This window comes from Mangifera indica, chromosome 5, assembly GCF_011075055.1.
Source record: "Mangifera indica cultivar Alphonso chromosome 5, CATAS_Mindica_2.1, whole genome shotgun sequence".
Classification (NCBI taxonomy): Eukaryota; Viridiplantae; Streptophyta; class Magnoliopsida; order Sapindales; family Anacardiaceae; genus Mangifera; species Mangifera indica.
Window position 1 is genome coordinate 16848186 of NC_058141.1, and position 131016 is coordinate 16979201.

Sequence of the window (131016 nt, forward strand, 5' to 3'; positions counted from 1 at the left end):
GTTTTTAAAACTTAACAAAAAAATAATAAATTTTATATTTTTTTAATATTATTAATAAAATAATAATTTTATTTTTATCTTTAATATAAAAATTTTATAATGGTTATCTCATAAATGAGATTTTAAATTTTTAAAATTTTAAAATTTTAAATTTTATAAATGTAATTTTAAAAACATAGTAAAACTTCAGTGGGAAACAGTGCTTCGACCTATACAAAAGACATGATTTTCCTACGCGCTAGTCAAATTTCACTGATGCTGGTGGTTGGTTCATCCATAGTCCAATTCACACAGTTATCTGGTTGGTGGTTTCACGCGCTGTCTCAAGGCAAATAGTTATATTTCCACCTCACTTAATAAATTGACGAAATAGGCCGCTGTCTTTCCAAGTCAGTGTATGCGGCCCTGGCCATTTTTCCCACGTTGCCAGCAAGAAATTATGTTTTATGCGAAGGTGAAGGTGTGAAGAAGGCATATTTATTTATAAGTTGTTCGTTGGATTTGTCGGCAGTGTCGATCATTTCATTCGGTGAGACGAGAAACACTCTCTTCGTGTCAGAGACTGATGTCATACTGTTGTTATTTCATCTTCCAAATCCCTATGCTTTAGCTTTCTAACGTCTTCCATTTCTGAGTTCCGAGAAGCCGTTCTCTTGTGGTAAGTTGACGAGGTCTTGCTTGCTGCTGTTTCTTCTCTTTCCCTGCTTTAGATTACCGACACTTCTCTCCTCCTTCCATATTTAATTTCATGAGTTCGTCATGATGGAGTTCATTTTTTCACTTTACATGGCCCTGGATTTTTAAATGGTTGTCTCCCTCTTTTCACACCTTCGTATTTTCCTTCTGTTACCAGTTATTAAAAAAATGTAATCAAATTACGCGGCGCAGACCTTTTGTCATTCTTTTGCTGTTTTCTAGATCAAACTCCCTTTATTAAAGCTTTAAGAAAAGAATATTTTTTAAGAATGTTTTTAAAAAAGATAGTTGCATTTATGGACCAGCAAAAAGTGATTGCCATCTCCTTCTGCAGGCGCTTAGTTTTTCTGGTTAATGATTTGGTTTTCATTTTCACTTAACTTTTCTACTTCTGCCGGCTATAGTACTGTCTGTCTACAATGAATTCCTTTTATCATATATTTTTGCTTTGTAATTTCATGAACTTTTGAGGAAAATAATTCTGAAATTTTTTCAGGACAGAAGAAGGATATTGATGTGAATGAACGAGGGACGCATTCTGAAATATTTTACGCGAAGCTTGAAACATGTCTTCTACATCTTGGATCCTTTCCCTCTCATGTTCAAGCTCTGTGATAGACTCGTCAGAGAACTCATCTGTTCCATTGATATTTCAGTGGTTAAGATTCATTTTCCTCTCGCCCTGTCCTCAGAGAGTTCTCTTATCATCGGTTAACCTCTTGTTCTGGCTCACTCTCGTTGTTTTTTTACTTCAAAAGCTTCGTTCTCGGTTCGTAGCCAACGGTAGACCGAACTCTGATATCAACAAGCCCTTTATCAGAAACAACAGAGTTGTTCTCAGAACTACAGTATGGTTCAAACTCTCTCTGATATTCACCGCCCTATTAGCATTTTCTTTCACAATTATCTGCATTATAGCGTTCAGTAGAAACACAGAATGGCCGTGGAAGCTAGTTGATGCACTGTTTTGGTTGGTCCAAGCCATAACTCATGCAGTGATTGCAATCTTAATCATTCACGAGAAAAGATTTGAAGCTGTTACTCATCCGCTTTCGCTTAGAATTTATTGGGTTGCATATTTCATCATCGTTTCTCTATTCGCAGCTTCGGGCATCGTTCGTTTGGTCTCTCTTGAAGCAACCCTTCCACTCAGTTTGAGAGTAGATGATATAGTTTCCATAGTGTCTTTTCCCTTTTCTTTTGTCCTAGCATTTGTTGCAATTAGAGGGTCAACTGGAATTACAGTGACCATAGATTCTGACCCTGACATGGATGAGGAAACCAAATTATACGAACCTCTTTTGAACAAATCCAATGTCAGCGGATTTGCTTCAGCTTCTGCAGTATCTAAAACCTTTTGGCTTTGGATAAATCCCTTGCTTACTAAAGGCTACAAATCCCCTCTCAAGATTGATGAAGTCCCATCACTATCGCCAGAACATAGAGCTGAAAGAATGTCAAAGCTCTTTGAATTAAATTGGCCAAAACCAGAAGAAAAATCCAGGCACCCCGTTGGAACCACACTGTTTCGGTGCTTTTGGAAGGAAGTTGCTTTCACTGCATTCCTTGCAATCGTGAGGCTCTGTGTGATGTACGTTGGGCCTGTTCTTATTCAAAGTTTTGTTGATTACACTGCTGGAAAAAGAAGTTCCGTTTATGAAGGATACTACCTTGTGTTGATTCTCCTCCTTGCAAAATTTGCAGAAGTGCTATCAACTCACCAGTTCAACTTCAACTCCCAGAAACTTGGAATGCTCATTAGGTCCACTCTTATCACCTCCTTATACAAAAAAGGGCTGAGACTGTCCTGCTCTGGGCGGCAGGCTCATGGTGTTGGACAGATAGTGAATTATATGGCTGTTGATGCACAGCAACTTTCTGATATGATGCTACAGCTACATGCTATATGGTTAATGCCATTTCAAGTTAGTGTTGCTTTGGTTCTCCTATATAACTACATTGGTGCTGCAGTCATCACAGCAGTCATTGGACTTCTTGGTGTTCTTACATTTGTTGTGGTTGGGACACGAAGAAGAAACAAGTTCCAGTTCAGTTTGATGGAAAAACGCGATTCAAGAATGAAGGCGACAAATGAAATGCTTAATTACATGCGTGTGATTAAGTTCCAGGCTTGGGAACAACATTTCAATAAGAGAATTCAGTCTCTTCGTGAATCAGAATTCTGTTGGCTTTCCAAGTTCTTGTGCTCGATAGCTGGGAATATTGTAGTGATGTGGTGCACTCCAGTGCTGATATCAACATTTACATTTGGTACTGCCATTTTAATAGGAGTCCCTCTGGATGCAGGGACAGTGTTTACCACAACAACAATCTTTAAGATCTTGCAGGAGCCCATAAGGACCTTCCCTCAATCTATGATCTCACTTTCACAAGCGACGATATCTCTGGGAAGATTAGACCGGTACATGATGAGTAGGGATTTGGTGAATGATTCGGTGGAAATAGTGGAGGGGTGTGAAGAAGGAATGGCTGTGGAGGTTGAAGATGGGGTTTTTAGCTGGGATGATGAAAATGAAGAACAATGTTTGAAAAATATAAATTTGAAGATCAAGAAAGGGGAGCTTGCTGCTATTGTTGGGACTGTGGGATCTGGAAAGTCTTCTCTCTTGGCCTCTATTCTTGGTGAAATGCACAAAGTATCAGGAAAGGTATGAATTGCAATTTACAAATTGTTGAGTTGCCTTTTCTGTTTCATGAATTAGGTATCAATATTTTCATACCTTGCACACCAAAAATCCTGTCATCATAGGATAATAATGCATTAACACTAATGAAGTGCTGAAATGGTTGATTACTAGAATATTTGTGCTTCTTATTAACAGGTCAAAGTTTGTGGGTCAACTGCTTATGTAGCCCAAACATCGTGGATTCAAAATGGGACAATTCAAGAAAACATCCTCTTTGGTTTGCCAATGAACACGGAGAAATACAAGGAAGTTATCAGGGTTTGTTGCCTAGAGAAAGATTTGGAAATGATGGAGTATGGAGATCAGACTGAAATTGGAGAGCGTGGCATTAATCTCAGTGGTGGACAGAAGCAGCGAATACAACTTGCCAGAGCTGTTTATCAGGATTGTGAAACATACCTTCTTGATGATGTCTTTAGTGCTGTTGATGCTCATACTGGATCAGATATATTTAAGGTGATATTATTGTTTATTAAAATTTGAAATCCACAAAAAAAAGGAAATCTATTTTGGTTGCATAGTTGTCAGAAATATAATTGGTTAATATGCTTCAATTTGTTTAACCATTTTATTGCCTTCTAATAGGAATGTGTAAGAGGAGCTCTCAAAGGCAAGACCATATTACTTGTAACGCACCAAGTGGACTTCTTGCATAATGTTGACCATATCTTGGTAAGAGTGATCTTCACATTTTAATCTTCAAACTTATTGCTTGTAGGGTGAAATGTCAAATTCAACAGCTAATTTTCATATAAACCTTTAGATTTATGTACAAGTTTGTGTTCGATTCCAGGTAATGCGAGATGGAATGATTGTGCAATCAGGAAAGTACAATGATCTACTAAATTCTGGAATGGATTTTGGAGCATTAGTAGCTGCTCATGAAACATCCATGGAACTTGTAGAAGTAGGCAAAACCATGCCTTGTGCAGATTCCCCCAAAACACCGAAATCTCCTAACAATGGGGAAGCAAATGGTGAAAATAAACTCGTAGACCGGTCAAATTCTGTTAAGGGAAATTCTAAGCTAATCAATGAGGAAGAAAGAGAAACCGGTAAAGTTAGCTTGCAGGTATATAAAATATACTGCACGGAGGCATTTGGATGGTGGGGTGTAATAGCAGTGTTGCTGTTTTCCCTGTTGTGGCAAGGGTCTATAATGGCTGGTGATTATTGGCTGTCATATGAAACAGCATCAAACCGCGCTATGTCATTTGATCCTTCCAGGTTCATTAGTGTCTACGCGATCATTGCAGCTGTGTCAATTCTGATGTTAATGATGAGATCCTTTTTTGTTATGCATATGGGGCTCAAGACGGCCCAAATTTTTTTCAGTCAAATTCTTCGAAGTATCTTGCACGCCCCCATGTCATTTTTTGATACCACACCTTCAGGAAGAATTTTAAGTCGGGTAAGAAGTCAATAATTAAAGTTATATTCCTAATTTATCCATTCTAGTTCCATTTTAGTACATGACAAATGATTTCATGTCTTCTTTGTTTTCAGGCATCAAGTGATCAAACAAACATTGATATTTTCCTCCCTTTGTTTATTAGCTTTACAATTGCCATGTACATCACACTGCTCAGCATCTTCATAGTCACATGCCAATACGCCTGGCCAACAGTATTCTTATTAATACCACTTGCTTGGGTGAATTACTGGTATCGGGTATGATCTTTGTGTTTCTTTTAATTTGTTTACTTAATTTTTTTTAATTGATTTTAGAAGCAGAATCTTTGGATATGAAAATAAAAACCTGACATCTGTACCAGAAAGAAATGAGATATGGCCATAATCATTTTAATGAATTTTTTGTTCTCTTTTGGTTTGTAGGGATATTATCTTGCAACGTCTCGGGAATTAACTAGGCTTGACTCAATAACCAAAGCGCCAGTTATTCATCACTTCTCAGAAAGCATTTCTGGGGTTATGACCATCCGCGCTTTCAGAAAGCAACATGAATTTTGTCAAGAAAATGTTAAACGAGTTAATGCCAATTTGCGCATGGATTTCCACAACAATGGATCAAATGAGTGGTTAGGTTTTCGCCTGGAACTGTTGGGAAGTTTCACTTTCTGCGTTGCCACTTTGTTTATGATCTTGTTACCTAGTAGCATTATAAAACCAGGTAAATGAATGAAATTTGGTCATGTCTTTCAAGTATTTACAGATTTCTATATTGCAAAATTGACAAATTCTTCTTAACGTAGAGAATGTTGGTTTGTCTCTCTCGTATGGGCTGTCCCTCAATGCTGTTCTGTTCTGGGCCATATATATGAGTTGCTTTGTGGAAAATAGAATGGTCTCTGTTGAGAGGATAAAGCAATTCACAAACATCCCATCAGAAGCAGCTTGGGAGATTAAAGATAGTCTTCCTCCTCCAAATTGGCCTGCACATGGCAACGTTGACCTTATAGACTTGCAGGTAACTGGTTCCCAGGATAATTTCAAACAATTTCAAAATTTCTTGAAAAATAATCTCTCTTTACTTCTGTTTTATAAGTTGCTTTTCAGATTATTATAAATAGCTGAACTTGAAATCCTCATTACTCCTACTTCTACTTCTACAAGTATAAAATATTGATGCATTAAATTTTTTTGCAAACAGGTTAGATATCGCCCCAATACTCCTCTAGTTCTCAAAGGCATTACTCTCAGCATTTCCGGGGGAGAGAAGATTGGTGTTGTTGGTCGAACAGGAAGTGGGAAGTCAACTTTAATCCAAGTTTTCTTTAGGCTGGTGGAACCTTCATGGGGAAGAATAATTATTGACGGTATAGACATTTCTTCTCTGGGGCTTCATGACCTTAGGTCTCGCTTTGGGATCATTCCTCAAGAACCAGTCCTTTTTGAAGGAACTGTGAGAAGCAACATTGATCCAACTGATCAGCATTCAGATGAAGAAATATGGAAGGTAAACAATCTATTCCTGTTTTGTGTGATTCATTGCCACATGTGTGATCTTTTTAAGTTGTATTATTAGTTGCATTAGCTGAAGCTGAAATATTGCAATTTTTGTAGGGCCTTGAGCGTTGCCAACTTAAAGATGTTGTGGCTGCAAAACCTGATAAACTCGATGCTTTAGGTAACTGATTTTCTTAGCATTATTGATACTCGTTAGCTGCGTAGACTTAACAAATACTTCAATTCCTTAGTGCTTGATAATGGAGACAACTGGAGTGTGGGACAAAGGCAGCTTCTCTGTCTGGGGAGGGTTATGCTAAATCATAGCCGGCTTCTGTTCATGGATGAGGCTACTGCTTCTGTCGATTCACAAACTGATGCTGTAATTCAAAAAATCATTCGAGAGGATTTTTCAGCATGCACAATTATCAGCATCGCTCACAGAATTCCAACAGTCATGGATTGTGATAGGGTTTTAGTTATAGATGCAGGTTAGTGCTTCTCTCAATTCCTCTTTGGTTAACACTTCAACAAGAAGTCGTCTACTGCAATTTTCTTCTTTCACAGGATGTTTGTGGCTAACAAGTGATGTCCCTTTGACTTCTGTTTTACAGGATGGGCAAAGGAATTTGACAAGCCATCCCGTTTGCTTGAGAGGCATTCAATATTCGGGTCATTGGTTCAAGAGTATGCAAATCGATCGGCAGGGCTGTAAAGCAAAATTGCATTTTATTCGGGATGATGTTGGTTTAAATAAGAGTTCCCTGATCCTGATGTTAACCATCCATTGCTTCGGGCAGAATCATTTTTAGAATTTAATATCGACTCGTAGGAGTACGGTGTATTAATGTCGTTGTAACTCGTAGTTAAGTTACAATCACAAATGAATAGTAGAAAAATTTGTAATCTTATTCATCTTCTTAGGAAGCAACATAAATAAACCTTCCTTAGATAATTAAATTAAATCATTGCTGCTTCTATTTTCTTCGTATGGATGTATTGCCTTGCCTTGGTGAATTATGGCATGTGAATATTGTAAATTCATTATTTTTATTTAAGTTTACGAACATAAATTATATTAGATTCCTTAAGTACTATTCATTAAGGACACTATCAAACCATTAATTATTTATAAGACGATGGTTTATGAAATTAATGTATAAATAAACACTTTAGTTGATAATTTGCCTTCAAATTATAGTTGTCATAAATTCGTATTGTAGGATGCAATTAATCCATGCACTTATTCTTTTTTTTAATTTTTATAACACAATGTTTTTAGATTTAGATCAAACCATATCTTGATTCCATTAAGAGATTAGTTTAATCAATGATCAGGCTGATAAAATTTAAAAAAAAAAAAATTCAAAATATTTGATGAAATCAATTACATTTTATTTTTTATTGACTTATTCTATCTTGCATCTTCCTTGTAAAAAAATCCTAATAACAGTGGTTTCATTCCCTCATCTTCTCAATCTTTCTCTCTCAATTATTCACAACCAAACTATATCTATTTCTCTCTACACAAACCAATTCCCATGAGCCTCTCTTTTTAAGGTCTCCTTATTGTCATCGCAAGCTCTTTTTACAAGTACTAATCTTTAGAGATAACATACTCATCTTCAATTTTTTTAATGTTTTTGATTTTTAAGTCATCACGTAGGAGGAGTTGACATTCTGTTGACAAATACAAACAATTTTTGGTCTCCATTGTTAAATATAAAAGTTGAAATTGTGAAAGAGTCATTTTTTATGGTTGAGGATGCGTTTAGAAAATCTATTATTACTTGTAAGCTTAGCATAGATTTGTCGACAGAGTTATTGAGGTGTTTATTACGTTCTTGATGATGAGGGAATAAAAATCAATAAAAATGGAATTATCCAATTGATTGAACCCTGACTTGATGCGATTGGTGGGTTTAAGTGCGGGTCATTCTAATACAAAGGCAATAATAAGTTGACTGGTTGATCATTGGGTCCTAAACAGACCCGTTTGACCCGGACACTCTGGACCGGACTTTAAAACGATGCAACAACACCTGTCTACGATCACCGTTTGGATTAACCTCCCCAACAGAACGGATCTCTCTTTCACCGTTTTTATTCTCTGCGAATACTAACACCGTTATATACCAATTAAAACGGCAAAACCACACCGTTTTAAAGTCCTAATTGCCTGGGAACAAGAAAATGCCCTACCAAACCCTAGAAAGCAGAGACGGAGATAGAGAGTGATGGGGAGGTCCAGACGGAAGTACAAGAATTCAAGGGCCAAGGTTCGCGTAGGCCTCCCAAAGAAGAACCCACACGTATTCAAGCCAGCCTTCTCTCTCCCTCCAAAGCTTCGCTCTCTCGTTGATGAGCTTCCCCAGTGGGACGACCAAGCCAGCGTCATTCAGAACTACAATTCATTCGGTTTCGTTTCCAATCCCAACTTGCTCGGAGTCCGTTCCCGTACTTCTCAAGTCGTCGAAAACGACTCCCTTCAGGTGCCTCCGCCGTCTGAAGAACCCCTCGATGAGTTCGCGCCCCTTGATTCCGGCAGCGATGTCGAAGAAGACGGTAAGTTTTCTCTCTATAGTAGCAGTTTAATTTTTATGATTTAATTTGGACATAATTATTAGATTAAACTACGTAATTAAGCTAGGCTGATTTTTGTTTTAGTTATCTATTTTCCTTTGCGTAGTCATTTAGTTATAATATATGTTGGTTGGATGCATTTTAATTTTTATTTGGTAGTTTCTCATGGAATTTATATTGACATCTGTTCTCCAATTTGATATGATGAACAATTTGTTTTTTAATTTAGAAAGTTTGATTGCAGTGGACAAAGCATGTTGTTTTGCTTATTTTAATGTGTTCCTGTTATCAATGGTTAATTAATTAATGGATTTGAACCTAAAGGAAACTGCTGGGTTCTCAGTGAAATCCATGGAATTTTTTTTAGGCTAATATAGATAAATTAATCTTAAACTTTATTTTGGGGGTGTTGTTGACAGAGTTTGTTGGTTTTTTTTTTTGTGTTTGGTATTGGTTTTCTTTTTCTTCCCTAGATTTGCATCTCTATAGAAAGTACAGTATACTGAGTTTCTGTTGTATGTATAAATTATATGATAATATTATTACTTTTAAAGGTTATATGAAATTGCACTTGCATGAAGGCGGTAATCTTGATTTGATAACTGTTGATAACATGCTATGTCTTTGGGAAAATAGATGTGAAATCAGCACTTGGAAAGAAGCGAAGAGATGGGAAGACGGCACCTTTGCAGCCTTTGACCACTATGCAACGCATTCATATTGGTCGGCTGGTTGAGAGATATGGAGATGACTACCAGGTTTGATTTCTATGCTTTGATTGCAGAAGTTTAAATGATTGATTTCTTATATGTTTTGCCTACCACTGATTAAATTGCAGGCAATGTTCATGGATACAAAACTAAATTCTATGCAGCATTCAGTTGCTACTTTGGAGAAATTGTGCAAGAGATATCACATGTACAAGGATAAAAACCCCTTGATATTACCCAACTGAGAATAGCCCAGTTTTTCTTGGAATTTCTTGAGACTTTGTAGAACAGCAATGTTACTTAAACCCTGTCATTTTAATTGCAATGAGTTGTTATTTATGGATGCTTATGGTTTAGCTCTCTTATGTTAAACTGATATTAATTTAACTGGTTATCTATAGGCTTTATCTTATTATTGCATAGTACCTGTGGTGGAATATGTTGAGATATGCCATTAAAAATAGATTATAGGAATATCTATCAAATGTTAGGATGATGAAAGGGAACAAATCTCTATTTTACTGAAGGAAAAAAGAAGTAACTCAATCAGGTGGCCCTTGATTTATCCTCCAGTACTGATTCACTGTAATTTGCTTTATTTTATTAATGCACGCAATTTCCTCCACTTCAATTCATAGTTTTTGAAAAGATTTAAAAAAAATATATTGTAACCAACAAAAATATGGATGGCATGAGAAAGGTGAAGCAGGCTAGTCATCAAATCAAGTAATGGATTATCTATCTAACAAACAATGTATTTGGTTGGCCCAATGACCCAATACAACCTCATCAAATAAAGATTGTAAAGAAGCGTCAATCTTGATTTTGGCCAACCAAAATATCATTCTTTTTTCACAGAGCACCTACAGTCTGGCTCTTCTTGGTGAGCTTGAGTAATTGATCGAATGTCTCAGTTGTGCATGCAAGCGTAATTGGGCCGTCAACTTTGACTTCAAGATCACCCCCCTGCGATTGCACTAATCAATTCTTGAAACATGGGCAAAGACAGATACTTGACCGGAACTTGATATCTCTTCAGCTCTTCACCCACGTACATTGTTATGTATCCTCTTGAACTATTAATGTTCTTGGACTCCTCAACTGTTGCAATCTTTTTGTACGAAGTCTTCGAATCACTTAACCCTAACTTATTAATGAGTGTGCAAAAATTTCTTCGAACAGATTTTGTGGAGAACATGATGATGATTGTTGGAAATAATTTTACTCAGTTTCGGCGGAAGAAATACAAAAGAAGGGCGGGTTTGGATTCAGGAAAGGATTAGATCATATTCTAATAGAGAATGAGTACTTCTAATTAACCAAGAAATAAAAAGGGCTGGAGTGAAATACATATATATGTGCTCTTGCAAGATAAAAATGCAACAGGGACTTCAATTGTAATTAGGATTGGGATTTTGTCAGGGCTTTTACTTTGGATTAAGGATTTGTATATATCAGGATTTTGTATTCCACTGAAATTTTAACGTGTGTTTTGGGCAAAAACATTTCATTCATTGCATCAGGTAATCAGAGATTATGCAACAATGATCTCAGATTCTGTCTCCATACAAATTTACAATAAAAATATGTCCACATTCTTTGAACAACGTATTTGTACATAATGTATGTATTATTGTGTGATTGAATATGGTAATAAATTATTTTTATATTAATTATAAATAGTTATTAATATTTTACAATATATAATAAATATTTTTTAATATGATATAATATAAATAAAAAATGATATATATCATAAAATATATCGAATTAAAACAATATAATGATATATTATATAATATAATATGAATTTTATGATATGATATATACTATTGATATGAATTGATAAACTTTTTAGAAAAAATGATGATATAATAAAAATATATATGAAAAATTTTAAATTTTAAAAAGTATTTATGATGTTTTCAAAAATATATTAAGCCTATTGGCACAATAATTAAATATGAACTCCGTAATGTACATTAAAAAGATAATTACCCCAAACAATTACATCCTACTCAGAAAACCTGGTTGCTCCTCTACACGAAAATATATACAAATTCCACAAAAACATTATAATTACCGAAGATTTCTTAGTTTTTACCTGGAACTAATATTGGAAAAGAGCTAGGTGCCTAATTAGACCCCCATAAATGACCGACACTGGAGCTCCCAATGCTCCTTTGTTTGCCTAATCCTCTCCACTCTTTCTGTTCGAAGCCTTTCCTCCCAGTATTCCTGACAGCTGTTTCAATAAGCATGATAGAAATGAGAAACTTGCAAGGTGTGCATAGGCACTAGCAACATGTTTCAATTTTCTTCGACTCTTGAACAACCAGCTCAATCTCTTCCCATATGAGCAAATTCGAATAAATTAACAATCGCAAGAATCGAATCAACCTGACTTTCATTTCAATTTAAGAGCATAGAATTGGAAACAAACCTTCTGCTTAATAGGATACTAAGCTCTTCCAAGTGTACAGCACCTTCATACACTCCTGCCTGAAATCAAAATCATTCTAAATTAGAAAAAAGAATTCAGGACTTGATTTATATTCTAATGTGCAACAACTCTTGAAGGTTACCTCTCGGCACAGAGGGCATTTTCCCTTAGGATCTGCTTCCTTTAGTCCATCAACAATGGTGACTGATGCAGCGGAGCAAGCACACAAGTAGCAGAATATATGACCGCATGTCAGAGAGACTGGATCGAACACTGTGTCCTGTTTCAAGAAAAATACGCATACTGAAGCTGTATTGAAGCCAAACGACAGTAAAAATTAACAATTTCCTGTCAACAAACAAAAAGGTCTGATATGCTTCCAGTTTTATGATCTTGGATATACCAAATTGCAAAACTAGAGCCCAGAGTTTATGACCATAAATCTTCCAGTTTTCACTGTGAAACAGATGATTACATAGACCTTGCACCATGAGGGCATATGTAATGACCAAATAGTGGCTGGTTTATGAAACCCATCATATAATCTCTTCTACAGTTTCAGATTATGTGCTCCATTGAAGTTTGGATAGTACAAATTTCCATGCGTTGCTCATGCATAATAACTTTTCAAGAAAAAAAACAGTTAAGGAAACTTACCAAGCAAATAGAACAAGTCAAGTCAATATCGAGCTTGACAGAATCAAATAGCTGGCAAGAGAGTGATGGTTTGCCATCACAAAAAGTAAGATCGCACCCTTCAAAAAATGCAGGGGCCTTACTCGGGCTGACTTCTGTTTCCCTCAAATTGATGTGGAAAGCCATAAGCTCACATAGCCAAGGTGACTGTAGAATTTCAATGTGCATACTTTGAGCTTGAGACCTGAAGGCTTGACCTTGCTTAGAGTAGTGAATCTGCAACATAGAAAGTTATTGTTAAATATCACAACAACAGAATATATTTTAGTAAATCCACTTTACAAATAGAGATACAGTATACCTTATCATATTTCTTCAGTATTTTTCTAATTGCGATGGCATTAATTAGTGCATAATTAACCAAATCCTTGCCTTCTTGAATTAAAGCACCATGGTTCTTGCCTTTAAACCAAATTAAACACTTTGACAAGCCAGAAGCCAAATGAATCTCAAGCAATTTCTGTGCACGTTCATTGAAGCAGCCTACTACAGCTGACATTCCATTGAGAAGGGAAGGGAAGAAGGTCCCATCGCACACTAAAAACCAAGTTGAAATCAGGATTAAATGACTAACCAGAATGAATGAACACAAAGGTTTTGAAATGAAGTATTTAAAAAAAAAAAATAAAAGTAATAATAAGTGAAAATTAACTACCACCTCAAGGAACGGAACTACGGATAGAGGAATTTGAGAAATTATTTATTATGAGTTAGATTCTGCATTATCCACGAACAAACAACAAAACAAAATTTCCAATAAATTTTATTCAATCTGCCTACAACACAACTTCGTTTTCTTATCTCATACGAACTGTATGATTATATGTTAAACCCACATAAATATTCTTATAATCCATAAATTCCACATTTGTTTTTCAATCCTATGTTTCCATTGTTAAGACGGTGAGAATTCTAGGAAGTATGAATAAGAAATCCTTGATTCAAGATAAAATATGACAGCTAAAAGAGAAAATGATTGGGTAGGGGAAGATTAAAGAGAAGAAAATTGTAGAAAATGGATACCAGAGCATTGGTGAGGGCATGTTTGGACGTCATGAAGGTGATTTTGAGACTGAAAGTCTCTCCTGCAGTTTTTGAGGATCTTCTTGAGGTTTTTGATACCCAGGCCAGGCAGTTTTTTCTCATCCTGACCTTGCATGTACTCTCGATATTTCTTGCAGAACTTCATAGCTGATTGATGCCTAAAATTTCCTAATATCGGTCAGATAAATAATAAACAACGTAGAAGAGAAATTGATTCCTAAGTTTTCTCTGGTAATACTTGAAACTTCTCTATCTGTTTCCTTCTCTTTTGTTTACAGATACACGCATACTGACGGACCCTCCTACGTGGAAACGTATATAAAGGACAACTCAGGCTGACTGTATCGAACAAGTCAAAGTTTTCAAATAAAATTTATTTACATTTTCCCACGCAATATTTGGTTTTAATTAAAACTTTTCCACCCCTTAAATACATAAATCATTTTTTTTTTATTTGAAAGTTGAATTATTATTTGATTATTTCAATTTTTAAAATTATCAATTATCTTAAATTAACACAATTTATAAAAAAAAAATCTTTTTTTTTTCGCTTTTATTTTTACCCTCCTTTTTCTAGGTGTTTCAATATATAACTATAATCTTTAGTTTCTTCTAGTTCTTTGCTTTGTTTTCTTTACTTTCTGAATCTCCTTAGCTTGACATTCTTGCTTGAAGGTCATCGTGTCACTCTTCCCGTCATCCTCAAAGTTTAGTAGTAGCTTTTACCATAATAATAATAATAATAATAATCTTTGGTTTTATTGGCTTCTTTTGTTTCAATATCTTAACAAACAAGTCATTGATCATCTCCAGACCCATCATCTTTCACCTCTCTCTTAAGTCTTAACCCACCTTTTCATTGTCCCAACTAATTGTGAAATTGATTTAAATGAGTCTAAGCTATATAGATTAGACAGCGGTCGATCGAATTTGATTATCTTTGTTGATTTGGTCTCTTGACAAATGATTTTTGGCAATGTATGACTATGACTTTTTCTTTCCTTCATTACCATAAAACTTTTATTTTTTTACTGATTTATAATATTAAAATAAAATTTTGGCCAAAAGACCTATTCCCACCCAAGGTTTATTGCAAACTGGAACCGATATCCATTAAGTATTGAAAATCCAAATTCCAAATTATGGGATGTTAAAATTAACATAAACAATTAGTTTCAGGGTAAAATCATCATTTAATTAGTAATATATTAAAAAATAAAATATTGTCTATTTTTCCCTTAAATTTAGAAATCTAACAATTTTTTTTCAAAATTAAACTTTAAAAAATCACTTTTTGCCCCTACTAGGTTTTGCATTTTCTGGCCCTCTCTCCCTCTAGCGATGATCCTCCCTTCTCCCCTTTCTTTGGTGTTTTCGTCTGTGATAAAAACAGATCATTTTTGTCAGAAATAAAGACGCTAGAGAAGAGAGGACTGCCGCCAGAGGCAGATAAGGTCACCAAAGAGAGAGAGGGTTGGAAAATGCAAAACCTAATAAGAAAAAAAAGTGATTTTTTAAAGTTTAATTTTAAGAGAAAATTATTAATTTTCTAAATTTAAAGAGAAAATAAATAATATTTTATTATTTTTAATATATTACTAATAAAATGATAATTTTTTATTTTTAAAATTAACTGATTTTTTTAATTTTAATATTTTATAGATAAAAATTTAAATTTTTAATTTTTAATAAACACCCGTTTGGGTTCGTAATAAAACTGAGTGGGAATATGTCTTTCGGCCTCAAAAATTTATTTGTTGATATGAATGGAGCGTCAGAGAAAGAAACATTTTCCGGACCAATAAAATTACATGGACCCATGTGGTGCTACAAACGGCAACAGAATTTAAATATTTTATCAAAAAGAGGAATAAAAATATACAACCAAAACACTTCCTTTTTTTTTGTAGAAAGTGTTAATGGGTGACGTGTCAGTGCGCATTCTCAACGATCAAATTTTTTCCTGGACATGTGATATCATTACGTTTCCTGGTAGTGGGGGGTTGGGTTATTACTTTAATCTCATCACGGGATATTTGACAGCTTCAACGTTGAGATTCGAGGGAAAAGAACTATGTCCCAGCAATTTCAAAGTTACACTCACAATAGAAAAAAAACTCAAATTTTTATTCATAATTAAATTATTATCCAAATTTTTAGTTAGAGTTAAGGATAAAATTAATATTTTATTTATAAACTTTAAAACTTCAAAAATTTATCATTTTTCCCTTATGGGTTTTAAAAACTAACACTTCAACTCATCCTCAAAGTTTAAAAAGTTTAATTTTACCACTAGAGTTTGCTTCATTCTCCTACCACCACCAACGGTCGATGCTTTCCTCCGATCTTCTTTTTTCAGCTACAAAGGACAACGAAAGACAAACCTTTATGGCCCAAATCTGGACGATAAAATATCGTCTAGATTTGGAAGAACAGACGAAAAATGACTCTTTGTTATTCGTCTAGACGATGCGACAAGCAACGAAGGATGACGAAGCGTCATCCTTCGTCATCTAGGTCGTCGCACCATGAGATGAGGAGATGAAGATCTCTTCTTAGCACCACCGTCGTTGCACCAGGAGAAGGAGTAGATCAGAGATGACGTCGGAAGATAAAGTTGAAGAATAGGGGTTAAATTACTATTTTTGAAAGTTATGAGGGCGACTAAATTTTGAAAAATATAGAAACCCTAGGTTTGAAGATGAAAATGTTACTTTTTAAAATTTAAAAACTTTAGGTAAAGTTGAAATATTAATTTCTAAAACCTTGAGAGAGAGAAAAATAATAAATTTTATAACTTTAATATAAACAGTAAAATAACTATTTTATCCCTCATTTTAACAGAAAATATTAAGAGAAGTTTAACCATGAGTGAGAGTTTAAATTTTTTTATTTTTTATGAGTGTGAATTTGAGATTAGGGTAAAATTAAGATAAAAAATACCCTATTTTCCCAAATATTGACCTATTTTATGAATGGCCCCACTCAATCAGAAAACCAATTGTCAATACAATCCAATCATTCCTCTCTCTCTCTCTCTCTCTCTCTCTCTCTCGCTATACATATATATATATGGATTATTTAAATAAAATATTATATTATTATATAATTAAATAAATCAAAAATAAAAAATAAATATATAATTATTATACGTAGATTCAAAATTAAATATATAAAATATTACTCTGGTTAATAAGAAAATGAATATTGAAACTTTTATTTTTAAATAAATTGTTTATACAAATCTATTATATTTTTAGATATTAAATATTTATATCATAAAGATAATATAATGTCTAAATTATTTTTATTTTCAATTTTGGGTAAAGGTAGGATTGGTGGGATCTCTAACCTGTCAATCTTTGGCAGCATTGCTAACCTCTTGATAAGATCGACAACCTATTCTTTCACAGATGCATAATTTAAATTTGAAATTTTTAACTAAAATTTTTTTATTTTCACTCACCAAACCCTATATCTAATTAAAAAAAATTCAACTATCAATAATCAACGATCTAGAATTTAAATTTATTATTGATATCTTTATGTGATTAAAAGAAAGATACTCATAAGATATGATAAAAATATAGAAATTTGTGTGTAATTAAATAGTAGCGAAGTCAAAGCTTACGTATAGACAGTAACTATTAACAACAATTAGTCAAATAAAAGGTATTTTCGAATTTTTTTTAATTTATGGTAAAAATATGTAAATGTTTATATGTGTGATAATTATATATATGAGATTGATTTTTTAGGTAAATATCTTAATATAATGATGATTAGGGATAAGAATAAATAAGATGATAAGTTGGCAACCATAGATGGACTCTCTTTAATTCTGAACGTGGTATAATTGCTATATTAGAGTGACAAACTTGGGAAAGCAAATCTTAATTACTTGATAATGACACCAAATTAAGTTGCGGACACCCACCCAGAATTTCATATTCTTATCTTAAATAATTGTTCTCCGGATGGTGTGAATGGAGAGTTGAAAAGCAATGGGCGGCACACAATTAAGATAAGAGGTAAGCTTTTGTATATCTCACAAACATTATCAACTAAGAAACAAAGTATGATTAAACCTCTCTTCCTCTAAATTCCATTTAAATGGTAAAAATGGCACTAAGAGAAATTAGACCAAATTGTGATATGTAATTTAATGCAAGAAAAAAATAATAAATAATGACATTTTTAAGATAATTTAACCTATTACTTGAAATTCTATATTCACCTTTATGTTATCAGTGCTCTTTAGTGATGTTGCATTTACATAATTGAATATATTATGACCGAATACAATGAATCTAAACATCTTGACTATAACAAATGAAACACATTATCTCAGTAAAACAAGAGAGAATGTTAATAATTGAATATAAAAGTGAAAAATGATATCGTGATATTAGAAGACTATAATGACCTATTAAAAGAAATAGTGAAAATATTTGGTATATATTTAGTCATTGACTATATGGTAAGTCGTTTCTTTAGTATAATTTATAAATTTGATAAGATAAAGTTTCATGAACAAGTAACACGTGAAAGATTAAGATCTTTGTTTTGAAGTAGTTGTGAAAATGATATTTCTATTTTGCGTTTTCATGTACTTCATGTGTGTGTCATATGTCTGTCTTAGCAATTTTAATTGTCATGATTTATTTTTGCGCACACTTTGTGTACCTCACCAGATCAATGACATATATAATTAACTTGACTTGAACGACTAAGACTAATTTCTGTTCAATGTCAATTTGTCTATAAAAACATATTTGAGTTCATGCTTCAACTTTTTTACCATAAATTTTTCAAATCTTTTGAACTTTCAGGGTCTTTATAAATCCTAAAGCATTCACAAAATCTTCACATTATCGAAAGAAAACTTTTATCCCTTTTAACTTTTTAATAACTTTTTATCATATTTTAACGAAAAAACTTTCAAAACCTTCTCTATTTTAAAATGAACATTTATATTTTTTTTTGTATATATGTTGTTTCTTTAGGTTACTTTTTCCGTTGTATGTCATTCGTATCTCTTATTAGTATAATCATGAGTTCAAGGTATCATAGATTGTGGCAAAGTAAATTTTATACACATGATGATATTCATCCATGAATACAGCACATATTATGCATAATTAAAACAGTACAACATTAAGGTGTTTTAAAATGACTTACTCATGATGCTCGGAGATTTCTTTGTCATTAATGAAGATATGGTGCATGCATTGCTCTCCACTCCAGTGCATGATGATGTCGAGGTGATTCACACAAGACACAAACTCAAAAAGGCGATGGGACATCTTTTAGAACACCTAAGAGATCGAAAAATGTTGAGTGTACGAAAAAATGACAAAACGTCTGTATAGTTCAAAATACAATACATTCATATAAAGACTAATGCGTGACCGTTTCACCCATTAAAAAGGCCCGTGACAGGTATAAATGTATGGCACGTTATCCAAATGACTGTTACTGGGGCATGAACTGTTGCCGTGACAAGAGAAAATTTCACTGCAATTGTTGGAGGTGACGGAACTGGGCTGAAGTGGATCGCGTACTGCTGGGCTCTGGAATTGAGCAAGCAGGGGGGAAAGACGTGGCCAATACAACTTGTGCTTGTGCAGGTCGTTTCTCCTCCTTTTTACTATTTCCTCTGACCTCTGTTGTGGCCTCTCTCAATCTCTTTTCCTTAATAACTTTTCTTATCTTTTGTTCTTTTTTTTTCTTTTTTAACTTTTGTATTGGTTGCTGCTCCCCCTTTTCCTCTCCACTAAAATGCCACTCTCTCTCTCTCTTTTTATTAAGTTAGCCGCCGGCTTCTCTTTTTAACAATGATCCAGCCACTTCTGCTATTTTTAATTCTTTAACCCAATTTTAATAAGCCTAATTTTTCTTTCAAATTACACGATTGTCCTTCCTCTCTTTTTCTCTTGGCTCCCTTCTTCAATTCTATCTTTTCTTTGAGTCCAAAAACATTCAGTTTTTTTTTTTTTTTTTTTCGCTTTCTCCTACAAGAAAATAGGAAAGGAACCTGCGAAGTTCATAGCTAAATATTCCTTTTCAAATTAAATCAGCAAAAATTAGTATAAAAATGACCTAAAATATGTATAACTTATGGAAAGAAAATTTACAAAATGTGGGATTGACTTTGCAGACTGAACCTCACAGCCCAATGGCAGAAGATCAAGCCCAATTTGCATTGCCCATTGGTTGCTTAGGCTTCATTATAGACGTCCAAATCTTAGTAGAAGCCTTTAAAGAACTGAACATGATATCTGCCTCTTGAATTATTTTTTTCAGATGACAAGAAAGCCCTTGGTATATCCATGAAAATACAGAGTATACCAGGAATTTACTAAGGTCTTTAAAGGGTATTTTGGTTAAGAAGATGGTATTTTTTTATATGTATGATTAATGTGTCACATGGCTAGAAATTACTCATCAATATTAAGAATGTGGGAAAGGCTAAACTGAAATATTAAATATTTAAAAAATATGCATAATTTTATAATGGCTATAGGCTTTTCAACCTCCTTTCATTTTTGTCGCCTAAACGTCTGTGTTTTACACTCCAGCTTGTGCCTCTATATATTGAAGACACTGTGTAATTGAGATACTCTGTACAGTGCTGTGTTTGTGTACCTCGATATAATTTGTAGCCTTATTTTAAAACTAGTTCCAGGAGAATTAGAGATACGTGTGGACAGTTGGCTTGCTGCTTACTATCATGTGCTGGCACAATCCACAGATTCGAATTTGTAGATATTGCTTTCTGTCGCTGCTAGTTATTCCTTCTTTTTCAGTTGGATGAACGAACAAGTAATACCTTCTCAGCGCCGCTTTGGCTGGGAACCCGACACATGGCTGACAAATTTAGAATAGAACATTTCAAAGTCCGATTCCCTCACGATATGTTTAAGTCCAGCAGTATAAAATTAGGTTGTGGATGGGATTGGGAAGATTCCAAAATCAATTCTTAGCGTAAATTTAACTCTTATTAGTGTTCCGAACGCTGCTTTTTAATTCCTTAGGAATATCAAATCCAGAAAGCCTAAGGAAGCAAACAGCCTAATAGCCCTATACATTGATCACCCTGTTTCATCATGATCGTTGATAGAACTGATGCATGGGATCATTGGACCATGAAAGCTGATATTCATCTATCTCCCCGGTTCAAAATAGCTGAGCATTCATGGTGCAGGGTACATGCTGTGGTAGCTCTTGGATACTGACAATTGCAGACGAGCATACTGAACTTTTAATTTCTGAGTGTTTCTGCCGGTTTTGATAAAGCAATGAATGGTTAACAAAATTTAATTCTGTCGTCCAGTTACCAAATTACAGAAGATTATCTCCTTTGGAAAATTAGCTTCCTTGCGACTTTTAGCTGGATAATTATGCTTGACGTAAGCACAGGGGATAGGATAAATGCATCCGTCCAAACACGACCACTAAATAAGGATAACCATGATCTGCCTTTCTACAACTTATCTGAAAAAAAAAAAAAAAACACATATAATAAAATAATAAGCCAAAGCGATTATTCCCACCTAAGATATAATGAAGTTTCAAACTTATAATATCCTATTTTTTAAAATTTAAATATTTACTCATCATTTAATTTTTATTAAAATTCTTTATTAAAGTTGAACATAAAATTATTATTTTATCAATAATATTAAAAAAATTATAATTTTATCTCATTTTCTTTTTTAAATTTTAAAAACTAACAATTTCATTTTTGTCTAAATATTTTTAATTTTAAAAATTGATATTTCTCTTCCATATCTAGGTTTTTTTCTCTCATTTTTGGCCACCACTCCATCACTAGTGGCTTTCTCTTTTCACCCTTATCGTCAACCTTCTTGGAAGCCTGTGCGACGAAAAGATAATATCTCTTCATCAGATACCCTCCCACAATAGTTGTCCAAACAATTTCGATGATGAGGGTGGAAAGAGAAAGTCACCGGTGACAAAGTGATAATTGAAGAGGGGGAAAAAAAAAAAGCTTAGGTGTGAAGAGAAAATAGTTATTTTAAAAAAATGAAAATGATTAAACAAAAATGAAGTATTAATTTTTAAAACATGTGAGAAAAATAAAACAAAATTATTATTTTTTAAATATTATTAATAAAATAATAATTTTACCCTTAATTCTAATAAAAAAATTTAATAAATTTTAAATAATAAATAAATTTTAAAAAATTAAATAGTATAAATTTGAGATTCTATAATAACTTGCGAGAAAAAAGGTCTTTTGGCCTATAATAATAATATCAACTCAGAAGAAGAGCCAAATGTAGCATTTTTTTCTTCTTATTATTTCGGCTGCATGTTGGAGTGTGAAATTTTATTTTATTTTTTAATAGACTTAATATGATCATTAAAAAAAGGGGGAAGGACTATTTCCCATTGAACTTTTGATGCGTTTTCAAAATGTTATTTACGGCGGATAAAAATCTATTTTTCCCATCAATGAGTCGTTAATATGGATGATATCTATTTGTATAAGGATAAAATATCTATTTTACTCTTGTTAGATGAAATGATAAAAATACCTCTTAATTTAGTCTATAAAATTCATCTCAAAATTGATATGAGAGTTTTACCATTCACCCCTTTAGGTTTTAGAAACTAACATTTAATCTTAGCTAAAGTTTTTAAACTTTGAAAACTAATATTTTCACCCTCAAACCTAGGGTTTTCATATTTTTCAAAATACAGCCGTCCCCCATAACTTTCAAAACTAGTAGTTTCAAACTTTGAGGATGAGTTAGTTATTAGTTTTTAAGACCTGGTTGGAGAAAACGGGAAAATTTTAAAGTTTTAAGGTTTTAAATAGTAAATAATGATTGTGCCCTTGTCCCTAACTGAAAAATTAGACGATAATTTGGTCATGAATGAGAAAAGTGGATTTTCATCTATCGTGAGTGGTATTTTGAAAACGCATCAAAAGTTAGGTGGGAAATAGCCCTTCTCCCTTAAAAAATGTAATAATTGCTATCAGTACGTGTTAAACTATACAAGTCAACTTTACAATTTCGTTGGATTTTGAAAGCTAAATTATATTTTACCCAAGTCACTTAAACGACGGCGTTTACTTCAGCCAAGAGGGCCTATGATTGCACTTGCACGTGGTTTAGCACATGATTTCCAAGTTCTTTATTCTCTAGATACCAACCAGTCACAAATTGTGATTCCCATCCTCTGCTGAGCACCGGCCTCTATAAATTCGAGATAAATCGTCAGCCTAGTTTGTCGGATCATTCATCGAAGGAAACTCTGCAACTTTGTATTGATCTTCAATGGCGACCTCTGAGAAACAAACGATGTTGGTAGGAATCGACGATAGCGAGCACAGCTTTTATGCACTGGAGTGGACTCTGGATCACTTCTTCACAAATTTCCCTACAGATCCTCCTTTTAAGCTCATCGTTGTTCACGCTAAACCTCTTCCTTCTGCTATTGTCGGCCTCGCTGGAGCTGGTAATTTAGTATAAATTGACTATTCCTTGATTTTTAAGTATTAATTGGTAATTACAAATGGATTCCGTAGTATTTTGTTTTTGGTTCTTAGAAACTAGCTTGTTTTTGTTCTTGATGAATGATAAATTGTAGGTTGTGAATATACGCTTGTGATTTTGAACTGGTTTGCCTTTCTAAAAATTTGTTTCTCTTGAACTCTTATTTATTTTGGGAGTATGTTGATATTAAGGACAATTGTTGCAGGAGCTGCCGAGGTCTTGCCATACGTGGAGTCCGATTTGAAGAGAATCGCTGCCAGGGTATTGGAAAAGGCTAAGGAACTATGCATCAGCAAACAGGTAAGACACATGTTCATTTAAGGTTCATATGGTTGATCTAATTACTGATGGATGTGGTCTGTACTCGTGGACAGGTGAGTGGGGTAGTATTAGAATCTATAGAAGGAGATCCTAGGAATGTGCTGTGTGAGGCTGTAGAAAAACACCATGCCTCTATTCTGGTTGTGGGTAGTCATGGCTATGGAGCTATCAAAAGGTAAGCATCATCAATCCATCGCTTCATTCCTGCAACGTTATTTCTGAGTGTCTGATTGGAGTTTAATTACTGTTGCTTAATCTTCACGAAATTGTGAACTACTTTAGTTAAATTAATGTTTGCAGTAATATATTGTACAAACGCTTTAACCCATATGAGATCAAATCTATTTTTGAAATATTCAAAGACATTGATGACTGTATCTTCTTCATGGATCCTTTCTACTGGAATATAAAGATTTTTTGCATATATTTTCAATAGAAGCAGGGAATTTTGTAATAACAGATAGCCTCGTTTGTTCTAATAATTCTTAATTTCTGAGTTCTGACCAAGATTTAAATGATTTTGTAGGGCTGTTCTTGGCAGCGTAAGTGATTACTTGGCTCATCATGCTCACTGCACTGTGACGATTGTGAAGAAGCCTAAAATCAAACGCTAAGATACTTCACCAGCAGCTAAATTAGCGAACCCAGAAGACGGTTGCCCATTTAGTGCTTGAATAAGTATGTAACCTTCAAAATTGATTCTATATGAAGTGTGTTGTTTGAATGATTTATTTTGCCATCGCTTTTGCAATATGGTCTGTAATATAAAATAAAAATTTAACTCATCTTAGTAAAAAACTATGAAATGTTTGGTTAAAGTTAACAAGCCAAACAATATATACAAATATTACCTCTGCAGTTCCAGAGTTGAATGTTCATTGATGTTATTTAACTTATTTCTTATGCTAAACAGAGATATGTGGACAGCTAGTCTGCTGATTACAACATAGAGATATTTCTTTGTTTCTCTTCGGTGTCAAAGGCACGATAAGTGTTACTTCTGTATCTGGCTGTGGCTGCTATACTCCTTTTAAATTATATTGGTGTGATGACTTCGGTGTTGCTTTAATAGGTAACTCAACATTTACACATGACATGGTAGAATATTTCATAGCCAACTTGATGATCTATTCAAATCGTAATACAGCGTGTTATTGACTTGGAACTTGAAAAAATATATGATTATGATACTTAATATCTAAAATATCTTCTCCACATTCTTAATTGAGAATTCATAAGCATGATAAGTTTCGCGTGCACACCACTCATACTGCAGCTTGGCAGAAGAAAGCTCCTTTAGGATCGAATTATTTCCTCGAAAAAGAAACAATTCGGACTACTCCACTCAAGTTTTGTCCTTATGCGCCATCGCAATCATAGCTTGGATTGGATTATGGCAAGTCTGGGCTTGGGGTTGCCTTCTTTACATTAGGGTGGATTTGAGTAGCGACCTCTATTTAGGGTAGGAATCTAAAAAGTCTAGTTTGAATTGGTGATGAGTTGTTTCAAAAACTGTCGAAAATTGTTAGATCTAAAGAAGAAGAGTCACTGAGAATGAAGAAGAATTGTTAGTGAAAAAGTTGAAAAAGAATAAAAGTTGTCGAAAAAGATGAATCTATTAATGACTTTTTCATGGGATTTGAGTTAATTTGACTGAAAATTAAATTGGATCTACCTTGGCTCGAGTTTGACTTGTTTGAACCAAACATAAGTCAAGACTAGTCCAACTTGATTGGAGTCCAACCTTATTTGGGATAAAAGTTTTGATTTATTGAATTATCTCTCTAAGAAGCTCTTCAAAATTTTATATCTACCTATGAAAATCAAAGTTACTAATAATTATTACTAGAGTGATTAATTTTTTTCACCCAAAATTTAGTCTAAAAATATTTTTTCACCCTCAAAATGTATAAATAATACTTTTTTACCCAAAACTTAGCCGTGTTTACAAATAAATCGAAATATTTTGTTTTCCACTAAATTGATCTTAAAAACTAGATATTCTTTCATTTTAATATAAATTTGATATATAAACCATTATTATAATTAAATTAATTACACAACAACAACAACTTTTGAATTAACAAAGAATAATTCATTATTACATCAAGAAATATCAAAATTATAATTGCAAATCCTCAATCAAAATAACAAATAATAAGATAAAATACTATTTATTTAGATTAAGATAATTTTGAATTAATATTTAAATGAGAATATAGATGAAAATAAGTTTAAGAAGTCAGAGTTCTAAAAAATGAGAGTAAAATAGATATTAAGATGAAATCCTAGCTATACTTGTATAATATATAAAAAGTGAATTAAAATAGTATAACATAATTATAGAAAAAAGGTTTCAATGAATTAATTTCTCATAAATTAACATAATAAAGGAAAATACATGAAGCCTTTGTAAAATTGTAGTCGAAGCTTATGGAATGTGTGGTCTCTTTCTTATCTAAAACGAAACCGTTTAAGTTAAGATATATGTTTAGTCAGAATGTAAAAAATATAGAATAATATTATATTTACAAATAAATTTTATAATTTATCTTATAATTTAATATAATATATACACTAAAAACCACACAACTATTTTGTTTAATTACATTACATCAAATTAGAAAAATAATTTAATAATAATTAAATTATAGGTACTTATTTTAAGTATATAAATACTAAATATTTAATATTTAATTAAATAATTTTAATTAAAAATAAAATAATATTTTATTATATAAATATATTCATTTATATATTTAAAATAAATTCATATAATATTATTTATTTAATAAAAATAATTTAATGAAATTTGTTTAAGCTAATTGTATGAAAAAGTATAATACAAATAAGAAATTGATGCAAACAAATGACACCGTTTTTTTTTTTTTTAATGTTATGAAGTGATGATATAAAATTTAGGCCACAAGAGTATTTTTCACTCAAGGTTTGATGCAAACTTAATCTTTTATTTATTAATTATAAAAAGTTTAAATATTTATTTGTTTGTTATTGTTATAAATAAAATTATTATTTATCAAAATATACTAAAAAATTGTCATAATTTTACTCTTAAGTTTAAAAATTTAATAATTTTTTTCCCACATAAAGTTTAAAAAATCAATATTTCATCTTAGGGTTTTCTAGTCACCACTATTGGTGATCGGAGATGGAGATGGAGATGATAACATTCTCCCTTCCTCTTGATTTCTTTCTCAATTCTATTTTATTCTTGGCCATTATCAATCGACCAAAACTATCGATGAGAATGTGACTTCAAACAACAACGAAATGTCAATTTTTCCAAACGACGACAAAATCCACCAAGGGTTTTTCAGATGGCGATGAAATCCCTCTAGAGTTTTCTTGTCTAAGATGAAAATGAATTGTGGCTTTTTTTGGAGATAAAGGAATGCCTTTTTTGGTAGGCTTTATTGATTAATGGTAGTAAAAAATGAAACGGAATTGAAAAAGAAACTGAGAGAGAGAAAGAAGGTTGTCATCCTCATCTCTGACTATTAATAATAGTGAATAGAAAAACTTTAAGATAAAATATTTATTTTTTAAATTTTAATTAAAAGAAAATTGGTTAGATTTTTAATTAAAAAAATATAATAAATTTTTATTTTTTAAATATTTTAATAAATAATAATTTTATTTATGATAATAATAATAAAATATAACTGGGAAATATGGGATTTACATCCAACCTTTGCAGGGAAACAGTCTTTTGACCAAAAATTGAAAGGCAGTCTTTGCAGGGTTTTAACCACGTAATTTTGACAGGTCGGAGAGAGAAACAGAGATAGATTTTTGGGTTTACAGACACAGACGGAGAGAAATAAGAGCATATAAAAATTTTCAGATTTGTCGCTTAGGATTGTAATTTTTGGGTTTCAAGTGGAGGACGGACGTCAACATGGTGGGCTCTGTGGCCACAACCACTCATCGTCATCCTCCAATGGACGCCACTGGTGATGGAGATGATGATGATCAAGCTATTGAGGCCCCTTCTTTGGTTTCCTGCTCGATTTGTCTTGAGGCTGTGACTGATGACGGCTCCAGATCCACCGCTAAGCTCCATTGTGGCCATCAATTCCATCTCGGTTAGCTTTTTTAGTTTCAATTTTATAGATTTGGGTGACCATGTACAACTTTCTGATTTTAGCATGCATGTTAAGTTCTTTTTTTTTTCATTTTGTGGAGCAATTAATGATTTTTGTATGTTTAATTCTGTTCCCGCTTGATATAGTTGCTATTAATTGTTGATCATTATATTTTCAATTTTTGGAAATTGGTTGAGTATTTAAAACTTTCTGGTGTTGTAGAACGTAAACAGGGTGAAAATGCCAGTATAACTGGGATTTTTTGAAGATGCCCAGTAGGTCTTAGTGAGATCCCTTTTTGCTGATGTCTATAAATGGTGTGAAGCGATGTTAATATATGGACAATTATCGTATGACCGATTTAAAATATTGCATTTTGTGGAGAAAATTCGTGACTTTCTTATTCTGTTAAGAGTTTCTTTTTTTTTCAGTCCCAATACGTTGGATAAGTTACAACCTTCTGCTATTAGATTTCAGATTTTGTGGTGTTGTGCAATCAGATTGCAAAGGGCGAAAGAGAAAATATATCAGAATTGAATGTGTCTATTTGTGAAGAATATGATGGGGAAAGTGATTAAGCTTGGATTGCAGGATGATGGAGATATGTTGAAGGCCATAAAATTAAAATGCTATTAATTCAGAAACATAGACATGTCATCACTGATGAAACTTGATCCCTGTGTCGCTGTTGAAAACTCTGTGAGGCTTTGTTTGATTTGATTAACATTACTTCTTGGTTTTATTTGGTTATAAAACCACAGTATATGGTAATGTCAATATGGCAATCTTTAGTGAGAATTCATGGGCCTTTTTTTTTTCCTGCGTGATGGAATATTATAAATATATATTTTGTTTTCTGTCTTCTTGCTGGTTTTAATAAGAGATATGAAACTTATTTTAGTCTGGATAAGCTTTGTGTCTCACTCATAGCATACAACACTCATGCAAGTAGTATTTTGAGTTTGAAGTTATACTTAACATCACAAATTTAAATTCTACGTTACATGTACATGAAACTATTATATTAATTCTTTCTTTAAATAAGTGCTAAATTATTGACCAGCCTTGTTTTTTTTAGGACATTGAAAGAGTTTCTATTGTGATTGCATTTATGATGCTTGTTCAGATCATGCATATTGATTTATTCCACTATCTGACTGGTTTTTCACATGTACTACAATTGTCTTTTTTATGATGCATAGTTGTAGCTGTAAGCCATCCTCTATTTTGCAGATTGCATTGGTTCAGCATTTAATATGAAGGGAGCAATGCAATGTCCAAATTGTCGGAAGGTTGAAAAAGGTCAGTGGTTGTATGCCAATGGCTCAACTCGTTCACTTCCTGAGTTTAGCCTGGAAGACTGGATACCCGATGAGGACTTCTATGATCTAAGTTATTCTGAAGTGGTAAGCACAATTAAACATATTGTCTAGTCTTGTGTTGTTCTGCTCTCAATTTTGAAATGGTAAGCGCAATTAAATGTATTGTCTAATCTCTTGTAATGTTCTGTTCTCTATTTAGGACATAAAATTCTGTTTGTGCATTTTGTACTGGTGATTATATGTTATGAGTTTAGTCTTTCAGTGCCATCTAGGCAAAGAACGAGCAAACTCCTTACATGTCTTTCGGTTAATGCCATTTGTAAGTTAGGGCTTTCTATATCTACATGTTTTAGTTTCTTTAAGTCCTAACTTTTGGCTTTGGTATTTGCTGTAAATAATGTAAAATTTTAAAGTTAATTATTTTCAACCACATAATGTTATGAGGAGTTTTCTTATATAGAAGTTTCTAGTTTCAGTGAGATATGGCAAAAGGCTGCTAATAGAACTATAATGCCAATGTTGTGTAGAACACCGGGGCAAGCATTGTGGTTTCACTTCTGTTGCAAAAAATGTACAGATCGTTTTTTGCACAAAGGACTTTGGTAGCTCCTATACTTATCATTTGCTTGTACTTTTTTTATTTTTCTGTCTTCAGAGCTAGGAATGAAATCTGTGTGTTGGTGGGTGGGTAGGGGTGGGGGGTGTCAAGGTCAAAATTATAGAAAGGTACTTGACATATATCTTGGAGAAATATTTTAAAACTTGATCCCCCCTAATTGAAAAAAATATCTTTCGAATAGCATTTTTCAAAGAAAACTTTGCAAATTTGTTCATGATAATTGTGATTTTTATCATCTTGCTAATCTATAATTTGTTGTGGCAGCCATTTAGAGTTCATTGGTGTCCATTTGGTGAATTGGCACGAGTTGGATCGTCTTTTGAGTAAGCAAGACCTCCCTTCATGCAATTCCCTTTACATTTGATATCCTGTCGCTACCATTTTTGAGTTGCATAAACTGTGTTTTCTATAACTTCATCACCTTCAAATGAAAAGAAGTACAATCAGAGCAATATTACTGTAAAAGGGAAAATGTGGACTGTGGGATGGTAAATTTGCTGATTTTATGTGGGGATGTGGATATCAGTTTTCATGTATTCATCGCAGATTCTGTTTGTGTTGATTGTTCGTCTAGATTGTTTTTACCTTAATCTTGATTTTTGTCTTATTTTGCTTTTGTTTGGTGCTGCTTTGTTGGATTTTTATTTTTACAATTCTATGTTGAAATTGTTTAGTCAAACTGTAGAAGCAAAGATAACTTGGTCAACTCGTATCAAAAGTTCTTCCATCTACTTTTTCTGAAACCATTTAATAGTTGATCTCATAGTGACATCTGTTGAACTATTTCTGACATATTTATAATTTTATACTTTATATCTTTCAGGGAGGTGGAACCTCCGCCAACCACATGTAAGATATTTACTTTTGAAATACTTTCCTGATAAAATTATCCTAGCCAGCTTTGTAACTCAAGAAATGAAATATCATATCCATGTAGATCATGACCAACGAGGACACCATCCCATATTAGCTGAACAAGAAGCAGCATCTATGGCTCATTCATATGTTGCGTATGTTGGACCGGTTCCAACTACAACTTCAAGACCTAGCAATAATGTTGATGATACCCCTTTAAATTATCACTGGAATGGTCCATCAGGACACAATGAGATTTTTCCTCCCCATGCATTCCCTGCCATCCAATACCATAGTTGGGGTCATCATTCGCCGCCCTTCTCGGTATCTGGTAGCCATATGAATGGTGCTGATCCAGCTTCTGTTCTACCAGCCACACAGAGATCTTCGCATGGTGAATCTGATGCTGTAACAATGTCCAGATCATTTCCACATCCATTCGTCTTTGATCATGGGTAAGCCTTCTGTCTCTGTAAGTCTGTTTCATATTATGTTTTTGGAAGTCACATACTTTGATTGCTTTAATCAGTGAGAAACATATATCAATCTTTGATTGTAAAATCTAACAACCTGCAACTTTTGTTTTCATTTTTGTTATGTTCCCTATAGTTGGAATAGTATGATGTTTTCGTCACATTAAACAAGACACATATTACTTAAATAAGGCACAATCAATCTTACACATGGTTAATTTATGTGTGTTGATCACTAGAATGCTAATCATGCATTCCTCTGCTTTCCTCAGGTCTGGTCCTAGACGTGGGGGCTCATTTGTCTCCTCAGTTGTTCCTCGTCATCCTGGCAGCACTGCCGTGAACCTTGAAAGGATCCAAGCTTCTCATTCCTTCCTTCCTCAGCAGCAGTTGAGCAATTCATCAGGCTTGCCCACACCTGTAGGGCCAGGTTTGAGGAGATTTGATGGTCTGATGAGCTTACCTGCAGTAGTGCCACCCCCCCAACATGATCAGAATGGTAATTTTTTTATCTTTCCACCAAGTTCATCCGGGCAGAACCTACAAGAAGCAGAAAGTCCTTTTTATAATCGTTTTCATGTATGGGAGAGAGAGAGGTTATCTCGTTTCCCTGCTGTAATCAGAGACTCTAGTTGGGGTTTGTTTCATCAGACCAGCGGGGCCTCAGACTCGGGAAACAGGCCAGGAAGCTTTTGGCATAGGCAGTCTTCCTAACAGGATGGGATCAAGACCTTCTTGAATGTGTGTCCTGCCTGTCAGAAAATTGCACGAATTGCATCTGAACTTGATGACTGGAACTTAAAAAGTTATATATGTGAACAGCAAAACTCATTTTTGTAAATTTTGGCATACTTGCGAATAACTGTTGTCCATTTTTGTAAATCCTGGGAACGTTGTCTTATTCTGTCGCCCCGAAACTCAAATTTTTTGGCAATTAAGTGTCGTTGCAAATGCAATTTTCACCTGTTTCCACTTTTTTAAAAAAATATGTTCCTGCAGGACTTCAGTTTGATCTTTTCAGTTGAGATTACCCATCTTTCAAGTTGAAGATGAAGTTGATGGAGTGAGAGGGCAATTGCCATTGCCTTAACAGGCCTTTATTCTGGTCAGTGTTATTAGTACTATTCTCAATTGTATCTCAAATTTTGAATGATCAATATAACATTGTCCCTTAATTTGTTATGATTGAATTTTTTTAATCAATTCATTTCTGCAGAAATATATGCATTTTTAATGCATATATTCAAGGAATCAATTAATAATTGTAAACAGAGGAATATGAAAACTTATAATTAATAGGACTGGGAGTAGCATTATACTAGACTTTGGTTGATTGAAAAGCAATACAACACTATCATCAAACTAAGAAGAGTAATTGCAGGGTTACATAGATATAGATGTGTTACTGGAAGCAGTGGACGTGACAAAGAGTAGAAAAATTATTTTTGAGATTGAAAACATAATCCGAATTGATGATGTTTCCCTTCAAAAAGTAGGAATACCAGTAGGCAGATAGCTTGGGATCCCTCTTGAAATCAGGATCATCCCAATCCACATAGTACAGTCCGAAGCTTGATCCATACCCATCCAGCAATTTGAATACATCTAGGAACGCCCATGTAAAGTACCCTCTTGTATTTGATCCATTTCTTACACATTAACACACATAACAAAAAAGGATAAAAGACTTAGATCATATACACCAACTCTAATAACAAAGTGCTTGATTACGGTAAAAGATTGGCATACCTCACAGCCTCAAGCACACCCCCAATATACTCATGTATATATTTCACCCTTGACATATCTTCCAATGTTGAATTGTGCAGGCTCCGCTGACCTATTGACAGAAGGAAGAATGATTTTGCTACTATTTGATCAAATTGACGCAAAAATCTGTTATAGGCAGAGGATTATATTTGGAGACAGACCATTTTCATGAATGTAAATTGGAGGATTGCCATAAACTTGTTTAAAGTACTCCAGCACTCCTCTCAAACCCCAGGGTTGTATAGGGAACTGAATAAAATAAACCCAATTAGAAATATAGTGAACTAACTCACCTAAACTAAGCCATTAATAGAATTGTATACTCTAAATCCAACCTCATATGCAGATGTATTATCCGACAGTGCTGCCACAAACACAAGCTACCAATTACTCAAGTTTCTTAAGTAGCCAGAAAATAGTCCAAATGACTTGCTCTGTAAAGATGAGTTACAATCATAACAAACAAGTAGAGATTGTGGATGAAATCAATTGATAGCTAAGCCTGAGCTTGGGTTGGTAACTTTAGCGACGGTTAATCCACTTGATCATTAAGTGAATGCAGCCACTATTCAGTTTAGAGAATGAAGAGCTATTATTTAAAGAACATACTGTAGACTAACTGTATTGCCATGTCTGCAATAAAGTCTCTGACGTCCTGCTTCAGACTTGGGGAATTGTCTTTGATGTGTACCGTGCTGTAGTGTATCAATCCCAGGAAGTCAACAGAACCCTTAACCTGCTTGGACTCACGATCCGTGAAGACTGGAAGCCTGGAGCCCACATTTTTCTTCATTATTTCGGGATAATCTCCAAACATCAATGGATGTGCAACCCTGCAATGCCACATACAAGCTAATTAAATGAAGGGTACATAATGAAAGAGCATGCCACTCTATAATAATTATGTGAAGACAAAAGACTTAAGGCCTTTAAATATGAAAAAATTCCCAGAAAAGTTAGAACAACTGAGGGCCTAGTGGAAGTGACGTTATTTTAGTATCCAAACAAATTTAAGTTAGAACTCAAATTATGTATACACCATCAAAAAAATATATATAGAGGCCCTTCTTATGTTATGTAAGATTCTTTAACTTACCAACCAAGCAAGAAATCATTGGCCCTTTCAGTAGCAGTTACATCCTTGGTTGAGTTTGTTAGAGGGACTACCCCAAAAGTGTAGATGCTTATACCTACACAACCATGCTGCTTACCCTGCACCGCTGTGTGTTGCAATTAAAATCCATTTTGCATAGACGTGGCTAAACTGGCAGCTAAAAACTATATGTAGTTCAATGCAAAGAAAACTTTAATGAAAGATTCAATGCAAGTGCAGATTCTTTTTGTTGATTTTATGATTATCTGACTAATAAAAAAAAAGATGAAAATTTGAAGCACATGATAGAAATTTATTGGTTATTGCCTGATACTTTTTCCTATACAGTCTTGTAGCCGAAGCATGCGCTAACAAAATATGATGAAGTGCCATGTATGGCTCAGAGGTGGAGTTGCCTCTGGAGCAGTTGAATCCAAATGGAAAAGGGCACCGCTGAGGTGGCACGTATCCTTGATCATAACCTCCAAGCACGAATACATTGGGCTCATTCACCGTAGACCAATACGAAACCCTGTCGCCAAACTTTCTAAAGCATACTTCTGCATAAGCAGTGAAATCTTTCCTGCATTCACATTGAGATATTCAAGTAGAGTCATTTACATTTTCTAGTGCTTATTAATATAACCAATCAAAAAAGGGTGAGAATTATACACAACTTTTTGATGGATCCATCCTCCATACTAATCTTCAAGCGCCTGGGGAAGATCATAATGGAATAATGTAACATGCGGTTGGATTCCTGCTTGATCATAACAAAGGTATTTCCAAGAAACTGTCGGTTATCACTTTTTCAAGAGAGAAAAGTTAATGTTAAGTCATTATTGACAAAAGGTTGGGTCTCACCATGATTGATTAGTTCATTGATGAGGTTGTTGTAATACTTTAAACCCTTTGGATTCACAGGTCCTCTTCCATCTGAAAGAAATAAACAAGGATAAAAATGTGAGAAGAATCAAAGATTGTTTAGTAATTTTTGGTTGATAAGAGTCTCCATTCAAAATCATACTTGGGATGAGTCTTGACCATGAGATGGAAAATCTATAGGCATCCAAGCCTGTGTTCACCATGAGTTGCACATCTTCCTGCAGAAGCATATGAATAACTTGTTACACACAGACCATCAAGCTAGAAGATGTAAAACGATAAAAAGGATGAACCAAAATTTGAATTTGCGACTTAATAGCATATATAAGGCACCATGTGTATACACACCTTGTATTTGTGATACTCATCACATGCTATGTCTCCCGTGGCTCCTTGTGCCTTTCCTAAATATTGAGAAGTGGAAAATCAAGTATTGGAATATAAATTTGATTGCGGAACATACATGCAAAGTCTTCCTTGGCTCCAGGCCAACTTTTGACTCTAGTGATCAATAAATTGCATACCTTTTCTTTTTTAAGTTTCAACCAGACCCCATAATATTTACACCATAGATATTGAATGACCATAATGAGGGTCATGATTCTGTTAAATAAAAGGATGAGTAGCAGATTCATCACACCTCAATAGATTTCCTGAAATCCATATGAAATTTGTGTAATAACCCAAAAACAGAATGCAGATTTTGTCCATACTGCTGTTTAATTTAACATAAAAATGAAAAGAAAAAACTCATGTAACACATTAATTATGTATTGGCATATTCAGTTTCAGTAGAGTTTCGCAAACTAAAAAACTGTTTTTAAGCCAAAAAGTAGAGAAAACAGACCTTGGTGTGCAAACGTATCCTAAATGCTTGGAGTTCTCCCATCTTCATTTGCTGCTCCCTCCACCTATTATATTATTTTTTCATTTTTTAATATAAATTTTATGATAAAAGTAATGAACTTTCTAGTGAACATTTTGCCTATTTTACCATGTATAAACTTGAAAATAAAATAGATAGCTAAATACATGAATTAAGTTAAAGTGAGTGACCTGATAAGCTGAGGTGCCAGAGCCAAAAATGAAGCTAGGTGGGAAGTCATGTCTACTGAACTCATCAGCACCATGCCCTGACACTGCTAAATAAAGCAGAATAACTGCCAAGAAAGAAAGTCTAAACATTTTTTCACAATGACTCAACTAGAAGCATCAATGCTTCCTGCTGATATTTTACGAGCTGAGTAAATGGACTCGAATAGGCAGAGGTAGACGTATCCAAAACACTTGGTGCTGCTTGATTCTTTTTGAGAATTGATTAGTAAACAAACAAATCTGTTACTGTCCAAGCGCCATTTAGTCCAGGACCGCTGGGACCAGAAAATTATTGAGGGCCTGTATTCTGCTTTCATACGTATTGCAAAAGAACCAAGAATCTGAACGTAATCTTCTTGATTTAGGCTCTAAGTTGAATTTCAAATATTTCTCTTGTTCTAATTGTGACAATTGACTAATACACAATATATATATAACTAGGGTTATCAAGTTAATTGTGGGAAGAAATAAGGCAAAAGAAGATGACAGCCCAGTGACGTGACTGATATCGAAAAAGGGTCCCTCACTGACAATTGCAGCTCAACATCAAACGTGTTAGAACTAAACTTCCTCACCATTAAAATTTCAAATTCAAGAATGAATTCTTTTTCTTTTTCTTTTTCTTTTTCTTGTCTTCCCTTCAGAGAGCTTGGCCCTCCCATATATGGTTTTGCAATAACTCGTGCAGCCGTGTCCCTGGCTGAAAAGTCAGAACTTCAGTGTTTGGTTGAATTTTTTAAAGCGATGAAAAATCTCAACAACCTACCATTATTTGATCAAATGCATAACCGATCCAACGGTCGAATAGGAGTAAAGCATATTAGATTCTTGGCAGGTTTGCTTCTGTGCAGGGCGTTCAGCCATGACAGTCCACAAGTAATAATTGGTACAGATTCCACAGTAACAAACAAAAGCATTTATCTGTAACTCATTGACTCTTGTCCTTTACCTTTTAACATACACAGATCAAACATTTTCCACCTTTGCTTCAGCTTCAAATGGCTGGTTCAATTTACAATTGGCATTAAACGTGTGAAAACTGAAATAGTCCAAAAAAAGCAATGTATATCCAAGTTCATTATCCTGCTCTTAATCAGAAACTTGACAATTGAGATAACAAATAAGGAAACCAAATAGTGAGACACTCAAATCTATTTTTACAGTATCATAAAATAAGATAAAGATGCTCAAGATGAGAGATGAACAAGCTTTTGTTCACGTTTAATAGTTCTCTGCCTGGACACGGATTATCTATACTGTACCGGAGCTCTCATCAATAATAAAAAGCAATTGACTATCCATAATAAGCTGTTGATTTAGAAGCAGAAACGTCTCCATAGCATAGGAACCTATTTAGTGGGACTCCTATAGTCAGAAATTTAAGGCATCACAAGTTGATATCATTCATAATGTTCCTGAGCCATTGTTGTCACATAGCATGAGATAGTTCCTCAACATTCAAGAGATATTTTAGCAGTATGGACAGATTATGACTTGAGAGTCAAGACTAATTTCAAGTTCAAACTCCTCCCTTCTATGTATTAAGTGATATCTTTTGAAATCATTCCTTCATTATCCGCCATCAAGTTATGATCTCTCCTTCATGTACTACAACTAATTATACAACAGCAAACAAAGAACAGAATTCCAACGATCAAAATCTACCAGGGAGCATCCAAAAAATAAATCAAGATTAAATGTTCAACAGTCAGAAACTTCACCATCTTGACTCACCCCACCACAATTACTAGGCATTCTTTCCTCATCTTTCTCTTGATTCTGTCATAACTTTCTCTCACACAATAGATAGAAAATCTTATCAACAAGAGATATAACACTATTGAATCCACAACATTACCCATGCACAATCACATCAATGAGGCTATGGAAAATTGACAGAAAACTGAATTTTAATATCTGAAGCTAAACTTACAAGTGAAATGCACAAATTACAAACATAAAAACAGGACAAAGATGCACTCATCAGCATTTTTATTAAGGATAATGCACTAGCAATACTGCCTCAAAGGTATAAATAAACTGTTTGGCTCCTAAAACCTTCAAGCCTGCATATTTTCATTACTCCATCTTTTACTAGAAATTTATCATTGAATCCAAGAAAACACAGTAACAGATAATTGATATCTTAATAAGCTGCATGATAATTCACAAGATCGCCAATCCTGCAATTTCATAGTAAAACAAATAGATCAATATTAAGGCCTTGTTCAAATACCAGGAAGGTACAACTGAACTAACGCTAAAGTAAAACAAAGGAGACCAATAAGAGATCTATATACAGAGACGTCATATGATGACAAGTAATGATATTTCATAAAATCAAAATTCTTCCATTTATGTAAATACAAAAATTTTATGAAATTTTATGACAACTTTCTCTAGTTTTTTACTCTTTCTTCATTAATGGAGATAAATACAGGGGTTTGAAGCTATAATTTGCAGACTAATGCACTGTAGAAGTTGGCTTGATAAATCTACAAATTTAAAGATAATATGGAATATCACTAATGGTGCAAACCAGTTAACAAATTAAATTAGCCATCATCACACTCAAAGAGTGTTTTTCCAGAGAGTTTATCAGCAATTAAAACAATAAGCCAGAGAGAGAGAGAGAGAGAGAACCCACAACACGATTGATCAACGCTCAAAACAAACATTTCTATTAAAAGGAACATTTCTTTATTAGAATTGAAAGCAAATTTAACAAACAAAACATTGCGACTGTAATAACAAAACAACATATTAAAACCATAAGCAAAGAAATACAAACACTGAGAGAAATCAAAAGTGTACCAAGCAAGTGAAAAAAGCATCAAGTGTACAATGGCAACTCTGTCCAGGCCCCAGAAACATGGCCATTTTCACAAACATAAGCTCTAACAACAGGCTCGCCATCATCATGGTACCCAAAAAACCTTCTCAGACAAAAAGCAGAATGCAAGTCCCAGGTCTCTTTACACGAACAAAATGCGCAACTAATATCAATTTTGCTCCGATTGCCATCGTTTAAGGTTCTCCAAACACGGGAGAACTTAAAGTTCTTGAAAATGCCTCTAAAAAGCATGTAATTTCGCTTCTCTTCGAAGTGAACACAACCCGGCCAATCAGAAATATACAAACAATCCCCTCGAAATCTACTAGCAAGAAGTTTATTGCCTTGTTCACGACTCAAATTCCAAACCCCGGATGCCAAATGCGACCTAGACGATCTACTACCCAATTTCCTCTTTTTACCAGAAGAAATGTCGAGACCCGCTTCTACCACACAATCTGCGACGTCATCAACAACAAACACAGCATCATCTTGAGCCTCGGAATTATTATAAACAGTGTCAAAATAAAGATCGTCAAAAAGCGACCACGAACAATCAGCAGAAGTCCCAGATTCTAGATTGCTCGAGCCGGTGTCGGTTGATGGAGTGGCTGATTGGATCGTCGTAGAATTTTGATAATTTGCATCTGGGCCCAGTTCACGCTCGAGGCCGAAATCTGAGTTCTCTAACAAAAGGCCAGAGTGAAGGAGGCCAGGGCAGCAAACGGAAAGCTTATTGAGGGACGACCAAAGGTCGGGTGGAGTGGCTGAATCAGAGGCAAGGAGATCGGCGAGTAGGCCGGGCATGCTCCTGGAGCACTTGTCCTTCCAGCAAATATTACGAATCAGAGAAGCAAATTTAGTGCAGACGCAGGCCAGGCGGGCCCAGTTTCTTGGGTCATCCTCCAGTTTGAAGAATATGGTGAGAATCACATCGTCGGAGAGCTTAGAGAATACAATCTCCGCCATTATTTTTGGTTTGGTGTTATTGGGTTTAAAAGTGACGAGAGGCTATGGACTTTTATGTTGTTGTTTTGTTACTGGTTTAGTAACGTATACATGTGCTTAATTTACCAAGTGTCCATGGTCAAAAAACTGTGGTCGAGCCATATTTCATATAAATCTAGTGGATTCCGCCTACCAAATCGAATTTTTGATCCGTCGCTCTCAAATCATATGGCCTCCCCCACTGCCATATCTAGTGGCAAGTCGAGTTAACACTTTTTTGCTAATAGTTTGATTAAGAGTTATAATAGGCACATTAATCACAGAAAATAATCGTTCAATTTCTCTCTTTTTTGTTTAATTATGCAACATTTAAATCTATTGATTCCTTTTTCTTTTTTTTTTTTAAAAATAATTCAGCTAATATTAGTCTTTTCCATTTGGTGGGTGCACAACCGAATGGAATGAATGGCAGAGGCAAACTAGGGCCACAAAACAAACAATGCCCCCTGAGAGACGGGACCAGATCATTCTACCACCCATCACTCCACCTTGTCCCTGAAAAGATAAGGACATTATTTCATCTCGTCAAAGAAGAAACACGATATCTGAATCTTCATATACATACATACATACGTACGTACAAACAAATATATATATATATATATATATATATATATATATATATATATATATATATATATAACTTTACTGATAATGCCAGTAAACAGCACAGCTACAGCTGGTTAAGCTCATCCGGAAGACAAATAATTCATCAGCCTTCATTGAGTAGCTACATATTTTACCAATTAAAAAGAGGAGCTCTTCGTTATCAACATAAATACGTCCATTAAAAAGCTAGTCCCCCTCGGTCACTTTAAAGCCTTATTCTCTATCATTCCCATTGCAAATATATACTCAAAATCCCCACAAGACATACATCAACAATCAAACAACAAACCAAAACACCACAAATATGTGCGAGAATTTGTCTCAAACTCAGGTATTCCAACACACCTTAAAGTGAGAAAAGAGCTTAAGAATCTAACACGGTCCAAATAACATAAAACATAGACTGTTTCAAATCCATAAATGATTCAGAATATGACAAGTCTGCTTCAAACAAAGATTCCAAGTCACCAGTAATACAACAATTAAGGCAAAATGGTATTTATCCCACATCCATAGCATCCAGAGATCACCGAGAACCATTCTCACCTGTCAGAAAAGAAATGGCATGAGAATATTAGCATATCATTAGCTGTGAGAATAGAGGATATTTCAATCCTCATATTGAAATTGACATTTCTTAAATAATAAAAAAAATGTTGCTGAAGAATGGACCGGGATAAACTTTTGCTTCTGCTCCTGCTTCTGCTTCCACTGGGGCTCCTGCTAACACTGCGCTTTTTTGGGCTTTTACTTGTCTGTCTCTGTGCATTGAAGTACCAATACACATGAATTTATAATAATAATAACAAAAGCAATCACAACCTCGTAAATGAGTCCATTCCTGTGTAAGGCCAAATCTTAACTGCCCACCTAATTAACAAGTCAAATCAAATTAAAACCTTCAAATTCTATCTATGGCACATTCAAAGCAGTTAAAAATCAGTAGCATTGCCAAACAAATGTGTTAATACAATTTACCGGTCCCAGTTAAAGCAGCAACAGGAAGTTTAATCAAGGTCCAATAAAAGATTAAAAACTGCGAACAAGACACTTACAGGAGGCAATGGAGATCTTGATCTTGATTGAGATCTGCAAAAGTTCCAGAAACAACCCAAATTTAAAATCCACACGTTCCTTTTAAGAACTGTCATCCAAGAACCTTGGGCCTCTTCCACATCAAAATTGACCATATTAAAAGGATAACAAAAAAGCAAGAAACCTTGAGCAGTTCATCACAAAAATGAAAATATCAGACTGTATAAATAAATCCCACCCGCACATAACACCTAAATTAAAAAGAAAACTTAATTAAGAATCATATTGCATTTTAAGAAGACACCCGTGGCAGAGGGCATGCATTCCCCCTACAATAACACGAAAAATCCAAGAGAATCCGGATAGCACATCCTATTAGCTTGTCAATTGTTGGAGCAGAAAATGAAAATGAATTTGTTTCTACCGCCCACTGATGGTGACTTCCAGATCCCAGTGGCACTTAATTTGCTGAAATCCAGCTTTATTATTGCAATCCATTCCCTCCTTTGTTCCCAATCTAGCACCCATGGACATTTGCGATGCTAATCGTATTAGAACAGAGACACCATGAAGGTTTCCAAAGTTTCCTATCTGAAAAAAGCATACCTCCACAACCAAAAGATTGCAGGCAATTGAACCATATTCCATCAAGTCCTAATATCCAATTCCCATTTCGCAGCATATATCCATTATCTAAAACAAGAAAAGAGAAAAAGCCAACTTTCATACAATAAAGAGAGAAAGTGAAGATAGTTTGACACCGGATTTTCTTTCTCAATTGCCCCATCTACCGAAGAACAAAGCATGAAAGCCAAAAATGATATTCCACACATGATAACTACAAGTTGATATCAAGGAAACCAGTGACATCCCAAGAAAATGCACTAATAAATCAAAGAATTCTTTACCACCACAAAACTTAAAACCAAAAATACCACAAAATTCATAACCAAAAATAACACTCCATATAACCAAGATGTAAATCAATTATATAGTGATACTTCAGAAATGTTAGTATGTGCTTTCATTTTCCAAAGGGATGGTAAGCTACAGATACAAGTTCAAATTTAAAGATAATTATCAATTTGAGGTCAAATAACTTTCACAAAAAATAGGAACTAGTAAAAAGACAAAAAACGCAATTAATTGCAATCTCACCAACCATGTAAAATTTAACATCATTATAAATGTTAATCCTCTATTTGTCTGATCTACAGCTGCCTAAAAACCAGCTCATTAATTTAATAAAGTACACAAAAATATATTTCACAATCACATGATATGGTGAGTTATGCAATGGAATTAACAGCCAACATTTCTTCCAGTTTAAGAAATAAAAAGGAATCAGTATAGGAGCAAAGCAGAGAATACATTTGATTTTTTTTTAAAGTAATGACTAGAGATTTTTTTTTCTTCATACTTTGATTAAAATAATGCACCAAATCTCCACTGAGTAAACTTGTCAAACTGATTATCACTTTTGTGTCATGTCTACAACCCTCTAATCCAAAAGGATTATGCAACTGAACTAAAGTAGCAATAAACCGACAGGGCAGTTTTTTATCTCAGAGAACTTGCCTCCGATAGCAACTAACTACAATAAAGTATCCTCCTCATAACCAACAATAAACCCCAAAGTAACCATTGCACATAAATAAAAGGTAAAAATCAGCATACCTTGACAAAGAGCGTGGTTTTGATCCAGAGTGAGAGCGAGAAGAAACAGACCTCGATCTAGATCTAGCAGGTGAGCGACGCGAAGATTTGGCTTTTGGAGATTTGCTGCATTATCTTAATGGTTAACAAACAACTCCAAGCACATACCAAATTAACAATCTTATATCAAATGTTAACTTTGCAAAATTATTTTTACAGTCTACTTTAGAAGACTTACTGAATTGAATCAAAAGCCAACCACATATATCAAATGTTCTTAAATTAAAATACAAGAACAAACCTCCTGCTCCTGCTTCGACTGTAACTTCGACCATGACTACGACTGCGGCTTTCACTCCGGTCTCTTGAATAAGAACGGCCTCGACTAGGGCTTCGAGAGTTGTCTCGCCTAGAATCATACTCCCTCACCTAATTGCCAAGGAAATTATAAGCAATGCAAAACAAAATATACAATGAACTTAGATTTCAAAATATTTTATATAAACTTACACGAACATAGGACCGAGAAAATGCATTCCGAAACTCTGAGTCATTAAGTTTTTTGATCTGGAGACAAACCAGAAAAAGTTTGCATCAACAAAAATCAAAATCCTTGGACATTCATTGTTATTACTGCATAATCAGAGAAAGAAAACTTACTGCATGCTTCATGTCATCATAGTTTGTGTAATCCACAATTCCTGTTGTGCCTGCAAAGAAAACACCATAAACAGAAAAATACCTAGACATCTTAAAAAAAGTTTTAAGATTTATAAAGCACAAAAAACTAAATAACCCAGAAATTACCAGCTTTCAACAGTTAAAAGGTTGATACCCTTTAAGTTATAACAAACAGGTTTCATGTGCGGAGTCTATATGAGGACCATAAGCAAGATAAAAGGAAGAGAAGACTAAAAAGGCCATTTCTGGTCAAGACACCTATCACAATGTACAAAGGAAACTACAATACAAGCATGTTCCTAAATATCTTACCGCTACCATCACGGAAAACTTGGGAAAAACAGACATCTCCAGCTCGACGCATGTGATCCTGCCATATTCATGCATGATATCAGGACATAATCAGAAAAAAGTAAGCACTTCTATGATAGCACATAAACATGCAGAGGTGTAGTGAGAAGCTTGGGAGAATAAATATAACACAAACAATTACCAAGTTAAAAAAAGAAAACTTATTATTTATACAAGGGAGGAAAAGAAAGTTCACCTTAAGGTCTTGCCACGAAGCAGAAGAGGGCAATCCAGTGACTAACACTATATGATAAAAAAATTTCAGTCATATTATGAACATCTCAATATACAACAAAAGGTGCATGAAATGGATGACGCACCGCGATATTCAGATCGCCTGGATACTCCACGTCCACGACCACTGCTATAACTACTATGACGATCAGATGATGAACGTCCTCGCCCACCATGTGCAAGTTCCACCTAAAGGTGCCAATGGTAGAAGACATACTTAAGTAAAAACTAATCAAAACATGCTATATACGGTGTATAGAATAACTAACCCGTAATCGGTGCCCATCAAAGTCATAGCCATCCCGACCACGAATGGCATCCTCAGCATCTCGAGCCTCTTCAAACTATGATAAACAATTGTTTTCAATGTGAAATAAATAAAAGTTAAAAGAAATTACAAATGAAAAACTGAAGGGAATATGTCTGTAAACTCACCTCAATAAAAGCGTAGCCAGGAGGCCTTGGTGGGATCTTCAGATCAATATGGGCTATAGGTCCATACTGTAATAAAATAAAATCAAAACTAATTAAAAGAAAATGAATGTGATCAAGCAAATTATATATCAAATACACAACCCAAATTATGAACAACTAATCCAACTAAGAAAATACACAATCTGAATTATGAACATAACAATACCAAACAAGTTTCACATCCTTCATGTTCTATTTATTGATTTTATATATTGAAAAAAAAATAAGAAAATGTTCTAAAAGATTCAACTAACAAACAAAAGCATTACCTTGTAAAACAAATCTTCAACTTCTTTCTCACGAATATCACCAGGGAGATTTCCGACATAAAGAGTTCTGCTCGCGCGGCTGCTCATTTTTCTTGAGAAACCATTCAAAATTAGAAGGTTTGAAATTAGACATTTTCAATGAAAAATTACAAATCAAAAGAAGAAGCATTAGCGAAAAGAAAATAACGAAGGAAAAGTCAGACTTTTATTACACATGAATCTAAATCACATAAATACAAGAAATGCGAAATTTATTTTCTTTTTCTTGATTTAGACGTCAGCTTTGGGCAATTTAGTAACAATTTTCGAAATTGTTTGAAGGAGAAAATTGCTAAAAATGAAATTTAAAATTTTCATTTGATAATTTATGAGTCATGACCTCATTTAATAACATGGTTTCAGAAAAAGAAAACTTTAATTAATTGGACTCAATTTTCTTATTAAAAATTGGTTGAAATTTTGGAAGTTTTTTATTGTATGGACGCAATTTCAGAATAAAGTATAGCGGATGCACCTCAACTCCAATACGTAGGTCACCCAATCATTCAAAACTGAAATTAAAATTAAAATTAAACAATTGCATCCAAAGCGATTCCTTAAGTTTCCCATGCAGCCGTACGAAGAAATGTCTTTATAATTAAAGAAAATGATTTTCAGTTAGAATGCAAAATTAAAAAAATTCCATTTTCTTGATCTTGTTTTATTGCTGGGGTAAAATTATTTGGAGGAAACGATCTTTGTATGTTTCATTTCTTTTTTCTTTGAAATTTGGTTAAAGTTTAGTTTCTTGATTAGAGAAACCGTTTTCAGAAAATTAGGGTTTTCTCATGGATGAGAGTAATAGATGAATTTGCAGATTATTTGCAGTGATTTTGGCTCGAATGAAAAATAAATTCGATGCTACCATAAGATTACAAAAGAAGAGATATAGGGTTTGAGATTTGAACAAGAGAGCATACCTGTTAAACAATAGTACCAGGGAAGCCTCGAAGAATAGGGTTTTGAATTTGGGTGAGAGTGCAGCTTAACTATTATGTAATAAAGGTAGAAATAACATGTTACATGGCCTATGATATTATGTCCTCTACTCTCTCATAGAACCACTCCAGTGCAGATGTTACGTTGGCCCATTGGCCCATTGGGGCATGGAGTCAATCTATATGGCTAATACATGGCGTCTCATTCTGGAGTGCCAGCTCATCGGCTCAAATGTGACACTTTTCGCTCATTATGTTAATGGGTCGTACCATCGTATCACAGATCGTACTGGGCCAAAGCCTTAAAAATGTGAGCTCTAATGGGTCATGCCAACCCACAATATTTGACGATTTGAGGTATAGGTTACAATATGGTATGTTCTTTGTCAGTGGTTTTTTTACGGACTGGCCCCCAAAAAACATATTTTTATATTTATTTTATATATTTTTTTCTAATTTTGTAAGTTGTATCAAACTGGTTCGCAGGTCTTATGATGAGGTCCCGACATAGTTCACCAATTTGCGAGCCTTAATTTACAAGTCATGCCAAATTTATGTCGGTCGGCCAACAAGAGCAATATGGCATTGTCTAATCCTGTTCGAGTAGTTTGATTTTAGCAATCTTTCCTCTAGGTCTTCTTTGGGGTAGTTTCAAAATACACGCTTCTCATACAAAATTATTACCATATCTATAGAAATAAAAATCAATAAATTAAATGTCAAAAAGAGGTGGGAGAAGCAGGGTTTTAGTCAAACTGATCAATGGAAACCACAACAGGAAGAACAAGGCTTCAAATATCATCACATTAAACTGTGGCTAAATTGGTCAATCAAGCACATCAATCTGTCTGCATATGAAGGTAAAACTATCGGCCTTATTGCACACACCGTTTAGAACACCAGTCCCGATCTCCATGTTATTTACTCTTGAAAATCAAAATGATTATAAATTATGGCCAGTGGGATGACTATCAACACCATCCCCACCCTCTTTCCGTGTAGCAGCTCTTAGTTTCCTCTGCTCTTCCTTGTAAATATGGTTTCTTCGTTGGAACTGAAATAAGCATTTACAAATACCATAAAGGAGTCAACATACACCTTGAAAACCAGAAACTGATAAGTGGTAGCATTCAAGCAGCCAATTGCAAATTAAAATGTCAAGTCCTTCAGCAGATTGAGATAATCCACTGAATCAAAAGCCATAAATTAAAAACAGTGAAAGACAATAAGACATGCATTGATGCAGTGCTATTTTATACAATTATTTCTGAATGATCTGGGTAGAATAAGTTAAATGATAACTTCTCAAACATAGTAGCTTATAGTCATTAAAACTATGTAGTAGAAACTAGAACTTCAAGAAAGATTAACCAATTTTTAAGCAAGTCAATTTATGCTCCACTAACAGATTATGAAGAAGAAGAAGAGTTAAGGGAAATATGTATGCTTTTTCCATATCATGATTACATATTCTTGGACTTAACAAAACTTTCACAAAGATACTTTTTGAATCAAATTTTATTTTGGAAACTGTAACCCAATCCTTAAAATTTAGTCCTTGCTAAATATTGAAGTTGTGGAGTGCTCAGTAGCCCAATAGTGCAAGGTGCATGGCATTCTTATTGATATCATCATCATACAATCCAAGAACCTCAAATAAAAAATAAACACATATCTCCCTATAAACCTAGCCTTATAGGATGCAACGCAGAAGGAAAAAAATTGGTCACTCTTAGTATCTGACATCTTCAGATTGGTAGAAACTAATGAAAAAGCCTTCACCAAAAAGCTAAATTAGTGGCTAAGAATAACTCATAGGGATTATCATTCATTCCTAAAGTTAAGATTCCTGTGCAAAAGGAGAAGGCTTTAGATCAATAAATCAATAAATGAAAGAAGATAGTAATGACCATCAGTTGAATGCACATAAGACTTTTAGTGTCAACCTTAAAAGACAGAATTAGCTCATGAAAATTTTTGGCCTGAAAAGCCTATGGGAAAGAATGTCATGGTAAAGGATAGACTGTATCCAAAAAACAAAAAACATCCCTCCCACAAACCTGTAACAAGGGGATATCCACTAGTATAATGACCCTTTTTCTTTTTTGTACTATAGATCAAAGAGAACTAATAATACTAGACAAGTTGAAAATAGGGGAAAAAAAAAAAAAAGAACACTTACAACTCCATATGTACCATTGCTGACAAAAGACGACTGAAAACCAACATAATATGAGTCTTGGATATTTGAACATTTATGACTGGGAAATTTTGAAGGTTCAAACATTTCACTGTCAGTGGCCAAAGGTAAGAAGCCCAGAGATCCATCTTATTGTTTCCTCCTCCTCCTTATCTGACATAAATTTACCTTTGTACAGGAACAATCCTTAGCTTCCAGAATGATAAAGATGTTTACTCTCATGTGAATGTAAAATGAACATGTATTTGACATCAACAACCCCTTGAATGTTTGATGAACTCTTGACGACATGTGAAACTTCCAAAACTCAAATTTACATTTATCAATCAGTTAAACAGTAGTAGCTTCATATGGTACACTCTTCTCAACTATTGTATTTCAGAAACAAACTACTGTAAATTTTATAGTAGAACAGGATGCCATTTTCTCCATTTTAAATCAAACAAGCCTCACCAATGTCATTCTCACATCCATAATTAGTCATTACATTATTTCAGGATAAATTCTTAGTCTTTAAAACAAAGATCAGAACTACCATTCAGCTATCAAAAGCAAAGTAAAGAGATAAAAATCAATTCAAACTTGATATTTAAAAGCGAAGCTGAACATTGGATCAAACAGTAATTCTATCCAACTAACAAAGAATTTAATATCAAATTGAATGATGATTTAAAATGCAGAAATTGATTTGGTTCGGTAATCTTGAAAACTATTAAAGGAATTCAAAAAAAAAAAAAATTAAGATATTTAAAAGAGAGATAGTGACCTCTTTGGCGTGGTGGAGGCACTCGAGGTAGTCCTCACGGAGAAGAGAACAGTCTTTGGGCTCCCTGCAACGGTACATGCATTCGCTGAAGTCCGCCCAGAAATCATAGCACCTCCCTTTGTTCCCACTGATTCCCCATCCAGATGCCATTTCTCTCTCGGTCTCTGTCGATACTGCTTAACTGACGCTTTCGACGGCTGTCCTGGAGTATGTTAGACGCAGCTTCCCACAGCAAATGCCTAGTTGAAACAACGTAATATATGGCCAAACGGGGACTATTCCCACCCAAAGTATGCGAATTTCCATTTCCCCCCGTCAACTTTGAAAACTCATTTACCCACCCATGAGCTGTTAAAATTAACTGAGTCCATTAGTTATATCATTTTTCTCCCTAAAAACTAATAATTTCACCCCAACCCAAGTTTTAAAAAACAACATTTTCTCTCCTAGGGTTTCCATACTTCATATTCAATTTTTTGATGTCGTTTCTTCCTCTTCGGTGACCTTCAAACGATAACTCTTCTTCTCTAACATAGTCTTCTTATGACGTCCACTCCTAAGAGAGTCGCCAGAAGAAGACCGTGCCGGAGAGGAAGAGTTGTCGCCTAGAGGTCATCTGAGAGGAAAAAACGGCATCGAAAATTTGAATTTGAAATATGGAAACCTTAAGGGGAAAATTATTATTTTTTAAAACTTGGGTTGAGATGAAATTATTAGTTTTTAGAGTTTATGAGATAAAATTAAATCAAATTTAAGTTTATTTTTTATAATACAGACAAAATAACGATTTTACTTTTGAAATTATTAGTTTTAACAGTTTATAGGTAGATAAATAAGATTTTTAAAATTAATGGGGGGAATTGAAAAAACAGCATACCTTGGGTGGGCAATAGTCATTTGGCCTAATAATAACAACAGAAAGCCTGATCAAAAAGGAAAATTAAGGTCATGGACTATAGTCCATTTGACAAAGTGGCAGTCGGAGTCCATTGGGCCAACAACCTAACCCATCTCATTTAACTTATTGGCATGTGTAGAGAATAGGAGAGTAATATCAATAAAACAATATATATACAATTTTTTATATATAATTTATGTATATAAATGATATATTATTATATAATTTGATAATTTTAAATTAAAAATAAAATAAAAATCAATCACATAATATTATATCATCTATATATCTAAATTATGTAAAAAAATATATACACATAGATTAATATTAGCTTTAAAATATCAATATCCCAAATAATATTTGAACTTGAGGTGAGTTTGTGAACTCACAATTTGGCTAGAATACCATATAAAAATGATCCTAACAAATTTAAATTGTATTCACACTCTTGATGGATTCAAACTCTATCATGAAATATTCAAATCGAATTTAAGTTAAATATTTTTTATTTTGAATAGATTATACCTTGTGGGACGTTTGATTTGTATAATATTTTATTATTAAAATAGAGAAATTATCTTTAAGATATATTATTTAGAAGATTACTGAATATAAATGATTATTATGTTTGATAAAATTTGGTTGATATAAATAATTATTGTGTTTAGTTAAAAGTAATAAAATAATACTAGTAAATTATTTTACTTAAATACTCTTGAATATACTTATTTTTAAATGTTTTTATATTATTTGTTATATTAATTAAAAATAAATTTATTTTTGTCTAAAAAATAAATAAATTATAATATAATTATAATAAAATCAAGATTACTTTGATAATTTTTTAATATCTAAGGTGAAAGTGGTAATCAGATTATCACTTATATTATTTATTACGTTAATATTAATAATAAAAAATTACCATAATATTGATAAACCAAATAAGATAATGTAAGTAATAAAAGATAGATTATCATAATAATCTTTAAATTTTTTGAACCAAACAACCCCTTAATGTTATGTGACTTCAAATGGTAATCTTTAGTTAGTGCTCTTTGATAAGTGCCTTCAAAGTATTACCAATCCCTCTACCAATTTAAATTTTGATGAAGAAAATTTTATTTCATACTTTCCTACTAAATGGTGTATGTGTGTGTGTGTGTATATATATATATTTATATTTATGAAGAGTATTCTTGAAACAACACCACCACAATCAATTTACAATCTATAATTTAGTCAGAAATCAGAAAAAAATATTTATAAAATCGATCAAATCTTAAACATAATTCTTAAATATCGAAAAATTATTTAAAATATAAAAAAAAATTGGTATGGCTTTACATATTCATAAAATTGATTAGTTAAATTTTGATCTTACAAGAGAGTTGTGATTTTCCTTTTAAGACAGAGGATATAAAAAAATTAATAATAAAAGATGTTTGGTTAAGATAGATAAAATTATTTTTGTTACCAAATTAATATTAATTTTATTATAATTATCTTATTATTTATTAATTTTTTATAATAAAAATAACCTCAATTTTATTTAATATAACAATTATTATTAAAATAATTATATTAATTAATATTTAAATAAAAATAAATTAATAAATATAATAATTATTTATATTTATTAAATATAATAATTATTTATAAATAATCTATTTTAAAAATAATTTTTTAATTTTGATAATAAAATTATTCAAACTAAATTATATAAATATTTAAAAAATAAAATTATATAACCATAAAAATGAAAAAACATTTTTATAAAATTAAAAGACCTAGGGGACGAAATTATTATTAACTCAATACAAATCATTTTGTCATAAATTAATTTATAAATTTAAAACGAATTAAACAATCTTCGTCAACCAGTTACCTCATCAGCTGTACGGTAATCTCACTAAGCGATTCCTTTCGGGACCCACTCCACTCGGGTAACTTGCGAAAGAAGAATCGGATTTTTACATTAGGTTCCACGTACGCTCCGCAAAAACAGCGCCACTATTAGCCAACCCAAGTAAAAATTTGTCAAAATTGACTCAACCAGACGCTGACTCCCGACAAAACCTTCCCGAGCTCACATACTCTGGATCTTATTCGATAACTACTCCTGGAAACAACTATAAAGTTGGAAGCGCGAGGCAGACTGACTTTGCAAAGCAAACAGGAGTCTTTACTCCCTTCTTGCTGAAGCAGACGAAAAAGAAGCAGAAAAACAAGGAGAAAGAATAAGTGACTGAGAGAGTTTTCGCTATGGGATCATCATCTCCGACGTCGTCTTGTAGTTCATCGTACACGTCACCGTTTTCCACTCCGGAATTTTCGTCTCTTCCAGTGTTGTCTCTCAGAGAGAAAATTGTCGAGAAAGTCCTCCAAAATCGGGTTACTCTCATTGTCGGTGAAACTGGCTGTGGTACTTCCTTCATTTCTCTTTACCTTCTTATTTTAATTGTGCTTTGTGCTTTGCCTAAATTGTTTTTCATTTGGACAACATTTACTTTCTTTAGTTTTTATTATTGTTAATATTATTTACACATACTTGTACTATGAAATTAGTTTAAGGGGTTAATTTTTGGCTATTAGATTTTGGCGCTTCACTCACTTTCTAATTTTCTCTTTGCTATATTGCTATTTTGATTATCGCATTTGTGTTCATTTCATGTGAGTTCATCCGTTTATGGCTTTGAATACCGAAACGGGTGTTATATTTCTCAAGCTTGTACTTATTCAGTAGATGTTTGTTGACTTCAATGTAGCTTCTTCATTTATTTTTCTGTTAACACAACTTTCATGGTTCTTATTAGAGGAAGAACTGATTGATTTAACTTTCATGGTTCTGTTTGTTTTGTTTAATTAAAAATCAAGGTAAGAGCTCTCAAGTTCCACAATTTCTTTTGGAGGAAAACATGGAACCCATTTTGTGTACACAGCCGAGGAGATTTGCTGTTGTAGCTGTTGCTAAAATGGTTGCCAAAAGTCGTAATTGTGAATTGGGTGAAGAAGTTGGATATCACATAGGCCATTCAAAACTTTTGTCCGAAAGGTACTTTGTGATATGTGTTCATATGAGTTAATGTATCTTTTAAATCTTCAAAATTTTGCATGCCACTTGTGGTTGTATCCCCTGTTCTACTCTGCTTTTTTTGCCCCCTCTTTTCTTCACTATCCTTTTGGTTTTAGAACTGGGATCTTTATGTGGGTGGATGGAGAGAATGGGGTGTACTGTTGGACACTCTGGATTTCTGATTTAATGCCAAAATATCTTTAAGGAACACTCAACTTTCAGATGGATGATAGGAACCATTTTTGTCATTGAGTTGAAAAAGGTCATTTTCCTTCCTTGTTTTCAGCCTTGAGCTATTACTTTGGCAGTTACTACATCACCTATGCACAATTTTTTGGACCTTTTGATTGAATTCTGTTAACATGTGATTGTAAGTGTTGAGAAGAATTCTTACAATGTTTTATACTTAAAATAAATTACTTGATGTCTTTTGTATTTACTGTCTACTATTATTTCTCTCCGTGCCCTCATATCCTTTTGTCTTCTGTATATTCATTTTTTTGTTTCATGGTTAAAAGTAAAAGTTTAGTGCTTGATACTGTCTATTTGCCTTAATAATTTTATATATCTATTTGATATTTGACATTCTAGTTCTATACATAATAATTTATTTACATTTTTGTCACCATTTTCTGCAAAATGTATACTTAGCAATTTTTAGTTACCTTTTTCATATGGCCTTGCAGATCAAAGATTGTTTTCAAGACTGCTGGAGTTTTGTTAGATGAAATGCGTGACAAGGGATTGAATGCACTCAAGTACAAGGTTATTATTCTTGATGAAGTGCATGAAAGGTCTGTCGAGTCTGATTTAGTTCTTGTCTGCGTGAAGCAGTTCCTACTGAAGAAGAATGACCTGAGGTTGGGATCCATTACTATTTTAGTATTTGCTAGCATTGTGGCCTTATTTATAGCTGTAATACAGGCTATATTAAGTTTACTTCTTGAAGTTTGGCATCTGTGGTGATTATATTTATGATTAATTATTGGAAAAATAGAACCATCGTCTCTTGTAATTCTATTAAACACTTCTTAATTAATCTTGGTATGACCATGGTTGCATAAGGGTTTATGACTTAGTATTTTTTTCCAGGTTGGTTTTGATGTCTGCAACTGCTGATATTGCAAGATACAGAGATTACTTCAAGGACCTTGCAAGGGGTGAAAGAGTTGAAGTGCTTGCAATCCCCAGTTCTAACCAGAGAACCGTTTTTCATAAAAGAGTCTCTTATCTCGATCAGGCAATCACTTTGCTTAGTTTACTTTATGTTTGCAGCTACCCCTGTCCAATCTAGACTACTGATATTTTTTTAAACTTTAGGAGATTGTATATGGTCATTCAGACAGGCGAAAAGTGAATTTATATAACAATTATGTCAAAGCAGTTGTTATACATCATTTAACAGAACATGACCTTTAATTTAAAAATCAATTTCTTAAATATCTGATAATGATGTTACTACTTTTACCCAGGTAGCTGAATTGCTTGGTATGGATCCTGAAATACATTCAGAATTATCTTTGAGATATTGTTCTGGTCCAAGTCCATCTATGGCCAGTGCTGAAATTAAGCCTGAAGTGCACAAACTTATTCATGATTTGGTGTTGCACATTCATGAAAATGAGACAGACATTGAAAAGAGCATTTTGATTTTCCTTCCAACTTACCATGCCCTGGAGCAGCAATGGTACTTTCTAGAGCCGCTCAGTTCATCTTTTAAAGTTCACATTTTGCATAGCAGCATTGACACCGAACAAGCTCTCATGGCTATGAAAATATGGAAATCTCATCGCAAGGTAGACCTTTAATTGATTATGCCTCTTCAAACTGCATATGAATATAAGTTGTGGTTGACAAAGAAAGGTTGGGGGAGGGGGGGTGTGGGGTGAAGGAAAGTTCATATTTGCACATATACAAGAGTTTATATTTGTACGCTTATTTATGTTTTTTGGTGTTATTGTTGTTATTTGACATGCTCTTTTGTTGTTAAGGTTAGCTAGTTAATTTCTTATGCTGCTCCACATGACACGTTGACTCTGTAATTTCTTATTCAATTTAGAGCAAAGTTGAGGAATAGAATGTGAACTAATTTTGGCTTCTATAATTTTCTTCTATTTTCAATCTCTTGACTCCTTGCATAGATTCTCTCTCTGAGTTTAGGATTTTAATTACACATCTCATTGTTTGTTCACTGAAATGTATAATTTTACACAGGTGATACTGGCCACAAATATTGCAGAATCATCTGTGACAATACCCAAAGTAGCATATGTCATTGATTCATGCCGATCTTTACAAGTCTTTTGGGACAGCAATAGGAAAGCAGACACTGCAGAGCTTGTTTGGGTTTCAAAATCTCAGGTATTCAGTATGCTATTACTGTTTTCCATTTATTGATTTTCTTTCACAATTTAGTTCCTTAAATTCAATAATGCTGTAGGCAGAGCAGCGTAGGGGGAGAACTGGTAGAACTTGCGATGGCCAGATTTATCGATTAGTTACAAAATCATTTTTCGGCAAGTTTGAGGATCATGAGTGTCCAGCTATACTGAGACTATCATTGAGGCTACAAGTACTTCTTATTTGCTGTTCTGAATCTAAATCAATCAATGATCCCAAAGGTATAATGCTAGGATTCTGGTTTTAAAAAATTTGCATTGCATATGTTGCTGGATATGTAATGGACCTTTTTCCCTTCAGTTATAGATTTCTTTAATTGATTTCCTAATCGGAAAGGAAACTACTAAGTTTCTTCCATTTTTTTTGTTTTATACATCTAGTAATGATGCTAAATTAGTACTTGGCTTTCTTCAGTGGGTGGAACCTCTGGATATCTAACTTTCACCTTAGTTGAATCAACATTGAAATTTGCTTGGGTTGAAATCTAATCTTTGCCTAATGTTGAGTTGAGGCTGAGCCAAAGTCTTGGCCAAACTAACCACCCTGAAAATGGATTAATGATTCTTGGGTAAAGAATTTGCGGGCTGCTGCTTGTATAACCTGCTCCACAGTTAGGCCTTTCAATTTGAAACTGCAAACATTATTAAAAAAAGAAAGAAGAAGAAGAAGAAGAAGAAGATGTTTTGCACTTTGAGTTGCCTGTACTAGTTGTCATCTCATTGTAGCAAAAACTATAGATTTATAGATTATTGTCTTTCTCTATGGCTTGAGCACAAGTAAGTACTACTTAATAATGTAATTATTCAATAAATTTTTTTAGTTTAGTTCATTATTTTAAACCTTTCATGTTAGTGCTTCATCACGTATTTAATACTTGTTTGGCCTTTTAACTTCTTTGTATATCCTACACGTAAATCATTCCAGTTGTTTCTAATGAATAGTGTAATAGGGGCTTAATGATAGTCCAGATACACAAATTAGTAATATTGTCTTGTGAGATTATACGGATTTACTAGAAATGCAGAAGAATCATAAAATCAGAATACTGTTATGCCATTCTTATTGTTAATCAGGATTTTTTATGTGGTGAGGCATTGCAATTGCACTCTGATGTAAATTGAAGGGGCCTTAACTGATGGAACTCTGATATTAGGCCTGTTGCAGAAGGTTCTGGATCCACCAAGTGCTGAAGTTGTTGGAGATGCATTAAATTTGCTTGTTCAAATGCGTACTTTGGAGAAAAGATCTCCAAGGGGACGGTATGAGCCTACATTTTATGGGCGGTTACTAGCTAGCTTTTCATTATCCTTTGATGCTTCTGTCCTTGTGGTCAAGTTTGGGGAAATTGGTATGCTTCGTGAAGGCATTTTGCTGGGTATATTGATGGACACACAGCCTCTACCTATTCTTCAGCCTTTTGGTGATGACAATTTGGTATTGTCAATTTAGTAAATGAACTCTGCAGTTTCTAGATGCACATGGTTGTTGGAATATCGGTCCCTCTTTGTTAAACTAGTGTTTTACTTCAGTTTACGGAATACACAAGCTGTTACTTTGGTGGCGATGGCAACAATAAAGTCCTAACTGGTCGAAAGGAGGTGGTACTCATGGGAAACTTGTGTGCGTTACAGTTTTGGCAACGTGTTTTTAAGGTAAGGTGGCAGGTTTTTGCTTGGATCTGCAGAGATTGATTTTTCAATTAATTATAAATTTCTTATGTAAAACCCATTCTCTTTCTCTGAAGGATAAACAACGTCTTGACCATTTAAAACAACTTCTAAAGTTTGATGACATGAAGACCACCAAGTTATTGCTGCCCAAGATTGAAGAAGAATGGTGTTTCTTCCACAATCTTGTGCAATCATCTATACATCATGCCTGTGAATTGTGTATGGATCTATAACTCTACTGAAAATTTGCCCCTTTTTTTGCGCTGAAACAATCTTGTGAAGTTTTTCAGCAGTGTGTCAATGAATAATTGCAATCGCATTCCTTATATATGTCTTTTATTAATTCTCTCTTTCTGTATGTTTACAAGTTTGAATATCTTTCTTTTTCAGATGAAGACATACTAAATTCGTTGCACAGGTTTCGGCCAAAATTCCTTTGTATCTCTCGTGGGCTACCAACCTATTATGATCCTTATGAATATGATCATAAATGCCTTCTCAAGTGTCAGCAACCTGAAGATGCAGATGCATTTGTTGCAGATAATAATTCCCTTGAGACAGCATGTGAAACAAGGAAATGTATTGCTGTGCCATTTGTTGCTTCCAATCAATTTCAATCCAATAATGTGGCTGAAAATCTGGCAAATGTTATCAGAGAGGTATAATTTTTTATTGGCTTGGGTGCAGTGTTGTTGACATATTATTGAGCTTTCCTTGTAATTTATGACAGATAAGAGTTCAGTATGTAGAGGACATGCCTCATAATCAGGTTAGAGATGCTAATGGTTCTAATGACCTTTGGGAGTCTCCTTTATGTGTTTATTTCGCCAGAGGTTCTTGCAATAGAGGTGGTCAATGTGTATTTTCGCATTCACTTCATGCAAAAAAACCCACATGCAAATTCTTTTTCTCTTTACAGGTATACTACTTGACTTGATTAAGTTCTCTAAGTGCTTTTATAACTTCTTTTTTTTTTTGGACATTGGTACATGTTTATGTTACTGAACTTTGTGGGTCACTCAAACCTAAACATAGACCTCTTTAATACTATCCCATTTTGGAATCCAACCTAAGCCTGTTCCAGAGTCTGTTACTTTTTTTTTTTTCAGAAACTTCATTTGTTACTTTAGTTGGTATGTTCTGATTCTGAAGGAAACTTGCAGGGTTGTCGTAATGGAGATTTATGTGGCTTTTCTCATGATCTGGGTCAATCTGCTTCATCTGTCAGTTCAACTGCTTGCCTTCAAGAAGATGGGGTTGCTAATGCTGCCTCCCTTCTGCGATTGTTTCCAACATCTACAGATGGATGCATTCTTTTGTTGGATGACACAGATTTGCATTTCAGCTCAAATATTGCTTGCCTTTACGACCCTTGTAAAATAATCTCTACAACATGTTTGTCAGACACCACTATATGCAACCCTTCACTGGAAGGTGTTAGAATTATGTGGGGCCTCAGTCACCCATACGAGACAATCATTTCCAAATCAGGGGGAAATCTGATCCCTTGGAATGAAGTAAAGTGTGTGCTATGGTTTCCTAGTCTTGATGGCTATTCTGAAAATTTGGACAGACAGAAAATTCTGGTGCAGAATTTTTTTGAGTACTTAGCAATCAGAATATTGGCTGATGCCTTGTATGAAGTACAAGTTATCCTCACCATGAACAATATCAAATTTTCTCAACTGCAGGTAATTGTTTAAACTTGTTTTGCCCTTGATACTGCAGGAATGGCTAATTTGATTTACTGTTGGAGAACATGGTCATGCAATTGATATATCTTTATTGTGTAATGTGAGCAGTTGGGATTTTGAATGGTGGAAAGCTATGTTCAGATAGTGTAGTCTATAAATATTGGTGGTTTATATGAAAATGATGAGAAGTTGAAATTTGAATTTAATGTTTGTGGTTACAGGTGGAAAAGTTGGGAAGAGATAGCTTCTTCTTCCTCACAGAGTCGTTTCCATTTGATGAGATGAGTTTTGGGGAGTTGGCGGATTCGGTGACTACAAAGAGGGCAATGTGGGTTTCAAGACCCATCTCCTACGTCTTTGATCTGCACCCTCCTTCTGACCTTCAGTTTGGTGACTATTCTTCCTTGCTGAAAGAAGCCCTTCATGGAGAATGATTTCCATGGCTCCTATGTGGTTACAGGGTTTATATCTTTAAGCAGTTGGTAGTTTTATACGGTTTTTCTGAATCAATGTTCTTATTTTGTTTGTTTTCAGTTTTCCTTGATAGAAAGACCCTTTCATCTGAAGCAGCATGTAAAGAGTAACATTAGATAAATTAATATATATTACATCATGTGTTTGCCTTATCTAGTTTTATTATATCATTCATTATTACCTGGAAAGATTTTATCTATCAATCTTAAATTTAAGTACAGACAAAAACTAATAAAATACTTAATAGGAGATTTGAAGGGCATTGTCGAAGACCTTAATAGAATTTTATTTGGATCAACGCTCTTGGTTGTAATCTCTGGATGCCAATTTTTTATGGTTGGCATTGCAATTGAACTTGCAGTAGTATTATTGTAGCGATAGATCCATGGCAGACGATATATAACGAAAACAACGATGGGCTTGATATAGAATAATAATAGACCACATGACCAATAAAAGACACATTGATAATGGTAGTAGTATTGTAGCCATAGATCATATGAACAAATTCAATTAAATTTTTGCAATTTCAGTAGCAGTAATTTGCTCATTACATAATAAGGGTAAATTAGTAATTTAAATTCAATTTCATATTTAATGCATAATTTATATTTTATATTAAAGGATATTATTATTATTACTTTTCTTGATAAAGATAAAATTGTTATTTCAAACTTATACTAACAGGAATCATTAACAGATTTTTATATTAGATTTTTAATAATTAACGGTAACAATTTAAATTTGTATCAGACATTGAGTGGGGATAAGTTTTCTGGCCTATCTTTTACCAAAGTATTGATTGACATGTGTGGCTATACGGTATAGCCTATACCCCGTGCCCCTGGTTTCTGCGGTACATATTATAAAGAAAAGTTTATTTATTTAAAAAAGAAAAGAAAAAACAATCTAAAAAGTAGGTGCTCGCTTTGTTTTGATCCGATCCACACTAATTCAATTATACGCAATATATAATTAAAAAACGTAAACGGCGTCGTATTATGGATTTTCATGTTTAAGATAGATAAAGCGGTGGTTATTTTTATGTTTTGAATTGAGTGGCAACTGACGAGGGTTGTGGATTATCCGGCCGGCTTCTGGGAGCGTAGAGAGAAGATGGTGAGAGGGGAGGCATTGAGAGCATACAGTGATTTGATAAGAGCCACAAGGAAATCATTCGCCGGAGACACGTTGATGCTTAGAGAATCTGCCAAAGAAATCCGTAAGAAATTCATCGAGAATCGCCATGTTACCTCTGATACCGAGGTCCAGAAACTCCTTGAAGAGGCGCGTGAAGCCTCTCATTTCATCTCAACTATGATTGTCCAAGCTAAACTCACTGAACAGGCCAACATAGAAAAACAGACAAACAAACAAAGACCCAATATAAATATTCTTGTTAACAAGCATTTTAGACTTAACGGAAATCCTTGAAATTTAAGTGATTACCAAAGTGAAAAACCTTTCAAAGGCTCATCATGATTGTCCTTTTATGAACCCAATGATTGTAATTACAGGTGGCTATTGATAAATTTTTCGAACAGTAAATATGGTCTTCCGAAAAAAAAAAAAGACGTGAATGTGGTCCAAGTAATGTAGCCATTGGGCTTACACGTGTAGCTAGTTTGGAATAGAAATGGTCCAAGGGACTATTGCCCACCCAAGGTAGGTTTTTTTTCCTAAATTCCTCCCTTTAACTTTGAAAATCTAATTTATCTACCCATAGACTACTAAAAAAACAGTTTTAAAGACAAAATCATCATTTTATCTGTAATATTAAAAATAAACTTAAATTTTATTTTATTTTTTTCCCCAAACCCTAAAAACTAACCATTTTTCCTCAATCTAAGTTTTCAAAAACAACATTTTCCCCCTAGGGTTTCCAAACTTTTGGATTGAATTTTTCGACAACAATCGATGATCTCCAGACGACGTCTCTTCCTTCCCGACATCTCCTCTTTTTGACTGTACAAAGTCTTCCCCTCCTAAGTGTTATCGTCGAGGAAGATGAATCGTCTTCTTTCAAAGACGAATACGACGTCTTCGTCTTCATTAGAGACGAATCATCTCGACGAAGACAAATCATTTTTGTCAAGGACGATGCCACACTGCATCGAGAGATATACGACTGGAAGGAGGAGACACCGGGGAGAAAGAGACGTCACCTGAAGATCATCGATCGTTGTCGAAAAAATGGGATCTGAAGGTTCGAAAACCCTAGGGGGGAAATGTAATTTTTGAAAATTTGGGGTGGGGGAAAATTATTAGTTTTTAGGGTTTGGGACGGGGGAAAAATGATATGACTAACAGATTCAGTTAATTTTAACGGCCCATAGGTGGGTAAATTGGATTTTCAAAGTTAATGGGGGGGGGGGGGGGGGGGAATTTGGAAAAAAAAAGGCATACCTTGGGTGGGAAATAGTCCTTTGGCCAATAGAAATACCTTAAATTTCGTCTCAAGTGTTCATGATACGACTGAAAAGATTCCTGTGAAGTTAGGTGTAGCCGTTCATGTGAATTGCATCACCGATTAAACAGAAGGAAATCTGGTTAGTTGAGCTAATGAAGATACTCGACGACTTCCTCTTATAACTTTGATAAAGGCTTCTTAAAGAAACAGTATCATGCAATTAACAAACGTACGAGGAAATCAAATAACTTGATTTACAGAAAATAGTATTGTGCTCTTCCAGTGGAAAGAAAGCCTTACCCTTCATGAACTCACCTGCCAATTCACATGTTTTACCCTTTCTTATATAATTTCTCTGTTTCAGCTGACCAACTTACTCATTATTGTCACTCACCAGCCTCTTGCTTCTATCTCAACTACAAAAGCCTCTACACTTTCCAACTCATGCGGTTCGTTCAAACCCTTTATAAATCTTCCCTGCAAATCACTTACTTCCTACTTACAAGTATTAGAGTGTTTCTGTTTCATTCTTTCTGCATTTTTGCAATGGCACGCCACAGCATGTTCATAATCATCGCGGTCTTGCTCCTCGTCAGGCTCACAAATTATGGCGGATCAGCATGGGTAAACAAAAGTTATGTGCGAAATGCCTGCAGTGTCACAACATATCGTGACCTTTGTATTCGCTCATTAGCTTCATTTTCCACCATTGCTAAGACAAGTCCTAGCAAATGGGCACGAGCTGGGGTTTCGGTGACAATCAGCCAGGTTAAGAGTGCTAATCAATACTTGAACAATCTGAATAAACAGGGCCGTATGAATGGGAGAAACAGAGTGGCCCTTTTAGATTGCATCGAAGGGTTTGAAAATGCACTCGATGAGCTTCACAAGTCATTGGCCATACTAAGGAAGATAAGTGCGAGAAATTTTGATAAACAAATGGGTGACCTTAATACATTTATGAGCGCTGCACTCACTGATGAAAACACTTGTTTGGATGGTTTTGCAGGCCGAAATGGATCCCGAGTTACTCTGATTAAAACCCGAGTTTTGAATTCCACTTATTTCACTAGTAACGCCCTGGATCTTGTTGCTAAACTTTCCACCTCTGGTATAAAAAACGATCCATAGGAGATACATATGGAAGTAACCTACTGTATATCTTAATTTTATGTAGATCACATGCACAGCTAAGCCTTGCATGAAATAATAAAGCCATATGTTGGTTAACTTTATTCTCTCTTTGTAAAGCTCTGCATTGAAATTTAAATAATCTTTACTAGAATTTTGTTTTGCCTTAAGTTGATGGCTAGCCCATTCTAGCCAGAGGGGCCTAATTGGATCGAGTGAAGGGCTGGGGAAAAGTTAGGCCCTTGCATTGACGTTGAAACATTCGTGCTCAATAATCGATGATTAAGGAGCTATTGGTTGACCTGGAATCAATTGTGAAGAACCTGCCTGTCAAGTTGACACCCAGAAGTCTGCGTTGATCCTGAGCTTTCTGTCACTTATTATATTCAATTTCTTAAAACATTAAATATATACAAGTTCTCTTGATGGAGCCACAACTACTCCATGCATATAAAATTCTTTATAATCATGGTAGGTAATAATCGATTGCATAGAAAAAATATATGCTTTAAATTGATTACTATGGTAAATTTTCCTATTATTACCTCCATGCCCTTAAGGCCTTTATGTCAGTATCATCAATACATTTGGAAACATTTTAGCAATTCCGGAGTTCAATTTTCAAGCAAGTCGGAATCCATATTAACCAAGAAAATTCAAGAAAAACAATCACCAAATTGATTGACCATTGTCACACCGAATTTCAAAGGCGAAAGGATTATTTTTGACCTAATTCTCAAAGACACATTCATTATCTTTTAAAAATTTAAATACTCACCCAAATATTAATTTTTGTTAAATTTTTTAGTTACAGATAAGGATAAATTATGATTTTACTATTAAACCTTAAAAACTTAAAAGTTAATATTATTTTTTCTTAGGTTTTAAAAACTAATACTTCATCTCATTTTCAAAGTTTGAAAAATTAATATATCACCCTTAAAGTTTATTTCACTTCTTTAGCCACCACCATTCCAGCCAATGATTGACGTTTTCCATTAATTTTTTAGATCTAACCACGAAGAATGATCACCCACCACCACGAAAACAATGTTCGTCGTTCTAATTTAGAGACAACGAAAAAGGTCACTGGAGAGGGAGATAATCATTCATTGAATAGTTGGTCAAATATGGAAGAAAAGTAAAATTTTTTAAACTTAATCATAAAGAAATTATTAATTTTTTTAATTAAAAGAAGAAAATGAGATATAATTTTATCTAATTTAATATTACTAATAAAATAATGATTTTATCCCTTATAATTAATAGTTTTGGTTAATTTAATAATTTATAAATAGATATTTAATTTTTAAAAATGTTTTTTTTAGTTTGAATTAAAACCAGGGTGAGAAATATCCTCCGGCTAATTTCAAATCGTTACTCATTAATGAAATTTTGTGTGTGAAGCCGTGGGCGTAGGGTGGGCGAGAAGTGTAATACTAATGCAACAATCAAAATCAAATTGTGGGTTTTCAATTAATGCTCTTTAAAAAAGAAAAAGAGTGAAATGACGGGTTTTATTGGAAGGGGAAAAATAAAATTGAAAGAAGAGAAAAGTGACATAAATAATTAATGAATGTTGATGCTCATGCATGGGATGCATGGGGCTCATGTTATTTTCTCAAATCTCAATCATCATGCCAAAAACATAACATAACATAACATAGCATAATATGAGAAACGTGCCAAATATTTACACCCCCACCACCACGTGGAAGGCGGAGAGTCAACGTCGCTTCAGAACAACGAATTCTCCTCCCCCCTTCACCCCCCGGCGAGGTGCATTTCAAGTCCTTCCTCCTGCCTATCACCACCCCCACTTTTTCACATCTTCTTCTTTCTTATATTTTTCCCATCACCCAAAATATAATATTAATAAAAATAAATTAATTCTAACACAAATATCAATAATTTTCTGGTCTAGCGAGTTCTTATTTCGGTGATGTTTGGTGGGACCGGAAAAAGTACTAATTTTTTAGCCCAGAAGACTTTTTCTTACCCTAGGGAAAAACAAACTGGCACATGTATGATTTTAAAATTCTAAATATTTATCTAATATAAAATGTTATTTTTTTATTTGTTTAAAAAATTAAATTTTTATCCAAAAATTAAAAAAATTATATTTTCATCCCTCTAAGGGTATTTAATTTGAATAATATTTTATTATTAAAATAAAAAGATTACTTTGAAGATAAATTATATAGAAAATTATTAGGTATAAATTATTACTATATTTGATAAAATTTAGTAAGTATAAATAATTATTATGTTTGATTAAAGATAATAAAAAAATACTAGTAAATTATTTTATTTAAATGAACTTGAATATAATTATTTTTAAATATTTTTTATATTATTTGTCATATTAATTAAAAATAAATTTATTTTTATCTCAAAAAATTAATAAATAATAATATAATTATAATAAAATCAAAATTATATTGATAATCTTTAAATAGCTAAAGTGAATGTAATAATCAGATTATCACGTATATTACCTGTCACGTCAATATTAGTAATAAAAGATTATTATAATATTTTATTACTGAAAATTAAACAAAAGAATAAAAGATAAAATGTCAAAATAATTTTTAAATATTGAAACCAAACAGTCTTTTAGAGTTTTATTCTTTTATTTTTTTCATCAATGAGGTTCTTTGGGTAACCTCTCATCTATCAATGCTTCCAATCGCAACTTGAATAAAGACATAACCATTGTTCTCTGCCTACAAATGTCATGAATCATCATGTATCATCTAGATCTAACATGCAACAAACACATTTGTGGTTAGAGAATAGATCTTCATCGACGATTGTCTATATTTGAAGTTAAATCGACAAAAAATGTAATAGATTTTCACTATTCAAGGTCAATTTGATGAAGCTTCTTCGTCTTTGGGCTTTGTTGGCCTTCGTTTGGAGCCATTAATACTAGCAAAGAGAGATGCACAGAAGGTCGATTGATGCTAGAATCGATTGATTGTTATCATTGTCTAAGTTTATAGCAAACCCTAAAGATTTGACGAGAAAAAGTTACTTTTTAAAGTTGAAACTAAAAGATAAAATATGAGTTTTCAAAACTTAAAAATAAATAAGATAAAAAAAATATTTTAATATTATTAATAAAATAATAATTTTTATCTTAATTCTAATAAAAAAATTTAAATTTTTAAAACCCTATAAACATACATTTTTCTTTATATTAAAACTAAGTAAAAAATATCTCTTTGGCCTAATTTTTTACCTTATTAATACACAAGGCACGTGACGTCAACACACGAGTGGCAATTAACAAATTTTATTCAAGTTCAAAATAAGAAAGTAAAATCAGGAGATATTTGTTGAAATTTATTTTGAATAAATTTAAAAGCAGCAGCAGCAGCAGCCATGCATTGTCGGCATCTAACAAAGTTAAGGAATTTTCAAAGTCTATAAAGCGTCCCCACCATATTGTTTTATTTATTTATTTATTTATTTATAGAACGGTGGTGAATAATTTTGAAATTTTTTTTTTTTGTCTTGTTAAACTATTATTAAAATAAAAATAAAATTTATTTTATTTTATATGGTGTAATTAATTCGCCTAATTTATTATCCAAAATAAACAAATTAGGGCAGGGTGAAGTGACGTTGGGTTAGTTTAGTGGAAAAACAAAGAATGTCTAAATCTAAATCACTCAAGCGAGCCTTTTATGGGCCTCATAGCTCACCTAATTTTAATCACAGACGGCAGCTTCTCTTGAGCCACTCAAATTAAAACGGTGAAATTTAATTGGAATAAATTCCACATGAAAATCTTGGTAAGACTGAAAACAAAATTTTCGTGAAATTTGGACAACTGAATCCAGCCAACTAGGAAAGAAAAGAAAAGAAATCCAAGTACTTTTCTTGTCTATAATAATAATTTAACTCCAATGAAAGCCCGAATGGCGGTTCCATTTTTCTGAAAATCTATTCTTTCTTTTCTGTACTAACTCGTCTCCACACCTTATATTAACATACCCAACCATAACTCAGAATTCCTTCAAAACCAAAGCCGCTGACCCCTTTTCACGGCATCCTCAAGCGCTTCTAACTCACCCCTTTTCCTGTCTTTTATATGCTTTTTGTCTCTTGATCTCAACATTTGGCTCTAGTTTTTGAATTTTAGACTCGATTATAGATTTTTTTTTGGGTTCAGAAATGGGTTCTGAGCTTATATATAGAGGCCATGAGACTCATTCTGTGACGGATTCATATCATCCTAAACCAATCAAACCATGGTTCGCCGTGACCCGACCCATTCGGTACATGCTCCGGGAGCAGCGTTTGGTATTTGTGCTGGTCGGCATTGCTTTAGCCACTCTGTTTTTCACAGTTGTCCCGTCCTATCGTAACCCTTACAGTCAAAACCACCTTGCGATCTCTGATTCGTTGTCTTACCACCCGATGGAGACGCATGAGAGAATTTACAACCCGCGCATCGGGGCGGGTTGTTCAATTCGGGGGGGAAGGTGCCCTTGGGGCTAAAACGAAAGGGTCTTAGAATTGTTGTTACGGGTGGGGCAGGCTTTGTGGGTTCGCATCTTGTGGACCGTTTGATCGCGAGAGGTGACAGTGTTATCGTGGTTGATAATTTCTTCACGGGACGGAAGGAAAACGTGATGCACCACTTTGGGAACCCAAATTTCGAGCTCATCAGACACGACGTCGTCGAGCCTATCTTGCTGGAGGTTGACCAGATCTACCATCTCGCTTGTCCGGCATCACCTGTTCATTACAAGTTCAACCCCGTCAAGACTATCATATCCTTTCTTTTTTTTTTTTTTTGAAAGTTTTGTTAATTAATATATATGTTTTCAGAGCTCTTAATTCTACTTCTAAATAAAAAAACCTGGTTTTAATCCTTAATTGTGAAGTTTACAAGACAAATGTGGTGGGAACATTGAATATGCTCGGATTGGCGAAGAGAGTGGGAGCGAGGTTTCTGTTAACCAGCACAAGTGAGGTGTACGGTGATCCTCTTCAGCATCCACAGAAGGAGACTTACTGGGGCAACGTCAATCCTATCGGTCAGTATTCATCCCTAACCTTTCTTGTTTTATTTAAATTAAATTTAATTATGGTAGGAGACTATGTATGGCTCACGCGTTTTTGCTTCCGTCCGAGTAGAACCCATGTCGTTTCATTTTTGTTAACATTGAAACCATACACGTTTTTGCACTTATTGCTTCAGATCTGGTATTTTTGATAGCCATGATTGGTGGGGCTGAAAACAGTAATCACAGGGTTCACAATGCACTAAACATTTCTAAACAACTTTTGATATTTTGGACAATTTAGGTGTAGGTTGGGAATGGTAATAGAGTAAAACCAAAGGAAAGGTTGAGGTTAGATTGGTTATCCTAGTAGCATGAATTTTATTGCATGGTAGATCTGGCAAACACTGCTATCTTTTAATTAATTAAATCTGTGTGACAGGTGTCCGAAGTTGTTATGACGAGGGAAAGCGAACAGCTGAAACATTGACCATGGACTACCACAGAGGAGCTGGCGTTGAGGTTTGATAAAATTTAAACTTAACTTTTTTTTATTGCAATATAATATTATAAGATGAAGTTTTGGACATTATATTTGTTTTTACTTTGTTTTGTTGTTCAGGTTAGGATTGCTAGGATTTTTAACACTTATGGCCCTCGTATGTGTATTGATGATGGACGTGTTGTTAGCAATTTTGTTGCTCAGGTGCTTGCTTGCTCGTGTTATGATAATATTATTATTATATGTTTTCAAAAGTTATGGTGGTGGGCTTGTAGGTCGAGAGTGTTTATAATTAATTAATGATAATTGGCTGCAATGATGCAGGCGTTAAGGAAGGAGCCTCTGACTGTTTATGGTGATGGAAAGCAGACAAGGAGTTTCCAATACGTTTCTGATTTGGTAAAACAAACTTTTTCTTATTATTATTTTCTGATGATACATTATTGGAGTTCTTGCTCATTCATTTTTTGATTTTCCCCTAGTAGTTCTAGGATTAGTGATTGCCTGTTCACTCCTATTTGCTTCTTAATAAATTATACGAGTCTGACATTTAGAGACTGTAAATATTTTGGGATGTTATTTTTGAAATGCGCATTTTGTGTTGTAGAAAAAAAAATTATGGTAAAATACAAATTAGGATTACCTTTTCTATGTGGGGTTTGCATGTATACGGGGAACTGGTTTCTGCATGTGGTACCTGCTGCAAAACTGTTCAGGAAAACAGTTTTCTTTTTCTCTTTCTTGCATGTACGCATGTGGAGATGAGATGTTTTGGAAATATTTTTTTGACATTTCAGCTTAGTGAATAGTTTCACTAGTGCCAAAAATGCCAGTTGAGGGTCTAAATGTTTTATGAGAATTTATAACTTGAAGAGGCATATACCATGTGACTAGAGCCCAGTCAAGTCCCCACTGAAGACAGCTATCTTAATTTCTCCATACATGTAGGCTGGGCTCGATTTTGATAGCTTCATCAATTGTTGCCCTAATAGAAGGTACATATGGCATTGACAAGACAGTATCAAAGAAAGGATTCTTGGGTCCCACTAATCTCTCTGCAGTTAAATTATAAATGCCCCTTGAATTGTATATTGGTAACCATATCAGACAAGCAAATGGATAATTTGTCTTCAGTGCTTGTTATGTGGTGCTGGGATAGGCTTTTTCCCAAAGTTACATTGAAAACTATGGTTTAGGCGTATTTTAATAGTTTTAGTTAGGCTTCTGGGATAACTTTACAGTTTTCCTCCCTGCAATATTCTGAAAATTTAGCTTGGTCGCTGCTGTTCATTATGATTAAGATGGTTTGTTGAATGGTGTCACAATAGGTGGAAGGTCTGATGCGCTTGATGGAAGGAGAGCATGTGGGACCTTTTAATCTTGGAAACCCCGGCGAATTCACCATGCTTGAACTTGCTCAGGTAAGCCGTCACTTAATTAAACTGTCATTTTTCTTTGCTTTGTGGTATTGTTGCTTTCATATAGTCATTGTTTTAGTCAGAAGCTACTGTTATAAAGAAATAGAATAGCAGAACACTAGCAGAAGTGAGAATTTCCTATAAGCTAAGCTCTAAAACAAGTTGGTGTTGATAGACATGATGATGACTTGTATTGTCTCCATCCTCCCGCGACATGGAGGGGCACTCAAATCAACAATTTGAGATTTAGAATTACTCTGTTAATGAAGATCAAGACATAAGCTTTAGATATCCAGTTTTAAAATTTCAACAGATGCTTACTATTGAATTTAGCACAAATGCAGGTAAGTTTTCTACATGTATTGGTGTTTCCTCAGAAATGTGAAGAATGATTTCATTGGTGCAGGTGGTCCAGGAGACAATTGATCCCAATGCTAAGATAGAGTTCAGGCCCAACACTGAAGATGATCCTCACAAGAGGAAGCCTGATATCTCTAGGGCTAAAGAACAACTTGGTTGGGAACCTAAGGTGTCCCTGAGGAAGGGTCTTCCTTTAATGGTGAAAGATTTTCGTCTACGAATCTTTGGTGACCATAAGGAAGGTGATGCCACCACCACCTCAACCACAACGTTAGCATCCTAAGTTGCCATAGGATTCCCATATTTTCATTTGCTTAAACAATATGTTAGCAGCATCAACAGAAAATGCAGCCGTAGCAGCATACGAGGCCTCTTGTCCCCTTGATATAGGTTCCAAGTTGCCTTGATCAGCATGCGTGTCCCGTCTTCTTTGTGATTTTTATGTTACTCCACCTTCAAAGCTTATATTTGAAACTGAAAAAAATAACATTATATCCTTTGTTATTTTTATGCAACGTGGCCTTATAGCGCCAGTAGCAATACATTATTATTTTACAATCATTCTGTGTTGGGTTTGTTTACTTTATTGTTATCATTTCTTAGCTTCAGTGGAATGATGCCCTAGCTTTCAACCAGGCGTTTATGAAACAAGCAACTGTAAAAGCAACCCAATTTTGTTATTTATTGAAAATCAGAAATAGTAGAAGGCCTATCTGCCTATCTCCATTTGACTATTGAAGCGGACTCTTATAGAACCCCCAGGGTTTACAATAACATCATTGGCATCTACTGTTAAACATGTATCATCTTAAAATTAGATTGTAAATAATAATAAGCTTACCATCAAAATTAACTAGCTAGTGTTGAAAAAACAAGTTTTGAGAGCACATAAATCAGACAAATGATTGAGCTATTCGCCCTTAAAGGAAAGGTTATGATATCCAACAAACCCTAAATATCAGACTAATTGTTCAAGTATCAAAAACTACAAAAAAATAATAAGAGTATTGGAGTGAACTCTTAAAAGCCTGTAAAGTTAACAATAATATTATCGACATCCATTGTTAAACATGTACTATCACAAAATTAGATTGTGAAAGATAACACCCTTACCATCAAAATTAATTAGCTAGTGTCGAAAAAACAGGTTTTAAGCATACAAATCAGATAAATGATCAAACCATTCCCCCTTAGAGGAGAGGTTATAACATCCAGTAGACACGTCAATTGGGCCGGGCCAAATAGAGGCCCGCCCCGAAGCACGAAAAAAGGCTCGGGTACGATAAAGCCCGGCCCGACACTGTAGAGTGCCGGGCCAGGCCTAGGGCTTTAATATTAGGCCCATGGGCTGGCCCGGTCCGGCCCGATACTGTTTATATATATATATATATATATATATATATATATATATTTTTTTTTCTTAGGCAGCAGAAGCAAATCTTGGCTTCTGCTGCCTTGCCGCCTTGGTCTGCTTCTGCCTTGGCAGAAGCAGATTTATGCTTCTGCCAGGCAGGAGCCTCTACAAAATTTTTTAAAAATTTTTTTTTTTAAATAAATCTATTTTATTTCTTTTTATTTTCACTTTTATTTATAAATCTTTTAATCACTCAATTTCAATTATTGCATTATATTTTCAATTTCATTAGCTCTCTTTCAAAAAATATCTAAATTCGTAAATAATAATTATTTATTTTTGAAGAATTCAGAGATTTAAATATAAAAGATGAATAGATAAATATTATATAGTAGATATATTTTATTTATGTTTTGTAATTTATATCGTATATAAATTAATTTATTTATACTATGTTATCAATTTATAATATTTTTCATCATATAACTACGGTATTCCTCCGTCACAAGTGAGGGGTTATAAATAAAATATTCGGGATACTGTTATCGGTTTTAATAATTGAAAAAAATTTATGTTAAAAAATGTTAATTAAATTTTTTTTTTAAAAAAATTGATTAAATGAGCTGGGCCGGCCCAATTAAAGCCCAACCCGGCCCGATTAAGGCCTGTTATTATATGGGCCGGGCCTTTATATTTTAATGGGCCGGCTCGGCCTGAAGGCCCGTTACTGTTTGGGCCTTAGGCTCGACACGGCCCATTAGCTCGATGGGTCGAGTCGAAGCTAGCACGGCCCGGCTTATTAACATCTCTAACATCCAGCAAAACACAAATATCAAGACTAATTATTCGCATATCAAGGATTATAAGGAAATAATTAGATTATTAAAGTGAATTTTCGAAAACCCATCGGGTTAACAATAACATTATTAGTATCCACTGTTAAACATGCACTATCACAAAATTAGATTGTGAATGATAATAACCTTACCATCAAAATTAACTAGCTAGTGCGAAAAAAAAAAAAAAAAAAGGGTTTTGAGAGTATACAAATAAGGCAAATGACTAAGCCATTCCCCTTTAGAGGAGAGGTTATGATATCCGACAAATCACAAATATCAAGATTAATTATTCTAGTATCAAGGATCACAAAGAAATAATAAGACTACTTGTTCAATCTATCAAGGATCCCAAGTAAATAATAAGACTACTTGTTTAGAGTATTAAAAATCACATGGAACAAGCTATATCACTTTGGATTCCCAAGAATAATGATAATAAAATCTTCGTTATTTTTCTAAAAAAATGTATTTATCATATGATATAATTATTATATCATATTAATTCAATATATCTTAAATGTATATTTTTTTTATTATTGTATAATATAATATGTATAATATATTATAAAATACCAATAACAATGATGAGATCTTGTCTTCAACGAGTTCTTCTCAATTCTTAATTTTATATGATTAATATGAATGCCTTGCCTCTGTCCAACAAAGCATGAATACTGACCCTTATTTTATTTCCAATTCAGGGTGCACATCTTGCAAATGAAAGTGCTAAAAAAACCACCAATTGAAATTTGGTAGCCACATAAAGAGGTCTATCTGGGTTTTGACCTAGAGCTACATTGCTGAGTGATGGAACATGCGACTTCCTCTCAGCCCACACAAATAGCTACGTTGTTGAATCGATGTACGTTGGTTGGCATCAGTGAGTTTCTGAATGCCATCGCAAAACGATGGGTGAATCGGCGTGACTACCATAGCACTGGCATCACTAGTGCGCTTATCAAGCCAAGCAATGATATCACCAAAAACAACATCTACGTTTTCATCTGGTTCTCCTGATGTTAAAGCATGCCACATTCCTGGGTACAATTTTATGGTCTTGTCCTTGCTGGTGGCCCGCTCGTACAGTGCCTTGCTCACTTCTGGGTCTGTTACTGTGTCTGCTTCCCCGTGTAACACAAAGAATGGTATTGTCACCTGCAAAGCACAAAGTTGCTATTGATTCAGAGCTTCAACAGAAAATGCAACAGGGCTTATAGAGAAAGATGGCTTTATTAACCTCGTTTAAACTGTCTTCAAGGTTCATGCTGGTTCTGAGCATTTCCAATGCTGTTTTCAGCCTGGGCTTATCTTGGTATATCAACTTATTGCTTCTTATCTAAGACATTTAGGGGGCAAGTGAGATTGAATCTTTAATTTAAAGATAACTTGTTCACTTTATCAAATATAAATCAAAAGGTCCCCCCACCTCTTCTCGCTTAATAGGGTCCTTGAAAGCAGAGTCAATGACATCTTTTGTGGGTACAATCTTCCATTTTGGTATAATCTCTTCCACTCTGGTTAATATATTGATAACTACAGGATGTGGCTTCACCTTCTCTGAAATCTAACGTTTAATTGATGTTATAACGAAGTTAGCCACCGTAATTATATTTTATTAAGTTTAAGCTTAAAATTTGTACCTTGCACATTGGTGCAACAAGAACAGCACCATTCCAGAAAGGTGGGTCTTTTTTGTGAAGTAGAAGAGCCACAGCTCCTCCCATTGACTCACCATACAAGAACCTTCCCTTGTCCCTGAACTCTTCCTGCGCTGGAGATTAAACCACATAAGAATAATAAAATACAGTGTTGTACAAGGTATTTGTTGCAGAATGCCTACCACAGACAGACTTGAAAAAGTCGTTACAGTCATTAACGATATTTTTAAATTTCTTGATGTAACAACGAGCTCCCAGGGACCGCCCATGTCCTTCATAGTCGATGCCAAACACAGCATACCCAGCACTTGCTAGCCTGGTTCCACATTCTACTCAAAATTCAAATCATGAAACCACATTAAAATTGGGCCCAAAATTTTCTTTTGTTTGATCATAAAATGAGCACGTTTTGTTTGACAAAATCAAATCATCAAACACTCAATTCCCACAAAGGCAAGGGTAGGTAGGTGAACAGATTTAATGACAATGACATAGACGATGACCCTCCCTAATCCAATTAATATCTGATAAATATAAATTGGGGACCCAGACCCATTTTTCCCATGGTAATTAGTTGGAATGAATAATACATCACCCTTGGTTCTCTTACGTTAGTTATGCTTTGTTGAAGCAGTGGGTCTGGTTGAGCCCAACAATTGATAGTTAGCCTACCAAACCAGGTTAGCTGACCAAGACCAACATATTGAATTTCAGGTCGTAATTCAACACCTGACCCACATACCCCGTACAAGTTCTAGACATCTTTAGGAAAAGTTGCCGTCATGTATACCATATTCACGAGTAAAACTGTTATATACATGACTCTCATAATTGAATGGGATCACTTTTTGATGTTTAAACGGAAGTTATCTTTTAAATCTATAGTTGAGCCTGAATTCACAATAACCCACCTCATCATCACTCAAACATAAGTTCGGTTGTAGTCTTATTGTATCTTTATACAAAAAGCATACCATAACACGCAAAGATTATTGTGATAGAGATAAGGTACGAATGATTGCAGCTCACTAGTGGCCTCCTCAAGAAATCAGATGCTCAATAATTGGCTTTACCTTCGATCGTTTTGTCCAATTAGACTCAAAATTACGTATAAGCTATGCAAATTTAAAATCATTATCACTAATGAAGACGTGAACTAACAGAAGAGAAAGAGATACCTTATCTCTGTTCCTATCTGTTAAGGAGCAAATTAACACTAACAGAGATAAACTATTGGGAGGCTTCAGGAAAGATTCCAGTTCCAAGTAGAATCAAACAGAATAACCCATTTTGGTCAGGATTTATGAGCAACTTCTGCTTAGAAACTTTCTAATTAAGAATTATGTAGTGTAACATGCAAGGGCGCAAGCTTTGGATTTTCTTGTGCAGGAACAAGAAAGATCCATAGAGAGTTCCATCTACTTTTGTAATTGGGTGAACACAAATAAAGATTATCACATGTGCACTTGAAAACAGTAAAAAAATTGAAAGGTCACTAAATAGTATCTATTACCTCTCATGAAACCGCTGCATTCCATGCCATAACCTGCATATCTCATCAATGAATTAATTTATCACAACCGACCAACCAGCAAACACGGAGAGAAGGTCAGAGTGGTGGAAAGGGAGTTACCATGGCAAAGGAAAACAACAGCTTTTGCAGAAGAAAAAGGCAGCCATTTGCAAGTAAAAAGCTGAACTCCTCTTGCGTTTCTTATACATTCCTAATATTATTCAACACCAAATTCCCATCAACAAAAACAAAAATCCTTTACTTGAACAGAATAGAATCTCCAGCCAGCATATATATATATATATATATATATATATATATATATATATATATATATATATATATATATATTTTAGCATACTGACCTCCTGATACTCGACTACTTTGTTGTCGTTTGGATGAATTTGAACTGCCATCTTCTTTCTTCTTGTAAAGCCGAAGAACGCAGTGCTATCCAATTACTATCTACTCGAACATTACATCTGGATCTATATATGTACGTATAAAATGCAAAATGAAAGGTACATCTGCGGAAAACAGTAATGCGAAGAAGGCTCGTGCAGGGTCAAAGTGAGAAATTTTTGGCTCAGCCGACCGCTTTACAACACACAAGATTACCGTAGGAAAGTTGGAGAGGTAGAAGGATAAATAAATAGAATAGTTGGACACTAACACGGTTCCACTATTGATGAGACAAGATTACCGTAGGAAAGTTGGAGAGGCACAAGGATAAATAAATAGAATAGTTGGACACTAGTACGGTTCCACTATTGATGAGGTGGCATGTGCCCATACTGCAAATCACGGAACTTGTAGATTCTATAGATGCTGTTGCTGCATCAGGCCGTACTCTTATCTGATTGGGAGTCTCATCCCATTCCTTATCACGTCTCTCCATAAAACTTTCCACCGTGTTTTCTTTACAAACTGGAATTAAACGATCCTAAAGGTTTGTTTGTAGGAAACGTTTATTCAGCCAAAATTTATTAGTTTAAAGACAGAAAATGTAGTCAGGATGGCTAAAATTAATAATATAATGGAGATGTTCTCTGGGGAAAGTGCGCCATTTTTTTTAATGCGGACGCCCCTGTTGGTATAATGATAGTCGGTCACGATAACAGAGAACCAAAGAAGGCATCAACATCACGATGCTTCCTTCCAAACAATCTTGGCTGTGGAAGAGGTTTCCTGCGTACTTATGGTAATAGGCTGGGCGCTATGATACACGGGGCAAGCAATATGCAGAGTCCAATATACATGCGTGTGCGCACATGTTTGGAAGGGTATCCCACAATTAGGAGCAAGTAGCTACCTTTCGACGTACCGAAAATGATCGACATGAAAATGGATTTGCAACTAAAGGTAGCTGGCGCCCTTCTAGTTGCTGGAGACAGAATTAGCTTATCTTATAGGATATCGTAACATGTTGACATGACGACATAGGTGCATCCAAAGGAATTGACCTCTCTCAGAGCCATTAGTGGTGCTATGAGCCGAATAGTTGAATGTTCACAATAATAACATGCATAGGGGCCTGTATACAAATAGGTGTTGAAGAGTGTTACAACCTTATTTCAACAACAGAAGTCACAAAAGCATCAAGGGTGAATACTGAAAAGCATATAATGTTGAGCGGTTTCACGAAGCATTCAAGTGGAGTGTGACCTAAGACATGAGGTGTCTTTCCTCGTCATATTAGCAATACTTCACAACTCTTTAGGAGGACGATGCTCTGTTAGAGGAAAGTGCATTACCGAGCTGATGATAGATCTTCATAGTTAACAATAAAAAAGAGGTTAGACTCTATTGCACATACTGATTAGAGGCTTAAGCCCCTTCCTTGACGAGTTCATAATATGACCAAATCAGTCAACCTCAAGCCAATTAATGGCATATGTATAAGATTTAACCTACTTAAGGGTAAAATCAGGACGCTGTACAGGCCATTTTGCTGTGTCAAAAATCCAAACCCGCGACACTATGCACACTTCAAATATTTTCATAAAACATGGAAAATGGCCTTGAACATTCAAAGTCCAAATTAATCAATTGTTTGATCAATAATAAATCAATCTCTTCAACTTCATGTTTCCTTGGAGTGATGTGAAAACAAAGCCGACAATTTAGAATTAGCATACCCATCTATATATATTTATCAACTCAATTACCTTAAAGTAAAATGGTGTAATGAAATTGTGATTTCACATGAGAGTGACAACATTAGCATTTCAAAGTAATGTTTCACTTTGGCTCAGCTCATATCCCTAGAACGTTATTCAATGAATTAATTGCAGCTCCGCTGCTTCAGTAGTGTCCATAAACACAGATATTGATAGGTGAAGGTTAGCCATCTGCCTTCCTAGACATGGGTGAAGATTTCAAAACTAAATTATCAAACAATATTTTCAATCTCTTTCAAATGGTTATTATTAGAAAAAAAAATAAAAATTGGTAGATAATCTACCAAACACTGATGCCATCAAAGTGGGCGCTGCAGAGGTCAATAAATACTGTTTCCAGTGTTATAAAACTATGCAGTTGTATTAAAGGGTCAAATGTGTCAAGGTAGTACATTAGATTAGGATATGGCATGTCAGAACTAGGAACGGTTGTTCTATTAGTCCATTGCGATAAAGTTAAATTACTTTGGCCAAATAAGTATTTCTCACCCAGACTTTGATGAAAGACGATAGGTATCTCCGGCCTCAAGTTGTCAAATCAATGAGCATAGGTAACATAAATCCAAGGAATGGCTTTGTGGTAAGAAGTATGAAATGGTATGGCTTGAAGGTAATTCAAAATAGAAGCCAGAGAAAGAAACAAATAGTCTCAAATGAAAGGGCAGCTCAATAAGGGAGGGCCATGGAGAATCGGACTGTGAATTATGTATGTAAGAAGACTAAATGCTGAAGCTCTTATCTTGACCAACATCATGGGCATATAATCTTCCACAAGAGAAAAATTCTCAGGAGCATCAAAGATTACCCATCAGTTTTATACTGACTTTAAGAAATTTACATTCAACTCTCGTATCTCATTGTGGACAGGAACAGTAATGACATAATGTAAAACTTGCATTAGCTTTACTTATCATGTCAATTCAACTTTGAGCAGGTTAACATATCTAGTTTTCTTCCATAAATGTGAAGGCAACATCAACTATCTCATATGACAACTTCAATATAAGCAACGGCAGAAAACAAGATGCAGCTGGGTGAGAATCACCTCAATATTCCTCTGCAGACTTTCACAAGGAGATATTCAATTTGTTCTAGAGTAGTCAGCAGCTGCACTGAAGGCAGAGACCAGGCCAGCCATTCCAATGACCTGTGTGAAGCTCCGAGTCCCAGCAGCAACTAATGCTCCTGCCACACCACCCGCAATAAAAGCATTTATCTGTAAGGAAATGAAAACATGAAAAGGTCCAATAGTAGGTCATCAAACCATGTTCATATCTTATAATCAAAGTTATGAAAAAAACATAAGAAAGCTCAGGTTCTTTGAATCTTCATAGGCTCCTACTATAATAAAGGTATTCCTTTTTACAAGAAGCAAGTGGCCCAAAATCACTCTTGTCCTATACAATATTGTAAGGGTAGATGAGACAACAAATTATTACATATATGTACATATTTTACATACTTGAATTGTCACTTAATGAAAATGAAAAAAAAAAATCCATTAGAGCTGGTTGCAGAGAACAAAAGCTTCACTTGAAAAATGAAACGATTCCTCAAATGAAGAGATAAACAAACATCCTAGGACATCTTTAATTACAAGGTAAGAGTCTTTGAATTTACATCATATAATGATCCCTCTATGGTATTTCTGGAATGGCTTCCTACACTGTTGCTTGCGCATCAAGCACCCAAAATTTTCTAGTTATGAAGAAGCTTTCAGTTGCATGAGTTTCTTGCTATCTAGACTCATTAGCAATACAGTTTATCATCTAAACTGCACTAAAAAATCAGCCAATACAGCTTTGGGGGCACCACTTTAAGGTCAAGTTCCCTGCTATCATGTTACTTCCATCACTGCAACTCTTTCTCTCTAAAGAATTATGGTGAATTTTGGTGTGTGAATCAAATTATGATGCTCCAACAAGACTCTGTGCTGGGATACAATTACTACATTCATACAAATTCATACCAAAATAGTAAACAAATAGATAGAGGCAAATAACTGCAGATGCCGATAGCCTGATAATATTTGATTGACAAGCTCATATTTGTGTCAGCACAGAAAACCAATTACTGAAAACATATAATTAAAATTAAATGTACAACTTACCCAATCATTCTGCCCCCGATATCTCTGAATTCCACAGCGAGTACTAGTAAAAACACCAGCAACAAGTCCTATAAAAATATAAAAGAATTAAGTAATGTACTGAGTTGCTAAGCAAGTAAAGATAAAGTTCTTAAATCAAGAAAAAAGAAAAGGGGTATTCAAGACACCCCCTAAGACAACAGGCTTAATGAACTAGAATAAAACAAAGAATAAACAAAAAAGAGAAGTTGTGAAAGATGGTGAGGGCAATAGAAAACATTGGCAAGCATTCCATGTGGTTTACAATGATAATTTTGAAGCCTCACACAATAGATTATACACCAGTATTATCCATTTCCTCGAGTTAAAAAGTTCAGAAAGTATAGTGGCATATAATTGACTACTGAATTGCTTGCTCATTTCTCGTAACGTATATCTTACTACTTTCACTAGGTTGTAAAGTTCGATGACAACACTATGCCTAAATATGCAGTTCAACAATTAAACATGGCAGACAAAATAAGATTAACACGACCAGCTTACCACATTGAAAGCCAATTTTACCAATTGATTTTGTCTGCAAATCAGATGAAAACGATGTATCAATATCTCGAAATATGACGAATTCAATAAAGAAGCACGATGTATTTAAATTTCAAAGGAACCAAAAAAATAAAAAACCTAATAATACCACAAAGGAAACTCGTCGAATGCCAGTCAGACCTGCAAATTACAGCAATGGCGGGAAATTAAAATTAATTTATAGATAGATAAAAGAAGTATAGTTGATTTGATTTTAAAAGCTTTGTAAGCATTTTACTTCTTTTACGAGCTTCTTGTGGACCTATGCACAGTCCCCAAATTGCACCAGCCTGAAAAGAATTTAAAATTATTTTCAGTAGCAAGGTTGGTGCTTCTAAGGTTAAACTACAATCATGAAACAATATATTGATTTTCGTTACCGTTCCGACACGAAGTATTGAATCAACGGTAAGGGAAGAGCATGGAATGGCGTCCCTGAAATCTTCTTCCATATCTCATTTCCCGTTTTACCAGGGTTTCTCGGCCCTTTTACTCGCTACAGCATACGAAGGAAGTGGATGTAATTTTGGCAATATCATAATAGACTGGTGTTTTGGTAATTTTACCCCTATATTATAAATATCAGAAAACCCCTAACACGCGGGCCCGGCGCGGCTCAGTGAAAAAACCCCTGTGTGCCGAAATCTCACGAAAAGGAAGAGTTAAACGACATCGCATTTATACAGAACCAGAAACCCTCCTGTTTCTTCTTGCATTCTTAGCACAACCACAGCTGCCCGGCAGAGTCCTTGTTGATTCAGAGTCGCGGAGAGGAGAAGCGAAAATGAATCGCGGAGCAGCAGCAGGAGCCAGGGGAAAAAAGAAGGGAGCGACGTTCGTGATAGACTGCGCGAAGCCAGTGGAGGATAAAATCATGGACATTGCATCTCTGGAAAAGTTCCTCCAGGAAAGGATTAAGGTAGGTGGCAAGGCTGGTGCTCTTGGTGACTCCGTGACTGTTCTGCGGGAGAAGACGAAGATTACTGTCACATCAGATAGTAACTTCTCTAAGAGGTATTTTTGCACTTATTTCTTTGCTATTAAATCTATTGTTCTTCTTAAAGATGTTGAAAATGCGTCCTCTACCATTTTTTATTACTTTTGTTTGTTCAGTGATTCTACTAGAGAAATAGATCTGCTAATTGGTAGGCCATTTTGTTGGTAGTTTTGATTTTAGTATCAGTTAAATGGTTTGCTTTTGTCTAGTGAAAGTTGAAAGTTAGAGGGACTTTGCGGTTTCATGAAAACGCTACCCATTTCTTTGATTGAAACAAATTCAGATGTAGATATTTAAGTGGTCATTTGATTAGATTAGCATTTGGCATGTCTGCTAAGCATATCCTTTTACATTAAGTAATGCTAGTACTTTTACTTTCCATTAAGGTCGCAAATACAGAATAAATAACTTTTGCATTGTAGGAACCTGGAAACCAAGATTTTGATCGACATTACTTGGGGTACTTCTGTTCATCCATTGGTTCTTGCTGTTGTTTGATTGCATATGGATAATTGCTTCTGCATGCAAAATTTTCTTAATTTTTGTGGTTAGGATATCGTGCTGGCAGTGAGATGATTTTTCTTTGTAGCTTGTACTTTATTTTTTTCCCATTGTTGGTCATAATAGTTTTGATATATCAAAGTAACAGAAGGATTTTAGGTGACAGATGGTATGGCTTTTTCAAGTAGAGTTTAGAAGATAATGCTTTTGTGGAAACTCGTTAGTTCTTCAATTAGAAAAATGTAAAAGAGCTTTGTTGTCTTAAATTATTGAAAAATACTCTTATACATAATTCGGATTACTTAAATTCATTTTATAGTACCAGGATATTTTTGAAAATTATAACACTTCTTTTCAAATTTTGAGCTTTTCCTTGTAGGCATAGAATAGCTTATTAAAAATCCTACAAGCACTTCTGCTATTCAACCATATAACTTAAATTTCAAAAAGAATTTGAACCTTTAAATAAGCTCTTATCTATTAGTATTTTCTAGAAAGCTTTTATAGAAAATGGCAACATGCTAATTTCCGAAAGTTACATATTACTTATGGTGCCTTATTGATATAGCATGTGTATACCTAGCATATCATTTTAATTATCTTGTGCTTGACAATTATGCAGTACCATTTTTTCACTATTTCCAGGTATTTAAAGTACTTGACTAAGAAGTACTTGAAGAAACACAATGTGCGTGATTGGCTTCGGGTGATTGCATCAAACAAGGACCGAAGTGTCTATGAGTTGCGGTACTTCAATATTGCCGAGAATGAGGGAGAGGAGGAAGACTAAAGATCCATACAAGTATTTTCTCACATTAACTATCTGAATTACTCATTCTGGGACTTCCGTTTTCCTTTTTCTTTCTCTGCAATCAAACCTATGGACTTTTTTGGATTGTTTGTTGATCCTTGTTAGTTTACGTTATGTCAAAATTTTGCTTACTGATTAAATAGTTAGTTTTATGTATCATTTAGTTCCTTTAAATCTATGACTCATTACATATGGCTTTTTAGCACAAAAGTTGTTTCTTTGTGATGGTTAAACTTGCTGGTAAGACATACTATGCTGTATTTTTGTGCATACCACATACTAGAGGAGAAAGTGATAGCTAAAGGGTGGAGGTGATTTTAGAATCTGGATGATAACCAATGCTCTTTTTATGTGCTTGTTTTTGCTGAAACTTTAGAGTATGCTTTGCTAGGTCACTTGACTGGTTTGTGTTGCCCCTTGGAGTACATTATGGGAAATTATGATTTGGCCATCCAAGGAACCAATGACACTTGCAATTTGAGAATATATAGAAAGTTAAAAAATGATTGAGTCGTTGCATCACATTGAAAATAAATAGTTTAAAAAATATTATCTTATATTAAATTAAATTTAGCTATCTATAAATTGTAAAAAACAATTTGAAACTCATATTTGAATGAAACTTTCCGAAGGTTAAAGAAGTTTCTTACCTTCAACATTTATATGGTATTACAGCTTGATTTGTATAAAACCTTTAAATATTTTTTTTACCTGGTTGTCAATTCTGTTTCAATAAGCCATTAATTGGAAGGGTTGAAAAGTCATTTTGTCTTAAATTCTCTGAAATTCTAACGTCCTAAGGTCTATATATTAAATATATAATGGTTTATAACAGTAATTTTTCTTCATTTAAAAATTTTTTCTTCTCATTTTTCTTTGTTTTCTCTTTCCTCTTTTCTCCCTTTTCTAGAGATGCCTATAAAAAGGTTTAAGCCATAAAATCAAATCAAAATATTTGAACTTCGCAATTTTGTTTGGTTTGAGTTCAAAAATATTTTAGTTTAGATTTAAAATGTTACAAAACATGAAATCAAACCAAAATATTTGAACTTCACAATTTGGTTTGGTTTGAGTTTGAAAATAATTTAGTTTGGATTTAAAAAGTTACAAAACTTGATTTATGATTTGGATTGCAATTTCGGTGTTTCTAATTTCAACCAAATTGTAAAGTTTCTTTTTTTAAAAATACATATACATGTACATGTATTTTTTTTTTTAACAAGTAGGACATATTTTGTACTATTGGTATAAGCTAGATTATATTAAAGATGGAAACACTCTCCAACAATCATTTTTCTTAATCTATTTACAGTAAAATTATATATACTCATATTTGAATACATAAATAATATATAAATAATATATTATGATGTGATTTGAATACATAAACAATATATAAATAATATATTATGATGTGATTGTGTAATTTTAAATTAATAATAAAGTTGTGTGCACATATGACACATAGCCTCTACCTTTTTCTTTTCTCCCTCTCCCCTTAATTTCATTGGGCCAAAGGACTATTTCCCACCCAAGTTTTAGTAAAAAGACAAATATATACCTGTGATAGATGAAAAACTCAAATATCCATGTAAGTTTTAATTTGTTGCTACACATCCATGAATTTTTTGTTAGGGTTAAAATACAAAATTATTATTTTACCAGTAATATTAAATAATTATAAAATTATATCTTATTCTTTTCTTTAGTTTGAAAAACTAACCATATTTATTTTTAAGATTAAGTTTTAAAAAATTTACTTTTTCCCCTAAGATATCAAATCTAGAATCCAACAACCTCCTTTGACAAACAACAAACAACGAAGGATGATGCTTGTCATCTGGGGAGCATCATCGAAATTTGGATAACACTCGTCATACTTCCTTGGATGATGATAATGCTTTCATTTGCCATTTGCCAAATGAAATGAAGAAAAAACCTAGAGATTTTGGAAAGAGATGAGTCACTTTTCAAAGTTGAGGTTTAGAAGTAAAATGTTAATTTTTAAAATCAGAAAAAAATGAGATAAAATTATATATTTTAATAATATTATTAAATAATAATTTTATTCTTATATTTAATAGTAATTTTAACATAAGTTTAGGAATGAATAGATGTTTGAGTTTTAAATTTATTGTAAATATCTTTTTGAAATTAAGTTAAAACCTTGGATGGAAAATAGTCCTTTGGCCATGTCATTATCTTTTCCACCTCTATTCCTTCTTCCTGGCCACCTTAACCTCCCCAGTCTCTCTACATCTAAAATTCTTCACCAGCAGTCTTTTCTTCACTTGTCTTGTTTTCATCACAACAAACACAAACACTATACCAGTTGCCAAGAAAAACAAAGAATCAGATTTAACTGGAGTTACTTGACTAGGAATTATGAGTATACACTGCAAGTCTGACGCAAAGAGTAATGATTTACTGGGGTACTTGTTTTGCCTTTGACTATGAATTGATTGAATAAAGGGGTGAAATAAAGACAACAAACGAACAAACAGTTCAAAGAACGAAAAATCATAATTCATTGGACTGTCGTATCATTAAGTGTACTTATTTTTGTCACTTCAATTATTTTTGGTGGGTTGGACAGGCTTCCTTTCGTCCGACTCTAAGCCGACCAATGAGTGTCATCGGCGGATAATTAAACACGACAAAATAATCATGTGATGGTGATCGTGACAATAACTAATAACAAGATACATGAGGGTTTAAGATTAATAGGGATAAGATATTGTTGATAGTGGCAGAAATACAGAAAAGTGTATGAAAATAAGAAGAAATAAAAAGTAAAACGCAAAAAAAAAAAAGATAATTGAATGATATAATTATAATTAACATATAAAAATAGTTTAACACGCTTTTTATAGTTTTAATAAAAATAAAAATAAAAATAAAATAGTAATTTATATATATCTAATATTAAAAACAATTTTGTAATTTTATTGAAAAATAAATTAATAATTTATGTTAAAACTAAACAATTTTATAGAATGGAGGAATTTTGCAAATTTAGAAGAGAAAACTTAATATATCATTTGGATTATGTGTATAAATAATATGTATAATTTTAAATATAAATAATAATATATTATCAATAAAATTAAATTAAAGATAAAATAATATTTAATTATATAATAAAATAATATTTTATATATAAAAAATTATACATATTATTTAAAAAATAATTTTATTATATATATTAGCAAAATACGGTATATAATAAAAGATCTAATACAAAAAGGCGACAATTAATAAGACCACGTGTCCGTAATGTTATGGAGTGTCCGTTTCTTTCTCGATCTAATCAGCATAAAAAGCTAGGATGATTTATCAAAGGCAAAGATAGAACGTGATGCGCAATGGTGCAAATAGCTACATCATATTATTATTTGTTTGGAAAAAAATCTGGAGTTACTTTCCGATTAAATATAAAATATACATATTCGTCACCACACATTTATATTTTAGAAATTGAATATTTTCACCTCACGTGATTCTTGCCTAGGCGGTCGTCATCACTGAAATATATGTAATTTTTGGCCAAAGTCTTATATTCCACCCAAAGTATCCTCTCATCTCAAATTTTTATTTTTAATTTTGAAATTTTTATTTATTCATCTATAACCAGTTAAAATTAATGAAATCATTATCCTTTAAAATTTTATTTTTTTCCCATTTTAAACCTTAAAAACTAACGATTCTTTTTTATATATCAAGTTTTAAAAAATGATATTTTCTCTCTTAGAGTTTAGTTTTCAAACTTAAACACTTCTTCGATGATATCTCCTTTCTCTTCCTCCGGTGGTTGCTCTCTCACCATCTTCTTCTTTGGGTAGCAGCCATAAACCCACCATCTTCGTCTCCCTGATGAAGAGGAGAGATCTCGTCTTTGTCGTATCTCATATTTGTCTTATCCGACGAAGATGAGAGTCTCGTTTTCGTCTTTCTGACGAAACTGAGATTTATTTTTAATGTCAATTAGCGTCATCTAAGCTTCTAAACGAGAGAAGCTTGATCATTAAAAGAAAAAAAAGGCTTTTAGTTTTTAAAATTTGAGTTAGAGGAAAACTTTTAATTTTAAGGTTCAGAAGATGAAAAGGATATTGAATTTTACTTAATTTTTAATATTGTAAATAAAAAGACAATTTTACTCTTAAAACCATAAATTTTAATAACTCATAAATGAGTGTTTGAGATTTTTAAAGTTAAGAAATGAAAATTTGAGATAAAAAAACACTTTGGATGAAAATAAGTCTTTAAGCCTATATTTTTAAAACAAATAACTCATTTAAGGCGATTTATTTATTCAAATAAGAATCAGTAATATTAAAATAATAAATTTTTAATTTAATAATCGACCTTATAATTATTAAATTAGATTAATCAAAAATATTATCTTAACATTTTATTGAGACACTTGAATTTAAATTCTCTACCATTAAATCACCTCCTTTTACTGTTGAAGTCATTCACTAGGGACATCTTCGAAATAAATTTTTAGTGAAAGTGTAATTTTAACCCTTTTTTTTAAAATATATATATATATATATATATATATATATATTTTTTTTTTTTTTACCATGAACCCAAATTTCGACCACCACGTAACTGATAATGAAACAAAAAACCACTGGGATACCAAGTCGAAGTAAAAAGCTTTTGGCTGCCGATAAGGACATAACCCCATTCCACGCAAATTTCTACCTCAATTCCTAAAGATGAATCCTTCTATCATGAAAATGCAAGTTCCTCTACACTTCCATACGCCATAGCATCAAGGGATTGTCTGGGACCGAGTAGTCAAGTTCCATTTCCATGGCTCACGCAAGTTTCTGATCACAGTTCCATGAAGAAGCTTCAACTGTTTCTATTCGGAAAGCAATTATGTCGTCTCCTGGCCTGGCAATAATTAATGTTGAAGAATTAGGAATAAGGCAGCTCAACTTTGGTTTCAAATCCTTTCATCAGCTTGTAAATGAGTTTAATTTTCAGACTCCAGCTCAAGATCAGGTAAGCAATTATGTCGTCTCCTGGTTTGGCAATAATGCTGAAGAATCAAGAATAAGGCAACTCACTTTTGGTTCCATTCCTCTCATCAACTTGTAAATGAGTCCAACTAGTCACGAAGTTGCCGAAAATTTGGGTAAGCATCTATTCATGTGATTCATATTGTCTTCTAATCTAGTAATATGTGTGTTATTATGTGATTGAATATTATTTTATTCTTAATTCAAAATCATTTAATTATATGATAATAAATAATAAATATATATTTATTTGTATACATATAATTTTATTATAATTATACAAGATATGTTTTAAAAAGGAATAAACAAAAAATATAAAGAGAAATTATAATTTAAAAAGGTATAAAGGATATACTTTAAAATATGGTTTATGCATTATCAGAACAAAGGGAAGTTTAAGTGCATAAATAAAAAACATAATTAAATTTTATATGATTGATTGAATTTATAAATAAATTAAAAATTTAATCTTGATTTATTGAAAAAAACTTAAATTAATATCTTTTTATATATAAAATTTTTTATTTTATTATCTAAATTATACCTTTTTATATTTATATAATAAGTTTTACGAAAACTTATCCATTAACAGTGATAATATTTACATGCTTTTTAAAATTAATAATGTACTCTTTCAGAGTAAATTTTCCATTAAAGAAAGCGTGATGCCGTCAAACCTAAATGGGTGATTTCCTTATGAATATGACCCTAATGCTGATCTCACCTGTCGCTCTCTGCGTTGTTAGAATCCGATAATGAGAGCAGGGAGCATGCCTTCTTCCCAGACTAAAGCAATTATGAGTCATTTTCAAACAGTGTAAAAGTAATCCTTAAATCTCCACCATATTTGTAAAAATCTCTTATCCGTCTATCTTTATTTATTTATTCAGGGTTATTATTTTAGAACGGAAAAATCATTTACCTGTAGCCGGAGTTCAGTTCAGGCGAGTTTCCATTCTGTTTTTTTTTTTTTTTTTCTTATTTAAGCATATAGATATCTTGATCAATGTGTTAATGTAGAAATTAAATTGTTTCTATTATTATGGTTTACTTCATTTTTCTATTTTTGTTTCGAGCAGGGTTGTGGTAGTACTTGAATTGTCCATATGCTTGTCATAGTATTTTGGATTAATTATCCCTATGCTTATCATTAATGAACTTTAGTTTCTACTGTTACCAAATCATAGTATTTTGGATCAGAATGAACATTTTTGTGAGTTTAGATAGTAAATCTATGTGGGTTCTCTTGCATCTAAGACTAGATGACTGTACCTAAAATTTTGGATGAAATTTCTGGATAGACTAAAATCTTCAATTGCTGCCGCTTTGAAGGTGATATTCCATAACAAACAAATGTGGGATGTTGAGATCTCCTCTACGGTATAATTGTTTAGCCTTCACTTTTAACTGATTGGCTTCTTGGGGAATTTGATGTAAAACAGACATTGAATTTAAGGTTTTAATTATTATTTTAAAATCATGGTAGGTGGTTGAGATAACTTAGCTAATGTCCCTTCAGCTTTCAATAATCTGCTTGTGACTAACATCTTGTTCATATCAGGTGATTTTATGCTTATGCAATTGGCTACAAACTTGTGCCACAACTTGAGACTGGCTGATTAAAGATGGCCTCTGTATATAAGCAATTTGGACTTTCCAATATTTTGGGGCATAAAAAATGTGATAGCTACCTGCTTTTCAGTGGTGAAACCTCTCTAGGAGATGGATTCCAGGCTTTCTTATATATTGTTGGTCTTGCTTACTGTTTCATTGGATTGTCATCTATAACTGCTCATTTTTTCCGTTCTATGGAGAATATAGTGAAACATTCGCGTAGGGTAGTAGAAATAGATCCTTGCAGTAATGCCAAAATTGTTAGATATGAAAAGGTATGGAATTATGCTATTGCAGACATAACCTTGTTGGCCTTTGGAACTAGCTTTCCTCAAATATCTTTAGCTACTATTGATGCAATACAAAACCTTGGAAGCTTATATGCTGGAGGTTTGCTTTCTATATTATTCTCTCTTTTACTTCCTCTGTGGATTGGCAAAAATATCCAAAATTTTCAATTTCAGCTAGATTTGAAAATCATCTGCCGTTTAGGGTCTCTACTTGCGTTCTCTACTTGCGCTCTATAATTTTAGTGCTGAATATCTTCTATTTCCCATATGATGACATGCTATATACTCTACTGAATCTCTAGGTTTGGGTCCTGGAACGCTTGTTGGTTCGGCTGCATTTGACCTGTTTCCTATCCATGCTGTTTGTGTTGTTGTTCCAAAGGCTGGAGAATTGAAAAAAATATCTGATATAGGAGTTTGGTTGGTAGAGCTCTTTTGGTCTTTCTGGGCTTATGTCTGGCTGTACATAATTTTAGAGGGAACTTTGAGCAATGTGCTCTGGTGTAATTCTTTGGATTTGTATGTTGAAGGTATCTGTGCAGTATAATAGAAGGCATTTATTTTAATTGATGAAGTGTCTTCTTGTTTAATATATGCTATCATTTTGTGTGTCAATGATTTCGGTAATGACTGTATGCTGCACCATGAATATACAGGCCAAAATAGCATATGCAGAAATCTAATTGATATTGACCATGATTAAAGTGACTCGAAATTGTTATTCCTTCAGTTTGTTGCTTACATTCAAAAGAGTTCAATGCCATTAGGCTTGTAAATGAAGATTTGGTTGTATAATCTATCTGTAACTCTTTTTAAGTTTATAGGACACATTATCACAATTATGGCTGACATCCAGCTTGTTAAAAATGGAATTATCAGTTTTTACTTTTATGCATCAGGTATGGACTCCAAATGTGGTTACAGTTTGGGAGGCCCTGTTGACGGTATTGCAATTTGGGTTACCTCTGATGCATGCTTATGCTCAAGACAAACGTTGGCCTTACTTATCTCTTCCTCTGTATGCTATTTTGCTTTTGTTTCTATTCATTGTTTTAGCCATTGAGGTGTTGTACTGTCTGATCTGCTTCTTATTCCTTTTGTCTACATGTAGAGCAAGAAGTGAGAGGCCAGAGGACTGGGTGCCTGAAGAGGCAGCTTCATGTAAAGATGAAAACAATGTTTATGATGGCTACGCTGGAATATGTCAAGATGGTGAGATGAATCTGGGAACACTGTTGATATTTTTTCTATTAATTCCATAAATAGAATAGGTACCAGTCTGACCAGCCATACATGCTGATACAATAGATTAGAAATGATTGGTAAATAGTCATTCCAACATTTAAGCATTCTCTTCATTGAATTATTCATATGCGTGGAGCCTTGTGTAATTTATAAATCCTTGTTTGTTGTCTCAAAGGACCCATGACTTGGGTGAGTGGATACTGTGATGGTTTATATTTTCTTCGAAATTGTCTTGTGTTGATTTATGATTTTGAATTTAGAATCACTGTAAAGTTTTGGTGAAATTTTTGAATTTGTTAGAGAGAATTAACTGTGAAGGTACAATTTTGATTTTCATCAAAATTTGGCTTGCTGGGATGGAGAATCTCAATCTCAGTAAATTTTTTAATTTCACATCTGATTGTGAAAGTAAGGCTCTGAAAATACTAATCTTAGAATAATCATAGGATTTTTTATGTTGATCCTGGTTCTCCTTTTGCCTTCTCATATCACTGCTTGCATTTGTTAATTTTATTTTTTCTCAGTAATAGGGCCATTGGTTTGGATGTCAGTGCTACCAATAAAGTTCAGCTTTATTAGCATGCCATGCAAGTTATATTGGACCCAACAATGATCGCACATATTGTAAGAGTCTGAGCAGAAATGTGATAGTAAATTATATGAAATGATGTCAAGGTGGTGGTTGGAAAGAATGATGTGCTGTAACGTGTTTAAGGATCCTATATGTCAATTATTAATTCACAGTATCATAGGAACTTGGATTGTCTAAACTCTTCCACTAAAAGGTTCAAAATCAATTAATGTGAAAATTCATCATTATACAGGTTCAGCGTATCAAAAAATAACAGGATCTGAAGATGATGCTGAATCCTCCAATGAACCTTTTGATAAGGAGATCAACAGAGACACTCCTAGTGTGGTTGCACTATGGAAACAACAATTTGTGGATGCACTCATGGTAACATAATTTGTGCTGAGTTTTTTTCTTCTTTTTTTCTTTCATCAGAATTGATGGAAGAAAATCATATTTATAGTTCAAGAGTCACTCATAATTCTTATTCTTGGTTCTCTTTCTCTCTCCGTGTTCAAAATTTGCATTCATCTTTCTTGTAGAATATCATAAAGTCAATCAGAGCAGTTACTGAAATGCAACTTTTGACTGATTAAAAATGCAAGGGAAACATGTTAAATATCAGGATTTTTGAAAAAGTGGATTTATAAGGCAGACATTTGAGGCTTTTATACTTGATCTCTTGCTTGATTATATTTCTGATTTTTTGTTCTTGTGGCTATGAGAATTTTTATATAATAGAGGGCTGGCAACTCTGTTGATATAAGTTATGTGTGTTTACCATATGTAGTTATCTATAAGTACATGTACATGTAATTCTATTGGTTTTCACTGCAAAATGGTTCTGGTTAGATTAATTATTGTTTATTCTTTTTTCTTTTCCAAGTATAATGATACCTTTTCCTTAAACAGCTGGAGAACCAAGAATCAAGTAAATTGAACAATTTGTATCTATGGTTAGCAAGAATATTTTGGCAATCTCTTCTTGTGCCGTGGAGACTTCTGTTTGCCTTTGTGCCTCCGTATCATATTGCTCATGGGTGGATTGCCTTCATATGCTCTCTACTTTTCATCAGTGGAATAGCTTACATTGTAACACAACTCACTGATCTCATAAGCTGTGTCACAGGTATCCCTGCTCACCGGTAATAAAATTCCTGGCTTCCTGTTTAAAGTTGATGAATATGATTTTGCTTATTATCTAGCCAGTTATGTGTCTCTTCTTTATGTACCCTGTTCTCTTGCAGGAATAAATTCTTATGTCATTGCATTTACAGCATTAGCAGCTGGAACTTCATGGCCAGATTTAGTGGCAAGTAAGATTGCTGCTGAACGACAGATAACAGCAGACTCAGCTATAGCAAATATTACTTGCAGGTTTCACTTTTAGAATCTTGCTGAACGACAGAGTCTTGCTGCATATATATATATATATTTTGGGGAAAATTTTTTACAGAGCTATATCATTTTTCAATGTATTTATATAAATGATTTCTATGGTAATATAGTTGCTAATATCAATATTTATCAAAATTTCTTTGAAGCTGTTAAATAAAATCATTTGTAGGATTTTACCTGCTGGTCTGAAATTATCTTTGCCTATGCATCATAATTGAGAATAAAGAATTACTGTATTTTAAAAATTAAAAATCTGGCCTGGATATGGAACTTAAATATGAAAATTCTTGCAAGTCTGTAATCAGTCTTCAAAAGTTTCCTGCTTGATATGCTTATGAGCTCTAGGAATGGTAATTGTGCCATTTTGAAGACCCAATATCTAGTAAAAGTTGTCATTTAATGAAAGATGTTACTTCACTCCAGGTTTATGCTTACACTGACAGGCAAGACATACTGGCACCTCTAAGCGACTACTGAATTATAATATATGTATAGTCAGGAGATGACGAAAATACTGAGAGGATGCAGAAGTCTACATTTATCATTTCAATTAGAAAATGTAGTATTTTCCCTGTGTTTGTTTGTTGACCCATTTGAATTTAATATCTTCCCTAACTTGCTGGCTGATTATATCCTATTTCTTAGCTAATTCATGTGATTGTTCTGTAGAAGCAGAATAAAATTTATGAGAAATGATTTTGATGTTCCCATTCTGTTTTGTAGCAATTCTGTGAACATATATGTGGGCATCGGCATTCCATGGCTGATTGACGCTGCATACAATTTCATCGCATATGGGGAACCATTGACAATAAAGAATGCAGAGGGACTCAGTTTCTCTTTGCTTGTATTCTTTTGTTGTTCAGTGGGTTGTATTGGTGTTCTGGTGTTTAGGCGTCTGACACTGGGTGCAGAGCTTGGAGGGCCAAGGTTTTGGGCTTGGGTTACCTCTGTGTTCATCATGTTGCTTTGGATTATATTTGTTGTGCTCTCCTCACTCAGAGTTTCTGGAATCATATAAGAAAAATTGTTACCTTCAAACTTAATCCTATATATATTTTTTATTTTTTATTTTCCATATTACCAATTGCTTGGTGTATTTTTTGTCAATGTGTTTCCCTTCAATCAAAGGTTATTTGAATTCCCTGAGTATCATCCACTGACGTATAAAAGATTACAGAGTTATGATAGTTTGCCTGATCAAGTGATGTCGATTTGCGTGCTACATTTTAGTTGGTTACTGTCAGAAAGAAACATTATCATTTAGATAATTTTATTAATCTGTTTGATCAAATAAATTCATACTTGAATCATTAGTCCTTGGGCATCCCCGAATCCAACATATTTTCATTCGAAGATAAATCAAGTTCGAATCTACTTTTAAGATCTGCTTTTTCTTCTTTTACGCATTCCAAATAATTAGAAGGTCAGGGCAGATCCAAACATCTGTTAAAAAAGGGCCTGCGAATATGTATAATTAAGGCACTACCCAACCACCTCAGGAAATAGGCAATTTCCAAATTCAATCTGTTTATTTGGTTGCAATGCACAAGTTTAACAAGGAAACACATTTAATATAACCCTACTCCCAACACCTAACAGCTGCATATTGGATTCTCATTGAGAAACAAGAAAGCAATCAGCATCCCAAAACAGTTTCTTCTTTGTCTAATGGCTCAACTTGTTTAAGCAAGGGCACCAGTGCAAGCTGTGGCTGGAGCAGCTTCGACGGCTTTCTTCGCAGAACTGTATTTCTTGGTAATGAATCTACAAATAATAGATAAATGAAACTTTAGTGTGAAAGTTTCAAAGAAAAAAATACTATAAATGAAATTCACAAAGCATCTGATATGAATATATATATATGACTTCTGCGGCTAATGGTGATGGCTGATTTATCATAAATGAAGAGAAATGAAATGCCAATTCTAGTCTGAGTTTAGCAAATATGGTCCATCAAATTACCTGAAGAAATCCCTCCACAACAATTCAAACATCAACCAGTTGCCCCCAGAATCAGATGAGCCACTACCATTACCATTCCAGTTTGAGGAAGCAGATATACTACTCAATCAAAAAATGCGAACAAAATTAGCACATGCAAGGAAAATTTTGAGAAATACAACATCATTACCAGGAAAATAAACTATTATATAAATTTTTTTTATGTGAATACCTGGTAGTGGTTTTCTTTAGCTCATCAAACATGGATCTAGGTGAAATGCATCCCATAGCTAGCCATGGAGATATTTTGCAAGAGAAATTTGCACCATAGACGCTATCATGACTGCCATCCTTGGTCCCCTTGTGTGGTTGTGCTTGGCATTCAGCTGCAAACTTTTTCAGCCTCTGCAGAGCTTCAGTCTCCCCTCCCACCATAGAATTGGCAGCTGGCTTTCCACCCTATATGAATAAAGATGATATTGTCACACAATTCAAGGCATGAAACATTTATCATTTCATGCGAATGATTATAACGAAGAGAATTGCAGATTTACAAATTTGTACACAAATTGATTAGATACAGAATCAATGGATGATTCCAGTTAAAAAAAGCCAATTCAATGAATCCTCAAATTATGTGAATGAATGATGTGGCAATCAAATAGTTTGTGCACTTAGTTTGTATAAAAATGCCACATCATTCTGCATGGTAAAGTTTGTATGCTTAGCTTGAATGTGTAAAATCACTCTTATAGAATATCAGTAACCGTGTTAAAAGTCAGTAGCACTAAAATCCAAGGTTGGCAGGTATGTGGTTGACTGCAACACTAAAAGTGAATCAACTTTCAACAAGATCTCAAAACAGAGGATACAAATCAAGGTGAAGGGTAAGCAAAGGCATCAGCATCCTACAGATATATGTCAACCAAAATCCTTGTTCTGGCTAGTTGGTAATCTAGGTTCCAAAAATATTTGTGATACAGAATAACTTAATGCAGTCCCTCATATTCTTTTGGGGAAAAGATACATTTAGACTTTGATACTGATTAGATAAATAATTTCTTTGATTATGAGAAGGAAACGTATCATAGTAAACATCTACTAGGAATAACTAATTTAGTGATACGCAATTTTCTTAATAAATACGAAACTTCTCCAATCTAAAAACACAGTCTCACAGATTCTACCACTAATGATGAAAACCACTTTCATTATGAACATATTCAATTTCCAACTAATCAAGTTGCATAAAGCTGACTTATGATCGCATTTCCCCATCTACATTATAATTCTTTATTCCTAAGAAGAGCATGAATTCAACATCATCACTCAAATGAAAACGAAAACTAGCAGCAAATTTAGCATATCCATTCAGAAAACAATTTAAAAGAATTAAACCATATTTTGCAGCACAAACCTGAGACATTGCAGCGCTTGGGTTGAGCCCCAAATCCATCAAAGAAGGAATATCGCCAGGCTCCACATCTCCACGAGATGGCAGGCCCTTCATCTGATCCAAAGCCTCAATTGTCTTCCTCACCTCCAAACCCTGAACTTTCTCCCTGAACCCACCATAATTAGTTGGCATTTCTTCCAACTTAAAAGGCAAATCATCCACATGATACAAAGTACTTCCCCAGAAGTACTTAACTTCAACTCCTTCTTCCTTCATCGCCGCCTCAATCTTTTCCTCGCATTTAACCTCATCATGTGACACCTCTCCGTGTGCATACACGGCATCGGCTCCAATAGCCTTAGCCAACTCAACCAAAACATTCTCTGGCTTCCCAAGCCTCACCACAAGATCAGACCCACGTGCCTGTAAATTCTTACGAAGGTCGGAAACTGATTCAATCAAAAATGACGCCCGGTAAGGCCCAGTTTTATCAAACCCAGAAGAGGATTTTCCATAATCTCTTGGGTCGAAGCAATAAACGGGCAAGACTGACATGCTTTCGTTATTGGCAGTGTTAAGACATTCGTTATCGTGAACACGTAAATCATTGCGGAACCAACAAATAGCAGCTCGACGAAGTCCGGCCCCATTGTTTGGGTCAAGAGGGCGGTGTGGGCCCAAAGTGAGGGGGTTTTGGAGAGGGTTGGCTGAGATGGTGGACTTAAAGGAGATTTTGGTAGGCGTTAGAGAGGCGGAGGAAGAGGAGAGGGAGAGGTGGGAAAGGGAGGAAGCTTGCGTTGGGACCTTGACCTTGCTTGGTTGGTGAGAAAATAGGGAGGAAATTTTGGGTTGAAGGAAAAAGGAGTTGTTAGGGAGGACTTTGGATAGAGAAAAAGAAAGCGAAAGAGTGGCAAATGGAGACTGCGAAGGGGCAATGGCAAGTGGGTTTTGTTCATCATTTGCAGAGTTTTCAAGGGTTTTGAAATTGGGATCCATTTTTTTCTCAGAGAGGACGAAGTTTGTGTTGAGTTTAGTTTGGAGATAAGCTACCGAAGGATGCGTGGCTTATTTCCACAGCGCTGTGGCTTTCGAATTGGGTCTCTTCTCCTCTCCGTTGTGTGTACTTTTTCGGGGATTTAAAGCCGTTGTCTGTGCTTGCAATTGCAATTCCATACTCACGACTGCACCTAACATTTGCCACTAACTTTCAACTTTCATACCCTTCGGTCTCATTTTCAGCTAAATTTAGAAGGGTGTTTTGGAGATTTCACTCTTTAGTTAGGTAGAAAATGGACCATAGTTAAAATCCACAACCGAAGGTACATAAGAATTACAACAACTTTCGTATGCAACAAAATTTGATGTCTCCCATTGAATCTCACACTAAATTTTGTCCCAAATCTAATCAAAAGCCATGGTTAGAATGGCTGCTGAGCTGAAATCAATTAAAGGGAAAAGGACTATTACCTACCCAAGTTTTAGCATAATCTCAAAAGTACACCCATACTTGATGAAAACCCAAACACTCACTTATCTCTAAACAATCGTTAAGTTTTTCGTTAAATATAAAAGTAAAACTGTTATTTTATTGTTTATATTTAAGTTATATAATTTTATCGCATTTTCTCTCTCCGATTTTAAAAATTAACTTTTACCCCTGTACATAAAATTTGAAAAGTGACTTTCACCCCCCAAATCTCTATTTTTTTTTCACTCTCCTTTCGGCCACCAGCAACGACATGGCTAGAGAGAGAGTGACGAAGATCGTCTAGATCTGAATGACGCTTGTGGTCTATTCTGGATGACCCTCATTATCAAGTGAGGACGACGCTTGTTGTTCAAAATGGACGACAAAACGTCATCCAGAATAGATGACTCTTTGTTGTCCAAAATGGATGACGATCGTCATCCAGAGGTTGATCTCTGGACGACAACTTCTCCGTTATTAGTCAATCATTGTCGGAGAAAGTGGTTGGATTTCAGGAGAGAAAAATGAATTTTTTAAAACTTAATTTAAGGAAAAAATATTAGTTTTTCAAATTAAAAGAGAAAAATGAGATAAAATTTTAATTATTTTAATATTATTGATAAAATAATGAATTTACCTCTTAATCCTATTAGAAAATATGTGGGCGTATCCTAATAAATTAAACTTTGAGTGAGTATTTAAACTTTTCATCAGACATGAGTATACTTTTGATTAGTACATACCTTGTAATCTTCACCCAATAGTTGTGGGCATTTAGCACTACCAAAAGTTAAGCAGCCGAGCTCGGATGGTTTGAGTGACAAACAGTAAAAATTTCTATGTATGAGGATGTAAATTTATTATTCACCTACGATATAGTAATATTAAAATCTCAATTGAAAATATAATAATGATAAAATTGATTATTCCACTCAAAATTTTTCTTAATTCACGTGATCAATTCAGTCTAGAAGTTAAGCAGCGGCCTCAATTTTGAGCCATCATGCTTTATTGCTTTTCAAAACATTGATTTAAGAAAATTATGAAAATAATTTCAAATAATAATTTAATTGCAACATTCCCTTAGTTTTTAGAGCTTAGGGAATACATACTTGCGTTGAGAAATAGTCAGCGAAATGCTGGGTGGTTTTGAAATTCATTTTAACAACTTTTTGCCACGTGTTGTCATTTAAGCCACCCACGTGAGAAGATAAACAGAAAGAGAAGGTGAAGAAATGTAAACAGTAACGGAATACCGGTTGTGTGTGTGCATGGAGCTCATGCTCCTGTTCAGCCGGAAGAGCCCGTCCAAATACTGTAACCATTGAGGATGAAAACTTTAATCATTGTTGAAGATCGCAACTGCAACAGATGGACTGTTTAAGATTTTTAAATTCGTTCTCCATTGCTACCATCTCTTGTGTACGCTTCAGTGAGAAGACACTGATGAAGAAAAATGGCTTCTTGTTGAAAGCCAAACTCAACGACGATTCTGACCCACTACTCCAAGGGGCTGCTAAAGCTGCATCTCTTCGTTTTCAGGAGACCCACCGACCAGGCAAGCTTGTCCATTCTTTATAAGTCCATGTTGGGGTTTTTTTTTAAAAAAAAAAAAAATCAAGCATTTTATCGAACATGTTTGTATATAGAATTTTACATAAAAATAATAATTGCTATTCTTCTTTTGTGAGCTCTTTCAGGTTTGATACAAGTGCACTTACCAATCTTTATATTTCCTTACCTTTCATCACACTGTGCATTTCTGTTTTGCCTCCAGTGTCTTAAAAGCTGAGACAGCCTTTCATCACCAACTTTTGATTTTCTTTTCATGCCAATGTGTTTGTGTTTCCCAGTGTTGAAATTTGATGTTTTAGCTCTCTTTGAATTTTGTTTACTCTTGGAATACCAATTCAAATGCATATGCAGAGCCTCTTTTTGTCGATCCATATGCCGGTTGCTTTGTTCCTCCTAATGTTCAAATGGATATGAAAAAGCATTCACACCATTACTGTCTTGCAACAAAGTTCATTGATGATAAGTTACTTCGTACAGTGACCCACATGGATGGACTTAAGCAGGTAGTTATCAACCTTATTATTGATTAAATGGTTACTTCTGATCATTGTGAAATCAGAAGTACTTTTGCTCTTTATTATTGTGCAGGTTGTTCTGTTGACAGATGGCATGGACACTCGGCCTTATAGGCTTAACTGGCCAAACTCCACCATCATATTTGATATTTCCCCTGACAAGATATTCAACAAGTCAGCTGCAAAGCTTGAAGGTTTGTATCCCACCTTTAAGTGGTTTCTAATGAGATATTAAGATGTTACTACTAGTTTTTGAAGTTATAAATTTGGCATTTAAAATGTTCCTTAGTATTGGACGATTACACATGCTATAGTGAGTTCACTTGTTAATGATTCTAAAATATAATTTTCATATACTAGGTGTTGGGGCTAAGATTCCGAGAAGTTGCTTATACCTTCATGTTCCATCAGAATCGTCTAATGTACAAGAAGCTTTGCATTCTAAAGGCTTTAATGGTAATCGCCCAAGCATATGGGCAATACAGGTGATAGAATGTTTGCTGTTATAATCATTTAAAATTCTGCAAGCTAAGGATGATTAATTGAGGTAGTTATTTACGTATGTTCCTCAGGGACTTCCTGTGATGACTTTGGTGAGTTTTGAAGAGATTTTGCTCCTCATTAGTAGTTCGGCTATGAGTGGATGTTTCTTCCTGGGGGAATTGCCTGCATGGTTGACAGAAACTGAAATTGAGAAAAAGGTTAATTTATTTCTGGATGTAATGATTTTGACTTAAGTTGCTTTCCTCCCGGCAGAAGACATCATCAAAATTTTTGTCTCTTGTGCAGTCTACTACAGAGGAATGGATGGAAAAACTGTTCATGAGCAAAGGTTTTGGGGTGGGAATGGTTAGCTACAGTGAAGTTGCTAGCAGATTGGGTAAGGAGTTAGCACCGGGATACTACAAGAATATACTATTTGTTGCAGAACAACTGCTGTTTTTCGATGATCAGGTGAAACAACTTATATTCTGATTCTAGATGTTAAGAATAATGATAATTTATAGCTTGCTTCATGCATGAAAGGCAAATTGTTGATACACCCTCCTGCATTATCTAATCTACTGTTTCTGGATGCTTGTAGGATTTCCAAATCATGCTTATATCTTCCTTTCAATAAACGCAAATTTTATTTTGTTTGTAGCTATTTGTTCTTGATCAGCTTGGGGTCGAAGGCATGAAAATACGTTTTGTTGTTTATTTGTGCTTTCCAGGTACATGAAGATGGGAACTTGGAGGAGAGAATTTAAGAGGGTAGAGGAAGAAACGGACAAGGCAGGGTTTGAAGAGGTCTAATTGTAGATAGAGATTTTGATTACATGCTGTTGGTGGCAACAGTGCAATTTTCTTTTATAATATTTTTTCCCCTTTTGTTGTTTTGTGAAGTACATTCTACGTGAATTTGATTAGGTGCATTGAACTACAACAGTTTCTCCTGATTTTCTCGTCAAGAAGTGGAGGACTCATCCCTGAGCTTCTTTGAAACCATATTTTCTTTGGGTAAGAAACAAATGATGTATACCCGTAGCAGGTGCACATTAATATCAATAGAATTCATAATTTGATAGTTTCATAGTCAATTTGTAACAGTTTCCCCTTGTGCAGATTAAAACCAAACTAAATTTGAACTCATTTAAGTTTGATTTGAGTGAACTAAACTCAAGCTTATATAAAAGAAGTTTGAACTCAGTTCGTTTGAAAAGAGTCGAACTCTAAATACAACTCAAGTTTAAGCTCAAATCGAGTTTAATCTCGATTTAATATTAAAATAACGTTGTTTTGATATATTTTAATTAAAACAATATTATTTTAATCGATTTATATTAATTTTTTTAGGATCACAAACCTAACAAGACGAATATTTCTAAAGCTCAAATTTGAGCTAAAAAATAATTAACATTCCAGCTTAAATTTATTTAAATTAAACTCGTTTTGAACTCATTCAAACCAAATTTGAACTTGAGTTTGAACAAGCCTTACTTAAATCCAACTATAATTTTTCCTTTTTATCAGTAATGGTGTGAAAGTGAACTGCCAGAGTTTAGCCCAAACCCTTGGTGAAACTGAAAGTCAGATCCACCATTGTCACTCATCCGTGTGGCAAACCATTCCAGCAGATGCGTACGTCACAAGCTAAACAAGCACAGAGCTCTATATTTTGCCCATTAAATATGTTAATCATCACATTTTTACGAAAAAATAATTTATTCCCAAGATGAATCGAGAATCGGGCAGCAACCAAAGATTCAAAAGCAGACCAACAAGCTGAAGCTACAGATTAAAAGAAAAAAGCTAGCTAACCTCCAGGGATGATTCATCGCTGAGTCAACAGGATGAAAGCCGACTGCACTGTCAAACCTATCTACCGAAATGACCATCTAACTTTCAAGGAAGCCACAACTTAAAACCATCTAACAAAACAATCACCTAATTCATTCAAGTGGTGATTACCACCTAACTATCCAAACAGATGGCTACTTGAGAATATATCTCCTAATTACCATAAACATACATCTCTAAATTTCCCTCTTCCTCCAACAAACAAACATTAATCACACAAAAAACTTTGCATTCATATAGTAAAATGAGTTAACGTATTGTTGATTTAAAAAAGGAACCTGCTGGGCGTGGTCTAACAGTATTCAGCACTCCTCTGGCAGTTGCCTGTTAATAGAAGAAAACAATCACCAACCAAAAAACTATGGGGCTAAATAAATATAGAGAAAGCATCTAAAGGACACTCTTATGAATTTTACCTCAAAGAAGGAATTGAACTTTAGGAGCAAAAGAAAACGCCTCAAGAATGAGGCTCTTTGACTCCCAGCAAGCCTGCTACTCCATAATGTAGTATATAAAGAGTTTGATATCTTGTTAAATTCCTGAAAGTAGTCAATCAAGGACCATAAATTCTCGCAGTATCATGATGACTTTAATATTGTTTGATGGCAAAAAGGAATTATGAAGTGTGAAAGTCATGCAAAATAGCATCTAATTCAATGATCAATGATCAAAATATCCAGAGATCACTGAGGCCACAATTTGTATGAAAATGATTATTAGAATGTCATTCACACTTAATGGAAAAAATCTTAGGAGCATCAACAGAAAAGAGTTATCATGAGATAATTGCAGTGACACTCTTTCCATATAATAAGGCACTCTATAAGATGATGACCTCTAAACTTTTCTTAGACCATGTGAAGGGGCTAAAGTGCCCTTCTTAATTTATATGCCCAACATAAAAGGTAGATTCTCATAATTTATCATAATGATCAACCACAAATGCTGGTACTATTAGATCTTTAAGGTCTTACACCTAAGCAATCTGATACCACCACGTGATATATGCTTAGATCTGCCAACTTTCCATTGACAAGGAAACAAAACAAAACTTTTTATTAATTTGTCTTTTAGATTAAAACAAGTGAATGATATTCAGAAATGCCACATGATACTCCTATAATTACTGACAATTGGCCGTTCAATCATGTTGGCTGCTTAACCAGTTGCGGCTAGAGGAGGTTTCCAAATGGAACACACAGAGATGCTAATGGAAGAAACTAGGATAATTCAGAAAGAAGACAAATCAACAGGTTCAATGACCATTTTTCAGAAAAGAAATCAGCAGATGAAATGTCTGCTATGCTGCATCAAAATAGAAGAAACTTCTCAACAAGAAATTAAGCCAGAATTCAATCACTTTACGTTCAGCATGGTTTTCCAACTGTCAAGATTCAGATCATTTTTTGAAAACATTTTTAGTAGCACACAGTCCAGATAAATGCATTCAACATGGTTTTACAACCGTGGCCATAATTAGATAATTTTTTGTAAGCATTTGAAAAGTACTACATAGCTCAGATATACTAGAACTTGAAGGATAAAAGTTAACCAAATTCAAACACTTATGCAACTTCATAATAGAAACGCTAGCATGTACAAGGCGAAGTATAAGAGGGATTGACAAGTATCAGTATCTCAGCAATATGTTCTAGTTCAGATGTACTAGCACTGCTTTCTTGATTATCAATGTTCCAGCAGAACTGAAGCTGAAGTTTCATTATTGCATCCAGTACCCTTGACACTGAGCCAATGTCCAAGAAAGAATGGGAAATTAATGCTGATAAATACCCGTTAATTTTCAAACTTGTAAGAACAATATTGAGATCGCCAAATTTATCAGCACAATGTTAAGGCTGCCAAACATAAACTATGTTTACTTACTCTTGATGGAACCCTACAAGTTCAATAAAATCATGAGAATCTTAAATATGAGCTTGCAGAACATTCCATTGAGATTCTTTCACATCAATCTAGACCAAGAAAGATAAAGCCATAATGAGAAACAAAACTCTAATTTAAATGATGAATACCAATAAGGTAAATATGGCTTGCTCCAAATGCTTGAAGATATTTGATTGTTGACATCATTCTAAAAGCACTATCACTAATATTTATTTCGTAAAGCAAATCAAAGTTTTTTTGTGAAAATATATTAAACTGATTTAAGAAACATATGAAACTGAGAAAAAATGTTTTTGAAGATAAATGAATAAATAAATGTACACCGGACCATGGAAATGAATAAGGCTACTGAGAACAGCAAATAACTCAAAATCATTATCCCATATGCATTAAGTTTTACTTTTATTTCAGTCCTTACCACTTGACATGATTTGGCCATACTCTAGCCAAGTAGAACATGGTATTCAAACAGACTCCTCAAGATTGTAGAACAAGCTTCTGCAGATGGATTTACATAATCATGCAATCATTGCATTATGAAATTCGCACATTCAAATGATCTTTTGTGAAACTCAGACGATTCCTACACAGAATGGGTCATGGTTTAGCTGTAAGGCTCATCCCTTATTGTAAAGGGAAAACAGTTTCCCATATGAAAGAAAAAATAGGTTTGCCAAGTTCATGGAATATATAGGACAGGGAATAATACAAGATGTTATCTACAAAATGTGGAAGCAATTTCTCCAATCAGTTTCATATCTGAGAAAGGCTTCATCTGAATAGGCAAGCATCCTGTAAATCTATGAACTTTCTAAGAGCCTTTTGTTATCTGCTGATCCTGAAACTGAAAGCCAGCACTTGGATTCCGGAGAACCCTGACTGCTTTACCAGCAAAAAGAATTGATTCTGCAACACGCATATGGATATGTTTAGGCAGCATTTCCTGCAAAATTACATCAAATACTAAATAGCTACTACCAACAATAAATGAATGAAACAAAAGAACCTTTGGTAAACCCAAAAAAAAAAAAAAAAAGTAAAGGAAACCTTAGTTATAAGCAATAGCGATATATTTTTCAGCATTTATTGAATCTAAATGATAAGAACAGGTAGTTATATCATATGAAGGATAAAACTGTCTCTTAGAATACACAGCAAACAAAAATAGATAATATATCAAAGGTAAATATGATAAGTGGAACAACAACGCGAACACATTTTATGCCCAAAAAGTTATAACTCATCCTTTTGAGTTCAACAAGAAAGTAGGATCTGCTAACATGCTACAAAAGGATATCACAATGCATTACAGACAGAAGAGGCTTTTATATACAGATTCATAATTTGGTTTCCAATGTCAAACAACTTAAGTACTAAATAGATCATTGGCTTAATAACAAAGACGCTTATTAATGTGGCAAATATCAGAAAGTAGATGGGGTAATGCATTACTATATCTTCATTACAACCATTCTTAACATTAATATGACAGTTCCTATAGGCATCAAAGAAGTAAACACCAGAACTTGTAGAACACGAAAAAACTTATTTAATAGCATCTAGATAACTGATGACCATTAATTACAGCATTTAAAAACAAGAGGTGATCAAAGACATACAAGCAGTTAAGAAAGATGCCAGAAAAATATGATATCCCAGGTGCCAATCTGTTAAAAGATGTATCTGCAGTAGACAAGCACACCAAATTTTCAGAAATATCTGAGTGAGATGAACCAGGCTCCACATCTCTATCTTCCTGCCTGAAAGGTTAACCAGAGAATTGGTTTCCGGAACTGTATTGATTCACAAGTAAAAGCATATCACAAATAAGAACATAAGGTACCATACTACATTGAAACCTGTGGACACTCATAATAATTAAGGTATAAAAAGGAATAAATGCTGCCTAGAAACGCCTACATCATTCACATTATAGTCACCAATAAATACAAAAAAAAAATCCATGTGATTTATACCGCAAGGATGTTCTCACAGTTCGCTCAGGTATTTCTCAGAAATGGTTGCTAAAATATAATTTCATGAGTTTATCAAAATGAGCCTTCCCTTCTTCCTCATCAAATCTTAATAAACTTTCACAGTTACATTAATTTGGCAATAGAAGAAAAACAACCTTCACAATTCTGGGCAGGTTTCAAGCACAAGATATGTTAACAAGTCTAACTATAATCTTAAAAGCATTCTAGGATACGCATTACAGAACTGTCAATCATAGATGACTTTCTACAGCCATTATATTTAATAGAAAGGGATTAGGCAACAGTAAGCTGATAGGGAGATCCCAGCTTCTCAAACAGCCGGATTTTCAATAGTTGAATAGGTTTTGTTTAGTTGAGGTTAATTGTCTGGTGGATTGTAAAGGTTAGTGTCCTGGAAATATTAAGTTCTTCTCAATGAAGTTACTTTCATATTTGGTTTTGTGTTGTGAATTGAAGCTGTGTGTGTGTGGGGGGGGTGTGGCTGGGGGGGTGTGGGTGTGTGTGTTTCTGTATGCGTGTTGTGGAACTTTCTGGAGTTGCAGGATCAGGTGTTTATCATAAATCATAATCCTTAAGCTTATTCCCAGTTATCAAAGTCATCCATCTGCCTGCAAAGTAAATGTCCAGAAGACAATATAATACTAAAACATATAATACAATGCATTTCACAAGCAACCTTGTTGAGACCTTGAGTTACAGTTTCCAAAATAGGCATAGTGTCGGACAACAATGCTCGCTCAATGTGAAGAACAGCTTTCCTGTACACCGAAAGTATCTCAACAATGCCATTAGCAGATGCCCTGCGGTACACACTAGGAATTGACAATTCAGCAACCGTTTGACCTTCGGTACATACATTAGCAGAACTTATCCAACTTAAATTCCTAGACTTTGGTGCAGATCGATCAAGCTTTCCGTAGTAAAATCCTAAGTTGATGATTTTCTCAATAAGATCTCTGCAGCAGTAGCAATTTCATCAAATACTGAATTTGATAGAGTATCCCAAAGCATTAGTATCCAAGTTTCCAAACATAAAGAAAAATAAATAAGGATCGGAAAACTTTGTAATTACAATTGTCAAAGCAAAAGCAAAATTCGAAACAGCATTTTCCTTTGCAATTGTAATCCCTGTGAACAAACAAGTTGATTTGGTAAAAAATTTGGCGCCGTTTGTTGAAACGAAATAGAAACCCTGTGACATTCCGTTCGCTAGGTTCAATGAAGGAGATATCAGGAACGAGCTTAAGGGTGCGTTCCTCGGATATAGGAGCATCAGGAGATAAACGAATGCCAGTAGAGGTTTGACGCTCTTGCTCGTCGATTATGAGATCTCCAGCGTAACCAAAGTGAGCTAGTCAGAGCTCGTGCAACATCGGACACTCCCGGATTCTTAAGTTGTCGTGATCATCTGAGTGGACCAAGTTTGAATCCATTTGGCCTGCGAAAAAGCTTTTTCTTTTTACTATGTTCAAATTATTCAAGAACTTCTCACTTTAAATATTACTTTAATAATAAAATTGTTTAATTTTTTTTAATTTTAATTTTCCTCTTTTTACTATTTACACTTATCTATCTATTTAACTCATTCACTATTTTTAAAACTTTTTTCCTATTTCTCTGAATGTTAAGAATATGTTATGGGCTTGCCATTAATCTGCAAAACAGCCTCTCTTTTAGAGGATTGCTGGGCTGCTTGTCCTTGCACAATGTGACAAGCCAGTGAATAAAAGGCTGCTGATAAGTCTGTAAATATATGGGTTGCAGTATATTTCGAAGGTCTGTAAATATATGACTACAATAGCATGCCGTGGCCCGCAGACCACGTCAAAAAAGGAGCCCAGCCCATGCTGCTGGTCGGCTGGCCCCAAACATGTCTACATTTACCTATCAAAGCATGCATTAATTCCAACAAATTTTATTTATTCATTTTTCTTTTCATGGTTTCATGTCCACGCGTCTCAAATTATATATTGGGATTATATCCGGCCGAGAATGATCATTTGAGGAAGAGGAACCTGCATGCATGTCAACGTGCGATACATTAATGAAAAACGTTTCAGACAGAGAAGCATGCATCAAATTCCTATAAACTTGGATCAAATCGAGAAACGTAGAAGAAATACATTATAGAGAGGGGTGGGGGGGAAAGAGGACGATAATACTGAGTGAACAGGGTAGTTTTTCAATCCGTAGAGCCCAACAACATTACCTAGAAGCACACGCATGCATGAATATTCTCCGAGAGTTGAAGAGGAGGAAGGGTGAGGAACCCATGTTGGAGAAGGGGAGCACGTGCAGAAGGATTAGTAGCATTTGCAGAGAAGCAAAATTAAAGTCTTTGCACGTGCCCTGCTTCTCCATCAAGGAGCTACTCAACCATTAAAACCATACGCTCTCGACTGTATAGCGAGTGACTTTAAAAGACAGTGAAGAAGCCTATGTATTTATAGGAGAAAAGAGTAGAGAGAGAGTGTGTAAATATATTTCTTCAAAATTTAAAGACAGGCAAGAAAAGAGGAAGAGCAATGAGTAAATTTAAAGTGTAGGTGTGGATAAAAATCTCTGCCAAAGCCTAAAGCCATGCCATGCAATCATGGAGGGACGCAAAAGAAAATTCAAAGTAGAGCTACCGAAGGAAGACCAAACGGATGTTGGCTGCCTTAATTTCACAAAAGCCACCAACACCCTGTTGCTTGCAGGATCCGATGCACACAACACACAGAAAAATAAACACGAAAAACCCTTTGAAACCTATGTAACCTTCCTCCTGTTTAACTATTCTATACTATTATTACTTATAGACTTTGAACCAAGAATCTATTGTCATCATTTAAGGACCCACCTCCCTAGATCACATAAGCATTGGCTCCACCTTGTGGGGTCTTCCTTTAAACTTCTTTTGTTGGTGCAATTAGTAAAAAGAGAGAATAATGGGAAGAGTGTACGAAGGCTTTGCGTGTTGGGGTTAAGGTTTTGAGTATGGTGTGTCTATGAATGAGGAGTTTTTTGATAGAGCAGGCAAATTCTCTACGTAGATATGATGCCCTATATGGAATAGGAGTCAGCTTTTCCCCAATATTTATGGTGGGTTAAAGATTGAAGATGGACTCATGAAAATTTCAAACACCTTCATCACCATATGTACTATATTTACTATACATAGTAAATGAACATAAAGTTAACGAGAAGAGAAAGGGTGATTTTATGGCCCTGGTGCATATGTTAGCGATTAGAATAGAAGTGCTGGTCTTGCCTCATAAAGATAGCATTAAAGACAATAAGACCCATGTAAGCACGGTGGTTGAAATGGGGATTGGCACGGTTGTCACCCTTAAATCACCATTTTTGTCTTGTGCAAGAACATAGATTCTGGCAGGAAGTCATCATCAAATCTATGGACTTTAATGCTAGCGTGTACACCTTGCCCTCGGGGGCTTACAGTAAATGCTCTGTTCGATCACACAGTCCTGCCTTTTCAAATGCACTCATGCCCTTAAGAAGCTAAAATTCTACCGTGCTCGATGAATCTGTTTGACTTTGTCTCTGAAAAAAAAAAACAGCAAGAAAACAAAAGAAGCTGATGACATAAAACACAAACTCTTAATTGTAGTGTCGCGTACCTTGAAGATGGAACATGCCAAACAAGATTTCTCTTACAAATCAACCACAAGAGTGAAAGACAACAAGATTAAACATGCTCATCATAAAACCATATGAAAAAATGCCAAACAAATGAAACATTTGGATGAACTACATATATATTGGCTATGAAGAGTAAGGGAGGTCATATTATTGTATAAAAAATTATTTCTGAAAACTACTCCCAGCCACTCAAACCAACAAGAGTGAAGAAGCGTCAAACTTAGCTGCAATTTTACTTTTCATCCACAGCTTGAAAAAGAATACAATTTTACAAATCATTCTGTTGAATTAGTTCTTAGGCGAATTTTAAATGTTAGCCTTCTCCAGCTAGTGTGTATGGGAGTGAATCACAATTAATGTTTAAACCTTTGGTGCACGTTTTCTGGCTTTGTTCCATTCTCAGTTAAGAAAAAATGGTCCTAAATGATTATGTAAAAGCAGAAAGACTTGAAATTTGACACAACAGGATTTCACACTTTCGGAGAACATATATCGGCAAGCAAAGTAAACCCCACTCCAACATGTCCTGTTGCAGTGGTTTCAGCAGGAGAAATATGCAAACCCAAACGAGAGCTGATGCAAATGGTACAGGAGACTGAACTTCAACAGAAGCGATTCTTGAATTAGTCGATTGATGAGATCAAGAATTTGATCAAGGGACTCAGTTTGCACCAGTCCGAGATTTTTACCAAACAAAAGATGGAATTTCCGAGATTCAACAAAGAAGAATTTGACAATTGGCTCCTTAGAGACAAGTATTTCTTTGAAGTCAATGGCACCTCCAAAGACAATGGGTGAAGACTGTTGCATTACACTTTGAGGTAAAAAACATTCAGTGGCATCATGGATTTATTAAAGCTAAAGGAGATCAGACTGTGACTTAGGAAAAAAGTAGCAAGGCTTCTTCCCGCTCCCAACCTACCAAAGTCGCAATTTTTTCCTCCAAAGAATAATTGAACTTTATCCAACAGACGATTAGACGAGAGAAGAACCAAAGGGTTCTGTTTTTTATGCAATGAGAGGTATGCCTTGGGCATAAATGCAAAAGGAAGCAATGTTCACTCTGCAATTGCAGGTCAACACAGGTGATGAGGAGAAACCAGGAGCAAAGGAACAGGTGAAGAAATAGGAGAGCCTAGCCTAATGCAGTTTTCCCTTAGCGCTCTTAATGGAGTTACTGGGCAAAGAGTGATGAGATTGAATGGGACCAAAATTATATAACAATGTCCACAAATATCCATTCTAAATCTTCTTTTTACTGTGTTTTGCATTGATATTTGCAACTTCATCTGACCAAGCCATTACATACAATAACCACACACTCCACACAAATTTACATGAAGAAAATCATCATCGGAAACTTACACTGGAAAATATATTTTTGATATTCATACCGGCTTCATTATATACTGTTGACTAAATAATTTCCAACTTTAATTAATCCATATTGGACAACTGCACTGTAGTAAAAGCCATCCAATGGATAGAAAGCATAATCTCTTTGCAGCAAAAATGGATGCTAGACAAGGCTTTGATATTTGAAATTCACTTGAACCACGTAGCGCATCCTAATCTGATCCACATTGTACACAATATATTCATTGTACAACAAATGGCCCTGCAACAAAAATAATAAAACATCACCCTGAATGCTCAATTGAGAATTTATAATTCCCTTTTCACGACTAGAAACAAAATTTATTAATGGTTGTGTGCTACACCTTGGACCTCAGTTGCTCTTTTGGCTTTCCCATGGGCACAACGATACCGTCCTCAAGTGCCTGAGCTTCCGATGGATCTGGTGCAGTTTGACCGACTCCCTTTGTGCTGTGCACATTACATTCAAGTTTCAAATCGTGTTAATTTCATTTATCTGCATAATAATAGAGCAATATTATGTATATCCATTTTGGATATACAAATATATACACACTTACACGTATTATCGCATGATTGGATGTTGTTTTATCTTTAATTCAAAATTACTCAATCACATGATAACACATTTATATATTTGTGTACCCAAAGTGGGTACACAGTTTTTTATAGCTCTTGGCATTCAAACAAGAAAGCAAGGTTATTGTTTCTGTTTTGCCAAAGAGAGTCCAGATTCTAAATCACATCTGGATATAGCCTTGCGGCAGAATCAACTAAATGTGGTTGTTGATGGTTATTTTTATTTGATGGACAACTTTAGATTTGAGCAATGGGAAATGCATCCAGATTTACAAATTCATTGAAAGATGGGTCTCCAATGCTTCTAAAGGGTAAACTCGAAAAGATTGTTCACAATTTACTAAAACCCAGCAAAGACTGAAGTTACCTTCAAGTGTCAAATTTTCAATTAAGTAATTCTACTTTATTGAAGCAACTCAGATAAGCTTGATAACTCCCTATAGACAATCAATAAAATGGGGAAACACACCTTAGCTTTCCCTCTGGCAACTTATCAGCATTACAATCTGCATATAGAAGCTCTGCCATGTCACCTAGTGCAACCTGTATGGTTCAACAATTTCATAATAATATTCAACTGTAACAAGAAGTGGGTGTCAAAATAATTTTTAAAAGTTGGGGGGAGAAACACTTTGGGACATAGTCAATGGAAAATAAATTAATGATTAATTTAACACTGAAATAAGGCTAATCCTCATCGTACAATTTTCCGGACATTTAAATCTAGACATTGAAGAAGATCAATATTAATGTTTAAGGAAGCTCAAATTGTTGTACAATGACACATAAAAGCACTCGGCCAGGTCTGCTTCTGATCTGTACATCTACCCATTAGTGAAACATAACACATAATATTCATCTGAGTGGCCACTTATATTCTCCAATTAAAAAATAAAGGTTCTCAATTTCTACAATACAAAAAACACACCTCACATAAAAGCAGTACACCAGCAGTAGCAGAAGGAGAAGCAAAACAGTAATTTGCACTTTTGGAGAACATATCAGCAAAGTAAACCCCCTTTCCAAACATGTAACCGGTCACAGGTGCTTCAGGTGGAGCAATACGCAGACCTAGCAAATATTATAATGATAAAAGTTGCATTCAGGTATTCTGCAGATATCATGGAACGAATACACACACACACACATGTTAGTATATTGGTAAAATAACTGCATCAAGCAATGACCTTGGGATAAAATGCCAGCCCAATTTGTAAGCCGAGAACCATGCCATAAGAGCATCCTATTCTCTGAATGAGAAAACTGTTCAAAAGAGTTAAAGACAGCTAAATTGAACTGTGTATAGTGCCTAATGTAAAAGTCATGAAAATTTTGTAAAATCATGCAATCATCCGCATAAACAAAAGATATAACATGTGAGTGGCACATCATAGTTATAGAGAAGAACTATCACCTTTTTGAAGCGTTCAACTTCACCCTCTCTTTCTACCTTGAATATTTGAACAATATCAACAGTATAAAAAGAATGTGTTTCCGCATGAGTGTTAAGCATATACTTTGCAATCTGACCATAGTTGAAATAGCATGGGTATCAAATTAAAAAAAAAAAAAAGATTTCCAGGTAACATCAAATGGTAGCCAAACCCTCCACCCCAGTCCCCACCCCTCTACCCTAACAAGCAGAAGTTTTAGCATTCAAACTTACTATAGAATATTCCTCAGAATCCGCTACAACCGGCATTAACTGACAATGAAGGCGCTGGTAATGAGAATACATGGGATCTTCCTATAATCACAAGAACTTAAATTAGAATAATCAAGAATCCAGCGTAAGTAACTTAAGTATATTAGCCAGATGCAAGTGCTCCATGACATTAACACCAAATAAAACTTAAACAAAGAAGAAATTTTTTATCCCAAAAGTGGTTTAGGATTTTCCCACACAGAAAATAGATGTGAATATAACAGTTTTGTTTTCCATTCGTAAGTGTCTTTTTTTCAAGCTCTTCCGCTTTTACTTTTATTTACTGAGGCAGTCCCTAAGTTTACAGGAGAGCTTGTTCACCTTCTTCTCTGCAATTGTTTCTTTTAAAGAGAGAGAGAGAGAGAAGAAAAAGAAGAAGGAGAAGAAGAAGAAGGTTTATACTATAAAGGATGAATTAAAAATCTAAAAGAACAGAAGGTACTAACAGAGAAGAGAATATAAGCAATACCTGAGTATATGAGTCATCTTCCAACAACTTCGTTGCAATTTCAATTTCACCCAGTGCTTCCACCTTAAATAACAAACAAGGAACTAAGAAATGGCTCTTCCAGATTAAAGAAAAAAAAATAAAGTTTCCAATATTTATAGAACATTAAGTGATGTGCAGCAAGAGTCAATTCTGTATAAAGAGAACCACCTTTCTCTCTAAGGTTAAAAAGAAATGAAAATAATCACCATTTGCAATTTCAGTTTCAATTTCTGAGGAGTGTCAATGACAAAATCACCTGCCACAATTAATATGTGAAATCAGTTATGTTCATTCTTTCCAAAAACACTTTATTTTAGTATCCAAATGCTGAGTTTGTCAAGGTATCATTCCACAAGCACATCAGGTGATTTTGAGAGTGAGAAAGTGGACTCACGCATTTTCTTAAATCCAAAATCATGAGGTATGACAGTGTAGAATTCTCTGCAATAAAATATGTTGATTAAAAAGGCAATTCCATTTGTAATTGAACCTAAGAAATTGCATTTTCAACAAACCAAAGGAAAAAAGAAAGCATAATCAAAGTTATGTCATATACATAGCCAGGTCTTTTTGTTTAGACGTAATGCTCCTTTTGTAAACTACAAATGATACCAGTTACACAGACAAAACTCTTACCCACTTAATTGCTCTAATTTACTTCTATTTGGCTGGTCAATCACATCAGCTATCCTCTTCAAGACATCATAACCCTAAAAATATTCCGAGGAAATTAATTTATTAGGTATCCTGCAGAGTAGTGCTGAAAGAGAATAAACAACTATACCCTGCAGCCTAAAATTGCAACTGACAATAACAAGTAATCAAATTGAACCCACTATTTTTGATTAAATTCTGAAATAGGGAACTCGTGTGTATTGGGTTGATGCTATTAACGAATGAGTCTAATTCAATTTTTAATGCTAAACTGACTGTTTAAACGACTTCTTAGTCTTTTTTTCCAACATAATGGCTGAAACAATAATAATAAAAAATCAGAAAGTAGAAACAAGAGATTGAAACATTAAAAATTACAGCCAAAAAAAAGTTGTTACCACATGCAACATTGCATGCTTGATCTTAGATATTAATAATAACATATTTAACAGCAAAAAATATGAAAAGTGACACCTAAAGGAGATTGACATATGTCAGGAACCATGAAATCACAAAGTCAAGAAGACATGATCACATATCAAGCAACAATTAGCTTGATGAAAGCAAACTTATGCAGTGTTCTCAATTCTGAAATGTGAACTTGCTTGAAATAACATCTTTCTTTTCAATGTCAAGGTTGTAAATATAAAATCTTTGAGATCAGATCAGAGAAAATATAACAGAAGCTAGATGAATCTTCTGTGAGTCATCCTTCTTGGTGAAACTTCCCTTCATTGAAATTTACACTTTAAGCGAATCAAGATCAGTATGTAAGTAATGTTAAACTACATTAATGAACAGAAAATGAGGAAAGAAAACAGTTCATAAGAAAAATGCTTACCTTCAAAATTGTTGATTTGCTTAGCCTGCCAAGTGGCAATTTATTCGCATTGTAACCTGAAAGCCAATAAAAAGTGTAAAACAACTATTAGTAACATAGTAACCAAAGATATCAAAAAGCATGTCAATAAATAGAAGAGGTTTAAAGATAAAGTAAAACAAACAATGCAATGCTTTCCTAACTCAAATAAACAAATCAATTATTTGTTGCTTCTAATTTATAATATCTGACCTACGAGAAACTGGATGATCGGCAAACTAACCTATTTCAATCATTTGCTGCTTCATCATGCTGATATTGCATATAAGAGAAATAAATTTTGCAACACGTGGCTCAAGTTTTGTTTCCCGAGGTTGAATATTTACAGCAGAGTCAGGCTTGTTATTGACCTGAGAATCATTATTAGAAGATAAGATAACAGGGCACCATGTAACTTTTAAAAGTAAGTGGAAAAGGCATAATTGAATTATGGTAAAAAAATAATGATAATTCCGAAATGCTGATTCTCCATCATAGGTGGGTTTTTTTTTTTCTTTCACTTATCTCTGAAGAAGAATCGTAATTATTTTCTAAAAATATTCCTTAGAATTTTACTATTGTGCATAAAGACCCGGGATATTTTGGAGCAAAGACAACTCACAGCTAATTCTTGGTTTTCCTTTTCACTATAGTCCATCTCCAACCAGGTGTAATATTTTGGGTAAGATTTGAACTTCTTTCGGTCGATCCACTGGTTCTGGGTCTTGGCAAAGAACTTTTGCTCAAACTCATGAATTGCAATATCCTGCGAATCATAGGGTCCAAATAACTTATCTTGACCCTTTACTCCAACTCTACCCCATCTATTATAAAGCATATATTGTCCACCACCATCAGATTCTGCATCCACGCATTTGTTTATAAGAAAAATTAATCCAACAAAACAAGTCAATGTCTTACATATATTGTATTACTGTGACAGAAATGAAATTAGCATAAATCCTTTTCAATTTCGTTTTCACAGTATAACAGTAATCACTGTTATCAAACTTAACCTTCATCTTATTAACACAAGTCTAACCTTATAGACCATGGTATTTCCAACATATAGAAAAATGATAACACTAAAAACAGGGTTGATAGATAGATGACCTAGAAGTTGTAATGCATAAAACTTGTTATTGTTATTCCCAACATTTGTCTGATTTAACATGGCATCATAGATATCATCGCCCTGCACCATACAAACCAAGTGCAAGTTAATCTGTGAAAATTGTAGCAAAAATAATACTAAAAGAAAGACTGAACAAGTGCTATTATCAATATGCTTTTGACAGCACAGTACGCCCTGCAATCAGTCAACAAAAATATCTATGGCAATTACAAGACTTGCCTGTTGAAAAACATGATAGTGTGTCTTTACGTGATCTGGAAGCCACTGATCCAAGACAGCGCCACCCTTCTTGGTTGCCTTTAGAATTTTCTCCTCACTGCTATCATCTATCTCTTCTTTAACTGCCAAAACAACAGCAAAAAGTAAGAAAAATGAGCAGTCACAACTGCTGAACCAATTGAATCATAGATAAATACCTTGAAGAGTGTCCTTATAGCCATTCTCCTCCACATATTTACAAATTCTTTGAAGAAGTTCTTTCTTGGTTCCAGTTTTGGGCAACCCTCGAAGATCAGCTTGTTCGCGTAATTGCTTAACACCCATTTGTCGAAATTCCTCAATAGCCATCATTTTCTCCGACTCATTTGATTGTTCCTCGGCGGATTCCCTTCCCCTCTTCTTGCTACCCATTGACTGCTTTTTTTCTTCTTCCATAATTTCATCCAGTCTCTGTACCTGTAACCACTTGTGAAAATAATAACAATAATAAGCCGCAGTCTCGTAAAAGTAAGATTAACTTCCGAATCGAAATGGACTGACCAAAATGGCCTTGGTTCCCGCGGTACTTAGTCCCCGTTCGGCGAGCTTGGCTCGGAGCTGGTCTACTTTGAGGTTGCTTGCCATCGAATTATTTTCTTTGAGAATTAATTACAAGAACGAAGGCGGCAATTTTGAAGTGGAAGGGAGTAGGAACGGTATTTATGCGTTCTGCAAGTGAGCTTAGAGAGGACGCAGTCGTTCTGGAGAAGCAACTTACTCAGCAAGCTAAAGCAATGGGTTTCAGATTTGGCGCCAGTTCAAATATTTTAAATTCAAAAACCCACGTCATCCCATTTTCATTATTTTATTAAAATAATATTAAAAAGTTTTACAGACACAATTAAAATTCGAGTTCAAAATTTCTTTTTAAAGGTCCTAATAATAATATTATATATATAATTTTATATATGTTGCAGGTGATGGATTTTTCCACCCCCTCTTTTCAACTTTAGCCAAAAGAAATAGGAAGGCATTAAATGCCTCTGAAGCTTAGCCTGGAAGGAATTATTTTTATTGGCTGGAGGGGAGGCAAATTGCCTATAAATACCCCCTCTTCTCTTCATGTAAACTACAATTTTCTCTTCTCTTCATCCGGAAATCAATTGCTTCAATTGCTTTTGCTCTTCCTCTCTTTTCTTCTCCATTCTTCTTGAATAATTTATCTTTGTATACTTGTGTATTAAATTTATAATACGTTATCAGCACGATCAGTTCAGGTATATTATATCTTTATATTATACCGTTATGCTACTTAAATATTATAAATACGGATATCCCAGTTGTGATGTCCCAGTTGACTTTTAATTTATGTTATATTTCTGCTTAATTTTTCTTTATAATTATATAATATTTGCAACCTGAAGTTTGCAAAATTGTAAATCTGGACCTGAAGTCCTAAAACTCTGGAATCTAGACTTGAAGTCTGGAATATCATAAATCTGAACCTGAAGTTCTGAATCTTATTTGTAACTTGAAGTTTACAAAATTATGAATCTAGACCTGTAGTCTTAAATATCATGAATCTGGATCTGAAATCCTAAATATCATTCGTAACCCGAAGTTTACGAAATTATAAATTTGTAACCTGAAGTCATAAATACTACTTGTAAACTGAAGTTTACAAAACCAAGAATCTGGACCGGAAGTCCTGATATTATTTAAATGTTTATTTTTATTGTATTCCATTTATTTGAATATTTATTTATTCGCATCTTTATTTATTTGAATATTTATTTTTATTTATATCCGATTTACAACCTGAAGTTTGTAAAATCGTGAGAAAATCATATATATGGGCCCGAAGTCCCGAGTTTTACGATTTACAACTTGAAGTTTGTAAAATCATGAGAATACATGTTTATGGGCCGGAAGTCCCCAGTTTCATCAAAGTCTTTATTTTAATAATGATATCACCTTTGCAACCTGAAGTTTGCATAAAGTGTGAAAAATATGGACTTGAAGTCTAAAACATAATCAGAATACGTATTATAATATTCTGAAAACTAATTACAAAACCAGAAGTTTTGTATATATGGGATAATATATGGACCTGAAGTTTCCAAAATTAATCTCAATATTTCTCCTACAAAATCAGCTCTTTTGTAAATATGAAATAATATTTGAACCTGAAGTTTCAAAGATTAACTCATATATATTGTTTACAAAACTAGAAGTTTTGTAAATATGACAATAATTGAACCCGAAGTTCTTAAAATTAGATAGATAATATTAAATGGGCTTTTTACACGAGTCTCCACCTAGAATTTGTGAGCCTTGAAAAATTAACTAAATAAAATATCCCAGAAGGACAAATACAAGGCTATTATCTTTTGGCATCATATCCCTAAAGGATTACAAGCCAAAATATGAATACAATGACTTTATATTTAGTATAACTCTGTAATATTCAGAATCTTTTCTTGAATGTGGAAGATAAAATATTTTCCACATTTTATTTTATGCTCCTGTAGTAGCAATATCGGAAAAGAAATTCTGAATTACTATTTTCTTGTTATATATCGTTCCCTGAAGTGAACGCAACTACCAGAAGTAGTTATTATGAGTATGAAATGCCCAAAATTTTTATAATTAAATCCATCATATATATTTATTTTGGAGTCATGCATATTATTTTGTATTTTATTGTCATGTTCTCTTCCTTTCAATATTTTGTATACGTTATAACTAACGTAATTTTTAAATGAAAGGAAATGGACTCCAAAATTGAAGCGTTGACTTCAAAAGCTGATGTGGGAGACATATGTTTGGTGGATAGTGCAACAACGCACACAATTCTTAAGGAAAAGAAATTTTTCTTATCTTTAGCATTAATTGAAGCTAAAGTAACCACCATATCAGGATCAATTGATCTGATAGAAGGCTCCGAAAGAGCCACAATTATGTTAAATAATGGGACCAAATTAAGCATCAATGATGCATTATATTCAAGTAGATCCAGAAGAAATCTACTAAGTTTTAAAGATATAAGAAAAAATGGTTATCATCTTGAAACCATGAATGAAAATAGTGCAGAATTCATCTGTATAACTAGTAATGCCTCCGGAAGAAGGCTTATACTAGAAAAGTTGTCTGTTTTATCATCTGGATTGTATTATACAACCATAAAGGCAATTGAAACCTACGCAGTATCGAACCAGAAGTTCGTTAATCCAAAAGCATTTACGCTTTGACATGATCGTTTGGGCCACCCAGGATCTACAATGATGCGTAGGATTATTAAAAATTCACATGGACATACATTACAGAATCATAAAATTTTATTGTCTAGTGAACAATTCTGCACCGCCTGTACTCAAGGTAAATTAGTAATAAGACCATCTCCCTCCAAAATTGGAGGTGAATCTCCATCATTCCTGCAAAGGATTCAAGAGGATATATGTGGACCCATTCATCCACCAAGTGGGTCATTTCGTTATTTTATGGTCTTAATTGATGCATCTGCACGATGGTCTCATGTTTGTTTATTGTCTACCCGAAATGTTGCATTTGCTAAACTGTTAGCACAAATTATCAAATTAAGGGCACATTTCGTAAATAATTCGATCAAGTCAATACGGCTTGATAATGCTGGTGAATTTACATCCAAAATATTTGATGATTATTGCATGTCTATGGGGATTGAGGTTGAACATTCAGTCCCACATGTCCACACACAGAATGGATTAGCTGAGTCTCTTATCAAATGACTCCAGGTAATTGCACGTACTTTATTATTAAAAAGTCAATTACCTACTTCTATGTGGGGACATGCTATATTACATGCTGCAGCGTTAATTCGCTTGCGACCTTCTTCTTATCATCAATATTCTCCCCTACAATTGGTTCTTGGTTACCAACCTAATGTATCTCATTTGAGAATATTTGGTTGTGTTGTATATGTCCCTATTGCGTCCCCTCAACGCACAAAAATGGGACCCCAACGTCGTTTGGGAATATATATTGGATATAATTCACCATCCATTATCAGGTACCTGGAACCATTAACAGGTGATCTTTCTACTGCACGATTTACAGATTGTCACTTTGATGAGACAACTTTTCCATCTTTAGGGGAAAAGAAAATGCCTCCTGAAGTTAGGCATGAACTTACTTGGTATGTACCTACCATGTCTCATTTAGATCCTCGCACATCCCAAAGTGAAACTGAAGTGCAAAGGATAGTGCGATTACAAATTATTGCCGACCAAATGCCTGATGCATTTGTTGATACAGCAAAAGTGACAAGATCACATGTTCCAGCTGCTAATACACCAGCAAGAATCAATGTGACTGCTGAACAGTCCATTCGAGCCGTGACTAATCCATCTACCTCACGCCAGAAGCGTGGTAGACCTGTTGGATCGAAGGACACTGTTCCTCGAAAAAGAAAGGCAAATAATCAAACAAATATTCTTCCAGAAAAGGTTATAGTCCCTGAAGAGACTCAAGCCCCTGAAGTGGTACAAGCCCCTGAAGTGGTACAAACCCTTGAAGTGGTACAAACCCCTGAAGTGGCACAAACCCCTGAAGTGGTACAAAATCTTGAAGAACAGGAAAATGAGAATATTGAAATATCTTTAAATTATGTTCATACACAAAAATTGTGGAATCGTGGAATAATTATAATTGATGACATATTCTCATTTGCAGTAGCTACTGAAATTCTGAATGATGATGATTTTGAGCCACGTACTATGGCTGAGTGCAAACAAAGACATGATTGGCCTAAATGAGAAGAAGCAATTCAAACAGAATTAGCTTCCCTAGCAAAACGTCAAGTGTTTGGGCCTGTAGTTCCAACACCTCAAGACGTACAACCCGTTGGATATAAATGGGTATTTGTGAGAAAAAGAAATGAGAAAAATGAAATTGCTAGATATAAAGTCAGGCTTGTAGCCCAAGGCTTTTCCCAAAGGCCCGGTATAGACTTTGATGAAACATATGCACCTTTAATGGATATAATCACATTCAGATATTTAATTAGTTTAACAGTCTCTGAAGGACTGGATATACGTCTAATGGACGTAGGTACTGCTTATTTATATGAAAATTTAGACACTGAAATTTACATGAAACTCCCTGAAGGATACAAATTGCCTGAAGCAAAAAGTGTCAATTCAAGAGGCTTGTACTCAATTAAATTACAATGATCATTGTACGGATTAAAACAATCTCGACGTATATGGTACAATCGCCTCAGTGAATATTTGAAAAAACAGGGTTATGTGAATGACCCTATATGCCCATGTGTCTTTATCAGAAGGTCAGAATCGAGATTTGCTATTGTGGAAGTTTATGTTGATGATATGAATTTAATTGGGACTTCTGAAGAGCTCTCAAAAACTACTGAATATCTGAAAAAAGAATTTGAAATGAAGGATTTGGGGAAAACAAAATATTGTCTCGGCCTGCAGATCGAGCACAATTCAAATGGAATACTTATCCATCAATCAGCGTATATTGAAAAATTATTAAAACGCTTTAATATGGTTAAGGCTTATCCTTTGAGCACCCCAATGGTTGTTCGGTCTCTTGATCCAAAAAAGACCCATTTCGTCCTAAAGAAGAAGATGAAAAGATACTTGGTCCTGAAGTACCATATCTTAATGCAATTGGAGCCTTATTATATTTGGCCCAATGCACGAGACCGGATATATCCTTCGCAGTAAATTTATTGGCCCGATTTAGCTCTGCACCAACCCGTCGCCATTGGAACGGAATCAAACATATACTCCGTTACCTATGTGGGACTAGAGATTTAGGATTATTCTATTCTGTCAAATCTCCTAAAAATCCTAGTTTGGTTGGATATGCAGATGCTGGTTATCTTTCTGACCCCCATAAGGCCCGTTCACAAACGGGATATGTTTTCACTTATAATGACACAGCTATATCATGACACTCCACCAAGCAGACCTTGGTTGCAACTTCTTCAAATCATTCAGAAATTTTAGCTCTCCATGAAGTCAGCCGAGAATGTATATGGTTACGGTCTGTCATCCATCATATTCAGAATGCATGTAGTCTTCCTTCTACAACAGACACTCTTTTTATATTATATGAAGATAATGCAGCATGTATAGCCCAAATTAGAGGTGGGTATATCAAAGGAGACAAAACCAAACATATCTCACCGAAGTTCTTTTACACTCATGAGCTCCAGCAGAGTAAAAAGATTGATGTCAAGCAAATCAGATCCTGTGAGAATCTTGCAGATTTGTTCACTAAGACACTATCGACATCAACATTTGAGAAGTTAGTGTATAACATCGGTATGCGGCGATTCAACAAGCAACCAAGTTGATCCTATTATAAAGAGGGAGAACGTTTATCAGGGGGAGCATTCATCAGGCAAATTTTGAAGGTTATTCAATATTGGACAAAAGGTGCACTGTACTCTTTTTTCCTTCACTAGGTTTTGTCCCACTGGGTTTTCCTAGTAAGGTTTTTAACGAGGCAGTTTAAGCACGTCCAACGCCAACTTACAGGACATTTAATAATTATGTTCTTTTGCTTTGGTTTTTATCCCATTTGGTTTTCCCTTAGCAAGGTTAATATAATTATCTGTAAGTGGTAAAAATTCAAGGGGGAGTGTTGCAGATGGTGGATTTTTCCACCCCCTCTTTTTGACTTTAGCCAAAAGAAATAGGAAGGCATTAAATGCCTCTGAAGCTTAACCTGGAAAGAATTATTTTTATTGGCTGGAGGGGAGGCAAATTGCCTATAAATACCCCCTCTTCTCTTCATGTAAACTACAATTTTCTCTTCTCTTCATCCGGAAATCAATTGCTTCAATTGCTTTTGCTCTTCCTCTCTTTTCTTCTCCATTCTTCTTGAATCATTTATCTTTGTATACTTGTGTATTAAATTTATAACAATATATAAATAATAGTATATTATTATCTAATTAAATAATTAAAAATTAAAAATTACACATATAATTGGATGAGAGGTTGTTCTAATTGCCCAACAGCTTTTATAAGCTTTTTTTTTTAACCTAGTAATTTTTTTAACAAAGGATACCGCATCAAATTTATAAATATGTAATTTTACCTCAACGGCTGAGTAGAAATCTAGTTATTTTTTACTTCTGGTACTTAAAGTCCCGAGGTTAAATCTACGGAACAGTTTACCTCATTGTAAATTCCGGGAAAAAAAAAAAGAAAGTAATATGTGAAATTGAGTGGATCAATACCGGTGTGACTTCTGGGGCGGGTCCTGGCACCAAACCCGCCCTGATCGGCAGTAAGGCGGTGTATACAGCGTAAAACCCCAGAAGTGAAGACAATTCATTATAGAAGCGCAGCTCACTAACACCGAGTTGAACAGAAATCGTTTGCAGGTACCTTTTGGTATTTCGCTGGTATTTTGAATTTAGGTTTTCATTGCTTAAAAGTTAATATTTTGAAGGAAATTGATTTCGATAAAGTTAGAAGCATTATCTGATGGCTCAACAAGCAGCGATAGATCAACAACTTGAACAAACGCCCCATCCTCCTCGGGAAGACATGATATCGTGCGTAGGAGCATTGGAAGCCGCTCTGCTTCCATGCTTGCCTGCTAGAGAGCTCCAAGCAATCGACCGTTCTCCGCATCAGTCTCATCAGAGTAACTTTCCCTTTTTCTCCAAACCTACTGTTTATTCATGGACAACATCAATTCATTGCTCTTTTCGTTTAATTAACCCGCTATATGCTTCATTATAATAAACAAACGATTCTTGGTCGAAATCCGATATTACTCCCAAACTTTTTGTTGCTTTACTCTTGTTTGACCAACTTTGAAACTTTGAAATACATGATACTTATGGCTATTTACTGACTTGCTATTTAGTTTAGCTTGTAAAACTGCTATGATGTTTAACAGAATTAATGAAAGAGCTTTCAGAGTCAAATTTCGGGAGTCGGAATTTCAGATTCATAGCTAATGCCCACATCCATGTATCCGCTAGATTTCCTATTCGATGAATGAAAATTAATGAAAGATTTTTTTTTTTAATTGGCAATATTTTTTTTAACTTGTCATTAACATAATCTGTTGTTTGAGGTATGGTTAATGATCCATCTTATGTACTCATGTCAAAACCCAAAATGCCCCAACCATTGCGTTATACATCACCACCTTCCGATGACAGGAGTGAATTTAGTCCTAGCTGTAGATGACTTACTCATTTAACGGTTTCTCATGCATTTGAGATAATGGTAGTAATTATGAAAAAAATTGAATCAACATACATTAAAAAGTATGCCCATAATTAACATTGCAATTCCAGTTTATCGTTATTTTTTTGTTTCTGGGGAACCTTGAGATAATTCTGTTTTTAGTTCTCTTTTGAATATTCGGTTGACGTTCTTGGCTAAATCTAGGGGCACACAATGAGAGTGTTATTTTCCTGGATTACTGACAAATGTTTTACTAATCTATTGCTAGATTTACTTGACTTTTGATGTAGGTTTTTACCATTATTATCATTATTGATGGTATAAAGTTTGTTGAGTTTTCAGTAATTTATGGAATCACTATGTGTATAACTCTATGAATATGAAACAAATTTGAATGTTAAATTGAAGTGCGTATTAATTGGAATGCGTAATGTGTACTAATGTAAGCCATGCTCAAGTGAAGTTTCTTGTTTTCTTACTGCTTTAGTTGATGTGGAGAGGCATGCTAGAGATTTTATGGAGGCTGCCAAGAAGCTCCAACTGTATTTTACCAGTCTGCAACGGGAGGATCAGCCAACAAAGACCGAAATACTTAGAAAGGTGACCTACAAACCACACTGATTTTATTATCACTGATACTTTGGGGTCCCTGATGAAGTACCTCCTTTGTTTTAACAGGATATTGCTATGATGGAAGAAGAATTGAAGACTAAGAACGAGATCATCAAGAAACAGGAGAAACTCATTCAAGGATGGAGGAATGAGTTGAAGGACCAATTGAATAAACACAAAACGGAGTTGAAGAGGGTATAGTCGGTGATAAAGAATTTCATGTATCTCTTAGCACAGCAAAGAAACAAGAAGAAATGTTTGTTATTTATCATTTAGTGTAGGATCACGCATAATACCTCAGAGTATTGATTGCTTCCTCGTTTCTATCGCAACATCTACAATGAAGCTTGTGTAACCTTGTACTTTAAGCCTCTATTTTTTTTTTTTCTTTTGGGGGTAATGGAAAAATCTTCGGCTGTCCTTTTAAGACTAAACTAAATACACTAAATAAGTGAAAACTTTGGATATAAGAATTGATTTCATAATTATTGTAGTAGATAATTTTGTTGTACCGTTATGCTATTGATCTAAGTTAGGCGGAAAGAAAGTGTTTGTTTCACTCATGTCCCACTGGTGAGATCAACCTCGTTGCCTGTGTAAGTCAACCTCAACCAAGAGGGATGGGCCAAACGGGCCGGAGGGCAGCCGGCGGTGTCAGGATTATTGTTATATTCAGTATACGGCGAAAGGAATTATCATTTTCTAACTAGCACCAAGCCAGTTATGGACTACCAATAGCAGAAGCGGCATCTTAGTTCCGCACCTGTAAAAACAGAGAACTCAATTCTATCAAACAGGAAAGAAAAACAGATATACTACGGGCTACATAGTTTTACAGCAATACATAACAATGAACTTCATGAAGTTCAAATTCAGTTAATTAAACATTTTTGAAAGCCAAAAAAAGTGCAGAAAATTCATAGCGGTCAAAATCATACATCTGATACACTTGGGCTTCCAAGTCAATGAGAATTCAACAGGATAACTGCAGATTAGCAGGCATGACATCTAACCAGTTGATAATACTGGTTAGACGTCATACTGGTTAGAAGCACCACTTCTACTTTTTGGCATAGGAAATCAACAAGTTTTGTTGGCCGATCTTCAAGCCTTGGAGTCCCTGCATTGCTACTGTTGCTTGCATCTCATCTCCATATTCCACAAAGGCAATTCCTGGCTTTGCTTCCACCATCCTAACCTCCTTGAAACCAGGGAACTGGAGGAAGAACATTTGCAGTGCCATTGGAGTTGTGTCATGGGGAACATTCTGGACAAATAGTATGCTATTTGGTGGAGCTGGAGCCTCTGGGACCACAGATTTTGCACCACCTGGATAGGGTATTTGTGACAGCTGCACCATTTTGGAAAGAAAGATAAATGATCACACCAAGAATCATAAGAATAAATTTCCAAAGAATCAGGGAACCAATTATACTTTTGCAAGTAATGTCTGAATATTAAAAGAGAGCCATTTTTCCAAGGTTCACGTGATTGGATATCTAAGATAAGTCAAAAAAAATTTTCAGCAGTGCAAAAAAGTAGAACTTAATGTAGATCAAATAAAAGTATTGATAGCTTCATAGTACATTGTAATGATCAAATTCTTGAAATGGAATAACAATCTAAGTCTAGTGTATTGATTTAGCCACGATAAACAAATTACTATACACTTAACAAACAAGCACATAGAAGCAAAGACATTGAAGTCAATTAAAAACAAAATTCCACTCAAATGCATTAGGACAATCAGGACACCTACCGCAGGTGTTGCACCATAGGCACCAGCATATGCAGGATTCAGACCCATTCCAGCTTGATTAGCATCGTGTTGCTCTCTTCGTTTTTTTCCTAACACATGACAACATATGAATAATTGCACCCTCAGCTGAATGTGTACTATAAATGTGCACCAAATTTGTTCATCACAGAATGATAAAGGAAATATAACATAGTCTTTCACAAAATAAAGTGACACCTAACACATGCTTTGTTTTCCTCTCTCCCTGCCATATAATGCAATACTATCATCGTCCTCATATTCATGACATAACTATGAGTCAATTTAGATTACATAATAATATAATTAAATTAAGAAACTCCGGTAAAAAGGTTCAACTTCCTATAGAAATTATCAAGATGAACATTGCTACATAAGATTGAAACAGTTGAGAATTGAAGATTCACTCCAGTTAAATAAAAACTATTTACAGTTAAAAACAATAAAACAGAACCACACGACATAAGCACTTCCCTAAGAAGGTGGTGGCTCTGTTAAAGAGAGTCTTACCCTTGTCCTCATGCCTTTTCCGTCTTTCACGTGGAACAAATGTACCATCTGCCTTTGCTATTATATCTGATTTTGTTTTAGCATATCGTATTCTCTGCATTAAGTTACATATTATCCATCATCATTTGTCCATAGGAAAATTAAGTCTCGTTCTCTAAAGCAGAAGGGAAAATGTACCGGATACAATTACAACCAAGGTAAAGCATAACTGCAATCACACGAGCAGAATATCCCAAAGAAAAATTTTCCATGAACCTAAAACAGCAAGGATTTACTTTATTTGTCCTCACTTGACAGCAAAACTATCTGTGTCATCCATGGTACAATTGGCACAGAAATGCATGAGATTCCTAAAAGACGTGTCACTATTACACAATTTAAAATAAAAATCCAATCACCAAAATGATCTTTGGGCAAAGGAACAACAACATAAATTTAAGAGATTATAGATTCATGATGCACTATTTTACAATTTTGTCAACGTTAAATATCATTGTTTGTGAGTTTTCTCCTTGGGATAGACACACATAAAACCCTAACGTATTTCAGTAAAAAAATATTTCTACCAAATGTTATTAGCACGGCTAGATTACTACAAAAGGCTACAAATACATTACTCTTAAACTATAATTTTCAAAGTCTCCAGTAATTTGTTTGACGCATTCAAAATTTATTATTAAATTAAGTTAATAATCAAATAAAAGGTAAAATTGAAAACGGCAGCGTACCATAGGCTTGTCATAGAAGGGGAAACCCTGCATTTGCCGGATAGCACTAGTAGCGGAGGAAACATCCTCAAACACAACCCAAGCTTGGCCTTTGTGCTTCAGTGTCTTGAATGCCAAAACCGCCAATATCTTCCCGAATTGTGAGAAAACTGCGTGTAGCGATTTCTTCAATTCTGAAATTAGTATCCAAACACAGTTAAAAAAACATAATTAGATTGTTAGACAATACTTACAAATGTAAAGAGAGAAAGAGATGGTGGAAGCATAACCTTCGAGTTTGATTTTCTCGTTGAGGTTATTAATATAAATGGTCATGTTTCGAGGAATTTCATTGCCTGGATTTACCTCCTCCATTACTCCGGTATGTAAATGTTGTTCGGTGGAAAGCGTCACTTGAATTGGGAATTTGAGAGGGTTTTATGTGAGATTGCATTGCATTTGCAGGCCCCTATGGTTCACTCTTCATCTTTGGGGCTTCATTTCCATTTGGTGTCTCTAGAGTTCGGTTTTGGCCCACATTTTGCAATGTCGGCCTTGTTAGATGAACAATTGCCTTTCTTCATTTAAATCTTTTTTTTTTTCATTGCCCAATTTTTTTTTACCTTCAACCGCAAATTTCACAAATCAAATCAAAATCAGACAAAAATATTTACTAAATTTAAATTTTATTTTTAAGATATATTTACTAATGTTTATTTCAGTATAAAACAAGAAATATTGACTGATTATCCAGTACCAATGAAAGTATATTATAAGGAAAAAACGAACTTATTTGTATTTTACCAACTTAAATTTTATTTGAATGTTTATTTAAATTTAATTTAAAATTATTTATTTATCAATTAATGAGAGAGAAGGCTCACGATAATCAAAAATTACTTACTGTAATTAGTGATGTCATAAACAAAAGGATAATATTTAGAGTTAAATTTGAACTGAGTTAGTTTGAGTTTGTCTCGAATGAGCTCAAAACGAATCAATCTTAGTTGAGTTCGGTCAAATTTGAGTTACTCGTCAGATTTTTTAATTAAAAATTTTGATACAAAATGATATCGTTTTGATCAATATGTATTAAAATAATATCGTTTTAATAATAAAAAATAAGTCAAATTAAATTCAAATTAAATTTAATCTTAATTTTCATGAATTCGATAAACTCAAATTCAACTATACGTGAATCAAACTGAACTCAAATTTAACCCTAATAATATTTGATTGATGGTCAAAATGATTCTCTTATTAAAGCTCATGTCAAATTTTGGGGATTGTGGGACCAAATGGCCAATACAAATTGCAGAGACGCTTGGTGCGGCGCCGTAGTTTCAATAGCTCTGCCATCACCACTGCTTTTGTCAATTCATTATGCCAAGAAATTTCCCAGTTCCTACTTATTTTCGAGTTTTAATATTAAATTACTTTACATGTCACGTTCTTGTTCACGTTTATGTTCATGCATTCCACATATCAATGGCCCAATAATAGGTGCAGAGACAAAGAGACACATCTCTATCAGACTTGATAACATATTAGATCTCAGAAAAATACAGATAGGTGTATCTTTTAAATAAAATTTGTGTAATAATATGTGAATAATTTTATATTTATGTATAAATAATGATATATTATAATATAATAAAATAATTAAAAATAAAATAATATTTAATAATATAATAATATATTATTATTTATATAAAAATTATGTATTAAAATTATACACATAATATTGTTGGTAAAATAAATACAAAATTTAATGTTTTACCTTTAATTTTTTTAAAAATAATTTACCTAATATTTATTTTATATTCATTAAAAAATAATTACATTTTTTATATAATTATTAAAAATACAAAAATATGTAAACTAAATAACACTTTAAACTAATAAAGTGTTAACAATGTATAATTGTATATTTATGGGATAAACCTAATTTTAAAAATGTTAAGAGTGTTGATTAAAATTTTCATATGGTTTCAGAAATTTAAAAAAAGTTTGAGAGTCTTTTGAAAATTTTAATATTTTAATATATTTTTCGATAGTTTTAAAAATAACAACTCTATCTCAAAGAATTGAACAAAGTTTAATAAATTAAGAGAGTATACATCATATTACAAATTGTTAGAGTAAGTAAATATGAGAATTTTTAAAACAAAATAAAAAAATATCTACTTGCCTTTCATCAGATTTAAAATATAATATTTACACTCTCGTAATATTATTTACGGTTCAATCTGAGATGAATTTTATTTTTAGAGACAAAATATAAATATTTAGATAAAATAATATAAATATATATATACTTTATTGAATCGTGAATGGGAAAAGACATATGGCCTGAAATAAATGGACACATGAAATCATAACCACAACTGGAAAAAGTTAAAAAAAAAAAAAAAATTCTTGAGGTTGAGAACAAAAGAGGGAAGCCCCCACGGGAATCTGATTGTTTTATACATGTGAAACGAAAATGAAACACAACAGCCTGTGGGTAAGGCCTAGTAAAAGTTGTTTTACAAAGTGAGACTGAGGTGAAAAATACATCTTTCAAGAGTAAAAATGTTAACCTTCCAGGCTGGCTCGGAATCCAAATTTCCAGAATACTAAGAAGCCGCCTATATTATTCAATGGTCTCTCTACACGTGGACTGTCTCGACGACGTCAATCAACGGCTATCAAATTGTTTACCTTTCTTTTGTTTTAATTTGAAAGCGCTCTGCCG

The 131016-nt window shown here is 34.2% G+C and overlaps 21 protein-coding genes, 2 long non-coding RNA genes and 1 pseudogene across 41 annotated transcripts; 12 read left to right on the plus strand and 12 right to left on the minus strand.

The window, feature by feature from the left end:
* The first annotated feature begins 393 nt into the window (after nucleotides 1-393).
* LOC123217136 (ABC transporter C family member 4-like) lies at nucleotides 394-7392 on the plus strand. The gene is made up of 12 exons (XM_044637928.1): nucleotides 394-658; nucleotides 1193-3365; nucleotides 3540-3860; nucleotides 3990-4076; nucleotides 4198-4815; nucleotides 4911-5075; nucleotides 5241-5535; nucleotides 5618-5832; nucleotides 6016-6321; nucleotides 6429-6492; nucleotides 6563-6802; nucleotides 6926-7392. Exons 2-12 carry the CDS (start codon nucleotides 1263-1265, stop codon nucleotides 7024-7026), a joined length of 4515 nt encoding a protein of 1504 aa, XP_044493863.1. The 5' UTR covers nucleotides 394-658; nucleotides 1193-1262; the 3' UTR covers nucleotides 7027-7392.
* A 982-nt stretch (nucleotides 7393-8374) lies between these two features.
* LOC123215290 lies at nucleotides 8375-9947 on the plus strand. Its single transcript, XM_044635324.1, has 3 exons — nucleotides 8375-8876; nucleotides 9531-9652; nucleotides 9733-9947. Exons 1-3 carry the CDS (start codon nucleotides 8549-8551, stop codon nucleotides 9847-9849), a joined length of 567 nt encoding a protein of 188 aa, XP_044491259.1. The 5' UTR covers nucleotides 8375-8548; the 3' UTR covers nucleotides 9850-9947.
* Nucleotides 9948-11561: 1614 nt separating this feature from the next.
* On the minus strand, nucleotides 11562-14081 carry LOC123215522 (E3 ubiquitin-protein ligase BAH1). The gene is made up of 6 exons (XM_044635662.1): nucleotides 13767-14081; nucleotides 13045-13280; nucleotides 12705-12959; nucleotides 12190-12327; nucleotides 12048-12106; nucleotides 11562-11849 (listed from the first exon to the last, which is right to left on the minus strand). The coding sequence occupies exons 1-6, from the start codon at nucleotides 13930-13932 to the stop codon at nucleotides 11744-11746; spliced, it is 960 nt and encodes a 319-aa protein (XP_044491597.1). The 5' UTR covers nucleotides 13933-14081; the 3' UTR covers nucleotides 11562-11743.
* Nucleotides 14082-18831: 4750 nt separating this feature from the next.
* Nucleotides 18832-19331, minus strand: LOC123215347. Its single transcript, XR_006502012.1, has 2 exons — nucleotides 19208-19331; nucleotides 18832-19105 (listed from the first exon to the last, which is right to left on the minus strand). It is a non-coding gene; the product is annotated as an uncharacterized LOC123215347 (long non-coding RNA).
* Nucleotides 19102-21286, plus strand: LOC123215346. The gene is made up of 2 exons (XR_006502011.1): nucleotides 19102-19417; nucleotides 19948-21286. It is a non-coding gene; the product is annotated as an uncharacterized LOC123215346 (long non-coding RNA).
* A 1670-nt stretch (nucleotides 21287-22956) lies between these two features.
* On the plus strand, nucleotides 22957-24729 carry LOC123215348 (universal stress protein PHOS34). 2 transcript variants are annotated; one of them, XR_006502013.1, is made up of 5 exons: nucleotides 22957-23279; nucleotides 23523-23617; nucleotides 23692-23813; nucleotides 24165-24316; nucleotides 24552-24729. XR_006502013.1 is itself a non-coding variant. In XM_044635399.1 (4 exons), the coding sequence occupies exons 1-4, from the start codon at nucleotides 23099-23101 to the stop codon at nucleotides 24250-24252; spliced, it is 486 nt and encodes a 161-aa protein (XP_044491334.1). In that variant the 5' UTR covers nucleotides 22957-23098; the 3' UTR covers nucleotides 24253-24516. The 2 variants fall into 2 exon arrangements, 1 of the variants encoding a protein (XP_044491334.1); XM_044635399.1 differs by lacking the exon at nucleotides 24552-24729 and having other exon boundaries at nucleotides 24165-24516.
* A 2647-nt stretch (nucleotides 24730-27376) lies between these two features.
* LOC123215350 (E3 ubiquitin-protein ligase RFI2) lies at nucleotides 27377-31977 on the plus strand. The gene is made up of 6 exons (XM_044635400.1): nucleotides 27377-27744; nucleotides 28978-29150; nucleotides 29950-30008; nucleotides 30509-30534; nucleotides 30623-30995; nucleotides 31286-31977. Exons 1-6 carry the CDS (start codon nucleotides 27558-27560, stop codon nucleotides 31725-31727), a joined length of 1260 nt encoding a protein of 419 aa, XP_044491335.1. The 5' UTR covers nucleotides 27377-27557; the 3' UTR covers nucleotides 31728-31977.
* A 313-nt stretch (nucleotides 31978-32290) lies between these two features.
* LOC123215349 lies at nucleotides 32291-36283 on the minus strand (annotated as a pseudogene).
* A 1465-nt stretch (nucleotides 36284-37748) lies between these two features.
* On the minus strand, nucleotides 37749-39737 carry LOC123215351 (phytochrome A-associated F-box protein). The gene is made up of 2 exons (XM_044635401.1): nucleotides 38671-39737; nucleotides 37749-38039 (listed from the first exon to the last, which is right to left on the minus strand). The coding sequence occupies exon 1, from the start codon at nucleotides 39656-39658 to the stop codon at nucleotides 38690-38692; it is 969 nt and encodes a 322-aa protein (XP_044491336.1). The 5' UTR covers nucleotides 39659-39737; the 3' UTR covers nucleotides 37749-38039; nucleotides 38671-38689.
* Nucleotides 39738-40621: 884 nt separating this feature from the next.
* Nucleotides 40622-46091, minus strand: LOC123215352 (serine/arginine-rich-splicing factor SR34). 4 transcript variants are annotated; one of them, XR_006502014.1, is made up of 15 exons: nucleotides 45966-46091; nucleotides 45007-45097; nucleotides 44699-44764; nucleotides 44533-44607; nucleotides 44350-44452; nucleotides 44226-44272; nucleotides 43991-44048; nucleotides 43658-43707; nucleotides 43508-43564; nucleotides 43299-43426; nucleotides 43019-43123; nucleotides 41948-42034; nucleotides 41362-41858; nucleotides 40979-41067; nucleotides 40622-40852 (listed from the first exon to the last, which is right to left on the minus strand). XR_006502014.1 is itself a non-coding variant. In XM_044635402.1 (14 exons), the coding sequence occupies exons 2-14, from the start codon at nucleotides 45091-45093 to the stop codon at nucleotides 40849-40851; spliced, it is 903 nt and encodes a 300-aa protein (XP_044491337.1). In that variant the 5' UTR covers nucleotides 45094-45097; nucleotides 45966-46091; the 3' UTR covers nucleotides 40622-40848. The 4 variants fall into 4 exon arrangements, 2 of the variants coding, with proteins under 2 accessions (XP_044491337.1, XP_044491338.1); XM_044635402.1 differs by lacking the exon at nucleotides 41948-42034 and having other exon boundaries at nucleotides 41362-41395; XM_044635403.1 differs by lacking the exons at nucleotides 40622-40852; nucleotides 40979-41067; nucleotides 41948-42034 and adding an exon at nucleotides 41081-41176 and having other exon boundaries at nucleotides 41362-41395.
* A 669-nt stretch (nucleotides 46092-46760) lies between these two features.
* On the minus strand, nucleotides 46761-49186 carry LOC123215353 (NADH dehydrogenase [ubiquinone] iron-sulfur protein 5-B-like). Its single transcript, XM_044635404.1, has 2 exons — nucleotides 48950-49186; nucleotides 46761-47037 (listed from the first exon to the last, which is right to left on the minus strand). Exons 1-2 carry the CDS (start codon nucleotides 49097-49099, stop codon nucleotides 46927-46929), a joined length of 261 nt encoding a protein of 86 aa, XP_044491339.1. The 5' UTR covers nucleotides 49100-49186; the 3' UTR covers nucleotides 46761-46926.
* Nucleotides 49187-51930: 2744 nt separating this feature from the next.
* LOC123215234 (DExH-box ATP-dependent RNA helicase DExH8) lies at nucleotides 51931-59310 on the plus strand. Its single transcript, XM_044635246.1, has 14 exons — nucleotides 51931-52269; nucleotides 52722-52899; nucleotides 53607-53780; nucleotides 54013-54160; nucleotides 54393-54716; nucleotides 55135-55281; nucleotides 55361-55541; nucleotides 56474-56754; nucleotides 56850-56972; nucleotides 57065-57209; nucleotides 57381-57649; nucleotides 57721-57909; nucleotides 58154-58681; nucleotides 58906-59310. The coding sequence occupies exons 1-14, from the start codon at nucleotides 52110-52112 to the stop codon at nucleotides 59116-59118; spliced, it is 3060 nt and encodes a 1019-aa protein (XP_044491181.1). The 5' UTR covers nucleotides 51931-52109; the 3' UTR covers nucleotides 59119-59310.
* Nucleotides 59311-62069: 2759 nt separating this feature from the next.
* On the plus strand, nucleotides 62070-62803 carry LOC123217502 (pectinesterase inhibitor 6-like). The gene has a single exon (XM_044638564.1). It carries the CDS (start codon nucleotides 62115-62117, stop codon nucleotides 62697-62699), a length of 585 nt encoding a protein of 194 aa, XP_044494499.1. The 5' UTR covers nucleotides 62070-62114; the 3' UTR covers nucleotides 62700-62803.
* Nucleotides 62804-66523: 3720 nt separating this feature from the next.
* LOC123216987 (UDP-glucuronic acid decarboxylase 2-like) lies at nucleotides 66524-70558 on the plus strand. Its single transcript, XM_044637710.1, is given in 8 exon segments — nucleotides 66524-67157; nucleotides 67160-67483; nucleotides 67603-67750; nucleotides 68160-68239; nucleotides 68340-68423; nucleotides 68544-68618; nucleotides 69548-69640; nucleotides 70044-70558. Coding segments are annotated over 8 exon segments (1317 nt in total). The 5' UTR covers nucleotides 66524-66881; the 3' UTR covers nucleotides 70281-70558.
* Nucleotides 70559-72782: 2224 nt separating this feature from the next.
* LOC123215955 (caffeoylshikimate esterase) lies at nucleotides 72783-77170 on the minus strand. Of its 3 annotated transcripts, XM_044636276.1 has the most exons (8): nucleotides 75727-77170; nucleotides 75482-75572; nucleotides 75362-75394; nucleotides 74031-74177; nucleotides 73831-73961; nucleotides 73617-73754; nucleotides 73428-73526; nucleotides 72783-73345 (listed from the first exon to the last, which is right to left on the minus strand). In XM_044636276.1, exons 1-8 carry the CDS (start codon nucleotides 75775-75777, stop codon nucleotides 72983-72985), a joined length of 1053 nt encoding a protein of 350 aa, XP_044492211.1. In that variant the 5' UTR covers nucleotides 75778-77170; the 3' UTR covers nucleotides 72783-72982. The 3 variants fall into 3 exon arrangements, with proteins under 3 accessions (XP_044492211.1, XP_044492212.1, XP_044492213.1); XM_044636277.1 differs by lacking the exon at nucleotides 74031-74177 and having other exon boundaries at nucleotides 75727-77164; XM_044636278.1 differs by lacking the exons at nucleotides 75362-75394; nucleotides 75482-75572; nucleotides 75727-77170 and having other exon boundaries at nucleotides 73831-73956; nucleotides 74031-74148.
* A 1153-nt stretch (nucleotides 77171-78323) lies between these two features.
* Nucleotides 78324-80751, minus strand: LOC123217382 (outer envelope pore protein 16-4, chloroplastic). The gene is made up of 6 exons (XM_044638387.1): nucleotides 80593-80751; nucleotides 80451-80502; nucleotides 80322-80353; nucleotides 80174-80207; nucleotides 79652-79719; nucleotides 78324-78757 (listed from the first exon to the last, which is right to left on the minus strand). The coding sequence occupies exons 1-6, from the start codon at nucleotides 80662-80664 to the stop codon at nucleotides 78623-78625; spliced, it is 393 nt and encodes a 130-aa protein (XP_044494322.1). The 5' UTR covers nucleotides 80665-80751; the 3' UTR covers nucleotides 78324-78622.
* A 48-nt stretch (nucleotides 80752-80799) lies between these two features.
* Nucleotides 80800-82731, plus strand: LOC123217383 (60S ribosomal protein L22-2-like). 2 transcript variants are annotated; one of them, XM_044638389.1, is made up of 3 exons: nucleotides 80800-81226; nucleotides 81632-81669; nucleotides 82333-82731. In XM_044638389.1, the coding sequence occupies exons 1-3, from the start codon at nucleotides 80997-80999 to the stop codon at nucleotides 82374-82376; spliced, it is 312 nt and encodes a 103-aa protein (XP_044494324.1). In that variant the 5' UTR covers nucleotides 80800-80996; the 3' UTR covers nucleotides 82377-82731. The 2 variants fall into 2 exon arrangements, with proteins under 2 accessions (XP_044494324.1, XP_044494323.1); XM_044638388.1 differs by lacking the exon at nucleotides 81632-81669 and having other exon boundaries at nucleotides 80806-81226; nucleotides 82356-82731.
* A 5486-nt stretch (nucleotides 82732-88217) lies between these two features.
* On the plus strand, nucleotides 88218-93752 carry LOC123216548 (magnesium/proton exchanger). Of its 3 annotated transcripts, XM_044636990.1 has the most exons (10): nucleotides 88224-88377; nucleotides 88445-88498; nucleotides 89116-89558; nucleotides 89761-89988; nucleotides 90358-90451; nucleotides 90570-90670; nucleotides 91528-91661; nucleotides 92187-92403; nucleotides 92522-92651; nucleotides 93396-93752. In XM_044636990.1, exons 3-10 carry the CDS (start codon nucleotides 89180-89182, stop codon nucleotides 93691-93693), a joined length of 1581 nt encoding a protein of 526 aa, XP_044492925.1. In that variant the 5' UTR covers nucleotides 88224-88377; nucleotides 88445-88498; nucleotides 89116-89179; the 3' UTR covers nucleotides 93694-93752. The 3 variants fall into 3 exon arrangements, with proteins under 3 accessions (XP_044492928.1, XP_044492925.1, XP_044492927.1); XM_044636993.1 differs by having other exon boundaries at nucleotides 88218-88498; nucleotides 92552-92651; XM_044636992.1 differs by having other exon boundaries at nucleotides 88229-88498; nucleotides 89761-89936; nucleotides 90358-90476.
* A 433-nt stretch (nucleotides 93753-94185) lies between these two features.
* LOC123216549 (blue-light photoreceptor PHR2) lies at nucleotides 94186-97147 on the minus strand. The gene is made up of 4 exons (XM_044636994.1): nucleotides 96034-97147; nucleotides 94849-95075; nucleotides 94638-94736; nucleotides 94186-94439 (listed from the first exon to the last, which is right to left on the minus strand). Exons 1-4 carry the CDS (start codon nucleotides 97006-97008, stop codon nucleotides 94358-94360), a joined length of 1383 nt encoding a protein of 460 aa, XP_044492929.1. The 5' UTR covers nucleotides 97009-97147; the 3' UTR covers nucleotides 94186-94357.
* Nucleotides 97148-98701: 1554 nt separating this feature from the next.
* On the plus strand, nucleotides 98702-101159 carry LOC123216281 (O-methyltransferase 1, chloroplastic-like). Of its 2 annotated transcripts, XM_044636690.1 has the most exons (8): nucleotides 98702-99038; nucleotides 99407-99558; nucleotides 99644-99764; nucleotides 99931-100055; nucleotides 100143-100271; nucleotides 100360-100524; nucleotides 100785-100860; nucleotides 100981-101159. In XM_044636690.1, the coding sequence occupies exons 1-7, from the start codon at nucleotides 98852-98854 to the stop codon at nucleotides 100818-100820; spliced, it is 915 nt and encodes a 304-aa protein (XP_044492625.1). In that variant the 5' UTR covers nucleotides 98702-98851; the 3' UTR covers nucleotides 100821-100860; nucleotides 100981-101159. The 2 variants fall into 2 exon arrangements, with proteins under 2 accessions (XP_044492625.1, XP_044492624.1); XM_044636689.1 differs by having other exon boundaries at nucleotides 100785-101159.
* Nucleotides 101160-101742: 583 nt separating this feature from the next.
* LOC123215664 (gamma-tubulin complex component 4-like) lies at nucleotides 101743-107276 on the minus strand. Of its 5 annotated transcripts, XR_006502136.1 has the most exons (7): nucleotides 106885-107276; nucleotides 106489-106768; nucleotides 105435-105575; nucleotides 104525-104758; nucleotides 104234-104398; nucleotides 102327-103883; nucleotides 101743-102234 (listed from the first exon to the last, which is right to left on the minus strand). XR_006502136.1 is itself a non-coding variant. In XM_044635859.1 (4 exons), the coding sequence occupies exons 2-4, from the start codon at nucleotides 106525-106527 to the stop codon at nucleotides 104627-104629; spliced, it is 315 nt and encodes a 104-aa protein (XP_044491794.1). In that variant the 5' UTR covers nucleotides 106528-106768; nucleotides 106885-107276; the 3' UTR covers nucleotides 104321-104626. The 5 variants fall into 5 exon arrangements, 1 of the variants encoding a protein (XP_044491794.1); XR_006502135.1 differs by having other exon boundaries at nucleotides 104234-104758; nucleotides 106500-106768; XR_006502137.1 differs by having other exon boundaries at nucleotides 104234-104758; nucleotides 105435-105608; nucleotides 106500-106768.
* A 3414-nt stretch (nucleotides 107277-110690) lies between these two features.
* Nucleotides 110691-117249, minus strand: LOC123215939 (poly [ADP-ribose] polymerase 2). 2 transcript variants are annotated; one of them, XM_044636257.1, is made up of 18 exons: nucleotides 117013-117249; nucleotides 116670-116937; nucleotides 116473-116594; nucleotides 116232-116313; nucleotides 115741-115979; nucleotides 115363-115489; nucleotides 115101-115156; nucleotides 114242-114315; nucleotides 114000-114046; nucleotides 113812-113861; nucleotides 113585-113647; nucleotides 113077-113157; nucleotides 112825-112935; nucleotides 112598-112673; nucleotides 112339-112481; nucleotides 111880-111953; nucleotides 111176-111281; nucleotides 110691-111072 (listed from the first exon to the last, which is right to left on the minus strand). In XM_044636257.1, exons 1-18 carry the CDS (start codon nucleotides 117094-117096, stop codon nucleotides 110974-110976), a joined length of 1902 nt encoding a protein of 633 aa, XP_044492192.1. In that variant the 5' UTR covers nucleotides 117097-117249; the 3' UTR covers nucleotides 110691-110973. The 2 variants fall into 2 exon arrangements, with proteins under 2 accessions (XP_044492192.1, XP_044492193.1); XM_044636258.1 differs by having other exon boundaries at nucleotides 116670-116928; nucleotides 117013-117248.
* Nucleotides 117250-123693: 6444 nt separating this feature from the next.
* Nucleotides 123694-125653, plus strand: LOC123217238 (mediator of RNA polymerase II transcription subunit 28-like). 3 transcript variants are annotated; one of them, XM_044638128.1, is made up of 4 exons: nucleotides 123694-123853; nucleotides 123922-124119; nucleotides 125161-125273; nucleotides 125352-125653. In XM_044638128.1, exons 2-4 carry the CDS (start codon nucleotides 123957-123959, stop codon nucleotides 125484-125486), a joined length of 411 nt encoding a protein of 136 aa, XP_044494063.1. In that variant the 5' UTR covers nucleotides 123694-123853; nucleotides 123922-123956; the 3' UTR covers nucleotides 125487-125653. The 3 variants fall into 3 exon arrangements, with proteins under 3 accessions (XP_044494063.1, XP_044494064.1, XP_044494065.1); XM_044638129.1 differs by having other exon boundaries at nucleotides 123941-124119; XM_044638130.1 differs by having other exon boundaries at nucleotides 123697-123853; nucleotides 123945-124119.
* Nucleotides 125654-126069: 416 nt separating this feature from the next.
* LOC123217237 (U1 small nuclear ribonucleoprotein A-like) lies at nucleotides 126070-128806 on the minus strand. Of its 2 annotated transcripts, none has more exons than XM_044638125.1 (5): nucleotides 128534-128806; nucleotides 128301-128449; nucleotides 127573-127666; nucleotides 127045-127133; nucleotides 126070-126636 (listed from the first exon to the last, which is right to left on the minus strand). In XM_044638125.1, the coding sequence occupies exons 1-5, from the start codon at nucleotides 128652-128654 to the stop codon at nucleotides 126346-126348; spliced, it is 744 nt and encodes a 247-aa protein (XP_044494060.1). In that variant the 5' UTR covers nucleotides 128655-128806; the 3' UTR covers nucleotides 126070-126345. The 2 variants fall into 2 exon arrangements, with proteins under 2 accessions (XP_044494060.1, XP_044494061.1); XM_044638126.1 differs by having other exon boundaries at nucleotides 128301-128473; nucleotides 128570-128799.
* Between the last annotated feature and the right edge of the window lie 2210 nt (nucleotides 128807-131016).

Coding starts and splice junctions, on each gene's coding strand:
- LOC123215352 (XM_044635402.1), bottom strand. CDS start 45,093: ATGAGCAGCCGCGCGAGCAGAACTCTTTATGTCGGAAATCTCCCTGGT. Junction 44,049..44,225: donor CTTCGTGGCAAGACCTTAAG/GTGAACTTTCTT, acceptor TGAATATGGCAG/GATCACATGCGTCGAGCTGG. Junction 43,708..43,990: donor AGTTTTCCGTGATGGTAGCG/GTAAGATATTTA, acceptor TTTTCTTTGCAG/GCACAACAGGAATTGTGGAT.
- LOC123215351 (XM_044635401.1), bottom strand. CDS start 39,658: ATGGCGGAGATTGTATTCTCTAAGCTCTCCGACGATGTGATTCTCACC.
- LOC123216549 (XM_044636994.1), bottom strand. CDS start 97,008: ATGGATCCCAATTTCAAAACCCTTGAAAACTCTGCAAATGATGAACAA. Junction 94,737..94,848: donor CTAAAGAAAACCACTACCAG/GTATTCACATAA, acceptor TTGATTGAGTAG/TATATCTGCTTCCTCAAACT. Junction 94,440..94,637: donor TTGTGGAGGGATTTCTTCAG/GTAATTTGATGG, acceptor TATTATTTGTAG/ATTCATTACCAAGAAATACA.
- LOC123216548 (XM_044636990.1), top strand. CDS start 89,180: ATGGCCTCTGTATATAAGCAATTTGGACTTTCCAATATTTTGGGGCAT. Junction 90,671..91,527: donor CGCTGGAATATGTCAAGATG/GTGAGATGAATC, acceptor ATCATTATACAG/GTTCAGCGTATCAAAAAATA. Junction 92,652..93,395: donor ATAGCAAATATTACTTGCAG/GTTTCACTTTTA, acceptor TCTGTTTTGTAG/CAATTCTGTGAACATATATG.
- LOC123215350 (XM_044635400.1), top strand. CDS start 27,558: ATGGTGGGCTCTGTGGCCACAACCACTCATCGTCATCCTCCAATGGAC. Junction 27,745..28,977: donor TGGCCATCAATTCCATCTCG/GTTAGCTTTTTT, acceptor TCTATTTTGCAG/ATTGCATTGGTTCAGCATTT. Junction 30,535..30,622: donor GGAACCTCCGCCAACCACAT/GTAAGATATTTA, acceptor ATATCCATGTAG/ATCATGACCAACGAGGACAC.
- LOC123215955 (XM_044636276.1), bottom strand. CDS start 75,777: ATGGCAGTTCAAATTCATCCAAACGACAACAAAGTAGTCGAGTATCAG. Junction 73,755..73,830: donor TTGTTGCACCAATGTGCAAG/GTACAAATTTTA, acceptor ATTAAACGTTAG/ATTTCAGAGAAGGTGAAGCC. Junction 73,346..73,427: donor TTGAAGACAGTTTAAACGAG/GTTAATAAAGCC, acceptor TGTGCTTTGCAG/GTGACAATACCATTCTTTGT.
- LOC123217382 (XM_044638387.1), bottom strand. CDS start 80,664: ATGGAAGAAGATTTCAGGGACGCCATTCCATGCTCTTCCCTTACCGTT. Junction 80,208..80,321: donor TTCGACGAGTTTCCTTTGTG/GTATTATTAGGT, acceptor TCTGATTTGCAG/ACAAAATCAATTGGTAAAAT. Junction 78,758..79,651: donor ATCGGGGGCAGAATGATTGG/GTAAGTTGTACA, acceptor ATTTCCTTACAG/ATAAATGCTTTTATTGCGGG.
- LOC123217237 (XM_044638125.1), bottom strand. CDS start 128,654: ATGGAGGAGGTAAATCCAGGCAATGAAATTCCTCGAAACATGACCATT. Junction 128,450..128,533: donor CTCTTTCTCTCTTTACATTT/GTAAGTATTGTC, acceptor CGCTACACGCAG/TTTTCTCACAATTCGGGAAG. Junction 126,637..127,044: donor CCTATGGTGCAACACCTGCG/GTAGGTGTCCTG, acceptor AAAATGGTGCAG/CTGTCACAAATACCCTATCC.
- LOC123215939 (XM_044636257.1), bottom strand. CDS start 117,096: ATGGCAAGCAACCTCAAAGTAGACCAGCTCCGAGCCAAGCTCGCCGAA. Junction 115,980..116,231: donor TTATGCATTACAACTTCTAG/GTCATCTATCTA, acceptor GCGTGGATGCAG/AATCTGATGGTGGTGGACAA. Junction 113,648..113,811: donor TGAAACTGAAATTGCAAATG/GTGATTATTTTC, acceptor TTGTTATTTAAG/GTGGAAGCACTGGGTGAAAT.
- LOC123215290 (XM_044635324.1), top strand. CDS start 8,549: ATGGGGAGGTCCAGACGGAAGTACAAGAATTCAAGGGCCAAGGTTCGC. Junction 8,877..9,530: donor CAGCGATGTCGAAGAAGACG/GTAAGTTTTCTC, acceptor TTGGGAAAATAG/ATGTGAAATCAGCACTTGGA. Junction 9,653..9,732: donor GATATGGAGATGACTACCAG/GTTTGATTTCTA, acceptor ATTAAATTGCAG/GCAATGTTCATGGATACAAA.
- LOC123216281 (XM_044636689.1), top strand. CDS start 98,852: ATGGACTGTTTAAGATTTTTAAATTCGTTCTCCATTGCTACCATCTCT. Junction 99,559..99,643: donor ACATGGATGGACTTAAGCAG/GTAGTTATCAAC, acceptor ATTATTGTGCAG/GTTGTTCTGTTGACAGATGG. Junction 100,272..100,359: donor AAACTGAAATTGAGAAAAAG/GTTAATTTATTT, acceptor TCTCTTGTGCAG/TCTACTACAGAGGAATGGAT.
- LOC123217136 (XM_044637928.1), top strand. CDS start 1,263: ATGTCTTCTACATCTTGGATCCTTTCCCTCTCATGTTCAAGCTCTGTG. Junction 3,861..3,989: donor CTGGATCAGATATATTTAAG/GTGATATTATTG, acceptor GCCTTCTAATAG/GAATGTGTAAGAGGAGCTCT. Junction 4,077..4,197: donor ATAATGTTGACCATATCTTG/GTAAGAGTGATC, acceptor GTTCGATTCCAG/GTAATGCGAGATGGAATGAT.
- LOC123217502 (XM_044638564.1), top strand. CDS start 62,115: ATGGCACGCCACAGCATGTTCATAATCATCGCGGTCTTGCTCCTCGTC.
- LOC123215234 (XM_044635246.1), top strand. CDS start 52,110: ATGGGATCATCATCTCCGACGTCGTCTTGTAGTTCATCGTACACGTCA. Junction 54,161..54,392: donor GAGTCTCTTATCTCGATCAG/GCAATCACTTTG, acceptor ACTTTTACCCAG/GTAGCTGAATTGCTTGGTAT. Junction 55,542..56,473: donor ATCAATCAATGATCCCAAAG/GTATAATGCTAG, acceptor CTCTGATATTAG/GCCTGTTGCAGAAGGTTCTG.
- LOC123217238 (XM_044638128.1), top strand. CDS start 123,957: ATGGCTCAACAAGCAGCGATAGATCAACAACTTGAACAAACGCCCCAT. Junction 124,120..125,160: donor TCCGCATCAGTCTCATCAGA/GTAACTTTCCCT, acceptor TTACTGCTTTAG/TTGATGTGGAGAGGCATGCT. Junction 125,274..125,351: donor AGACCGAAATACTTAGAAAG/GTGACCTACAAA, acceptor TTGTTTTAACAG/GATATTGCTATGATGGAAGA.
- LOC123215664 (XM_044635859.1), bottom strand. CDS start 106,527: ATGCCTATTTTGGAAACTGTAACTCAAG. Junction 105,609..106,499: donor TTTGGAAACTGTAACTCAAG/GTCTCAACAAGG, acceptor GAATCAATACAG/TTCCGGAAACCAATTCTCTG. Junction 104,759..105,453: donor TGGGATATCATATTTTTCTG/GCATCTTTCTTA, acceptor GTAATTTTGCAG/GAAATGCTGCCTAAACATAT.
- LOC123215353 (XM_044635404.1), bottom strand. CDS start 49,099: ATGGCATCTGGATGGGGAATCAGTGGGAACAAAGGGAGGTGCTATGAT. Junction 47,038..48,949: donor GCCTCCACCACGCCAAAGAG/GTCACTATCTCT, acceptor TGCTTATTTCAG/TTCCAACGAAGAAACCATAT.
- LOC123215348 (XM_044635399.1), top strand. CDS start 23,099: ATGGCGACCTCTGAGAAACAAACGATGTTGGTAGGAATCGACGATAGC. Junction 23,618..23,691: donor AACTATGCATCAGCAAACAG/GTAAGACACATG, acceptor ACTCGTGGACAG/GTGAGTGGGGTAGTATTAGA. Junction 23,814..24,164: donor GGCTATGGAGCTATCAAAAG/GTAAGCATCATC, acceptor ATGATTTTGTAG/GGCTGTTCTTGGCAGCGTAA.
- LOC123215522 (XM_044635662.1), bottom strand. CDS start 13,932: ATGAAGTTCTGCAAGAAATATCGAGAGTACATGCAAGGTCAGGATGAG. Junction 12,960..13,044: donor TACTGAAGAAATATGATAAG/GTATACTGTATC, acceptor TCTATGTTGCAG/ATTCACTACTCTAAGCAAGG. Junction 11,850..12,047: donor AGTATCCTATTAAGCAGAAG/GTTTGTTTCCAA, acceptor TTATTGAAACAG/CTGTCAGGAATACTGGGAGG.
- LOC123217383 (XM_044638388.1), top strand. CDS start 80,997: ATGAATCGCGGAGCAGCAGCAGGAGCCAGGGGAAAAAAGAAGGGAGCG. Junction 81,227..82,355: donor GATAGTAACTTCTCTAAGAG/GTATTTTTGCAC, acceptor CACTATTTCCAG/GTATTTAAAGTACTTGACTA.